Source organism: Physcomitrium patens, chromosome 4 (genome assembly GCF_059467195.1).
Source record: "Physcomitrium patens ecotype Gransden chromosome 4, ASM5946719v1, whole genome shotgun sequence".
Lineage (NCBI taxonomy): Eukaryota > Viridiplantae > Streptophyta > Bryopsida > Funariales > Funariaceae > Physcomitrium > Physcomitrium patens.
In genome coordinates, this window is record NC_143413.1 from 12407425 (window position 1) to 12546708 (window position 139284).

Here is a 139284-nt window from a genome sequence, read left to right on the forward strand (position 1 = left end):
CTTGAAAGGTGCTGTTAGAGACTCCTTAGAGTGTGCATCTCGTAATGCCAGTGCATTCTTGGTTACGAAAGTCATGTCGGCGGTTGATTCTGAGAAATGAAGCCCATGGCCAACGTCGTGCACCATCGCCCAAGAACTTGGGTCTTTACCAGATCGTTGATTGTTGTATGGGATTGCAACAAAAAAAACAAAACAAAAAATAATGGGATCTAATTTTATCAGGTCTTGCCAAGCAAACAGTCCAATTGAGCTAATACGCCTTCTCTATGAGGATTTTCAGATCAGGACCGTAATCTTTCAGCTTTGGAGAAAAAATCTCATTTCAATTCACCTTTTGAGCCATGTCTATTTGCGACATCCCCTCCATTTTTTTTAGAACTCCGGGGATAGCGTACAGAGTTAACAATGTACTTGTCGATAGGATTCATTGAATTAGCGAGCTATCCTAATAACACATGAGACTTGCTTGCGTACTGTACCCTCGGAAAAGATTCATCCTTGGCAGAGCCATAGAAGACTACACTGTCACCGTCGAAGAGAGAATTAGTTGAGCGATTTGATTTGCTAGTAATGAGCTCCTTCACTTTGGAGTAGTCACCTTCGTCCATTTCTGATAATCTATCTACAATTGTTCACAGGTTTGACCTTGTGGACTTGACCCAAATTTGCTGCTTCATTACATCATGTGGCCCGAAAATGCTGTGGAATTCGTCTGCAGTGACATAACTGAACTATTACTGGAAGACAATTCACATTCATCCGCATGCGGACAACTTTTCTTCACCATATTCACAAATTCAGACAGTATTTCAATTATGATAGTGATCTTTGGGATTCTTTCTGTACGCATTGTTAATGTTAATGTGAGTTTATTTCTTCCTTACACAATCACCGCATTCCAGAGACTGCTGGAAAAAACAACCGTGGGACACAATTCCGAATCTCTTCTATCACCGCGAGTTCTCTTCAGAGTCATGAAATTCTTTTGGTGAGAGGCTTCCCGACAGACTCATTATTAGAATAATGAGTCATTGGAGGAGTTAGGGCTTTAAATTGATTGAGGTCATGTAATAGATGCCATAGCCATACCAACTTGGAAGTGGCAATGGCCATGTACTCTCTCTCCATGCTAAAAAACATAGTCGTCCTTTGGTAAGAGGAGCTCCAATTAACCATACTTTAACAACAAAAAATAATAGTCTGATATTGAGTGCTGTTCATCTATAACACTAGTCCAATTTGCATTAGAGAAATCATATAGTAGCATCTGAGTCTGTAGATTCCATTGATACTCGATATGATAGTCCATTGATCCTCATAATTAACATATAAATCATGGCCTAATTCAAGGACTCGACAATGTTAGTATAAAGAAAAAGATTAACTTCATGGTAGGCATCCTTTGTGGTCAAGCACTCGACAAAGACAACTTGATACCCATGGCAAGAAGAGTACTCATTGGCTTGGACTCATCAAATCCAAATTCTTATAATTTATGGATGAGATAAAATTGTTGAGACATATGGAACCAATCTTGAATGTAATTGGGGGTTGTTTTGAGATTCAAAATATGATGAAGGTCATCTAAATTTAAAAGAAGAAAACACATATGAAGTTGAGTTTTAATTTTATCAAGCAATAGTATGCTACTACTTACAATGAGTATATCATCCATGTATAAGATAAAAATGAAAAACTGAGAGCCATGTTTAAGATAATATATGTTGCCATCTAGTACCAAATTGACAACTTTAAGTGTGGCAAGAAAAGTATTGATAATCTTAAACCATTTGCAAGGTGATAGTTTTAATCCATAAAAGATCTTATAAAGTCAACACACCATACTTGATTGATGAGAGATGACTACTTTTGGAACCTTCATGTAGATTTGTTCTTGAAGATATCTATTCAATAAAGAAATTTTAATGTCCATTTAATAGACACGTAAATCAAGTTAAATTGCTAAAGCAACAATGAGGCAAATGAATTGGATTCAAATAATAAGAGAAAAAGTTTCATTATAATGCAAAATCAGAATTTGATTGAATCCATGTACCATGAAATGGGTTTTGAAGTGATCCACAATCCTTAACCTTTTTAGCTTCATTTTAAATATCTATTTGCAATTGATGGGCTTGAGATTAGCAGAAAGGTAGGTAAATGACCATATTACATTGACAACATAAGAATTGATTTTTTTTTTTTTTTTTTTTTTTTTAATTTTTAATTGCCATTGAAATCTTTTTGAAGAATTGATTGTATAAAAATAGCTTGTAGATTCAATAGAAACAAAAGAAATTGTAATTAAAGTGTAATTTTTTTTTGTTGCTTTACTTGATTTAGTACACAGAGAGAATCTCCATGGTATAATTTTTAAGATGATCATGTGATGGAAGAATACCTTTATTATATCAAGAAGAGTGTCATATTTGGATAATAGGAGGCAAGTTAATAGTTTTCATTGCAATATTCAGATCTGATTTAGATTGAGTTGTAGATTATAGGACCACACTCAATCTTAAAGATCCATAGCCACATGATATGAGATTTTCTTTAGAAAAAATGTGAAGGTAGCTAAAGGAATTTTCTTTGAAAGAAATATTGAGACAAAAGAGATTTCTTACAAAAAAAAAAATTCAAGTGGCTATGGAGGCCTTCTATGCCGAAGCAATTGAGAAAGAACCTAGATGACTAAGAAGAGGCTTAGAATTGCTTGAAAGAGGTTTTAGAGAGTCATGGAGCCCTGGACTATTTAAAAGAGGTTCTAAATAATCATAGAGCCCTAACCTAGGATTGTCTTGGATCGGCTCCAAAATAAAAGATCCCATAGGTTGAAAAATATATACATTCGTTGAAATTGTTTAGTCATGAGGATTTAAAAAGTATGTATTAGGAGGCCAATGTGGAGCATGCTCATCTTGAAACACAACATCTTTTGATATAAGACGTGTACCATTGGTGATTCTTTGAAGCTTATAGCCTTTATTAAAAGAGCTATAATCAAGTAATATACATTCATAAGTTTTATTGCCAAGTTTAACATAAAGTGGATCTAGAACTTTTTTAAAACATCTGCTTCCAAAAATGCAAAGGTGAACAATATCCGGTTTTCTTTTTGTGCTATAATTCAAAGGAATTTGTGTCATTTGAAATAGCTTTAATAGGACAATAATTTTGAAGGTATGTGGAGTATGTGACACTTTTATCTCAATATGGTTGTGATAATTTAGCTTCATGGAGCATACATCTAGTGACATTCAAAAGAATGTAATTTTTTCATTTCTCAATACTATTCTGACAAGGAGTATATGCCATAGTAAGTTGACATTGAATACTATGAATTTCTAAATATTCATTAAATTAAAAAGAAAAATATTCTCTTCTTTTATTGGAGGAATTGATTATATTGATTTATTACCAATTTTAGATTTTTTTTATAATTTACTTTCTATAAAGATATTTTAGATATAATTATAGATTTTTTTTTGAATCAATAGATCCATAATAGATTTATTAGTAGCAAGTTGTTGTAATCTTTTGGTACTTATATGCTCCAATCGACGATGCCACAAGTTAGAAGAATTTGGTGAAGATATTACATACTTAGAATTTGGAAGGATAATAGCCAAATTCGGATATACCATAAAAGAGATTTTTTATGTGAGTCATTGCCTAAAATAATAGCTAAGTTGGATTCTATTTTTATGTCTTATAATAGAACATTACTAAGGATATATAAATAATTTTGAAAGAAACAAGAAGAAATTGTAGAATTATCTTTGTCAAGAAGTCTACACATATAATTTTGTATGGATAAGCCATTGCCTTGTATATCATGGTCACTTACCAAAAACAAGTTCTTGTGTAGATTGGAAATGTATAATATATTATTGAGTCAAAAGATTTGTCCATTTATCATAGAAATTTTTACATTATCTTATCCATAAATTAAAAGAATTGTATTGTTGATATCATGCAGACAATTTTCTTCTAGTGATAATTGTTCAAGAATAATAAATTGGCATTTGTTGTGAGTAGTGTCATGAATTATATTTGTATCAATGATCCATGTAGAATCTTTTGTTGCTTCCAATTTAAATGATTTTTTGAAGCAATATGCTTGTGTAAAATACATATGAACATATAATAATAGAGATATTTCTTTTAAATCTTTGGATTTTTATTTTAATTTTCTATTCTTAAGAATTTTTGTTATTGTGTTAGCCAATGGCTTATATCTATTGGTTTTGGTAAAAAAAATTTATTTCTAATATCCTATCTTCTTGCAATGCAGATAAGGAGTTATCGATGTTGTCTAATTCTTCAAATTTTCATATTCTTTTTGTAGTGGTTTTGTAAGTAGATATGATTGCTATTTTTTTTTTCTTTTCTTCCAACAAAAAGTGCATGATATTCAATAGAAAACCTCTTGATTGCAGTCTCTTCTTAAAATAAGATAGAAATTAATTTTGATAGAATTGCCATATTGGTAGTATGTAATATTTGAATGATGGTACTATATTGAGATGGCATTGACTACATTAATGTAAGAATTTTTATTTGAAATGGAATAATAATTCTAATGGAATGATATTATTATAATATTTTTCTAAAGTTATATAGATGTTATGTTACCAAATTATTTACTTTCATTATTTGTGTTATAATTTTTTTTGTGGATATGCTTGAGTTACAATGTTACTTGCAGAATAGGTATTTTCAAGTGCAAGCCAAGCTTCAAAAGCCATTGTGCATGCTTCTACATAGAAGAATATGCAATTATGTACACAATTCTATATGATAGATAATAGGCTATGATCTTATTTTTTCTATGTGGTAATTGTAACTTGGTTTGTTGGTGGTATTAATATGGTTATATTGTCTTCTAGTATTGGTATCTATTCTTTTATTTTGCCAAATACTAATTTCCATAAGTCTTTCATTTAAAATTTTATTTGGATTTTTTTTCCAAACTCTATATTAAGATCCATCAAAATTTGGCCATTCTTTAGTTGATAGGCTTATTGTTGCCATTTTGAAGGAAAAATAGGTAAATTGGTGTCCCAATTTCTATGACAAACATCTTTGTCAAAGCTTCCTTTGCTTGTGAGTTTTTTTTTTTTGATTTTTTTTTTTAGAATTTTTATGTAGAAAATTTATAGAGATATGATCTGATATTATTTTAGAATTATATAATACTTTTATAATGAATAATATAATAAAAATTTATACAAAAAATAATAATATATTGAATGCATATAAAATTGTGTGTGTTTGTATATATATGTAATTCAAGGAAGGAGGTGTTCATAGAAGTTCGCCCCCTCTATTGGATGAATTCCAGTCGTAACCTTAATTTCTCTTGGTAACAAAAACTGGATACAAATTCACTTACATTGAAAAAAACAGAACTAAGGTTGACTTTGTCTCAAATGTTTTTCCAAAATGAAGGTTTTATTGTATGTTGTAAGGTTTAAGGCATAGGTTCTTATCATGGATGTGTATTAATGTGGTATTAATGTCAAGAGCCATGGCATGTGGCAAACAATGGTTGAGGCTCAGACATCCAATGTATCTGCAAGAATAGAATGAATTCAAATTTTTGGATGTCCAACAGCTTATTTGATCCAAAATTTGAAGGAAGGACTTTTAAATAATATTATCTGCCAAAAAAAAAAAAATAGAAGAGAGCTTGCCAATTTTTCCACAACATGAAAATTGGGTTCCATTTGTGTTTATGAGATTGAAGGATAGTTTTGATGTTATATCAAAAATTAAGGACAGATTTGCTATTATCAAGAATACATGGATATTTTTAATATTTCAACATATTTTAAAGGTATATATGATATTTTTTTAAAAAAAATCCATTATTTATTTATGCAATGTTAATTCTCCATTCAAATAGAAGTTGTAATAGAATATATATATTGCTAAAATACAAACCTTATGATTGTGCAATTAATCTTCAAGAAGTAGCCAAACTACAATATGGATCTATTTATAACTTGTTACAAAATAAACTTGATGCTTTGAAGGAATATACTAATTAAAATCTTATAAAAAAATTATTCAATATTTAATTTTTTTATACATATGCAAGTTTTTTTTTAGAAAAAAAAATCTTATAAATAAATATATATATATATATATATATATTATTTTATACTTAATAAATTAAGCAATAAGAATTATTATTATTATTATTATTATTTAATAATAATATTCTTTGACCTACTTAATAAAACTAAAAACTATATTGAAATATATCTATAAAGAGTTAATAATTTAATACATATAAAATAAGAAAATGAATGAAAAACTATATTCTAAACTAGATATGACCATTTTGAATATAATATCATATTTTTTAGACTTAAATTTTTTTTTCATGCTTTCTAATATTTGCACCAAGCTCATTTTGCTAAGATTTATATTTGATATTATCTACCATCTTAGAAAATTTCAAGACTTATTTAATGCATTATTTAGATGTTTTTAACTTACATCAAATAAAAAAGACCCAACATATGATTAATAATGAATTATTTTTTAAAAGATTAAATCAATTCCATTTTAAGTTGCTAAATCAAGATTTCTAAATGATACTAATGATTTTTTAAAGAGATTTATTCAAGTATGTTAATAACTCCCCTTATCCTTGATGTTAAAAATAACCTTTATAGTGATTCTAAAAACTTTTATATCAAAGAATATTTCATTTATTATAAATAATTTTTATATATTCTAAAAACTCAACTATAACTAAATGTATAATAAGCACAATATAAAATTCTAATATTATGATATACTAGTTTAAAAAATAATTTAGAGCTTATTTTAAAATATTTTTAAAAGTCTCAAATATAAAAAGATGTCAAAGAATTTTTGAATCTTATATCGCATGCTTTAAAGCAAAGACTCTATAACATCAACTCTATGGACTTTATTAACTTCTATCTATTCTAAAGTAACTCCGGTCATTTCTTACTAAAGACATTATTACAAAATATTTTAATTTAAATCCTCAAAACTTTATATTTTCAATAATGAATTTTCTAACCAAAATATATATATATATATATATATATATATATATATTTTAAAACATATTATAAGTAAAAACAACTAAACTTTTATTTGATAATATTCATCCATACCTTTGACTTTCATGTGACATCACATCTAATAAATAATTCTATTTTGTATCAAGATTTTGGAAGAATCTTTTTAATATATTAATAGTTGATATTAAATTATTTTCTCATTATTAAATTAACAAATAAAAAAATATATGAATTAAATATTACAAAATTAATTATAATATAACATTAATTATTATTAAGACTATTGGACAACTCTCTTGCCATTAGCAATTTTTTTACATAATAATAATATAATAAATTCTTCTATTCTATTATATTCTATTTATTTTTAATTATTTTTAATTTTTTTTATTTATGATTATCACCGTAGTTTGATACTTTTGACTTTTAAAAGTTAAAAAAAATTAGCAAAAGATTTTGCCACTAGAATAAAAAAAACTTTACATAACAACAAAGATTCAATTCAAAAAAAAATTAACAAAGAAAAAACAAACAGAATTTTAAAAAATAAAAAATAAAATATAAAACAAAACAAAACAAAAAACAAAAAACCTCTCATTGAACTTGGTAATAAGATATGGTCACTCTATATGATATAAGCATATATTATCTTTTCAAAGATTTGTTCAAAGTTTTATCTTTGATATAAAATTCTACTTGACTTGTATAAAAAGTATTTGATTTTTTAATTTATCTACTTATTTCTTTTATAAGAATTTGATTGTAAGTCAAATTGGATATAAAGTTACTTTATAATAAAATTTTACATAAATAGTTTTTTGAAAACCAACTTCTAATTGAAGATCAAAATAAAATAAATAAATGTCTACTCTAGTTAGTTGTATAAAAAAAAAAAATCTAACAAAGCTATTTTGTTTTAAGTTTTATTTTAAAATCATTACAAATACCTACAAGAAATTTTATTATAATTAGTATATTAGAATTTTTAATTTCTTTGTTAAATAAAGTAATTTTATATTTTTATTATTAAATAATTTTTATAAGATAAATTATTAAATACATTAAAAAATAAAATATTAAAAAGATTTAAAAGTTTAAAATGTGAATAAATTTTATTAATTAAAATTTATATTTGTAAATATAAATAAAAATTTTTATAATTTTATTTTTAATTATTATACATAAAATATATATATATATATATATATATATATATACTAAATAAATTCATAATTTTTATGTTATTATATAATATTCACTAATTGTTGTAAGATAAAGAAGATTTGAAAAAATAATTAAGAATGACTTTGATATTGCAAAAATGAGTATTTTTCATGCTAAAATCTTATTTTTTTTTATATTTTTAAGAAATATATATACATATGATTTGCAACTTATTTTTTATAGATTTTTGCCCAAGATTTTAAATAAGCTTTCTAAACTTCCAAAAAAATATTAAAATATTTTATCAAATAATATTGTTAAAGGATGTATATATATATATATATATATATATATATATATATATATATATATATATATACATATATTCATGTAAAATTTTAAAATATCAAAAAAAATAAAACCTTTGTATATATAATATTTTTTAAAGCTTATGTAAAGATTGTTAAAATTTAGTTATCAAATTTTTCTAATGAAAAATTACTAGTAGTATATTAATTCAAATATTATATATGAAGAAAAATATTTAGTATATTAGAAATATATCTATCATGCAAGTCATTATAACAATATATACTAGAAAGATGAATCAACTCTCTTATTATTTTATGCACTATGTAAATGTTAAGTGACATCTATGTAGAGCTAAATTAGAGAATGACTATACTAAAGAAATACTTTACATGCAATTTTTTTTTGAATGCAATAAAAATATAAATATTCCATACCTAATAAAATAGTTTTATATATATATATATATATATATATATATATATAGATTTATGGTATAAGAAGTATTAACTTATATTAAATGTATAGGAATTATTTTTCTAAAATCACTACAAATTAAAATATTACTACTTTAATATCATATCTTAAAATATTATAAAATAATAAAATTATATGAGTATTCTAAAAGAAATAAGTAAAATTATTTTTTATCTATCTAAAGCAACCACATCCAATAGCAACAATATTATCCATTTGAACAGCCATTACTTGCTGTGGATAATATCTATTGAAGTATTATGATGATATATTATTAAAGAAGCGATAAGTGTGGAAATAAGGTGCCATTATAAGGTTGTCAAAATTAATAGAGACATAGTAAGATAGAGTGGTATTTAAAGATAAAAAAAAAAAAACACTAAGCAGGTAATCAAGAAGTAAAATAATACATAGCGATTTTTGTGCAATAGCACTAGAAATCAAGCTAGTGTTAGAATAGAGGTTGTGTAATTTTGACTGAGCAATAAATTAATCTTTGTCTTTTTTTGATCATTGTGAGTATTAAGTTAAGACTCACAAGATTGTATTCCATACTTGCTACTGATTTCAAAAGCTTGAGTAACATTTGTTGAGAAGCATCGCATGACAAAACCTTAAGAAATTCCAAAAAAAAATGAATATTAGATCTACAAGAAAAATAAGCAAAGAAATTGGAGCAAGATGGGACACAAGAAGATTTTCTCCTAGTTGAGCAAAGCCTAGTAAGTGGAATCTAAGAAAGACCGCCACTACTCCCAAATGGATAAAAAAATTACAAAGTTGGTTGCAATAATATACAATGGCAATAGAAGACTATATGATAATAATTTTATAAGAGAGATCATAATGTTATGAGAAACTAGTGCAAATAGTTTGATGTTCATGACTTAGGTCCTAGACATCCTAAACATTGCAATAAAGTATAAAAATAGAAGAAAGATATGACTAAATTCTATAGAAAAATCTATCCATGTCATCTATTTCAACTCAAGCGATGGTAGTCAACTCAAAATAACCAAATCTGAAGTAAATTATTTACAATTACATGAATAATTCCAATAATTGTATTAAAATATATTAAATTATAGCAAAGATTAACAATGCTATATTGTTAAAAATATTAAAAAAAATATTTGAGACAACATTATAAGAAATAAGTATTATGTGGTTCTTATCATTTATCTAGAGGTATCTTGAGGCTACTTGAGAGGAGTTTGAATTAAACTTTGTGAAAAGTTTTAGACACATAAAAATCAATGATAACATTATATTAAGGTTGTTAAAAATTAGGCAAGTCAGTCATAAGATAGTATAAGAGTATTTAGACTAATTTATGGATCTTGTAAAAATATTGATGCTATTCTTGGTAATTCTATCTAAACCTCATAATTTAAACAAGACTTGCTAGCTAATATCAAACAAGGCATGATATACATACAATCTAAAAGCATGGAAGGCCATCCTTGAGATTAGATGCACATTGTTATTTGCTTGAGAATCCAAAAAAATAAACTTTAGTGGAACAATAATAATATGTAAACATTGCCACAAGATACACTCAAAGAATTGTTGATAAAATTAGTCAAATTCAAATAATCAATTAGACAATATTCAAGGAAAATCAACTATTTTAATTATATAATTAAAAAAGAAATCAAATGCAACATATTTTATCCATAACATAAGAAAATACTAAGCAATTGATGCCTACAATCAAGCTCATATTTTGAATGTGGAAGAAATCACCAAATCAGCAATTAAGCTTGTGCATGACAACAATGGAAAAAGTATAAAAATCAGCAAAATTTTTATTGTAGAGGTGCAACCATTACAAATACCAAAGAAATATATTTATTGATAATTTTAATAATAGAAGCCAAGTATGCCATGATAAATACTTGAGCTAATTGATACAAATCCAAAGTACTTTTGGAAATGGAACAAGAATCTTGTCTCTTGTATATTACAAAATACTAAAATTTACTCAAGAAGATTTGCAAACAAATACAATAAGAGCTACTCATAGACAAGGCTACAAAGCAAATTGATATCAATGCTAGAAAAATCACAACTAGAAATATACTAAATAATACTATGGTTATGATTTTATTTGCTTAGTTACTCAAACTTAATCCCAAGATATTGGCATATCTAAAATATGAGGCAAGCTCAAACCATTACCATAAGTAATTGTAGACTCAAACATCATAGCCAAAGATCCCAATGCCTTAGTTATCAAGCTTTGCATTGGATAACATCAACTAATTAATATACTCATAGATGGAAGATCTAACATTAATATCATGACAAATCATATCAACAAGTTCTTCAAATTTTTGCAGTTCAAAGAAACTTCATGTATATTCTATATAGCAAATAACAATCAAGTCAAGGTCTTTTGAATATTACAAAATATAATTATCACTACTTAAAAAATCTGTACAAGAGTTATCTTTTCAATAATTAAGATGCTTGACAAAAGTCACTTTTTAAATATCTTAAAAAGATTGTAGTTATAAGATTAAAATACATGTGATAATTAGTTTAGCAATAAAATTACTATTCATTGCTAACATCAATATGCACATATTCATATCAATAGTTATATAACTTAAAAAAAAAACCTTGATAATTTAACAAATCATGGACAATAACTAGATCTCTAAATTAAGTCCAAATTAAAAACAGCTTTTATATGCTTTCAAATTCTATTTGGTTTTTTTTGCAAAAACAAACTTTATTGTTATAAAAATAATGAATAATTAGACACATTTATAAAATTTATTATCAAGCTCCAATATTAGTCTATTATTGATGAAGAACAAATATATATTAAACTAGAGGGATAAATGATTAAAATGTAGTTTTTTAATCTAAAAAAAAAAAAAAAAATTAATTAACCTTGAAACTCCATAGAAATCCAACTATATCAAAATAGATAGTGATGTATTCAATGACATAAAAAGTGACACTATTACATTATTTTAAGAATATCAAGACATATTTGCTTAGTTATATAATGATTTAAGGGAAATAATTATAGAAATAGTAAAGCATCAAATCAATCTTGTTCCAAGTATCATCTCAATTTAATAAAGGCAATATCAAATAAATTCCAATTACTTGAAAATTGTAAAGTATGAGCTAGACAAATTACCACAAGTCAAATTTATTTTGCTTCATGGTTGTAACTTATAGTAATCATTCCAAAAAAAAATAAGAGCTCTATAAATTTAGGTAGATTTTCAAAAATTAAACATTGCTACAAAAAAAGATCATCATCCCATCTTATATATAGAAGAAATCATTGACAATGTAGTTAGCTATGAGATGTATAGTTTCATTGTCTATTTCTTGAGATACTATTAGGTAGCTATGGCACCAAAGGACAAAAAAAGAACATCTTTTTTGATAGAATGGAGACCATTGCAATTCAAATAAATGTTGTTTGGTGCAAAAATATGCCAATGATGTTCTAAAACATGATAGAATTTGCATTTAAAATATATCTCAAAAAAATCATTCAAATATATCTTGATGATGAAACTATCTATGGGCCCAAGAAAGAATATATCCAACATCTATAATAAATTTTTGAAGCTTGTTGAAAGTACAACATTAGTTTCAATACAAATAAATGCATGTTATTATTCTTCTTTAAGCTCATACTTAGATATATTGTCTATTATTTGAATAGATTGGTGGATCTTGAAAAAAAAAAATAAATACAAAACGTGCCTAAATTTTATAATTAAAAAATAGTACAAAGAATGCTTAGAATTGCTTAGTTCAATATGATTTTTATCAAAAATTTGGCACATCTAATGTCATCTATATCCAAACTCAATAAATCCAAATATAAGCATGAGATTTAATATAATACAATAGTTGCTAAAGCTTTCAAAGAAGTCAAATATACATACATAAATTATCTAATATTATTACCACTCAATTAGCAATTCATTTTTGTATATATACCAATACATTTAATGTTACTATTGGAATAATATTCATGCAAGATCAAATAAGAAAAGAAAATTAATTAGTGTTATATGCAAGTTGAAGGTTAAATATAAAAAATGAAATTATTTGGCAATGAAATGCAAAGCTCTAGCTATTATCTATGCCATGAAAAAATACAAGCATTATTTGCTAGAGAATAGATTTCAGTTTATTGTTGATCATCATGCATTATTTCACGTAATAAATTAATCTCTAATTATTGGATGTATAGCTTGATGGATGATGATGCTTATAGAATATGACTTTGAAATTATTTACATCCTCGAGAAATAGAACGTAATTATTAATTACCTCTTAAAAACTCTCAATACTATACCAGACTTGAGTATTGACAAATTGCTCTTAGATGTGTACTTATGTAGTGCTATTGTAGATGTGAAATTACCTCCAAATAATTGAATATATGATATTATTGCATACTTGACTATTAAACAAATTCCATCTACATTCACAATATTGTCTTGTTTCAATTTTTCATGTCAAGTATTATTATTATTATTATTATTATATATACGTCAATAATAAATTATATAAATTTGATTGAATTATATTATTTTATTATGCATCCTAGCGGCCTTGCAATATAAGCTGATGCAAGTATTATATAATGGTACCAAAGGAAGAAACTAGGCAGCTAATACCACCATTAAGTAACTTCTTACTGCAAGATATTGGTAGCCTATAGTTCATAAAGATCTAATAATTTAGTATTAATTTTATTTTTTAAGAAAAAAGAACTATTTATTTTTTTCAATCATAAAAAAGATAAAAAATAGGTTAGCAAAAATAATAATTTATGCATCTTTAGGTAAAAGTAATGAATAGCTTTCAATAATAATTACTTAAAAAAACCTTAGATTGAAATCTAAAGAGGATTGGTTATAAATTAGAATTGATATCCAATTTCTAAGTACAAAATTGTGCATCTATGTATCACAGACATAAATATTTATCCTAATAATTATCTAAATAATATGAATAAGTAGAAATAATTCAAAGTAAATAAATACAATAATATCTTGTGAAAAGCTTCTTAGAAGCTTCATAGATGCTGCTTTGCCTTTATATATGTCTATGGGTGATTAGTAGGTTGAAAACTTAGCCAATAAGGATGCCACGTGTCGATATATTGACTATTTATAATATAAGTTAGACATATGGCACACACCTAGGAAACTTGCTTTGCAAATTAGACATATACTTTGCAAGTTGGATAAGTATTAGAGGTCTTAAAGCATGTCGTCATATAGTTCTTAATTAAGTAGTATATATAAAGGCAAGAGTGAGGCCTTTCTCACTCTTGTCAACTCTTTTCTTGCTTTTAGTTTAGTTTCAAGAGTCTTATGTTTTCTAGTCTTTGAAATAGCCATTCCAGTTCTTCTTTGAATATACATACTTTCTTCTATTTTGTCACTTTTCTTTTGACACAGATTCTACAAGTTTATGTACCTTCTTCCAATTTTTATCCTTGATAGATTGACAAGAGTATACATATAATATTAGAGCTTTGTCCTTTCTTGATTAAGAAAGGATTATCTCTTTTGCTTGATAAGACATAAGCGTATTAGAAGTTACAAATTACCTTCTTCTAAACTGATATTATTTCTAGAATTTTTTTCTTGATTCTTAAGTATTGTATTATGTAAAAGTAGACACCTTTTTTTTTACTATATTAGCATGGTAGAGCTTACTGAAATGAAGAGTACAATGGCTCAAATGCAAGAGCAAATGAGAGAGTTAATGCTTGCAATGCATTAACTCAGTTTATCATCAAAAGGAGCAACAAGATTATTAAGCAATGAAGATATAGGGATGATTAGAGTTATTTCAACATCTACACTAAGCCATACTATTGCTCCTACAATGAAATATTGTTAAAGTTTTAAGGAACCAAAAATTAAATTGGTTGAGAATTTTGATGACACAAGATCTAAATTTTGTGGATTCATCAATTAGGTACAATTGGTAATTGAACTACAACATCAAAGTTATGCAATTCAAGGATCACAAGTCAGGTTTATTGGAACACTACTTTCAAGTTCTACTTTATCATGGTTTTCATCATTTCTTGAATGACTTGATCCAATATTAGATAATTTAGAAGTATTCTTAGCAAAGTTTCGATCTATATATGGAAACTATGATACAATCCATATTGCAACCAAGAAGATTTGTATCTTACGATAAAATAATCAATTAGTGACATTATATGCTTTATAATTTTAACAATTAGCAACAGATATTAAGTGGAATGATGCAACACTCCTTAGCTAATTTTTCTATAGATTACAATATGAAGTAAAGAAATTGATGTTCAATTTACTTGATCCTTAGATATTGAGTCAAACAATTGACTTTGCTACAAAATGTGATAATTGGCTTTTTAAGTTTTGATCTGAGAATCGCATAAGGAAACCTCAATGTTATTACAATTCAATGACAATATCATCGACTTCTCAATCTAAACATTTGAAAGTAAAAGACATGCAAATTGATGTAATAAGTTTTAAACTTCTTATCAAAGAAGAAAAGACTCATCATTGTCAAGAATGACTATGTTTATATTGTAGAGAAGCTAAGCACACTTCTCAATATTCTCCAAAGAAACAACACAACTACAAAATGAGGAGTACTATTGTCAAAGATGAAAACATGTCAAAAAATAAATTTATCCAACTATAATAGGGACCGAGTGGCTGAAATCTTATACAATTCCTAATGAAGGTCCTATTTTCTCTTCAAAACTCTCTTCTAATTTTATAATAGATGTGCATTTAGGATCTAATAATTACAAGACCTTTGTCTTAATAGATTTAGGAGCCTTAGCTTCTTTTTTAGATGAAGAATTTGTTAAAAGTCATAATATAAAATTAGTACAAAAAACTAAACCAATACACATAGAAATCATAGATGGTCATGTGTTATCTTCTAGAGATGTTATTTATAAAATAATTTCTATAGATGTAATAATAAATAGTCATGCTAGTCACATAATTTAGCTAAGAATTCTATACGCCATTCAAAATCTCTTTTAGGAGCTCCTATCTTATTTGTAAAGAAAAAAGATGGATCATTGCAAATGTGAGTGGATTATCAAGGACTCATCAAGATTACCATAAAAAATAGATATCCTCTACTTTTGATATCTAAACTTCTTGATTAATTAAAACAAATTAAGTTCTATATAAAAATAGATCTATAAGAAGCGTACAATTTGGTTGACATAAAAAAAAGAAATGAATGAAAGACTGCATTTTGAACAAGGTATGGATACTTTGAATATAATGTCATGCCTTTTGGACTTACAAATGTACCAATTGCTTTTCAATATCTTATGAATGATGTTTTTTGTGAGTTTTTAAATTATTTTGTTGTCTATTACTTAGACGACATTTTAATCTACTCTAAAACGTAAAAAAATATACAGTTCATATTTGTCGTGTGTTACAAAAACTTAGAGATGTAGGTTTGTACACCAAGATACAAAAGTGTGTATTTCTCACTATTCAATTTGAAATTTTAGGATATATCATTTCAAACATTGGTCTAATTATGGATCTTGAAAAAATTCACACAATCATGGACTAGAAGATTTCAAAAATAATAAGAGATGTACAATGCTTTTTGGGATTTGTGAATTACCATCAGATCTTCATCAAGAATTTTTTTCAAGTTGCAGTGCCACTTACATGATTAACTTATAAAGACAAGCTCAAGTGGAATAAAGAAGCAGAAGCATAATTTGAAGCTTTCAAGAAAGTTTTTACTTTTGTATCAATCCTATATCACATCAACTTTTCTAAAGCATTTTTTATGGAGACATATGCATCTAACTTTGCCTTGGATGCAGTCTTGTAATAAATAGGAGCAAATGACAAACTTCATCTAGTAACTTTTTATTTAAGAAAATTTTCAGCAGCCAAGATTAATTATGAGATCCACCACAAGGAACTTTTTGCAATCATGCATTCTTTTCAAGAATGACATCATTATTTAGAAGGCGCTTCAAATTCAATTAGTGTATATATGAATCACAAGAACCTCAAATATTTCATGTTAGCATGTATTTTGAATCGTCGCTAGGCTTGTTAGAACATATCTTTGTTAAGATTCAAATTTAATATCACTTATCAGCGAAAAAAACAATAAGGTTTGTTTAATGCCATTTTCTAAATGTTATTATCTTATACCAAAAGAAGAAAAATTAGCTTTTGACCAATAAAAGATAATTTTATTGAAGCTAGAATAATTTCATCTCCAAACAATGAAATCAATATTGATTGTTGATTTGACTTTTTTCAAGTAGATCCAAGCAAGTATGTCCTCAGACCTTCTTATTCATGATATTAAAAACAATTCCTCTAAGTCTCAAGATACTTCCAAGTTTGAGTTTAAGAAAAATCTATTTTATTTTGAAGGATGTTTATATATTCTAGAAAGAGAAATACAATTACGTGTTCTTAAGGCTCATCACAATATTCCTACAATAGGACATTTTGGATATAATAAGACTTTGGAGCTTATATCTATAGATTTTTGGTGGCCTCAAATGTAGAAGGCTAATAAAGAATTTTTGCAGACATGTGATGTTTGTTCAAGATCAAAAACTCCTCATCATCAACCTTATGGATTCTTCCAACTATTACTTATATTAGAACAACTATAGTCTTTTGTCTCTATGGATTTTATCACGGATCTTCCAATTTCAAGTTCATATAATTCCATATTCGTGATTGTAGATCGTTTTTGTGATGTAATATGACTATATAGTAAAACTATAATCAAAATTAAATTTCTAATTAATATCTAATTATCTTGGTTCAATAATAATTTGAGGTAACTAAACATGGCTTTTATAAAGCCTCTTAGCTTATTTTCTTATCTTAATAGTTAGTAGATTGAAGGTTAGTTAGTAATTTTATCTTCTAGGCTGTAGAGACTCTTTTATTATCCTAGAAAGACCATAAATTGATAAAATCAAATTAGAAGAGATAAATAATTAATATAGTTGATACTATGATTAAATTGAGAGTAGGATTGGACTAAAAAATCCTTAAGATAGGTTAGATTGCTACTCGAGGGTAGATCGTTTGTGAGACGATGTCAAAATTAGACCTCTGGCCACTAAAATGACTACTTAAGACAAAATAGGATTCCATTTGAAGATTGAAGATTAGAATTTGAGAGCTAGGTTAGAACTTATTCCAAAGACGCAAGGTTGCTTTTGGTAGGATTTATTAGAATTTAGCAATTGTTATTGAAAGTCAGAGTTTTTATTAGCAACTTGGGATTTATGTAATAAAATTAGGGCTAGCACTCTTGGCTAGTTCGTAAAATTGGTATTACATATATAGTTCAAATTTTGATAGTGCTTGGTTAATTAGGTTTTTTAAGTGTATGAAAAAATTTGTGATAATCCAATGGTGCAATTGAGAGATATCTAAATTTTGATACAAGAATATACCAAAAATTGGTAATTTGGTATTGGGTAGGATTTCTATGATATCTACAGAGCTATCAGTCAGATCAAGGTAAATTTTTGCACAGTGTTGGAAGACTTAAAGATCAAGCTATATACCAATTTTGAGTTAAAATTAATAGTTGGAGAAGGAAAAATCACTGCTAGAACTTCTATATCATCTTTTAAGTTGGCAGCCAAATGACATTAGTGCAATTTTTTGAGGTTTTTTCACAATCCGTAAGTTGAATTAGGCTGAAATTTCTTAAGCATGTAGATAACTTATAATGACAATAGTATGCAAAATTTCACATCAATGGATGGTTAAATTAGAAGCTACAGCTTATCAAAGCTCACTAATAAGAGTTAGAGCTTATAAGAAAAATCTAAATTGCTTAAACATGAAAGTAACAAGATAATTGGGCTGTATGTATAATTGAGACTACTAAGAAGAGTGTTTTTTAGTAATTTTGAATTAAAATTTTGATTATATTCTTCTTGTATGGGTGAAACCTATTAGAGTTTTTTAGATAGTTGTGAAATATAATTTCGTCTTCTACAACTAGATGCCCAATGTATTTTCTAATAAGACAACACATAATATGACATCGTTTCACCAAAATGGTGCTATTTGTACTATGTACAAAATCTATCACAGGTGAAAGTATAGCTAAACTCTTCCTTGATAATATCTATCACTATCATGGATTACGAAAGGATATTATATCAGAGAGAAGAACCCAATTTTTATCAAGATTTTGGAGAAATCTTTTGAAGATATTGAAGGTGGATATAAAATTATCTTTGGCTTTCCACCTTCAAATTGATCGACAAACAGAATAAATAAATCATGTTTTTTAGCAATATTTGAGATGTACCATCAACTATCAATAAGATGATCAAAAAAATCTTTTCCCATTGGAAAATTTTGCTTATAATAATTTGGTACATTCTTCTAGTCAAGAAATACCTTTCTTTGCCAATTACAGTTATCATCCACAATTTGACACTTTTGACTTTTCAAAAGTTGATAATCATGTGGTGGAAGATGTGGCAAATCGATTATCAGAGCTACATACAACAATGAAGGCACAATTAAAAGAAGCTCAAGAATGATAAAAAGCCAATGCAGATGTCTATCGCAAGGAACAATCTCAATTCTATGTAAGGGATAAGGTATGGTTACTTCATTGCAATATTAAAACTATTCATCTTTGTGACAAGCTAAATTATTGTAGGCTTGGATCATTTTCTATTTGTGAATAGATCAATCGAGTTGTTTATCGATTATATTTACCAGAGTCTATGAAAATCCATCCTATGTTCCATGTGTCTTTACTTAAGCTATATAATACAATGGATATATTAGAAAAGAAAAAAATGCCACCACCTCTTATAGAAGTAGACAATAATAAAAAATTTAAGGTAGAAGAAGTCTTAGATTTAAGGTGGCACCAAAATAGGTTAGAATATATGGTATATTGGCATGGATATGACATTAATGAATGCACATGGGAGCCATCTAGGAATCTAGCAAATGCATCAATCAAAGTTAAAGCTTTTCATCAATGATATCCATCAAAACCAAGATAAAGAATTAAGAAATTCTTTGCTATAAAGCAAAGTAAGCCCAATGGAGATTTCATTCTATCTTGTATCATTATTTCTTTGGATTTTTTAGTACTTAAGAGATGAAGAACCAACAACCAATAGATTCAGCTCAAGAGCTATCATTTGCTGAGATACCAAACAAGACATTGTGACTATCACAACCTTTGAGATGGCAAAATTGAGATGAAGATCTTCAAGAATGACATGTTTTTCCTTGAATAAATGGCAAGATACAATGCATTTAGTACTACTACTTTAGAAGGAACTCCCAGTGTTTAGTGATACTTTTAGAAGTAGTAACCACTACTAATGGTATTATTAATGTTTTGTTTGAAGGAAGTTATGAAGGCTTCAATAATGATCAAATATCAAGGTGGTCTTCTTACTCTAATATGGGACATTATCGATGGTTGAAGGGACCTATCAACTACCTTCGAAGGGAACAAAGATCAGAGTACGTGACAAATATAATTTGGCACATCTTAGATTTTATCAACATGTAATCACTGCTCCTCATGGAACTTGTCCCTAAATGAGGGAGTAATGTCACGGACATACATATTTATCGTGATAATTAATTAGATAATGAGAATAGGTAGAAATAAGTCAAAGTAGATAAATATGATAATATCTTATTGAAAGCTAATTTGAGGTCTTAAATTTTTATAAAATTTATTTAATATTTATTCTATATTTTTTTAAGATTTATTTAAGATTCTATTTATATTTTATTAGGATTTTTTAGAATTTACTTAGAATTTAATTAAAATTTGATTAAAATTTATTAGATTTCATTTATGATTTTTTTATGACTTGATTATAATTTTTTAGAATTTGCAGAAACTTTTCTTAAGATTTGATTAGATTTCAATCATAATTTAGATAAGATTTTTTAAAAATGGGCTAATATTTGGTTAAGATTTCTTTGTGATTTCTTTAGGATTTATTGAAGATTACTTTAAGCTTTTATTAGGATTATTAAGGATTATTCAAGATTTATTTGAAGCTAATTAAAGTATGATAAAAAATTCTAGGAGTTTTTTAAGCTTGAAAAGGTGTACTCAATATGATTAGAAGCTTAGTTAAATTATTCAAGATTACCAAAAAATGTTTTTAAACACCATGTATATTTTTTTTTTTTAAGTTGTAAATCAAAATTCGAGGTAAGCTCAAATCCTTTTAGAACTAAATGCCTAATACATTCTCAAAATAATTTTTATATAATGCAACAGTGTATTACTATACCACTTGAAAAATATGTCATTTATTTTTTTTGTCTTGCATGCATTCTTTTCTTTTAGTCACTATATGGCTAAGTCTTATAGTGATATAATTCATTTTGAGTTATTTTATTTTAATAGACTCTAATGCCATAATGAAGTAGTTATAAATTCTAATAAGTTCATAAGTAGAGTTATGACAATATCTACATTTTCTATTGACTTGTCTAAAATTGCTAGCTCGTTTGTAAATGCCTTTATCTTATTTATATGTATTATGAGGTCTTCACCTTCTTCCATCTTATAAGTGAGGAATTTTTTCATTGTATAGAGAATGTTAGATAAGTTCTTGCTTTTGAAGATATTGTAAATGGTATTACATGCTTTTCTTAGTTCTTTTTAAGCAATAATGTACAAAAAGTTGGCTTTTTCAATATTAGTTGTAATAAAAAAGATCAAGAGAAAGAATCCTTAAACTCTCAAAATTAGTAAGAAGGTGTTATTATCTCAAAATCCCAAAATACCTTCTTTGTAAAGAAATTATTATTTTTTCTCTCAAAATACTCTCAAATTCACTTTTGAGATTTTTTACATACTTTTTGAATAATATAAACATCACAAATCAAATTTACCACCTTTTAAATCACTTCTATACTTAGAAATCATCTCTTAATACTATAAAAAGTCTTTTTAACACTTTAAGTATGTTTAATACTTTAAATCACAAAGGTAGTCCACTTAAGATCTAATCCAAGAAAAAAACACATTATAAGTATTCTAAAACATCTCTTTTAGATAAAATGCAAATACTAAAGTCAAAATGCACTTAATTACAAATAAGTATAAACCTAAAACAAGATTTGAAAGTTAAGAGATTCAAAAAATTAACATCAGCAACCATAAGATAATCTATTTTTTACAACAACAAAGATTTTAAAATCTTCAAAAATTACAAGCAAATGTAAGTGGATCCATAACTTATTGAAAAAAAAATATATATGAAGTCTCAATACTTAGCATTAACAAGGTTGTATATAAAAAAAAAATATAGAATAAGGTGACTCTTATTTCCAACACCATTTACTTATAGGAGGGGAATTACATTTGATGTAGATCAAATTCCCTATAATTTTCTTAATCTTATTTTGTTTCATCCAACCTATCCTAAATTTTTCCTAACCACTATTAAAAATCCTAATTATCACCTTAATAACTTGTTCTAAGCCTTTGCTGCCTTTTAATCATTAGCAACTTATTAAAGTTAAACTTTAAATAATGGTAACTTATCTTAGATTTGTCATTCCTCAACAAAGTTATGGTAGTAGTAGCAAAAATTGTGGTGGCATTAGCAATACCTTTGAAGGACAACTTGTGGTGGCATTAGCAATACCTTTGAAGGACAACTTATGGTGGCATTAGCAAAAACTATGGTAAATGACAAATTAAAGAACAACTTATGATGGCATTAACAAAAACTATGATAAATGACAAATTGGGATGGAGTAACTATGATAAATGGCAAATTGGTGTGGCATTAACAACACCCTAAGTAAAACCCTACACTGGTGGATGTGTTCGAATACTGGTGGACGCATGGGGATAGGAGCACATCGAATACGAGGCCACCGTCGACATGTTTCTGGTGGTCAACAAAGAGCCGCACCATTTCCACAGTTGTAATGCTGGAAGCTGTGTGCTCGATAGATTAAGGTCTACGGCGACAGCTCCGATCCCTTCGAAGCATCAACTGGAACTTGGACCGCTGCATATTAATTTTTCGAGTTGAAACGGACAGAATAGTTTGAATGTGCTTCAGAATATTAAAGCTATATCTGCGCTGTATCTCTCTCGGGTATCCACTTTTGTCTCTTAATTCTCAACACCTCCGTTGTGTTTGATGACTCTCTCAGGACGGTAGTAAGGGTACGATATTCTAAATGCAGTATTAGCAACCCTAATTAGGTCTTGCAGTGTAATATGTTACGAATGGCGTGTAATTCGAACAACTAGCCAACTGCATAAGATCTGTCGGTGTCAAATACATCGGAAAGCGAGCGTGTAATTGAGCGACGCTTGGAAGAAATGTCATCAGGCTCCACATGCCGATGTGCTCTAATATCGTCCTAAAGAATGCAAGTGACGGATGGGCGATTCCTTCAAGAAGAAGATTCGTTTCCAAAGATTTTGCTGATACAATCGCTCATGAGTAGTTCCCAAATGTATTGAGAAAGGTGACGAAGTATAGAAATTTTGCATCCGAACATGCACACCTTGTTATCAAAACCACGGCAATTTTACAGGACCTGCAAGTGTGAACGCATTGCGCCGGATGAAAACCTCACTCGGAGTATCACGGAAATAGCAACGACGTCGCAGGTGGGGTGAGATTGCTGCAGGAAAATTCACTCGAGCGAATTTCATGCGAATGCCGCCACTTTTAGAGCAGAGCTGAGTGTGAGAGCCAGATCCTGTGGTATCTTGCAAGGTTGGAATTACGCGATCTCTGGGAGCGTGATTACGTTCCGCAGCTTGAGGAAGAGGCAAAGTTGGAGAGCGAGAGAGAGAGAGAGAGAGGGACATAAAGAGGGATTTTACATTATTGGGGTTACGTATAAGCTGGCGGGGTTGCACTCTCCTTTGAGTCCTGCTCTTGCTGCTTCTCCCCCCCACCATGCCGTCACCTCGTTTCCTGTCCGCTGCTATGCGGATCAAGACTGTCTCTCCTACCACAGAAGAGGTATTGAAGTTGCAATTTTCTTTTTTATGTGAGGAATTTTAGGCTTTTGTCGATTACGGGATTTGTGAAACTGGTGGTGCAAACGATTTCGTTTCACGATTGCATGAATTTGAGTTGTAATTTTATCTAGATGGAAAAAACTTTCTGCAAAAGTTGTGAATGTCTCCAATAGTGCAGGATCAACGTGTAAAAAATTGTGTGTTCTCAAGCGGCATTTCGAGACATTGTTACGAAGCTTCTTGTGTTTCCTAAACACTAATGTGTTCCATGGCCATTTTCTGGTAGGGCTTTTCTTAAGAACGTAGGCTACTTGCTGGTGGGATTCTCATGTCGAAGAGAGAAATATTCAGTGGATTGGATTGTTAATAAATATTTCTGTAGATTCACAAGATTGGTCACCGTTGATCGAGGTAGAGACGTCTCTTGGTATTTCGGGTCAAGACTTGCCGTGAGAATTACCCATTTGACGGTATTGGAGAGGGTTTTGTTGTATGGTTGTGATAATGGTTCGAATTTCAGTAATTGTAAAACTACGCAGATCATTGCTCAAATCTGTGATTCATGGGAGCTGAGCAGTTTTTCGGGTCTGTACACGAAAGCTGACTTGCTAAGCATCAGTTTTCACAGGAAATCATCTAAGTTTCGAGTTTTTTTTGTTTTTGCTTTTTCAATGTGCTAAACCTTGAAACTTGATTGCAGGTTTTAGTCGAAGAAAGCTTTGCTGCGAAAGCTGCCATTTTGAATAGACCCAGGAAATTAAATTCCTTAAACGAAAACATGGTAAAGGCTATGTTCTCTCGCCTGGTGTATTCTGCTTTAAACTAGTCAGATTGAGCGTTTTAGCAATAGTCAGGCTGGAGTAGTTTGTGAATGTATCAACCATTACCGAAGGTCTAACCTGTCAATTTTGAAGATGCTCACCTTAGTTTGTTACCTATCAGATTGATCGCTTGTTGGAGCTTTACATGAAATGGGAAAAAGACGAGCGTGTTCGCATGGTTATTATTGCAGTGAGTTATAATTTTTCTCTTTGCCTTATTCTATGGGTTATTTTACTTTTACTTTTTACTTTTTTCATTTTTAAAAATCACGGGAATTCAAGGAGTCAAATTTAAATCACTTTGGTGACAAAAAATTCGTATTTGACGTCGTGTGAAGAACTCCGGTCACCTATTAGCAGGTGCACAACGAGCGTACGGGCAAGTGTCATAAAAAAGTTAATTTTTTTGCAATTTTTGGTCATAATCGATTCAAGGGAGAAAATGTTATTGAGGTGAGGAGTAGAGAGGCAATTCGTCATATACTATCACTTTGTTCACTTTGGTGTAGAAGCATATTTGTAAAGTGCAAAATTTGAAACTCTACACGATTGCAACTGACTTGAGTGAGTTATGTTGTCAAGGGTGCAGGGCGGGGCTTCTGTGCAGGGGGTGATGTAGCAGTAGTATATCTTCTCGGCAAATCAGGTTGATGTGCAGAATCCTTGCTTAACCATTTCGGGCTATTCAAAGTATAAAGTCATAAAATCAAAATGCTGTGCTTAATGAGTCAAGTTGTGCTCGCATTTACGCTGCAAGATGAAACCAAGGTGAGCGTGATTCTGAACTTGTGGCATGGCACATTCAGGTGATAAAGATCGCGGTAATACTTTTTTTGGCAAGGAGTTTCGACTCAATTATATTCTAGGAACCTACGAGAAAACTCATGTATGTGTATGGAAAATACTGTCAATGTTTTTTTATTGCGTGAGCAATGGATTTGTTTTGAGATTTGCAAGTCAAGTTGCATAAGTCTGTTTCACCAGCTATTTTTATGATTTAGAAATCTGTTATTTCCAGTATTGATAACTCTGAAATGAAAGAATTGCAGGTGGCGCTACTCGATGGGGTAGTAATGGGTGGGGGTAATGGTGTTTCTATGCATGGAAAGTTCCGAATTGCAACAGAGAACACTGTGAGTTCATGCCTTAAGTGATGGTCCTATTTTCCCTTCTGTCTTAAAAATTGCGTGTTCTTTTTTAGGAGATCGTGGATTTTTAATATTGTCTTTTGTTATGTATGTTTTTTCCTGACGGTTTTGAAGTACAGCATAAATCATATGTATGATTGCTGATTGTTGGGCATCACATTCAGAAATTTGCCATGCCAGAGACTGCCATAGGGCTTCATCCTGATATTGGGGCGTCGTATTTCCTTTCAAGGTTACCTGGTCATCTAGGTAATATCTTTATTGTGCGCTTGTTCTTGGCGAAATCCTGGTAATGATTGTGCTCTATAATGATCCAGGACTTAGTGGTCCGCCTTGATAGAGAATTTCGTATGTTTAATAACACGTGTTTAGTGCATTTCAGCTTCCTTTATGCATGAAATTCAGATTCTTGAACTTTTTATTTGAACTGTACCAGATCTTATGACTTTCGAAGCATATTATAGCCAGGTGTGTAGATTTTGTATGTTGAACTTAATGATGTGGGTTTTGAGGGTATGTCAGGTGAATACTTAGGCCTTACAGGGACTCGTCTTGATGGAGCAGACTTGCTTTCGTGTGGTCTTGTCACACACTTTGTGCCCTCTAAGGTGACCCGTCTTAGAACGATCAATTGTAAATGGACTTAATTTCAGCATGAGGAACATCGTTGTTAGTAAAATTGAAATATATTGATAGTTGTACCCTGCATTTTTATACCTGGTGGTCTTGGAGATGTCTTTGGTCAGACATCATTTTAAGTTTTTCTCAAGTAACCTCGAGCCGGCGGTTAGTGAGAGGAATTGAAGTCTAGTTAGTCCCAACCCCGACAACTTTCGTCTCGTTTTATTTCATTCCTCTTTGTGACCTTCCCAACTCTTTCGATTTTTGAGGTAGTATACTCAAAATAGTCTAAACTGCATCTTGATCACAGCGGCTAGATGATCTGGTGGACCGGCTCGGTAATCTAAACTCTGGGGATCCAGATGTTGTAAGCTCTGCTATTGACGAATTTTGTGATGTTGTTTGCCCCGGAGATAAGAGCCCTTTGCACCGGTATGCAGTAATCTGTGAATTGATATGATTTGCACATCTATCTTTATAAATAGGCACATAATTAGAAATATATTGTTCGCGTTTCTAGAATTTTGGATAATGTCATCAGGTTTATGTTGTTTTTGTTTTGATGTGAAGAAGGGACGCCATAGATAGATGTTTTGGACATGATACGGTGGAAGAGATCGTACAGGCTCTGGTAAGTCGAATTCTTTGCATAACATTTATCGAAATCTTGTTGCATTTTAGAAAAGTTAGATTTTTCACATTTTTATTCATCTATTTGAATCAAGCACACTTAACTTGATGCCACCTGATGTTCTATTTAGATTTTTAGCTGCTTACATGACCTCCTGAATGAACTAGCTATGGCAATAGGGATTTGATAATTCCTGTCTAATGCAACTTGCAGGAGATCCAAGCGGGGAGGTCTGAAGATGAGTGGTATACGAACACATTGGCTTTATTGAAGAAAATGTCTCCCATCAGTCTGAAAGTAGCATTAAGATCTGTAAGACCAGTGTTCTAGTTCAGCTTAAACCTCCGTTCTGAGGTCTTTTATTCTCTTGAGCATTAGGCATACAAGACTAATCTGAGTAACACAATAAAACTTGTCATCTGTGGTCCATTTCCATATGAGTTAATGACCCTTCTTAACTTGACCTCATTTGCTCGGTGGCCTTTTTACAAATATGCCTCAGATCCGAGAAGGTAGACAACAAAGTCTGTTTCAATGTCTAGAGAGTGATTATCGACTCGTTGTGCACGCTGTTAACGCGACGCACTCCACAGACTTTTATGAGGTAAGCTCTCTTTTACTAATTAGCGGCTGGAATTCTCGAGAATTTGACAGTATTGGTGATATAGTTGGCTATATGGTAGTCTGATTTTATGTTTGCTTCATTTCTTGGAGGAAAAGCTTGTCCATTTCTGCATGTGGTTCATGAGCTTACTTGCTTCTAATTTCTACGACAGGGTTGCCGAGCTCTTCTGGTGGACAAAGATAACAAGCCTAAGGTATTCCTCTGCTGTTGTTTTCCTAGTAAGAAATTAAAGAACTTGAATTAGTCGGTGTATTGATTCTGTACATGGATGTGGAATGGGTAACCTGGTGCTTCATCTTTTGATGATCAGGTGAATTCAATGCTGAAAACAAAATCACAGCATTGAGTTTGTTTGTTTTTGTTCAGTGTCTACAAAACAATTGTTCACATTTCTGCTTGGCGCTTCAGCGTTTCGCATAAGTGCAAGAATGGCACATGTAGCTTGTTTTCTTGCATAGATTACCATGTTCTTTGCTTTTGTTGTCACCTTACGAACGATGTATACGTCAATAAGGATCTAGTTGGTTTCTTCGAAATCAGCACAGTCTGTTTTGTGAAGTAAGAATTTTTCCTTGAATGCTTGTCACTGGATCTTTTCATGGTGACCAATGATCATGTTTCTGCAGTGGAGTCCCCCAACTTTGGCCGAGGTTACTAAAGAAATGGTGGACGACATTTTTGGACCATTTCATCGAGGGGAGAAAGTTTCCGAGCTTCTAGTTCAAGACCGTGAACGCAACTCACGATCTCTTTCTCGACTCTGATGCATTTCGACAGTTACATTCGTGAATGTGATTGATGACATTGCCGAATTGCTCATTGGGGGAATTGATTTCGGTGGACTGGGAATCTTCAACGCATGCTAAGAATTTGCAATCATCTTTTGAATAAAGATTTTCTCACTATTTGAATGTTATTCAGGTTCTCAAATGTGTATAATTGTAATTCTACAGTAGTTTTAACACGATTGAAAGTTCAATGTTTATGGTAGCAAAAACACACCTAAACGACAGTGCTTGAAACTGACAACCTCGAAGCTAGAGATATAGGACTAGGACTGAAGGTAGCATTGCAGCGTCGGGGTTAAAGTGTGAAGCGCGAACACAAAGAACGGTAAATATGGGCAGATTTATTGCAGATTTTTGGCAGGTTCACGAATCTCTGAAGACTCAAACGGTTTCACAAAACTCATGGATGCGCCCACCTCTTTGCAAGCGCAAGTTCCCCCAAAATTGAAACCATAATCTGTTGGGTTGTTCCCCGACGAAGATAGTATCCTGGTTCACATACACGAACAATATTCTATCAAGAGAAATTCTCAAACGGAGGAAAACTCAAATTGGAAGAAGTGATTTTCAGAGACCACCATGACCACCACCACTGATCTCTTTGTCAGTGCGTAGCTGTGAAGACACACTGACTCCAGTTCTTCTCACCACTCGCAGATGCTTGGTGAAGCATGAAAGACTGCTGCATCGGCGCTAACTTCCTGCAGACATGCCTCCCTGATTGTAGCGATTTTCTGTTGCGTTTCTGTTCGGCCTCCCTATGATGAATACAATAAATATCAATTGTTGAGTTTTGTAACAAAGAGTGTTTATTTTTATTCACTTTTATCTTGCAATATATTTTGCAGGTTATAGAGACAATATTTGTGGTTAAGAAATATGTATTATTTTAATTAATTAATTTATTATTGATATTTTAGAATGTATGTTTTATTTTATTTTTTCAGTTGTTATTATCATTGTAAATATAATAAGCATGTCTTCTTGGAAATTTTTGGAATAGCTCAAAAAATAAGTTAGAATAATGATAATGATAATAATAATAATAACAACAACACAACATTGTTTATGTAATTCTAGTAAAATCTCTTGGACTCTTTGTTTGCTTGTTTGTTTTTTTTTTTTTTATACATATCTTACTTCAGCAAAAAAAAATTGTCATGTTTATTATTCATTACTATACAACATTATTACCAAGTTCCTATAGGTGTTTGCATATAAATTTTTGATTAATAAACATTGAGTTATAACTTATAATTTTTGTATATATTTTTATTAGATTTGAAAGGAAGTTTTATTTATATTTATAATCTAATAGATATTCTGTCAAAAAAATATCAAAATATTCGTCATCATATCAAATAGTCAACCAAAAGAATGTGTCACCAAATCATAAAAAAAACATATTAAAATTTTCAAATATATTATTTAGTTTTTCTAATTTTTATCTATATCAATATTGTAGATACTAAGATTTATTTTTATTTGTATTTGTATTATTTTTGTATAAACTGATGTTTATAATGTATAAATTTGATAAAGATGACTACAATTTTTATAACCATACAACAAATCAAAGCATCAAATATCTACTACTTTTCAATGCATGTGCCTTTTTTTGTAAATTAATTGAATATTCGAAATTTTTCTCTATTAGTTTAGAAGCTTCTATGGTTTTTTATAGTTATCTTAAATTTTTTATAAATATTTATAAGTATCTATAAGAGATTCTTTAAACTTCTAAAATATTTCATTGTACTTAAAACCTTATCTAAAAGAACTTACAAATTTGAAAATACTTAGTTGTCATAATACAAATAAGAGCATTCATCTAAGAGAACTTTATCTCTCTAACATGGATTTTGGAGCCATTGAAGTAGTACCTTGTTTTTTCATACACTTATGACAAATATGCTAAAATATTTAAGTTATTGGAAATGGGTTGGCTGCCTAACTTGCACTTGCAATATGGGCCTTCTATGGCTTCATGACTTACACTTTGTTGATTATTAGGCAAGTGTTGATTATTGGGCAACAACCATTTTTATATAAATCTCTATATAAAACACATAAGTAAATAACTTAGCACAATTTTTTCTTTCTTATGATTAAACTTTAGGAGTTGTTTCTTGAACAAAATTAACTAATTTTTTGCATATCGTCTGTAACAATAGCACAAGTTCAACTAGTATGTATGTATGTATATATATATATATATATATATATGCCAAAGATAGCACAAGTTCAACTAGTATGTATGTATATATGTATGTGTGTATATACATATATATATATATATATATATATATGCCAAAGATAGCACAAGTTCAACTAGTATGTATGTATGTATATATATATATATATATATATGCCAAAGATATGCTATGATAGATAGGAATAAGATGATCTAGACTCACATTTATTCCTTGATTATTTACTTTCTTACCAACGTGTAATAGATTCTTTAAAGTAAAAGGTTGGATCGTAACATTGTTCAATGGATGGATGGATGGATGAGCGAGGGTTCCATCAGACCCAGCCTCCATTTTGACCTCCTCGCGTGGCCATCGTCTCGCCTTACTTTCCACCTAATATTCTCGAGCAAGGTTCTCTTCGGACGTTCCCCAGTTGCGATATCGTCGTTGACTTAGCGAACGCGCTTTGGGAACAGCTAGTTGCCCACGCCCTATCGCAGTGATCGCCGCAACCGATTGTCGGTAGACTGCAACGCGCAATTCGAGATCCAGGGCGAAGACCCCATCTTCATCCCGACGGCCGGAGCCAAGAGGGGGTCTTGGTGGACTTCCTCCCTCTCTCCCCGATCTTGCAGACGCAAGTCAACCTCAACTAGTTGGGAGCTCTCTCGCCTTTTTCTCCTACCGCGCGCCCAAACTTGGTCTGAAAGCACACCACGATGTTTCTAGCCATGCATTTCGGCCCCGCACACCGATTATCTGCCGGTTTTGCTCGCATTGTTTAGTCTTCCATCGTTGCATCTCTTCAGTGCAATATGTCAGTCTCTTCAGATCGGATTCTAGACCAAGTTTCTCCTCTCGGTTGACCGTATTTCTGGTTCGAATGTGAAGCGGGAGGATTGACTGTGCGTGGGGGGAGGTTTCCGTCAGGAATTGTCGGTGATGATGTTGTTGTAATTCGATGGAGTTTTAACACAACTTACTAAAGTCATTTTGTTGAGCATTTTGCTATGAGTGTTGATGCGGATACTGTTGTGGATTGGATTTGTGAGGGGGAGGGGGAGGAGTGTGTGGCAGTGTGTGCGTCGTTGTAGCGGGTGTATGAGAGCTTCGTCGATCGAGAGGATGAGGTTTGAGATTAGGAATCGGAAAAGTCGATTGTGAAGTGTAGGTGAAAGTATTTTGGGAAGCAGGTGGATTTGACACAGTGATGGCGCCGCACTCGCACGTGCCGCACCTCGAGCGAAGGCGGGTGGTTGGGCGATGGGAGGAGCTAGTTTCGAAGGCGATTGATGCAAAGGGAAAGCGACCTTTTCTAAGGTTATCCCGTGGAGAGTACGAGGATACGGTAGTGCCACAATTCTTGCAGGAGCAGAACAATAAGATATCCGACATATTACAAACGGCTCATGATGTGGAGAACGATTATCCAATTGTCGCGCGTATCTGTACGTGGAACTATCAACTCCCCCCCCCCTTTTAATACTGATTCAATGCACGCCCTAGTACACGCTTTTGTACTCTGTCCAATTTGACGCTGCAACGCTTATTCCTGTCATAGAGAAGTTTTTTTTTTTTTTCTTTTTCTTTTTTTCGACTACAGCCGGCTCTTTGCTTACCACTTTCGACACTGTAAGGACTTCATATCTCAATATTTTTCAGTTGACTGAAGCAAGTAAGCAATAAGGTGGATTGCGAAGTGTAGTTATGGATTTTATTATCATCTAGCTTTGTAGTTGAAGGCGCCTGAGTTCAAGGTTGTATCATCTTTTTGATATCATTCATACATTTGTAATTAAGAGTATGCAACTTAAGCTTCATCTTCTTTTTCTTCTTCTCCTCCATATTCACATATAAAAAGTGTAGTTCAAATTATTCTTATGTAATATTTTCTTGTTTGCAACAGTATTTGAGTATGCTTACGACTTATCGCAAAAAATGGATCCAAAGAGTGAATCCAGGGGAGTGTTGCAGTTCAAGACGGGATTGCTAAAGGCTATCAAGGTAAAGCATGGAATGTTTAGTTTGGATGAGTGATTTTTGTTAAGCAGACTTAATATTGATTTGACCTCTGAAAACCTTGAATTGATGCTGGTGTTTAGATTTCATCAGCATGAACCACTTGTGATGCTCACGTTTCCGTTCATTCTGTACTTTCTTCTGCTACAGTTAAGAGCTGATGGGGAGAAAACAGATCGGAGTGAAGCTATAAGTATGCTTCAAGACTTTTACCAGTACTTAAAGGGTCATATTGATCGACTCGAGGATGAAAACGTGTCCCGGGAGCAACGCAAGAAATATAATAAAACGTATGTTACTCTTATGTCTCTCCTACTACCGTGATCCAGAGTTACTTGTATCATGTTTACGACCTAGTTAAGCTGTGCGAAAGCTTACGACTCATCGATTGTTGCATGACACTCTTATTTTCAAGACAAACCCAAATATCATGGGCAATTGGAGGATCCATACGAACTAGAAATCTTTACTACTGTTTTGCAAATTGTTCCAGCATTGCTTAATGCGTCATATATTTCCTCCGATGAGAACGTTTGCTCCATGTGTGTTTCCAGCATTGTTATTTATTTGTTTATTTTTCTTTTCTTTCCATTCTAATAGCAACTTCATTTCCTAATCTCCCTCTATTCGAAGCAATTCTTTTCAACTTCTCTACTTCTCCTCTCACTCAAACTAATCCAATGACAAAGTTTTGTAATTCCATAAGAAGTGATCAGGAGTATCGCACCTGGTACAATAGAAGAATTATCTGCATGCCAAATTGAAGCATGTTCCATGGAATTTGATGCAGACCCGAAGAGTGGACGGAGTTGAAAAGGAAAGTTTACATCACGTCACAGATTCTGAATGAGGTAGTTGATTACTTGAGTCCGAAAACGAATCAGGACGTGCAATTTGATTCAGACGTAAGTTTTCTTCGTTTACTCGCTCATTGGCATTTCTAAATCACACCTTTTCCGAAGCCAGTAATGGTCTTGATTATAGAACTGGTTGCCTTTTGTCTGATTGGGCCTTCAAATTTACTCGGGTGATCCTCAGACTATTGAAAGTTTGATGAACCCAGTTGCTTCTTTTTCTTTTTCTTTTTTCTTTTATTTTAAACGGGCTCGAGGTCTAACCTTTGTGACGATAGTACTGCAATGTTTACCAGGATTTTTTTTTAATTGGAGTAGAAAATTGCACTGCTGCAAGTAACTCACTACAGATTCATAAGTGAAATGATGGATAAATTTATAACTACATGCTTAGTAACCCTTTATCTTTCAGCTGAAAGAGGATCTGAAGAAGACTGCGGAAAAGGTTAACGATTTCAAAGCTTACAATATTATACCTTTTGAGGCTCCAGGCGTGGTTAATCCTTTTCAATACTCTCCAGAAGTAAGGCCCAGAACTCAACACTTTGTACTGACTCACAATACATGGGCATTGAGATCTTTTTCTCGAGATTTTGATTTCTGTTTGTCTCTGCTGATATATCAATATCCAGTTTACCCAGCATTCCGAGGTCTTTATTTATTGTAATTTTATCCTTGCACTCTAAAATGGGTCGAGATCTCCTCATTGCTGTCAGCAGAGCTTGACATAGGTGACATGGATTGTGAATGTAGATAACGGCTGCCATCAAAAGCATAGAGTTTGAGCCATCTGGTGGTCATGAATTCGGTGTCGACTTCAAGCCGCCAAAAATGAGGAACCTGGATATTTTCGACTTTTTCCAATATGCATTTGGGTTTCAGGTACTGTCTTTAAATTGAATCTATCGTCTTTTGTTTGAGTTTATAGATTAAGCATTCTACAACGAAATCCAAGTGTTACTACCCAGCGAGAACGCCTAGGGCATATAATCGAGTCACTTCTACTCGTACTTCTGGGACTGCACTTGGCTTGGTGTGATGTCTTTCTCTTCTGCTTTAACACCTGGAATATGGTTGCCTTGTGTTTTCATAATCTAGTTATGTTCCGGCACATTGCTGAGTACTAATGAATTTGACTTCGTCTGAGGATCAGGCTGACAACGTTTTGAACCAGCGAGAGCATCTACTCCTCCTTGTGGCCAACGCACAGTCACGCGTGAATGTTGGTTTCTATTTCTTCCTTTTTTAAAACTTATATGTATTCTGATGACATGGCTGGATCTTATATGTGAAGTGGAATAGACATCCGTTCCTCTATGTTTTGTTGAAACTTGCAGAATGGGGATTGTACAATGTAATATTGATTTGATACTGTGCATCATGTTCTCACAGAATATCGTGAAAGCCATCTCCAACGTAGAGGAAAAATTGCTGGGAAACTATGAACGATGGTGTAAATATGTGAAGAGGGTGAACTCTACGAGCCGGTAAGAACACGTGCTATTATCCAGCGTATTTATCTTACGTAGGTATTTAGCAGCCGACATTCTACCTGGATTCACTTGACCGTTGCATCATTTGAGACGCTGCTCACAAGTTGCTGCTGACTCGGTGAATGTGCACAAGTTATGTATATTCCTGGAATTTGACAGTTTAGAGCTGGAAATCAGCAGCAACTCATGACATTGTTCATGTAATTGTATGACGTAGTCACTAAGAATGGCATGGTTGGTTTGGTTTACACCAACTCGACTTCCGCATAGGAACATCGAATTCATTTAACTGATCTAAGGTCTTCTGATTCTTGGTTGGTATTGTATTACATAAAATATGTAGGAAACCACTAGATTCTTCTCCAAGATCAATGAAGCTCTTTTGGGCTGCCCTATATCTCTTGATCTGGGGAGAGGCAGCAAACGTGCGGTTCCTACCGGAGTGCCTTTGTTACATCTTCCATCATGTGAGTTTCTCCGCCTTGTTTAATTAGTAATTTCAAATACATCCAAATTAATGGCAAAAGGAGAGTATGACCTTTTCTTTTTTGTTTTGTTTTGTTTTCTTGTTGTCTATAACAACGGGTCTAATGAAAACAGTATTTTGAACTATGTTTGTATTTGGTGTACAGATGGCATTTGAGACTTATGAACTGCTGAATAATCCCTTCAATCAGAAGTCAACGATCCTCAAAGATTCTGAAACATTTCTTGATGCGATTATCAAACCCGTTTATGAAGTAGTGGCTGCGGTAAGATTCTAGGGGCCTGTTCGAGGTGGAGATTCACCTTGAGCCTGAATTTGTGGTGTTAACCGCTCTTATAGCTCGTAGAAACATAACTTTCTCAATTTAGTTCGAATAATATTTGGTTACTCCAGATCATCATCCTATCGTGATTTTTATGTGTGCAATCAAATGGTTTACTTCTGGTTTTTCTGGTTTTAAGGTTTATTGTTAATTTTATTTCTTTAACTACGGATTCATGTTACCAATTAGAGCCAGATTTTTAAAGTTGATATATCACCAACTATTATTCAACTCAGAGCTTGTGTTTTACATTTGCACACGATTTTGAGTCTCTTCACTTGAATCTCATGCAGGAAGCGAAGGTTTGTAACCATGGAAAATCTCCGCATTCAAGTTGGCGAAACTACGATGATTTTAATGAGTATTTCTGGGCTCCCTCTTGCTTTGAATTGAGTTGGCCGTGGAGGCTACATTCGGGCTTTTTTGTGAAGCCAATGCAGGTTTCTGATAAGGTCAAAAAATTTGTAAGTCAAAGCACCTGGCATGTGATTTGAATTCACACTTCTCACATAATCTCATAAATTGGAATTGATCTTTGTACTTAAGTACCGTTACGCCAAAGCTGTTGGTTATCGAATTTGAGGTTTGTAAGACTGATATGGGTGAATTTGGGATCTAGAAATTTCGAAAGGCACAAGACCAAATGCCACTTCTGGAACAAAACCATCGTTCGGAAGGAGAGCATGCGATGGAGAGGAAAGCAGGGAAATCTAATTTTGTCGAGCATCGCACCGGTTTTCACCTGTATCATAGCTTCCACCGACTTTGGATTTTCCTTGTCTGCATGCTTCAGGTTGAATAATTGTCTACACATTGCACCACAAATGTGTCCTAGTCCTTGGCAACAAGCATCCAATACAGATTTCATCCCACATAGCTTAGCCTCTAGTTTTGGACCTATTAATTCCTTTCTCTTCTATGGTTTATTGTAACACACATGTTTTTCCAATTAGATTTTAAATCGTACACTTTATGCTGGGACGTTGTTAATGGACTTCCTTCTTGATGCTGCTTCAGCAATTTTGTATTGGAGGACTTCTAAACTTGCTAGCCCTCTCACCTTGGAAACTAATCTACTGGTTCTGTACTGTTAGGGTCTTGCAATATTTGCCTTCTGTGATGGGAAGTTGAACAATGCCAACATCAAGTATGTCTTGAGTGTGGGTCCTACATATTTTATTATGAAACTTTTACAGTGTAAGCCAATCTTTCAGTTGATTGGATTTTATTTATTTACTTAGTTATTTATATTTTTGAAATCCCTGAGATCAAGATAGTTTCTTCGGGTTGCAATATGTGTCCATGGCAATTGCCAGCTCAGAAGATACCTTGCTTGAATCTCATAACGAAATGATGTAATTCAGAACTACGTGTAGGTTAGTATTTCGTTTTTATTTGTCATTCCTGAGGAAATGCTATTTCATGCTCGACAGTATTCACATCAAGCATTGATACGGTAATAAAATGGTCTTTTTCATGTTATTCAAGGATCCATTAAGACTGTGTATGGTTTTGCTAATAAATGTGTTGTGCAAGTTTGTAAACATTTCAAAGATTGTTATTAATTCTGTGCCCAGACTTGTGCGTGCTGTTTCTTATTATCTGTGTTCTGGTTAAGTGATGTTCTCTGATAAGTGCTACTTGTATTTTGCAGCTGCGTTAGATGTAATCCTAATGATCGGTGCATACAGAAGCACCCGGTACCGCACTGTGGCAAGAGTGTGGTTGAGTTTAATCTGGTTCGCTGGTTTCTCAGGAATTATTACCATCCTATATGTGTAAGCTGCTGACCATTGCTTGGAAGGTGAAAGATTTTGTGTGGCAATTATTTTCGGATGTAAGCTTATGCTCTTTATCATAGAAAAACCTTGCTGAAGTATGAATGTCTATCAACTTGACGACGTGTTGCGACTTTAAATTTCATTTAGTGAAGATGACGTGTCAACGAGTTGTTTTTCATCTTGACAGGAAAACAATTCAGGAACAAAATAGTGGATCAGGATTAAGTACATGGTTTAGGCTTTATTGCATTCCCTTGATATTCTACGGAGGATCTGAACTTTTTATTTGGCTGTTTTTAAACATGCCGGGGCTCCGAATACTAGCTGCGAGTTGTTCGAATTTTGGCCCCACAAGGTTTTTGAAGTGGGTGCACCAGGTACACATATGTGTTCAGTTTTCTTCTGTGTTCTCTTGTGGTATGGTTGCTGTGCAAAGTAAGCTAGAGTTATGAACAAATCCTCAGTTAGCATAATGTTCTTTTCAAAATTTATTCATTAGGAGCAATATTATGTGGGACGCGGGATGCGCGAAAGTTCCAGCGATTACTTTTCGTAAGCATTTCATCACCAACTCGTGAGCAATAAGCTTTATTGGTATTTTGAGGGCGGTTTCTGTTTTGAAATTTTCATAAACGCCCGAAATTAATACACGTCGAGTATAATTGAGGGGATTTTTCCTTGTTCATTCCACATTGGCTTCGTACACATGATCAGGAGTTAAAAAGTACTAATGAATATACTTCAGAAAGAAGGTTCTTCGTCTTTTGACATGAAACTGCTGGATACATCTTAGGTACCTCGTATTCTGGGCGATCGTCCTCGCATGCAAGTTCTCCTTCAGCTATTTCCTTCAGGTAGTTTCTTCTCTGGACATTTTCTCGTGTCTAGTGAGTCTGTTTCTAAAGAAGTGAGAAGTCCGGTGTGTCGGAGGATTAACCTACAAAAATGAGTGACTTGCAATGCAGATTAAAAGTATGGTGGGGCCAACCAGGATTATCATCGACCTCACAGACATCAATTATCGATGGAGGGATATTGTTTCAAAAAGTAACTCCTGTACAACGAACTTGTATTATCTGGGGTCCCAGTCTTTGCTGGATTCCCTACTCCATACAAACTAGCATGTTTTTCATCGTTGCATTTGGTTCTGGGTCGCTCAAGTGAGGATTGTAATTTGCTCGATTTTTTGTGCATTGTTCTGAATATTTCTTGGTGGTCTGTTTAAGGTAATCATAACGCGCTCACACTTGCTTCGTTATGGGCTCCAGTTGTGATGGTATCTATTCGCACCATCAGTCATTGTTTGAACCAGCTGTAGCTTTGGTTAGGATAATCTTACCTACATATGTAGAAGAATTCTGTCTGTTAATTTTTTATATTCCTCAAATTCAGAAATACGATGGTGTGAGGTGCTAGATATAGCACTGCTACCTAAGGACTAGTTAGAGAAATAGAGTATGATGCTTATAAATCAACCCGTAAAGATGTGTGTCGTTTCGTTCAATATAGTTGATTACATTGTGCCAACCTTTTAAACGTGCAGCGTGTGTTGTCAGATTTATTTTCTGGACCTACAAATTTGGTATACAGTTATATCTGCACTTGTTGGAGGTTTTGATGGAGCACGGATCGGACTCGGAGAGGTTGGCAGTTATTCGATGTCCCTGTGTACATTACATTTGTAGTGTGTCCTAGGCTTTTGAATTTCACTGTGTTGCTTCACAAGCTACTGAAATATCTCCATGTTGCGTGTGTAGGGCTCCTGTTGAGTATTTGATGCGTCTGTGGTTTTCATTTTTGAAATCTCTGTTAGTGAGGACGATTATCATATGCACTCCAGTGAAACTCTGGACTAGAGAAACATTAATACACTTCACCATGTTCGGTTGAGGTGGAGAAAAGTACGGTTTAGACTTCAAGATGATGCTTTTTTCTTCACCTTTCCGCTCATTACGTGCTCAATGTGGCAGATCCGAGACCTTGAAATGTTGCGTCGCCGCTTCTTTTCCTTGCCATCAGCATTTACGACGAAGCTGTTACCCCATGAATCCTTTCAGAAGTAAATACTCTACATTATCTGTGAAGTGTGTCTGTATGTGTGTATTATGCATTATGACGAGTTCCAAAACACGTGGAGCTTTAACTATTGAAGTCGTGATGCTAATCTGAATTTGTTCATTTATTATTGCAGAAATTCGAGGGAATCGGTTAACAACGATGAATCTAAGGTTAATGCCATGAAATTCGCCCCTATTTGGAACGAAGTGATCACATGCTTACGTGAAGAAGATCTTATCAGCAACAAGTAAGAAGGAATATAGTATTCTTGAGTGTTAGGAATGGCCAACTCTTGTTAGAACTTCTTCACTCTTTCACGTTATTCTTTTACCAAACATTTACATCTTGTCATGTAGTGCATCATCGCTGATCTTATTTTCCATCCATTCTGATGGAGATCTCATGCTTTTATTATTTTTGTGCAGGGAAAAGGAGTTGTTACTCATGCCTAATAATAAAGTTTCAAGAACGCCACCTTTAAACGATCTCTTATTGATCCAGTGGCCTCTGTTTTTATTATCTAATAAGGTCCGTATGGACATTTCTGCATGCTAATTAGCTCCGCGTTTAAGATGATTCATCCTAGTTCTATCCCTGCATAATCTGTCATTTACTGTATGTGGGTTCGATCTTGCTTGTCGATATGAAGTTCCTAATTTTGTGAAAGTTTCATAGTTGTCAAGGATGGGTTTTTGTGGTTAATGCAGGTATTTTCTGCAATTGACACGGTAAATGCATACAAACAATCTAAAAATAAGGAGCTGTGGGATAAAATAAAGGATGATCGCTATATGATGTATGCTGTACAAGAGGCCTACTATTCTTGTAAAAATATATTGGAGTACCTACTGGTGAAAGACCAAGGCGTTCTATGGTATGCTTCGAGCCTCATTAAAAATTAACCATGTATTGTGTTTTGTTGCGACATTCTCTAAGCTAGATTTTAGGTTAAGTCTATCGTGCGGAGGGTTTAATTTATCTTTGGTTTAAAGTTGCAAACTTGATGTTTCATAGAAGGTTTTGGACTGAATCCAAACTTGCACCACAATGGTACATACTCACATGATTAAATTTATTGTGAAGGATTTGGTTGGATTAGGCCCAAATTGATATGTATAATTTTGGGGTGATTTTCAAATTATCCACAGTGGTTCAGCGATTGAAGTTCTTTGGATTTCTAGTCGTCAAGTGTCGGAAGCAATGGTTTAGGCATGCTGGACTACTTACTGAAGAAGTCTTGATTCCTGATGATACATTGAGCTAGTCCTTAATATTGCCCTCTTGGAAGTCATGCTAATGTTAATGTTTCCGGTTGAGTGTCAGGGTTAAAAGCATTTTCGCCCTCGTGGAGGCTATCAAACCTGATGAACATTTGAATGACATATTTCGTTTCAATAAGCTTACGAAATTGCTGGATAAAGTTGCAAATCTGACGGGTGTTCTGGTAAACGGCACATTCAGTTTTGCGATTGATGGATTGATGTTTCTCTAACGCATCATGCTATAATGAATGCGGGCAGTTTTAGTACCTGATCGTGAGGATTATTCTTGCGTGATAAATTTTCTTCGCCTGGTCCCTGTGTAACAGATCAATGAGGCTGCGAATGAGGTTTTTACAGTTGCTGCAGTTCGGGAAAAATTACTAGATCTTTATGACATGGTGACAAGGGACTTTGTGAGGTTTGAATCCAAATTAGTTTCACTCTTCGTTCTGTTCTTCCATAAGCTATTTTGAATCGTAGGTGACTCATACATTTTTTCTGATAGCAAGCTGATCCTGTCATGGTTTGGGAATAGGGAGGAAACTAACGTTTCAGTGGATCAACAACTATTTTCAGAGTTTTCTCTCCCAACTCATGAATTCGTACGTTTCTTTCAACTTTCGCCTGTGAACTATATGTGTCATTTACTGTAACGTTCGGCTCTCTGTGGCGCATACTTTCTTGCACTCGAATTCTACTGCCTCGTATTCTGGAAAGGTCATTTTGAAGCCCAGTAGTCCCTGCTTGCTTTGGAGTTTAGGACGCAACCAATTAGAATAAACTACAGGTATCATTCCCTGGCTCACGTCAAGTTGGTTTCACCATATTGACCATGGTTTGGCTTGATTGTTTTGATGTACAGATTTCACAAGTTCGTAGACTGAACAGTATTTTGACAAGTAAGGAATCAGCCTCAGAAGTTCCAGTGAATGAAGAGGCTCGCAGACGCTTGGAGTTCTTTAGCAACTCTTTGTTTATGACAATGCCCAAATCACCTCCTGTCCGTAAAATGTTTTCTTTCAGGTCAGTTCTTCGGTTTTCCACTTTGTTCCAATCGTTGTTTAAAAATATGAATGGAACAGGTATTTTTATTTGTGGGAGGTTCTCTCATGTATTGCATGTTGCTCTTTTTAAAATGAATGGATGTATTTTTTCCTACTGCTCAAAACGACATGTGCTATCAGTCCTCTAGTCAAACTAACGAAATCTGTCTTTTCGGATGGTTGTTCAGTGTGTTCACGCCGTACTACTCAGAGGATGTGATTTACAGTATCGAAAAGCTAACTAAACCAAACGATGATGGTATCTCCATAATATATTATCTGAGTACTATTGTTCCAGGTTTGTGTTATTCTCTGGTCCCAGATTATCCCATGTTTTTGCAGGACTTTACCCTTGGTGTGTAATATTTTTGAAGAATGTTCGCGTTGGCATCATTTTGCGGGCGATTTAATTTATTGCTTTCAAATTTAACAGAATAGCCTTGTTTAGTTTAGTTAAGTTTGTGTTCTTGCTATCGTCATGTTTTGTAGATGAATGGAAAAACTTTCTGGAGAGACAATTCCCAAATGACCTTGAAGCTCGGAGGATTTTTGCGAAGACAGTCCTCCCTAAGAAGGATTATAAGAAGGAGAAGGAAAAATCGAGAAGCCTGGACGATCTGGTGGATGAGGACAAGAACCAGCTACGTCTTTGGGCTTCATATCGAGGACAGACTCTTGCGAGGACAGGTGAGTGCAGTATCCGCTGTGTTGGTTTCATCTGTATCTCAATGAATTTGAATATCAAGATAGGATAATACGTGTCAAGAATCCGGGAAGAATCGATTGGGTCCCTTCACTGGAATTTTCAAAACATTTTTATTCTTTTTGTCTCTTCCGTGTAAGGTATTTAGCTTTCTTGGCTCCCATCTTCGTATAGGTTGGCGATTCTGAAATCTGTGACCGATTTCGAACCCTTCACATTGACCATTCTTTCATGCATTGCAGTTCGTGGGATGATGTACTATAAAAAGGCTCTTATATTACAAGCAGAACAGGAGTCCACTTATGGATCAGGTAACTGCCTTGGGGTTGTCGAATGGTTACTCAGTAAGATTGTACTGGATAGCCATTCTATCATCATATTTCGTTATTGTACCCAACACTCTGTCCTCCATTTATACGTTTGTTGCGGATTGAAGCAGAGGATTTAGAACAAGGACTTCATCATTCAACACCTAGTTCTCCATCAGATTCAGGTGTCGTAACTGCTCGAGCTCAGGCGGAGTTGAAGTTTCTTTATGTTGTTAGTGCTCAACTTTACGGGGAACAAAAGCAGTCTACCAATCCTGAAGATCGGCAAAGAGCTACAGATATTAAGTGGTTGATGAAAGAGTGTGTTCACTTCCAATGTTCTAAATTTATGTTTTTGATGCACGATTATTATGTTTTTGAATGATCATTTCTTACTTGTAAATTTCTAAAGGATACCTTATAGATGTTTTGAGATGTTATTTTATTGTAATCCTTGTGACCTTTATTAGATGATTTTCCTCTTTCCGTTGGAAGTTTCATCTCGGCCTCCATCGCAAGCTGAATTTTTCTTTGCATCAATATTTTGGCAGATATGATTCTTTAAGAATTTCCTACATTCACAAGGCCAAGGTGACGAAGCGGGACAAGACGAAAGTTTACGAATACTATTCTAAACTCATGAAAGGATTGCCGGATGGGAATGATCAGGTGCTGATTCTAAGAATGCTGGTCTTAAGAATTTCTAATGCTTTCAGCTGCTTCCATCTAATTATTGTACGTCTAGAGGTTATGTACTGCATAAGACATCATGAAGCCTCGAGATACTAAGTCGTTTGAGAATGTCAGCCATTTTTGACCGATTGGACATATTTTGATCAAACTCACCTTCGAAACGCCAGCATCACACTGGAATGAAACCGTATTAAAATACACGTTAGTCTTCCATGCTTGACATATGTTTGTTTGACATGTGTGCATGCACAAATGAAGCTAAGAATGCTTATTTTGTACAGTGTCAAATGAAACCCCACAATGGTGAAAAGTGTAGTATCACTCGTACTGGCGTGTCCGTAGTTTCTTTTATCTTGCAGTAGACTTCTTACTGACATAATGTCTCAGGGAAGTCCATAATGGAAAACTCAAAAAGTTGACGAGTTAAAGTTACAAAAATCCGGTCGGAGCATGTTCACAAGTTGGCAACTTACTTCGCCTTAATTTGTACTAAATAATTAAGTGTTTTGTTTTAGATTTTTCATCATGATCTTTCCGTTCTAATGAATGTAGGAGATAAAACAAAAGTTAAGCCTCATCTGCCAGCAGAGACCCACCGTGACGTCGAAATGTGCAATAGGTATAGGTCAACTCCGAAATTCTGTTGATTTGTTACTATCTGCAGGAAATCTACTCCATAAAATTGCCTGGAGAAGTTATTCTGGGAGAGGGCAAGCCTGAAAACCAAAACCATGCAATTGTATTTACTCGTGGAGAGGCCATTCAAACTATTGACATGAACCAGGTACATCCCTCTCTCTCTAGCTCTCTCTCTCTCTCGCTGTATATATATATATATATATATATATATATATGTTTTAGTTCCTTTGTGACAAACTTGGGGTGGCGATTTGTTCGAACACCTGCACAGTAGTTACACAGTTTTTCGTTGATGAGAAGTGTCATCATATTTCGGAGCACGTTGCATTGACGCAGGAGCACTACTTAGAAGAAACTTTTAAGATGAGGAACCTCCTAGAAGAATTTGAAATCCAATATGGGGGTCGGTTTCCTACCATTCTTGGTGTTCGTGAGCATGTTTTCACTGGAAGGTAGACTTATTTTCAGCATCTTACCTTTCATTAGCTTTAATCTGAAAGTTATGCATTGTTAAGCACTGTTGAAGGACAGAATATCAATCTATCCACTCTTACCCAATCGATCATCTTACGGAGAGCTTCCAAAAATTCATCCTCTGGAGGTCATTTCTGAGCCCTCCCTAACCATCTCTCTGGTTGCAGTGTTTCTTCTTTGGCGTGGTTCATGTCACTGCAGGAGCGGAGCTTCGTTACTTTGGGACAACGGGTTCTTGCAAAACCACTCAAGTTAGTATTTTTTGAATCTTAGATACACTGCGTTAATTTTGTGCTTAATATTCGCATGGAATCTTCATCCGTTGGAATCTCTTGGATGCAAGTTCTTGTGAGCGTACACGATGAATTTTTTTACTCCGTTTCTCTTTCTGTAGCTGCTGTTCAGTTCTCATGCCTATCCACAAAATCGGGGAATTCCGATTTGTTTCTATTATCTGGAAACCAATAGTTCCCTTTCGACTATTTAGTTAGCAATTTACTGTGTGTTTTACAGAGTGAGAATGCACTATGGGCATCCAGATGTCTTTGACCGCATTTTCCACATCACAAGGGGAGGCATTAGCAAGTCATCCAAGCAGATCAATCTTAGTGAAGACATTTTTGCAGGTTTAATAAATCACTTGACATGACGATCTTTTGGCTAGGATTTTATGCTTGTTGCAGAGTATGGGAAAACTACAGATAATGAAATTTGTTACGCATTTCCATGTTTGGCATGGGTTGAGAGTCCTCCCTCTATGGCATACTTTACGTTGTCTGTGTCTGTCATCGATAGCATGTTTTCTAGTTTATAATGATAAACTTTCTCACTTCTTTTGCAGGGTTCAATTCCACTTTACGACTAGGGAATATTACTCATCATGAATATATTCAGGTCGCACGCATTCATACACGCATCGGACGCCTTTGGTGATTAATCCAATCTGTAGTAGTTATGTTTTGAAATGAGCACTTCAATTTACAATTGTTGATTTGGTTCTGTGTATTTTCAGTGTGGCAAAGGGCGAGATGTGGGATTGAATCAAATTGCGGCATTTGAAGGGAAAGTAGCTTCTGGAAATGGGGAGCAAACCCTTAGTCGTGATATTTATCGGTTGGGCCATCTATTTGACTTCTTTCGAATGATGTCTTTCTTCTTTACTACAGTCGGTTACTACTTCACGACTATGGTACGTTCTGCACTATCTATTGTCAGTTTAATTTTAGAAGTTCGAGGTGAATGTAAGCAGATTATGCTTGTTTTTCCTATATTTCTTCCTTTTATTGATTTTGTCTTATGTTGTTTGAATCTATGTATGTTTCAGTAAGAATTTTGTCATCTTTGTTTCACTTGGTTTCTGGCAGTTGACTGTCTTGACCGTATATGTGTTCCTTTACGGCAAGGTATACCTGGTATGTTCTATCATATGACAACTTCATCATCTTTTGAACTCAGATTTGTTTTACCATATGATTGCTTAACTTTTTTTCATATTTATTCAATTCATATATAAAATTGTCCTTCTGTTTTTTCTTTCCTGTACTGGAATATATATCCCTTGTGTACCTATCTATACATTGTCTATACGTTGCTGTGTCTAGTGCATCTAGTTATCGAGCTTTAGATATATGGTCTGCTGTTATTCAAGTCCCTTAACTTCACAAATGGAAGAAACCTTTTACAAGTTACCAAAATAGCTCCACAAAGACGTACCACATAGCGTGGATAACTCATATGATCTGTATCTCGCCAGTGTCAAATTTGAAAACTTTGGACATTTCCTGATTTTGATTTTCGGGAACAGGCACTATCTGGAGTGGACGCACAACTCAAAATTAAAGGTCTTGCCTCTAATGTGGCATTACAATCAGCACTTGATACACAATTTTTATTGCAAATTGGTGTTTTCACTGCTGTACCGATGATCATGAATTTCATTCTGGAGGAGGGACTATTGCGGGTAATAAATACATCCAACTGTGTTGTCAACCAGAAGCTTGACTCTAATTTCCGAAACTCATTACGCCTCGTATATCTTTCGTTGAACTAGATCAGGGCAGCAAATCACAAAAACATGGCTACCTGGAAACCTAGCGGTCAAGTATATCTTAATAATGTGTAGCTATTCATCATGACTTGCTAGTGTGTTGCTGTTGTAAGACTTCACCCCTTTGCCTAGTTGTGTCAATTGTACCTTTTCCTTTTATTGCCATTAGCTCTCATTCTGTATTACACACTGTTATTTATTCTTTCTGACATTTCGAACCACTGGGATTGCAGGCAATTACAAGTTTTTTCACAATGCAGTTTCAATTGAGTTCAGTCTTCTTCACCTTTTCGCTTGGGACAAGAACACACTATTTCGGCCGCACCATTCTCCACGGAGGTGCCAAGGTTTACTGTCTTCGCCTTTCTCTCCAAGAACTGCATTTGTTTAGAAAGTTTGCAATCGAAATACCAAATGAGACATTCAAGAAGTTATGATGTGGAAACTTTTGCTACCAGAGATTGAGTTCTCTCGTATTCTACAGTACTGCTGCTAAACTAAATCAGAAATTATAGTTGGTGCATGTCCATAGGTTATTTAAATTTTTGATACAAGCTTTGACGTGTTCATTGCTCGACATTACTCGACAGATTTCCAGAGTGTCACTTAGCGAACAAGTCGCTTTCTATTTGTCAAGGCATACTATACCTGTATTTATGGATGGATCCTGATTCTTAATATTAGTTGACTGTTATTTCACGCAGTATGCAAGCACTGGACGAGGATTCGTTATCGAACATATCAAATATGCTGAAAATTATCGAAATTACTCCAGAACCCATTTTGTGAAAGCGTAAGTTAACTCTTGACCACAGTGTTCCCGCATGCGTATAGTTATTTTGATCAATGTATTAGACCACACAAGTTATATTCCATCCTCAAGAGTGGAAATGCCTCCGGTTCACAACTTTCTCCTCGGTGTAGGTTGGAGATTATGCTGCTGCTTATTGTGTACCTGATATACGGAGCTCCAGAACGGACAACTTTCACCTACATCTTACTTACATTTAGCAGTTGGTTTCTTGCCGTCGCATGGCTATGGGCTCCTTACATATTTAATCCCTCGGGATTCGAGTGGCAAAAGTGAGTACCACGCAATTCTTCACCTTAACTCAGATATCCTGGTTCTCTTACTGTCATGCCTGGTACTTTCTTCCTCTATATCAACTTCTCATTCATAATTCTGTCACCTACACACAGGACTGTGAAAGACTTCGAAAATTGGACAAACTGGATGTTCCAACAAGAAGGCCAGGATGAAAAGGATGATAAATGCTGGGAAGTCTGGTGGAAGGGCCAAATATCACACATTCGAACGCTCCGGGGGCGATTTTGGGAGATAGCACTCAGCTTGCGGTTTTTCATGGTCCAGTACGGTGTTGCGTATTCTCTTAATGTCGCTGGCCATGACAAGAGTTTCCGGGTTAGTAGTCTGCCCTCTGCGCTTATTTCCACATTGTTAAGAACCATGTCTGCATTCGAGGATATTTGTTAGCACGACGACTATTGCTCCCTGTTCTAAATCATCTGGCCACAATGCATGAGTTACTTGCCATGACATGTGTCATTTCCACAAGCGCCAAACACTAACATAGTTCTATCTTTGTCACTGTGATTTTATTCGGTTATGATTGTGACATGCAGGTGTATGGGTTCTCCTGGTGTGTGCTAGTGCTTATAGTGGTGTTATTCAAGGTGAGCAGCATTAACTGGCCGCTGTTTCGAATCCACTTTTACTTGTTAATCTTCCTTTCCAAAGTTATGTGTAGGAAGTCGGAGCTGTTTGGATTTGATTGTACATTTTCTGTTAAATTCATTTTTACTTCGGTATTTGGTGTGAAGGTGTTTTCCTTGAGCAAGAAATCTTTGGCGAATTTCCAGCTCATAGTACGAATCCTTCAATTAGTTGTGTTCTGCGGCGTCATCTGCGGCTTGATTTTCACTGTAGCTTTCACAAGTCTTACGATCGGCGACGTGTTTGCAAGTGTGTTATCACTTATCCCCACGGGTTGGGGCCTTCTATCTGTGAGAATCTCCTCACTCTTACCGAGGCTGTTTTCCGCACTTTTTTTAGTATTTTTTGTTGTTTTAACATCTAGAGCTGTATTCTCATCTACTAAGGTCTCAGAAAGATCGAGATTCAAATATAGAGATCTTATTGAAACCGCTTGTATCTTCTTTGAATGGCAACAGATCGCAATTGCATTAAAGCCAGTGATGAAAAAACTGCGCTTGTGGAAGTTCGTTCTAGCTATAGCAAGACTGTACGACGTATTCATTGGAGCAATTGTGTTCATTCCCATAGCCTTTCTATCCTGGTTCCCATTCGTCTCCACCTTCCAGACTCGTCTTGTCTTCAACCAGGCGTTCAGTAGAGGACTAGAGATATCAACCCTGCTGGCTGGAGGCAACCCTGACGTTGCCGGAAATCAATCCCAGCATTCAAAAACTAGGTAACGTTATCAATTTTGTATAGGTAGTGAATTATTACTGCCTCAGTTAGCATTCTAAATCTATTGAAATTAGTGTATTTGTTAGGCGGTTACTCTTCAAACTTTGGTGGTAGCATCTTTTTGCAAAATACCTAATGTACAGTTCTGTATGGAACTGAACATGTACTTTAAAATGTAATGTTGATGAGAAGAGTTTGGAGTACTCGTGAACATTCTATAGTATCGATTTTAGCCACAATATGAACCAATGTTGACACAATCGGTGAACTTAGTGATCAATCCTTTTTGACATTAATACCCTTAAACCAGTTCTGAGTTCTCTTGGGTTTAAAGCATGGGCTCCTATGGATGTTCAAAGTTGTGGGTCTTAACCAAGTCAAGTAAAATGGTTCCTTAGACAATTGGGTTTTTCTATATTATAAATGAATTCGTGACAATTGCTTTTTTTTTTCCAATTGACAACTGATAAATCCATGAGGATTGCTTTTCTTTAGAGCCCATGGATGAATTCTTTTGTTAGCACAACATGTTGTAGGATCAGCAACGAATTTAAAAGGGAGATCTTAGAGCAACAGAAACAAGGTTTTTCTATCTGTTATGTTGTAGATAAATATATTAAGAAAAGATTTACATCTTGCACATATACATGTGGATGGTAAAACTTCTATTAATCCTCAAATATGGCTATTTTTGAACATGTAACTCAAAACAATGGTTTCAAACAAAACAAATCACCTCTACCATATGTAGATTATTTATTAATATTTAATACTTCACAACAAAACATTAAAAAATCAAACAACCTCAAGCATTTTAAAATCCTACTATACATCCTAATTTATAACAACTTCCAATTTATAGTAGTAGATTATAGAAATCAAAAAGCATTAGCAATGTTCTAGTTTTTTATTACAAAACCTATATATGAATATAAGAAAAAAAGAATTAAAAATACATGTTACTAAAAAAAAAAGTTTAAGTAATTAAAATTCTTTAAATTATAATCTATATTTAAAAAATTAACACATAAGGATTATCACATTTGAAAAATTATCACAACTAGGATTTTGATATCAACTAAAAGCTACATTATAGTTCGGACTTCATACAAAGTGTGAAACAATGCAACCTACTCCAAGCACGTTTTGAAACAAATTACAGGCAAATATCAACAGGACAGCACTCCGATGTGATTCTTTGTTATTGGGCACCTGCTCCAAGAGTTGGTGCCAAACATGAATCAGTATCCGAAGAATTGAGGGTAGGAAACAGTCCAAGTGAACAAGTGAACTATAGAGGCTTGTGCGCAGCACCATGACCTTGCGGTTATAGCGGGACATTGTAGACTAATATGTTTCATTTCGCACGTTCCTAATTTGGCTTTCAGTTGCGAAATCCTAGTCTACAATGCAAGGATTAACTCGCTAAACTTTCTTCAGTGAGACTCTTCACATACTCGCAAGACCGTTTACTCTTGACGCGCTGCCACTGGCTTCACCTAGACAAAAACCCTCTTTTGTTATAATAGTGCCACCACTGCGTTGCTCTCCGCTTGATGATGCTCGAGGTTACGAAGAACGATTCGGGCAAACACTTTAGCCTGCATTGCCGCAGTTGCTGCTGCAGCCACAGTCCGCAGCACTCGACTTGCACCGGTCTTCTGCAGAAGATCTGCATGGTGCATCGCATGCCTACCTCCAGGCATAGTAAACTGTTCCACACACCCACACCCTACGGGTCAGTAAACCTAAGTCGAAAGGTACCTTAAACCTCAGTCCAACACTCCCCGTAACAAAACGAACCTAAAAATGATACAACCACCCCATCGCTCCGTCAACTCTGTCCTGTCGATCAGCACCAGTGATTACCTGCAGAAGAGCAAACGCAGCACATGTTCGGAGAACTGCAGAACCATTCCTCAACATGGCCACAAACCGTCCAAGCTCCGCTCCACTGCAACCAACCACGCCGAACTCTCAAATTTTGTCCACGTCCAATGCATTGGGAACCACTGCTGTCGTTACCCACTGTCCAAGCCTCAACTTCCCTATCAACTACATGAACCCAATACTCAAAACTTGCCAATGCCCATGTCATACAAGACGGGCTTAAATTGCTTCCACTCAGCAAAAGAAAACAGCTATCCCACTCAATCTCATTGCTCCGACTTCAATGGATGTGCATCTTCCCATCCCCACACACACACCCCTTACCTGCATCTGAGAAGTCCAGCTTCTTGGATCCTGGCGGTCTCCGCAACTTGGTTCAGGGTGGCAGGAGCCCACGATGACGCAGCAGCTGTCAGAGCTTGTTGATCACAGAAAGTTAGCACAAACGCATCAATGCTTCGCAACGCCAATTTCCGAATCGCTTCCAGGTTCACTGTCCTGCCATGGTTCTCTCCGCTCGATACTCTGACAGCAACCTCATCCATCCTGCACCAGCGGAGCCCAAATGTGACGCTAGTCTACAACACGTCTATCTCGCAGCATTTACCCACACTCCTCTGCCGGACAACTCTATCGCTACACAGGCCGCCTCAGGACTTTCGAACAAGTCGTGCACCGCTGCACAAAACGCCTAATTAACTACCTCAACTATCGAAACATATCCGAATGAGCTCCTGTTATGCAACAAAACTTCATCGTCCATTGCTGGGCACCGTCACCATCACCGGACCTAGTTATTTCCCAAACGAAAACACTCGACTACACTGCTCCACCACACCGCACACACCCTGACCACATCAAGACGCTTTCCGCGGACTTCCACCCACCCATTCCACACAATTCCACCAAGTTCGGCAACATCTAGCTCATACAGGCAGATATGAGTGCTATACCTGCCATCGAACATGTACGCGAGGGCCAGAGCTGCCATAAAACGTGCCATTTTAGATCTTGACGACGAGCACAAATGTACAAGCGCAGGGACTCCTTCTTCCGCCATGCGCAACGCGTTACCGGGATTGAAAGCCAGATTCCACAACGCGCCCACCGCTGTCTCATGTACGTCCTGCAATTGCGTCAATCCCATTCCAAACCAACACTCAATACGCATTCATTGCTGAGCCAACGGGCCAACACCGTCCAGACTGCACCATGGTACAAAAAGCTATTTCACGAACAGCTCCATGCACAGCTATTCCTCACACCTCAACAGCACACCATCTGCCCTACATACTGTTTAATGTATGTTCTGACCTCCGCATACTAGAAAGCATCCCAACGAAGCACCAGCCCTTGAGCTCGACATATTCGTAATCAGTTTCATCCACAACCTCCAACTGCTGAGACTTACAAGCTACCATATATACTCCGCTGACCAGAATATCACATGCCTCATGCTGCAAAACCATGCGCCAAATCCAGCACCTCACCTCAGAGTTCGAGTGTGCCAGAGTGATCAGCGGGGCAACTCCACCTTCACGACCGATAGCAATGCTGAGCCAAAACACACATTCACAGCACGCACTTCAGTGATATCATCTCCGCAGGCTGCAAACCGATCCATAAAACCCCAACCTCCACACAAGTACATATCATCGACTTCAGCACCCACAGATGAAGACCTGCACCCTTCAACAAACACCCAAGGCTTCCGCGAAGAACACAGCTTCCCATCACGAAAAACGTTCTCACCTGTTGGCTTCAGAAACAGATAGACCCCACAATGCACCAGCAGCCCTCTCCTGCAGACCTTGAGATCCGCTGCTACAATCTTGAGCTAAAGCAACCTACACAACCACCACAGGTTCGTCATGCATTCTGTGCCAACATTCCTCTGCTGGATCCCCACAGTATTGTGGGTAGTCTACCTCTGACAACGACATGTGCAATTTACTCCCAACCTGAAAAAAGGTGAAAGTCATCCCCATGTCGTCCTCAACCTGATATAATCATGACCACATCCCAATGGTACACATCACAACCAGACGATTTCCAGGGGTCATTCACCACCACAACTAATTTAGCGTCTGCATTACGGGAGCAATTTTTCATTTTCAACTCCTGTTCCACTGCACCCTTGTACTGCACTGTCACGTGACCCACCACGGAACCGAACGACAACACTGACTCCTCCATCTCTTGCTGCAGTCAAGACTCGTGTCAACTCTGACTCACCAGTGCCTCCACGCCACCAGCTGCTGCAATAGCTTCTCGGTTTCTATCATCAAAAGACAGATTCCACAGTGCTCCAGCTGCTTCTTGTCTGCACATGTGAAAGCCGATACCAAAATACTGTCAGGTAAGTCACCGAGTTTGGACCTTATCCAATCTCATTGACCAACCAATTTCAATGCCGCACACTCGCCTCAGAGATCACACGTACCTAACGCCTTCATGGTTAGACCCAGTCAGGCGCACGAGAGCTTCAAGTGCGCCTGCCTCCCGCCCCACAGCAGCATTATTACCGTTGCTGTCTCCATGAGTGGCGAGATTGGCCAAGGCGCGCGCTGCCTGCAAACAATCACGATTTCAAGACCTGTACTGAGAACCACCACAAGCTCTCCCAAAAACTACAGCCCATACAACCTCTGGACGTGCACCTCATCCACGAAAACCAAACTCCGATTCCAACACCGCGACCTCAGAGTCTGATTGCCCCGCACCTGCTCTTGCACCCCTTCGTGATTACAAAACTGTGCAAGTCTAACTAGGGCCCGTACACCGCCAGCCACAGCAACTTCCATGCTGCACTTGTCATCAGCTGCTAGGTTAGCCAGAGCACCTGCTGCTCGCTCCTACCATCCATACAAAGTGCTCAGCGTTAGTGTCCACTGTTCTTGAACCCTGTTCGAAGGATCCAAGCAATCCCATGCGCTTCTGATCAAAACTACACCGTGCACAGCCTACACACATCTGTGCAAGGGTAAGGGTCCTAAACAAGCGTCACTTCTTCATCACATCCGACAAAATCAATCATCGCAACAGATTGAGAACCCGCAACACCAATTCGGAAATGCAAACATCGTCAACATGTCAGATTTAAAAACAACTATAGCTCGGCTCATAACAATCCCAAACTGGTGAGGAATGTACGTGCTCACCAGAACACCCTCCCCTCCAGCAGGCCACTTAAATGCCAGATCCACCAGTGCTTCAATTGCGCCTGCCTCGGCTATAGCACCCTATTAGCATCAACGGTCGTATTTGTAAGTGCGAAAATGTGACCAAGACAGCCAACCAACCAACTATTTCAAAACCATGCTCACTATGATCTTAACTCCCGGCCAATCACAAAAACAACCTATCGTGCACAGTAACTGCAAACAGTTCACAAGATGCACTGTTGTAACTTGCACCACCACAATCTGTCTGCACAGGTCTTTCGGTAACATTGACTATCACAACAGAATCCGTATGACGAGACTCCGTAAAAATTCCATCATCGAATGTGCAGTTCCTTGAGCAACAGCATCCCGACCCCCACACACAAAATCCGCAATTCGCAAACGCCTCATCATTGTTGGAAAGCATGGCACCCCACCTTATGCTCTTCCCCGACCGACAGGTTCCATAAACCCCCCGCTGCCTCCTCGGCAACCCACCGATTCGGAGACCTCGCTAACGCAGCCAGGATACTGATTCCCCCTTCCAAAGCAACCCTCTTCGCAACTTCTGTATTTACAGATAAATTTGCAATGGCCTGCAACAGCCACACGGAATGTGTGCCATTAGTCGTAATTCACTATACTGAGTAACCCACGCAAACCACGCCTACACTCGAGGGAGGTTTAATTGAACATGGGTCAACTTCGAAAAACCGCCATCATCGTGAACCAGTTGCCATTCAACCCTACTTCAGCTAACGCCGGAAAGAAATGCAATGCTTCCGCCTGCCCGCCTGCCAACCACCTAGTAAACACTACCCTCTCTCCACAAAAACTGTCCCGTGCACACTCGCACTCCGACTCGTTCCTCAGAAACTAGAACTACCTTGGCGGCTTCGGATTGCACTCCCTCGCCACAAGACTTTGCCAGACCTAGCAGCAACGCAATGCCGCCACCGTTCATCACAGCTTCCGCCCGTGCAGAATCCACAGTCGCATTCTCATCATCCACCAAAACAAACACCGCCAAAGCAGCCGCAGCCCTTTCCTGTACATCCTCCTGTGCGCTTTGGACCAGTCGAAGCATCATGGCGGTTCCCTGCTTCAGCCAGAAGCTATCCAGGCTGGGCGCATTGCTCTCCGCAATCTTCAAAAGTGCATGTGACAACATTCTCTCCGTCCACTTCGCCACTTCCGGGTCCACACGCATGCGCCTGCCATACCTGGATCGTCCAGACGAACACGCCTCCTCCTTCGAATTGCTCGGGTTCAGCAAAACCTCCAATCCTTCCATAAGATCTGTGAACCGTGCCAGCAACACCGCCGTCTTTGACGATGGCGACGGGATCGGGTTGCTACCCTCCTCCAGAAGGGGGCAGTTCAGGCCGCACACCACCTTCAGTTCGGGACATGCAAGCACCTGCGCCAGTGTGCTCGGAGTTATATCCGTCCGAGAAACATCCAGCCCACTCAAGTTGGGCAATTTGCTCCAGCACTGCGCTGCCGTGCTCCACGCTATGCACCTGCATCCCGCCACGGACAAAAATCGTAGGTTCCTCGCAGCCCCGAAAGCTCCCTCGTCGATGGTGTGACTGTCCAGAAACCCCAGCTCTGTCAGACCCTGGCAATGCTGGAACATTGCCTGAATGGCGTCTCGGTCCACATCCCGAATGCCTGAGATGCACAACCGTCGCAATTTAGGACAACAAACTGCTACCACTTTCAGCGCCTCGCTCGTCACCCTCTCGCAATCCGAACCCAGCTGCAAGCTCTCCAGGTTCCCATGCCGAGCAACCACCATGGACAGGGTTGCATCCGACAGAAGGCTGCACCAATCACCGCTCAGCTCCCTCAGCTCCCTCGCATGCAAACCCACAATTGAGTTCGCGAACGCGCCTCCGCGAAATTTCAGACACTGCAAATTCGAGCACCGGCCCGCAAGCGCCGACACGACCTCCGAATCCAACCTGTGCAAGCGAAGATCCAACGACGTCCACAACGACGTCGAGCTCCCCAACCCGCGCCATGCCCTGCACACGGACGCGAGACTCGCCCTATCCCTATAGTTCAGCAAATTGAACAACCCGAACACAGTATCATCCGGCAGCTCCGTCCAATGCGCATCGCGATCCCCAGCAATTCCCACGCCCGACTCCGCAACAGACACTGCCGGGGCACTACAAGCGGACGACGACGACGACGGTGTTATCCTGGCCTTCTTGAACAAAACCGGCTGCTGCTCCTGCTCCTCCACCGCCACGTTGACGCTCCGCCGCCGCTTGTTGGACATATCATCATCACCTCCTCCCACAATCGCCCGCTTCATTATCTAGCGCAACGCGAACGCAACACCTTGGTCGCGATCCCTTGTTATCCAACCATCACACTCTTCACCCTCCTGCACCTATTCACCCATTCCCTCTCCCCAGGACTCGATCCCATTCCGCGACGTTGTTAGCTATTCCCACACCACGAAACACCACGCATGCGCTAATCATAATTCCCCTCCTCCTTTCTCCCTCATCTCCCTCCCACCCTCAAAATTAACAACGTCCTTCCTTCGGAACCATACCCTTGCACTCAATGTCTGCTCCTCTACGCATCCCCTGCTGCCACTGCGCCCCCGCAACGTAACCAGGCTCTGCGCGTTTTTCATCACCCAAGCAACCGGCAGCGTATACGTTACGGCTCATACAAACCCCAATTCCGTCACGGACAGCATCAGCAAACACCGCCTAGCAGAGCAATCGCAACCCTGTCTACACAAACAGCTCACAAGAGGAAGGCAAAGGATATGAGGAGGAGGTGAAGAAGAAGAAGCACCAGTGGAGAGGAGAAAGAGAACTACATACTGCCTGCGCAGCCAGCCAGCCAGCGCAGTGCCAACCCACCTGGGCCGGGCCGGGCCGGGCTGGACTAGGCGTGGCGTGGGTGGGTCAGCCCGGGCCGCCTTGTTCCAGCGTTGACCGGGACCTTGCGGCAGCTCCGTTAGTCTCCCTGCCCGTCCGGGCAATTTTTGTTCACGAATGAAACCAGACTTTCGATGAAATATGGGATTGATGAAGTTTTGATGAACACATGTTATGGATGTGTGATGAACGAATATATGGATGATGTTTGGGTGTTACTGGATGGACGAATGAGGTGTAATGATGGATGGATCTGGATAGATGGATGACGGACTCTGCGGCATCCTTGTCTATTCACAAGTAACACGGTTGCGATTTTTAAAGTTGTCTTACTTTTTGAAAGACAGTTGAACGTTGGGGGCAAGATTTCATGTTTATTACGGTCACATTGATTTTGGACACTTTTTCGAATTCTCATGTATGCAGCTTTGGGCGTTGAAATATTCAATTGTCACTTTGTCACATGATGCAGGTTATAGCTATTGACAAAAATTGTTTGTGTGTGTATGGAGGTTTGTGCAACTTTTAAAACATGGGTTTGATTGTTTGATAATATATATATATATATATATATATGCGGTACTTTTATGATTTTGGATTTAAGATACCAATGTATATGTTTAAGCACACACATGTAAAAGACATTATTTTTATTTGAAAGTTAAGTCATGAGATAACTCTTTATGATTCTCTACACAAAAAACTTTTGCTTTCAAAGAATTTATTTGAATATATATATATATATATATATATATTTATACATTTACACATGTACATTTTTGGTCTTTGGTGTTGTTTTTGTTATTAAATTTTCATTCCATATTCTGTTTTTTTCAGATAAAAAGATGTCCGTCATAGAGAATATACATTGAAATTGTATACTGTTAAAGTGAAAGTATTTATAACATCTACAATTGAAACCATATTCTGTATAACGTGAAGTTTAAACGTTTTGAAGCAATGTAGGTTCAAAATTTAAAAGTAAAAAGTTACTCTACCTAAGTGTTTCATACCATTACACTATTAGTATAGTAAACATTAGTTGATATATCATAGTTTAGAATTAACAGGAAATAGACATCACTTTGCTATCCATACACTGACAATAACATGTCAAAACTAATCTCGGCTTCAAATCACATGCTTTCAAATGACACTTCCAAGCCAGCTCTTTTCACCAGTAATCTTGATTAGGTCCAAAACCATTTCTTTCACCACAAAAAATCAACAAAATGTCGTTTTTTCTATAATAGAAACCATTAAAAGTATGTACGTCGCACTGCACTGCGTTGGACCAAGCTTGTATTTGAACAACGTACTATGCCAGTTTGAGGGTACATCAATTCTCTTTTCAAAAAAGAACAAATTACACCGGAAGCATTTACATGTGTTTAGACAGACATCTGAATGATGTGATCCTTTCGAGGCTTTGGATGTAGTGATAGGTGCCCAGTAACTACTCGACATGATTTGACATTCACAATGGGCCACATCAGTTGAGCTCATCTCCATTTGCTCCGAACATCTCAGCTTGTGAAATTCAGATAGTGAAATAAGCTAGGTTACCAGCACAGCAATCGTTCACGTTGATATCAATTCCTTTCACTAATGCCACATCAAAAGAGTTCACATTCGTAGACAGAAACCACTCCCGTTTCGATGGATTCAATACAACAGCCAAAGCTCTTTCCTCATCAAAAAGACTCGTAATGAACTGCAAGTGATGGTGGTCTGATGAATAAGTTAGCCATTTCAAAACAGACGTTTCGAGTATGTGTGGAATACCATCCTGAAGTAGTTTCACATGAATTCCTACTCCATTTCTCTTACACGGTATGAAGTGGCCACAAGCTTCCAGTAACCTCATGTTCATGAAGCTCAATTACCAAGTGACAATTCAGCATGTCTGGGAATAAGCAAGGCCAACAGACTGTTCTCTGTACATGTCAGGAAGGGCAGCAGCAGCTAGTAATGACGTCCAAGAGATTATTCAAGTACACGCAGAGACCAGGGCTTGGAGCAACTTCAGTGCGGATAGTACAGTAGTTGACACGAAGTGGGTACAGCTATAGAGCCCTGGGAATTAAGCCTCGCAGCCGCCATCTGATGTGGATAATAGCTACATAGTTAACATGTATGAAACTCCTTTCCGTACTTAAGTGGGAGCTCGAAAACTCTCAGGTCCTCGAAAGCTGTCTCCGGCTCGGAAGCTACTCCCTCGGAAACTACCGAAGTCTATAAATCTGCGCATGGATTCGGACCTCACAACTGGGTGTTTTTTGCGTCGGTGTAAATACACGGCACCTGCGACCAAAACTAGTAGAGCAAATGCTCCAGCGAGGGTACCCGCAATTATCCAGACCTTAGTTTTGCGTGACATGCCATTCGGATTGGGTCCCGTAAACGCCTGTAAAGAACATGTTGCGAATTTCGTGTTAGTGCGCATGCGCGAGGCAGGAGCAACAAAAAGATCTACCCAATACGACAATATCAGAAAAACGTGATGAGGGTTTCATGGACTCTTCTCTGAAGAAATTGTGAGGATGAGAATGAAATACATAGCACTTGGGGGATGATTAGAAGAGAAACATACTGAATTTGGACCATACTCGCTACCAGGCGGTTTCAGCAGATCCAAGTTGACCAAACTCCCGTTCTTTATCGCCCCCTTGACCTGCACATGAATAGGGTTCCCAGAATTCGTCTCAAAGAGTTTAGGAGTGGAGTAGAACAAGTACAAAAAGTAGCATTTTCTAGGCCGGGAAGCGAAGGCCTTATAAGATAATAGAGGTATACTAGTGAACACTCGTAATGTAACTTCAACCATTCTACACCACAGTTGGATATCAAAATTCCAAGAGCCCAATGTACCATTCACAAATAACACTAGAATAAAATCCCAATTCATAGGGGTATACACGGGATAATTTGAGCAAACGCGAATCGAGAGCCAGAATGCAAGCGTTATGCTGTCAACTACAAGAGAATAAAGAGGGTCGATCGAGACATACCACCCACTCTGTAGGTGTAAGCGACATGAAATCATAATAAGGATCCTGTGCTGCTACACTCCGGCTTCCAGTGGCAGGGTCAAATGAGACTGTACCACTGCAGCCCTCGAACTTTAGGACTCCAGGACCAGAGCCGTTAAGTGATTTCAAAACATTCTGTTTGGTAACAGTTACATTTGCCTTAATGAGGTTGTCGATAACATGGAAATACGTTTGCACAGCGTCAATTAAGTGGGCAACGTAGGACCGGGTTCTATTCTTCCTTTCAGAGGGATAGCCAGGATATTTTTTAGCTTTCCAGTATGAGTAAAACTTTTCGCAAGCGGGGTTGTTAATGTCGGCACCTGAAACAATGGTAAAAACTCCTGTGTTCAATTATCATATTGGAAAAAAAAAAAAATAGAGAAACATAAGTAGTCCTATCACATAGCAACATCACTCCCTCCAACTGAAAGAGGCATGATCCCTTCCAAAGATGAAACTTCTAGTTGGTTGAATCTTTCAGTGTCCTCACTGCCCATCAACCAACATAGGAACTTGAAATTTTAATAGTCAGCCATTATAAACCACAGTTCGACGTGAATTGTATTCCTCCGTCTGTGAACAAACAGGTCTTTCCAAACCAATCAATAGTTGAAACGAGTAAAAGAAAAATTAAACTGAATGACACACACAGATTTGAAGAATACTAACCATGAGGGGTTACTCCAATTTCTCCTAGCAAGGCGCTTACCAAACTGGGATCTACAGCGGGTAAACAACACTTTCAATTTCAACGCAGTAAGCGTGCCATGAAGCTTAACAAATAAGACACATTTTCTCTTAAACTTCTGTCCAGCTCCATATGGGTAACGATATGAAAAGCCAAACCTGTAGTGTTGTCCGTAGGATCAAATGCAGTAACTCCATCTGTCCCAAAGTACCAATATGGCCACCTTATCCTGTCCTGCACATAGTAAGCCAAACAGTTTTACAAACCCTCAGATCAGATTCGACGCAAGGAAAGTTTATGAACAATTTCAATTGATAGTAAATCAGTCCCCAATCTATTAGACAGGAGTCAATTCTTACCAAGTCTCTGGCAGCTTTCCAGATCTCATAGGCTTGGATTGGTTGCACAGCCATGACTACAAACTCTTCCTTTCCGACTTTGTCCAGAACACCAGCAAGCTCAGTGATATCAATAGTTGAATTCACTCCTCTGTGAAGAAGGAATGTATTTACAATTGTCGCGTTACCTATCGCCTGGATGTAGTTCACAACAATCCCGATGTTACCAATGCAGCTCTTGTGCTGGAGTCCGTACTTAACAAATAAATGACCGGTTATTTTTTTTAATATGCAACAGTCCCTAATACCCTACGTGACAAGAGAGCAAGACCTACTCGTATGCTTCTGTCCTTGGACTGAGAAGGGGAACTGAACATGATTATCCACATATACATAATTACATGGATTTTTGTGGAGTGGTACCAACATTGACTATTTCTGAGCCCAAATTCATGCTGTAGTACTGCTGAGTGGTCAACACCGTGATACGTTTGATTTTCAAATGTAACACCTGAGATGAATTTCACGTTAGTGTAATAGTGTACGTAGCAGCTGAACCCAAACATGCCATCACGAACGCATATTGACAAGGTATACTGTAGAAATTCGATTGTGAACATTAAATTACAGCTGGTCACGGCAAACTAGTCCAGAGTAGCACATGTCCAGGCACCTGTTGTGATCTGGGCTATGCATTCACATAGGTAGACGTTAATTTGCATACGGAAATAATTTGCGCAAAACAGAGTTTAGATTTAAATATTTGCAGAAAAGAAGTGATAATATTCGAATGATGAGATGAAAAATACTTACACTAGCTGCAATGGCTGCTCCTTGATACCTATCACTAAATCTGCAACGAAAAAACAAGGAAAAGTGAGTCGGTGGCACCAAACAACACATTTCATCCACAGAGCTTGATAGAATCCTCCTCTGATTTGAAATCAACACTGCGTCAACAGTTCGGCAACGAAAAAGAGAATCGCGACGGGATATATACACTGTACGGAAAATTGTTGGGAAATTAATCCGGTTCGAAAGACTTTCTGAGGTGGCAGCGAACGAAACAAGCGGGTAATTTTGTTCCACAAAAACTCTGCCAGCTGACATAGCTGCGTCAGAGCAGGCAGGACCCACTCCGCCGATTAAGAGTGGAATTACTGTCGGACGGAGAAGGGTCTCCGCAGCCTGCTGGCCGAGTTGCCAGTCACATTCAGTGGATTTCAGCGTTGCGACCATCGTGTATGGTCTCTTCTCGGAGTTCAGGACCTCCATAGCCACTTGAAATGCCGAATTCCTGGCAAGAACAAAAAAATAGAGGCCAAACTTCAACGCCGCACGTTTTGAGAGTTGATTGAAAATAGTAGAGGTGTAAACTTTACATGATCTCTCTGCAAACCTTGAAAAATAATCACCCGTTGCCTGTCTCAATAATGCTATCCAATGAAATTCGTGGTTTGAATCAAAGGGGTCGGCACTCACCATTCAATGGCCAGATTGGTGGGAATGACTGAATCAGGTGAAGGCGACAGAAAGCCTATCCTGTAAGTTATATTCTGAGGATTTTGAGCTGTTGCATCCCCAAAGCAAATGCATATTACCATTGCGAGAAGAACTGCCATAAACCTCCCCATTCTTGCCATCGCAACGAACATCAACTCCAGTGACTCCAGAATTCTCTTGTCAAGGTTTAAAGAGCCTTCATATCGGTCTTTATACAAGGCTGTAGCTACAGAGGAGAGAGATACATCCAAAGTATCTACTCAATTTGAAGAGTGCTGTCTACCCGGCGCAAATGACCTTCTTCAGTCTGGAAATGCAACCCAAGAACTATATAATGTCAGGTGGTGGGCTAGAATGATCCCCCAGAGAAGAAGCTCACCGAAAAAAATGTTATCCTTCTCCAAATGAGTACTTCAGGGACAAACAACGCTAATGATACGAAAGACTTTGGCTCTAGCTATGTCTAAATGTTCAACTATCAAGAGGACACACGGGCATAGCACAGAGCCGAAGGAATACTAAAACATTCAAGATACAATCAAGAGCAGTTGAGAACCTAAATCTAAGAAATTCCAACGACGCACCCAACTATACAAAAGTTAAGTTAGTGATGTCCAAGAGAATGAGCTAGGACGGACTTACATTTCTTCCAGGATCGCAGGAAATGCGATAATTAGCCTACTTTAAAGCACACCATAAAACTGAAAACACAAGAAAGGACAAGACTGGACACAAGGTAGTGCGCACGTGCTTGATAGCTCTTGCAACCTCTCAGGTCTGCGCCAACCTTCAACATTCACACCTAAAACGCATAGCAGAGGAAAGCTTCAATTGCTGTTGAGGACTCCGACACATGGAGCTCAAGAACATTTCTCGATTGCGAAACTGCAAAGACACTCTACTTTCCATCACACCGCAAGCTCCAGCAGATCACAAGGGCGGCACCTTCGAAACGCGAAGGCGGCAGGAGAAACTGGGAAAGACGCCAATGGGTTGGCAAACGGGGTCAGTTCTCGAGACAAACGTCGCGTGGTGCTTTCAGATAGCAAACTATAAGCTGCTTTCAAGGGAAACACCCAGGATACCAATACAGCCGAGAACAGGCAGGAATGATTTGACCCACATCACACAGATACTACCAGTGTAAAACGTCGAAGGACGCGAAACCAGGGAGACCAACAGTGTGCAAAGCTCCAGAAACCAAGGAAATTTCAAACTTTCAGTAAATGCCTGGCAGGATTCTGTTACTCACACTCATATGTACAGGCAATTGGGCGTCTCTGAGGTGACGACAAACGTAACGAATGCCAAGACTGGCAAAGGAAGCACGGTGCAGACAATCAGAAGCAAAGTGGGTGCACGTCCTCCCACTCACTCACTAGGTATGGTCCCCAATGCAAAGCACAATGAGCGATTTTCTTCTGCACAAAGCATTCACCAGATACCCGCTTCGGCTGCTGCTGCCCAACGGCCCACTCCTTACAATGCGCGACTCATGCGTGCCACGTCCGCATCAAGACCCAGTAATCTGTCAATTCAAAGCCAACCCCGATCTTACGGGACATTGATTCGTCCGATCTTCCTCTATCACTGGTCCCTACCACTGCACTACTCCAGCCACACCGCTTCGTAAATAGACTCTAAAAACACCAACATAATTGCATTGTGGGGAATAAACTAGACTTCCTCTATTGCCAAACCCCGCACGTCATTATCATCAATGCAGCATGCACAATCGCACTGTCCCCCACTGGCTCCACTTCCAATTCCCCACTTTGACTACTGACGATGGACGACGCATGAACGTTGAGGGGACTAAAAGGAGCTCCAGCCCGCTTCCTTCATGATGATGCAAACCCGGCCTTCATTTATGTTGGGTCCGACACCACCGCCGAACAGCACTAGTTGACCCTGATCCAGGATGGTACATCCTTACAAGTAAAAGTCTTGCTCCAGAGAGATAAATATACCCTCATCTCTTTCCGAGCACAGATCTTCCAAGCCTGCCTACTCTGCTGACTTGCTGCCGCTTCGCCACCGCATTGGCCACAGCTGCGTCATCGCAGGCCTACTTCCTGGTAAAATGTGGGTTTAGAGCTCGCTTTTTACGACATACAATGATTTGTGCAATAATGCAGGTAGAAGGATTAATAATCATTTCGCGTTTGCTACGTGTTGGACTCGGAGTTTTGCATGCATTTGTTGGATTTACTTTTGTTAGCTCTGGAGTGGCGATGAGGTAAGGCTGTCAGTGTTCGTGGAGGGATGCGCGTCCTTCAATGGAGATAACCTAGAGACGGGGACAGATACAAGTTGTAGTATGAAGTTGAGTATCTTCTAGTATTTTCCAACAGGTCCTTCGGCATTCACTGCAAGTAGAACTGTTTTACAGTAGGTGCTAGTATTTGAGTAAGTAATTTGTCTGTTTCACTTGATTGTTAAACACTGATTAGTTGTTCATTTGGTATTGTAGCTACTCGATGGTGTAGCTGTAGATTAGTTGCCAATTGCTAATTAGGATGTTTAAAGCTTAAACAAAACTTCGGAGAAATGTCTTTAAATGAGGTTCACAGGGTTTTAAAGTACCCTAGATAAATGGCAAGGACTTCAATTCGTCAAGAGGAAAAGACACTTGAATTTGAAATCTGCATACATGACCCAGAGAGTAAACTAGACACATATATTATTAGACCCAACTGAGAGGTATTCAATGACATGAGACAATACGGTACCAGAGTGTACCATAATGGTACGAAACAGTCAGCAGCTAAGATCGATATGTTAGTAGGTCCCGAGTGAAACAGGAGAACTCGTAGGACGTTGGTCGGAGATTCACCAGATTGTAAAAGACGGGAGACAATGATGCAATCGATATGTATGGCTTACAGGTGAAGGTCAATATCACTGTACGAACTCCCCCCTCCCCTCAGTCCCTCCCCCTCCAGCATATGCTTCACAATAGCTTAGAACAAACTTTACTGCACTTCTTTCTAAATATCTAACATAATGAGGAATGAAGTGGCGAAACCAGGAAAAAAATCTAATTTAATTGAGAGAATCAATACACAAACGGCAAATGCCCATCATTTAATACGCTGATGTCGCCGGAGCGGACTCTTCCTTATCTCCCTGCCAAAGGTCGAGGCCAAAGTTAAAGCATTGATGACTTGATTATCCTCTCTTCATTAGATAACCATAACTTGCGGCGGATTATATCACAATGCATAATAACGTAGACCCCAAATCCCAGCTTATAATGCCAGTTAAAATCACTAAAAGGAAACAAAAGTGCATGCACTTACCCCAGTTTGCTCAGACTTTTTCCTTATTTTCCGTGTGGGAGTTCTCATGGTGACGAGCTCTTCAGCTGCAGTAGGATGAATTCCCACAGTTGAATCGAACATTTTCTTTGTCAAACCCGCTTTTACAGCAACAGCGAAACCCTACAACAAGTTCAAATCAAACATTTCTTACATGAAAAAAAATTACATATAAATACCTCAAACAAACATGTTCACTTCCGAATATGACATCTTTAATAATTAGCAACAGGACTAGCAGAAGCTCTTCATCAGCTGATAGGCAATAAGCAGATGTACAACACAAAAAACGTAACTGAATCAGTATGTTATAATGCAATCACAATTCTATGGAAGACACAAAAACTCGGGGGATTTTGCGTACCTGCAAAATTTCTGGAGTTTCATCCCCACACATATGGATGCCAACAACTTTGTCACTTGATGCATCTACAATTATCTTCATAAAAGTCTTCTCTGGTAAACCAGATAGAGTAGCCTTCATTGGCCTAAAGGTCGAAGTGTAAACATCTACGTCGCCAAATTTTTCCACTGCCTGAAAAAAAACGCTCAGCAAAATTTGAACACAAGTCTTCCCAACTACAAAATCAAATTACATTGTACACAAATAGAAAGGAATTACAAAAACATTCTCAACGCTGATTGCTAGAGTAGTATATTTCTATACTAAGTACTTGAATACAATCTCAATAGGTTTGAGTACACTATTGACAAATGCAAGAACACTATAGCAAGCAACCTTTCTCCGCCTAGTTAAAGAAACTAGCTTCTGTAAACACTTGGCACAAGCTCTCCACATCTCAGAGGCCTAGAGACTGCCTAGTAAATGAAGTCAAAGATGAAAAAATAGAACAGAAAATAAATGAATGATTCTCAATTTTAAGAAAGATGGTCTCATCTACAGCACGTTGAAAACAATCACGCTAAGCACACACCTGTTCTTCAGTGTAACCGACTGTTCCGATAGGAGGTTGAGTGAACACCGCTGAAGCAATAAATCTGAAACAGTAAAGCCCGGATCTCACGAAATCAGACATAAAACATCGGTAAGTCGTTACAGAACAGAAATCAAGTAACTGGGTACTCCATGGACGCCGCTTGTGTTAAAATTTCATTCACATATCAGAACAAATGCAAATGTGAGGCAGTACCTGTAATCAGGTTTGGTCGGCTCATTTCCGAAAGCAGTTTTTGCCATTGCCATACCCTCCATGAGAGCAACAGGGGTCAAATTAATGCGGTTTGTCACGTCTCCGATTGCCCAAATTGAATCTACGTTTGTCCTTGAAAATGAATCCACCTTCGAAAAGAAAACCGTCAAGAACAAGCAAGATGTGTGAAAACTTGAGTCTGCATGAAAATCATACAGGAGCCCATCACACTAAACTTCAAACGGGAAGCTTCACTCAAAATAGCGTCTACGTATACATGGAGATTCATATGATGCAATGTCAACAATACAAAACTTCTGTGTAGATTCTAATCTGCACTTAGCTTCGCAACAAAGAAAAATCACTTAATAAGGATCCCTCTTCACTTAGATAAAAATGGCTGGTGTGAATAAGCACCTCAATGGCTCCTCTTTTGTCAAGCTTGACTCCAACTTCTTCCAAACCTAAATTCTGAAAAGTTCCCCAGAAACACCTGAGAAAAGCATTTTCTGTTCGATATACGCATTGAAACGTTTGAAACACGGCCCATACAATGTCGGCATTCTCTGAGATAGAATTTAAACTAATCAAACGCATAATGAAACGATCTCCAAGTGATCGGCACTCTTAAGCAAATACCTTAGTGTTTGGAGCTCGCCCAGTAGCAAACATGACAAGGTCGCTGACTTCTTTCCCAGAATCCGTCACAAGACAAAATGTCCCATCGTTTCTCTTCTCTATAGCTGTAGGGCTCTCGCCAAAATGGAATACTATCCCTTGAGCTTGCAGTTGGGCCGCAATGAAATCTCTAATCTGCAAACATTCGCAGAACATCCCTCAAGAGAGAACCACAACACCAAACTAAAAACCGAGACAACCACATTGCAGCAGAGCTTTTGATACTTTTATCATGTTGCATTCAACACTAGCAATAAGATCAACCCAGCATTTCTTTTCCTATCATGTCATCAGAAGTTGCCGGGTAGAGAGGTCATATTACTCCAAGTACCTCTTCATCGAATCCTCGCAAAACCTTCGGTTGGCGAACAAAAACATGAACTTCTGTTCCTAGTCCAGCGAAAATGCCTGCAAATTCCAATGCAATGTACCCGCCTCCCACAATACAAATCTTGTTGGGCCTTTCCGACAGATTCAGAGCCTCATCTGAAGTGATGGCATTCTCTTTACCGGGAATGTTAGGAACTGTTGCACGACCACCAACTGAAACAAGGATGTGCTGGGTTGTATATTGCTTGCCCTTCACCTCTACCGTATGCGCATCAACAATCTGTATCAGTTTCAATAGAGAAGTTAGTTACGTGGGTAGCCACCAAACACTAGGTAGCACATCAAGCAGCTACCTGTCAGAAGCAACATTTGAGGCCATCATAGCTCAGCAAGACCCTTGAGGCTTGCACCTATACGAAGAAAAAGAAAAGCTTACGGCCGAACCTTGCCACGACCCTCTATTAGGTCGACTTCGGACTTTTGCAGCAGTGACTTATAAACTCCCGTCAATCGATTTAACTCTGCATTTTTGTTCGTGATTAGGGTTTTCCAATCGTGTTTGGGCTCCGTCTCGAATGACCACCCGAATCCTCGGCTGCTCTCAAAATCGTGTGGAAAGTTGGCTCCGTATACCAGGAGCTTTTTAGGAACACATCCTCTTAAAACACATCTAATGACCACCAACCAACTTAAGTTAATGATATTGAAAACGCCGAACTCATACTAGACCTCTCAGTTACGTTAGCTTCGATTGACTCATATCAGAGGTCAACGTGAATTTCGTGAACAACGTCTGAAAGAGCACCAGTCTTGAAGTCAAGTGTAAGATCCAAACGTCTACCGATCGAAAAGATCTGTTAGCTACACTAATCCAGATTAGAAAACCTCGCAAAAGGAAATAACAATAAAATAAAAATTCAGGAGCAGGATAGGGCATGCTGAGTACAACTTACGTTCCCCCAACACCACCAGCTTCATCGGACGAGATGGGCGCGAATGGCATTTCACAAACTGCAACGTTAGCCCCAAATTGAGATGCAAACCGGGCTGCCCGGACACCACCACTACCAGCCCCGATAGCTATCAAGTCATAGTCATATTCCTTGTAGTATCCATTTTCTCCATTTGTGGACATAGCCTTGACCTTCAAATCTTGTCGCATGTACACACCCCGCGAATTCCATGGCCGGACACTGAGACGCACTCCTGAAAGCAAAAAGTAATGGAATTTCAAGATTTAAAAGAAAACATTGCACTGGTTCATATAGTGTATACGGAGAGTAAGTAATCCATATCAACTCGTTAGGAGTTCAAGCCAGAGGGTATAGACACAAAAAAAGCAAGAAAAACGTTGTCTGTGTGGCAGTGCTTGAAGAACAAGCCTATCTCACGGCCATGATCAAATTTATAAAATCACCAAAAATACTATTACAGAGTCGTTAAATCAAGTTAGACCGCCCGCATCACTGAATTGTGAAATATCTTATCCCACTGTTAAAAATATAGTCATTTCCAGCTGAACCATTGCATCATGTAGAGCTTCGATTAAGAAGCAACACAGTCACAGTTCAGAATGTCATTTTTTTATCATCGCCAATAGAATTACTCGTACTAACAGACGGAACTCTACTGCAAAGTCAAATCTCAAACATTAAGGCAGCTGCAAATCAAGACGAGAAAACCTCATGATGATCTAGCTGAATGCAATCAGTCCAAAGACTTACAACCCCCCGCATAACATACAACTAATGATCATACCACGAGAGTAGGGAGCAAAACGACCAAGAGCTAAGAAGATACACAACGAACACTCACCGTAGAAATTCGTGCAGACAGGGGTATGAGGATACCGGTGACGCCCCAAGATAACCTCCTTCACAACTATACCACGGACGCACGCTGCCCCCACGCATTTACTCATTCCGGCTGTAATTGCCATTTTGTCCGCCAGTCCTCTGCACCACATTCAACTCCACCTGAATCCGTATCTACTAAACTTCACCTCCGAATCCCAATGTGCTAGGAGCACTACTACGCATCCACCAATCTCATACTACCAAAATCCCCGGGCTCCATTCACAACACCGAAAGAAGAAACAAACAAAGGAAGAGAAAAAAAAAAAAAAAAAAAAAAAAAAAACCTAAACCAAGACCCTTGGCCATCGACTCACTCAATCCCCGACAATTATTCCACTTCGCAATACAAAAACGAAACCAGACACACCCTAGCAATAAAATAAAAACAAGAGAGCGAAGAATTCACGAGCGAGGTCCAAAATTACCGGAACGAAAACACAAGCAGCGACTCGCTCACACAGTGACAAGCGGGCCATAACGCGGCTCAAGGAAGTCCGTGGACAACGAGCAACGCCGTTAGAGCACCCTCCCCAAGACCGCGGCAGCGGATGACGTCGATGGGAGGGAGGGGGGGTCCCAAGGGCGTGGAGAATGAGTTGGCATCGTGTGAAGCCAACGACGTCAGGAAACATAATCCGAACTGGGGTCGTAAGTGGCGAGCTGGCCCTGCCCAACCCGCGACGGCGAGAATCCACCCGGTGGAAAAGGAGGGCCCTTCCCACGTGTCATGCCACGTCATATTCTTCCACGTGTCCGATGAGGGGACCTGCTGGCACGCTTCTTGTCCCTGCGGTCGAGCCTTGGTTGACGTGGATGCCTTCATCGAATTTATATGTATATCTTTATAATTATTTTTTGTGATTTTAAAATGATTGGGGTGACAATGACCATGATGGGCTATCAAATCCTGTTTTATCCCCCTTGCAAAAGTTTGCCTCTCTTTGTTGTGCTTCTCAACTCTAAGCTAACAATAACACTACATGTTTATTTTTATTTGTTTTGTTTAAGTAATCATCCACAATTGTGACTAAAAACTTACTCACTGTTTATTTGAAAAAAAAAAAAAAAAAAAAAAAAAAAACACACTGATTACTAGCACTCAACTTCTATTGGAAAATTATTTCAAATTCTGATGTTGATAATAGATTATTCTATTAAGGTGGCAAAGTTTCTACTATATATAAAATTTATTACATTTTTTTTGAAAAAAATCTAATCTTTTTTTAATAATATTTATCACTATCATGGATTTTTAAAGGATAGAGTATTTGATAGAAGGACTCAATATAAATCAAGGTTTTGGAGAACTTTTATTAAGATATTGAATCTAAACATAGAACTATCTTTGGCTTTCCATCCTCTAATTGATGAACAAACAAAATATATGAATTAAGTTTTTTAGTACTATTTAAGATGTACCATCAACTACCATAAAGATGATTGGGCAACTTTTTTGTTATTAGAAAACTTTGCATATAATACCACAATATATTTTTATATTTAAAAAATATTTTTTTAATATTAATTATTCTTATCATCCATAACTTGATAGTTTTGACTTCTCAAAAGTTGATAATTTAATAGCAAAAGATTTGGAAATTTTTTTGTCAAATCTACATACAAAAATAAAGACATAATTAAAATAAATAAATAAATAATAAAAAACTCTAGAACCACAAAAGATAAAAAAAAAAAAAAAAAAAAAAAAAAAATGCCTATTGCAAGGAACAATTTTAATTGTGCATTGGTGACAAAATACGATTATTCTTTTGTTATATTATGACTATTTGTTCTTGTAACAAGTTGAATTATTATAAACTAAAATCATTTCTTATTTGTGAATTAGTCAATTTAGTTGCATACATAAATAGTCAAGAAATTCTTACTCGTTTCATATTTGTGGTCAATATAATTTTCCACATTTTATACATGTTCAAAATTTAATCACCACTTCTTATGAAAAAAAATCTTAAAAAGGATACTGTATAAACAAAGATAGTTACATATAACATAGAAAGTGCTACAAACCAATTATAAAGTACGTAAACAAAATCAAATACAAATGTACAAAGAATACACTCTTAAGGAAAGATTATAAATCTACACACAACTAAGTCAAGCTATCTTTCACATTACAAAGGAAGAATCCAAGAGTATAAGTATAAAGAATTAAAAAAATCCCAAAACTTTATTAAAATAGGTCAATCACCATAGCTAAGCAAACCCTTACAAGAAGTTCTTTTTCCTCCAAAATTACTCACAAGATTTGATTTGACAAGAATGTCAAGTCAAGGATTTTTTTTTCTACTTAAGTATTTAAATCCTAATTGACATTAACAAAGTCAATTGATAAAAAAATATCAATAGATGAAAATCTACTAGTCATGCTAAATTAAATACATTTGATGGAATTTGGTACCTAATGCCATATCAGATGATAGTTGTTGTGTAAACTAAGATTATTACACACAACTAATTGAGTGTTACAAATCGATTTCAAAGTATATAATATAAACCAAATACAAATGCACAACCAACACACTTTCAAGCGTCTACTTCTTCTTCTTTCCTCCTAGTTGATTATAAGTCTTTTTAGTCAATTAGAATTACAAATCATACATAGTTGAAGATAAATGTTATAATGATATTGTTGCCAAATTGTACTCATTTTGGCTAGTATTGTAATAGCTAGACCATCAAAGTATGTGACAAATATAATAGAAGAAATCTTCAATCCTTATCAATAGATGACGCATGGCTACAAGACTTCTTACAATAAGAGCAAATCTAATCTCTTGAAAGGGGAGTTGAAAGAAGTGGTATCAAATATGCCATATGCCACCCATGTTGACATTAATCACACAAAAGTATGGTACCAGCCTCTTTCTTCTTGCTACATATAAAATAAAAAAGACTAATTAATACAACTACTAATTCAAGATGTATAGAATTGTTAATAGAAAGATAACAAAGAGCACAATTCTTTGAATGCTCCTGACATTCTTGTCCATCCTTATCTTCCAATAGCAAAATACTACTAGGCAACATATCCTTTACACATAGAATTGTGCACCCTATCTTATTATCAAATGTTGTAGGCATCTCATGTTGCAAATATATATAATTATTTTTAAAGAATCTTTACAACTAAGGTCTATAAGCTCTATTAGGAATGAAAATATGTTGTAAGGTATTGCGATGTTGAATAATAGATAAGTTATCAATAGCCATAGATATGGCTTGCTTAAAGAACTCTACTTAATTGTATAGACATTCAGCCTAAATATCAAGATCATCTAAGTGTACAATTAGAGCTAGCTTCTTACATATTGAGCTTGGTAGGATTGGTTTTTGTACATACAACTAGTGGTATTCTTTGTTTTGTATCAAAGTAAATTTTTATTAATTATTTAGAAATAATAATGATAATAATAATTTAAATGTTTATATAGTTTTTTATATTTATTTTACTTTAGAAAAATTAATTATGCACAACTATGCAAGTATTATTTCTAACTTACTACACATATTTTCTTTACAATTGTTTTATAATTTTCTAGCTTCTTATTAAATTATGTCACTAAATATTAAGCATGCTTCAAGTTAAAATTATTAATCTATCTATACTCTTCAAGAAGATATTCTTTATTTATATACATATGTATATTATATTTTTTATTTTTTATTTTTTATTTTTTTATTTTAGCTTGTTTTATATTATATTCTTATTTTGCACTTTTTCATTGTATGGTTGTCTTAGTTTGGCTTTATAATTATTTTTTTCATCTTTTATAAATATTTTTAGAACTAAGTCATGAAAAATTAGGTCTTTAATTAACATTTGAGAGATATTTATAATATATAAATTTTCATAGATAATTTTTTTAATCTTATAAGAATATGACCACTTTTCAAATTATTTAGCAAAAAACTTTACTAGAATTGAAAGTGATTTATGTTTGTAAGCACTTAATCACCTTCTTTAAACTGGATATTTTTTCTATACTTATGTATTTGTTATTCATACTTTTAGATTGTAATTTTTAAGATAAATTTTAGTCATCTTTACTTCTTCTTCTTTTTTTCTTTTTGTTTTTGTATTCCATCCAATCCTTTTAATTGATTGGAATTTTAATGTAAATTAACTTCTTATTTTAACACCACTAAGATGTATTAGTTTGAATGCACTAAAGTTTATGTACTAAAGTTTATGTACCAAATTAAACAAAAAAAACATTGATGAAATTTTGAAATTTATATTTTCCTTCTATTAAAACATATTCTATCTAATTTCTACAATTAAGGACTATATTATCTCTTAGATACATATTGAAAATTCCATTGATTCTTTTAATTTAGTCATCTCCTTGTGAATGTTAACTTGTAGTAAGTATGACTTAAGTTCTTAACTTTCTCATTATATATTGCCAAAACATTGTGTGACATTGTGCATTCTTTATATTTATTATTCTTCAACAAACGTATGGCTTTATATAGCTTACCATGTTGATTACTATGTCATGTGCAAATTGACCTTATATAACTTATTGTATGGCTGACCATATTATGGGTGATTTGGCCTTGAATGTTAAAATGTATAAGTTGTTATTTCATTTTTATATATATGTATAAGTTGTTATTTCATTTTTATATATATGTATAATAATTTCTAATAGTTACTAAATTTATATTCACAAGTCTTTGAAAGAAGTACTTAAATTATGATCAATCTTATTATTGAATATTTTATTATACACAACTTTTTGATACTTTAATTTTTTTTTAAATAAATAGTTAATATATGCAAGTTACACAATATTACATGTATAAAATACTAAATATTATATAACTTAAATATTCCAATTTTTTTAATGAGAATGCATTTAAACTTAACAATTGTACTACTGCTCTTTTATAAACTTATGTGATCATGATATTTTGTACAACAAAAATGATTATCAATGTCCACGAAAAAAAAAGCACATAGTTAAAATTCAATTTTATTTTGGAGATAATTAGCTGAGAAAGCATCGTAACGAGCACTTTTAAAAGTTACTGACAGGAGTCTAGCGAATGTACGTACGTATAGATGAATTAAAAGAACAAAAAATAAAAAAGATAACAGCAAGAACAACAGCGAAGGGAACGAAAATGATTCAACAGCAAGCGCTATGAAAAAAGTTAAGTGCTGAACTGGCCATCTGCCATTACCATCATCAACACGAACTTTGGACCTGGTACTCACAAAGCAAATGAGCAATTGCAAATCCTGATATTACATTTCGGATCACTGAACGGAGGTCTGAATCTCAGAAGCATCGTTAAATACACATACTTAGTTCAACTAAGGTAAGAAATTCGTCAAATGGAAAAAAGCACAAATGTCGAGACTGTTGTCTCATACCATGAACTTGGATATTTTGGTAGACATAACCCCTCTACGGCAGGATATGGGAGGTAATTACTGTGTTTCAATAGCTCTCAAAGTCTTTTGGCCACTAGTGGAGAAAAGAACAACCCAGTAATTGGACACATGTAATCTAAATCATCTGAGAAAAGCATTTGTGGCCGATTAGCAGCTGTGCCTTCTAAGACACAAAAAATACAAACTCCAGGTGCAAGGATGGATGCACTGGAGCCAGTTGAACACAATGTTTTCCAGCAAGGCATATTTGAGCAACCAGCAACACCATCATAGCTTGTGGGTACGACAATTATAGAAGAAGCATTCTTTCCAAGAAAAACAAACCACTCGAGATCACATCCCACCAAACCAAGCCACGTGTGCGCTTGAGCGGACTACGATCCAGTTGACTTCGTGCTGTTCACCCCTTCATCTGCTCTCCTTGCTCTCCAGATATTTGCATCTGCTTTGCATACAGCAGAATCACATCTAAACAACGGAACCATTACGACCAGAAGATATTCTCAATATAAAGAGCACATTCTAGATACTTCAAACAACTCTGATAGCGGAATCAGATCAAACCAATGACTATGACCATACAAATGGATAGCAATTCAATAAAATCAAACATGTACAAATTTAACGACAACAAGAATATTCTCACGAGCAGCCGATTAATTAGACAATCCAAACCTAAACCACACGCAATATTGGTGATCAATGCCAGCAACATTCCTGAAGTCTGGTACTGCTCGTAAGCGCAGGAAGTTGTTCCTGTCACCATGCGCATAAGGTATCAATGAAAAACATAAGACAACGTCATACGAATAACACATACAGTCTGGGACAATGTAATGCGCAACCTGCGTACAAGTAATTCGAAACATCGCAGTGTACACATAGTCTTCAGGAATAACGTTCAACAAAATAATAAGGCGAGAGGACCAATGAAACATACTCATCGCACGTGCTAAATCGAAATTTATTCCCAACGACAACTTTACAAATAAAGTATATGAAAATCTAACATTACAGCTTGGCGGTACGCATAGCTACGGCGATTGTGAGTGCACCACAGAGTAGAAACAAACTAGTTTCTTTTTGGGTGTTCAAGAATACGCTCTGCTGCATATTATATCATATCATACACTCATATTCTCCGTTCAAACGAACTTGACGCGCCAGGTTGTTCAGTAGAGATTAAGGCTCACTCTATCACGCATGAACGGACGAGCGGTAAACATTTTCATAGCTCAACATGAGATATGGACCACATGTCTTAGAGTTGCTGATAGTGTCAAGCAGGGCCAGCCGGCTCGAAATTAACATCCTGAAGAGCTCGTTGACCTGAATTTCCAGGGGCACTAGTCCTATCCCAAGGTCTGATGAATGCTTTCTCAATTCTTCCAGCATCACCTTCATCTCTGCTATTTCTTCTTGCGTGATTAGGAAATTATTATCAGTGAGATGCCCATTTAGAAACTCGTGCAAACCCCGCACAGAAGCATCCACATTATGAAGCTCCTCGAGCTGGGCGATAGAACCATTCTCCATTTCGTCAGTAACCTCCTTCACTCTTAGTTGCAAAGAGATCAGTGCTTCTGACCACTTGTATTGCTTTGCCACAAGAACAGTCGTCGACGACCGCCTCTGTTTACAAGCCAGAGCAGTGACAACTAAACCACACAGAAAAATGGCCGTTACCTTAAATCCATAAACTGCATTCAAAAACCCGTTCGCTTTGACTGCCTCGGGACCCTTAGGGCTCAAAAGCTTTTCCCCCATGGTCCTCAACATGGAGCTGCATTTCTCAAGCTTCGATTTCGGGACGTCTTGGTTCGACTCGGCTTCCTTCTCCAACATGGCTTCCTTCTTCTTCATGGCTTCCTCGAACTCGGTCAGAGCATTCTTCGCTCTTACATACCTCCCATCATTGCCGCTCTCGATACTACTTTCAAGGTTGTGGAGCGCGAGCTGCACCAACATTTGGTAATTCTCGACTTCTGTAATTCCTTCCTTCAACACATTACAAACATCTAGAAGCTTGGCGCTGTCGTCGAAATACTCGTCCACCCACGAGTTGTCAACTTGTTGGGACAAGGACAACTGCGACTCTGGAATGAGTCTTTCCACGTTTGAATGCGTAGCCAGGATGACAGACATAGCGTGGAGCAGCAAGTCTAGGCTCAAAAACCCTTTCGACTCTCCGGAAAGCTTCAATTCCTCCAGACGCTCTGTCAGTCGTGTTTCGAACTCTTGCAGTGCCGAGCTCTGGCATGGATGCACATTTCCATGACGATGGAACGAGAAATGCCTGTGCAGGACCGCCCGGATACTAGAGAAGCCTCCTTGATTTCTCATCTATACCGTATGTAGTAAGGTGAAACTGTTCAAAAAGGGCACAAATGAAAGCACACTGCACTTAAAACCCCCAAAACAACCTACAAAATACTTACACTAATTTCCCTGTTCAAAGCAGATGACACCCAAGAGATGAGAAAAACCAGTCAATTCTACTCGGAAGAATCAAACAGCCTGCACAGTCAAAGTTACACGTTCGTAACGAAGGACGAGATTGAAAGGCACTGTAAAAGAGCCAAGGTGCATGAATAGGCCTTCAAGATTGTCAGGCATTCTCATCTTGCACAAGCGAATCCTTCAAGTGGGCATTAGAACACACAACCGAGACAGAGGCTCCACCAACGAACCATTCAAAATTCACACTCTCACCTCGGAAGCAAGATGATCATGTCACCTCACTCGCGACCAATATCTCACAATCTCTAACCCAACCTCACGATGCAACTCGCTCCTAACAACGTTAACGTAATTGGGAGATAACGACCCCCATCAAAGCCCCACGATAACGTCCTAATCAGAAACCCCACACCTGAGAGCGTCACTCAGCCCAGACGGAAAACTACTCCCGAAGCCAAAGACAAAAAAATAAGTAACGCAAAGCGAGGCAAAGCGCAACCACTTTACGCGTGAGCATACAAGGAGGGGCGACGTCGGTCAAGGACCCACTTGCCAGCCAAGATGCGTTTGAAAGCAATAGTGGAGCGGGGACCCTGTTGACGGCAGCAGCGATCCCTAACGCATGAATCTACAGTACCACAGACTAATCCTTTCCCACTTGTGCGTCCCCATTCACCGTCCCAACCACAATTTGTCTGCTAGCACCACATTCTTAAACATATGTTTGAACAATGAATGCTTAAGATTAGCGCTGCAACGTTTCCGTCTGACACTACGTGCTGTTCAGAGAATGTGACGGCTGAATACAGCAGCGGAGGCGCCGGGAGTCAGGCCCCGAATTGCTCCTTAACCCCCTGAGCACCCATTGTGTGCTCATTCTGTTCCTATTCGAGCCTTCACAGCGCCTGATCCATTTGGTTAAGCATTCCCACGCGTTCCCCGCTAAATCGGCACGCCATTTTGCCGTGGGTGGATGGGACCCACTTCTGAACCTAATCTTGTCCCCATCGGTCGTCCTGGTCCTGAAACCGGGTGGCATGCTACTCATGCCACTTGGCGGTGACTATCAGCAAGTCCATCTAATTATTGATGATCATTGGTGCGAGATGACCGGCGATTGGAGGTTGAGACCTGGCCGGGCTCCCCCCTGCCCGTCCAAATTTGGTGTGCCCGTGGCATCTGTTTTGCAGTGCGCAGGTTAGGGATGGAGAGATTGTTCCCGGCATTTTCGATTCTATCATGCCGTGATTTTGGTTGGAGGTCTTTTGAAGTGGCCTGATGGGGATACTATCGGAGAGGAGCAGCTCGGTACGCTTGCTCAAGGTCGTGGTCACGTCATGTTGGAGCTATATCCCGTTTCTTTCATGGTTTGTTTATAATTAGTATGGAAAAAATTCGTTCCTTTGGAATGGGAATAGTTAATGCAAATTGTAGCCGTTTTTTTTTATTCCTACAGAGATGTTCTCATGTCAATCGTTATAAAAGTCTCTTGATTTGAAGCTGTCTCTAGCAAACAAATGCTAATCATGTATTTAATGAATGATTTTTTTTTTTTTGCCAAAAAAAAAAAGTTGTTTTTGAATTTTTGAATTTGTTCCTCATTTGTTGTTCGATAGTCACAGAAGTCGTCTTTTGCTCGTTTTGTATATTTTCCATGAAATTATTGTAGATTTTTTAGGGTTTTTTGCTCCACCAATCAAAAAGTATCAAACTCTAAGTTTAAAATAGAGTTTCAGGTCAACAAGAGTTTGAATTTGACTGAACCATGTGAATGGTTCCAAAATAGTGCATGTTTTTTTCAAGGAGAATTTTTTTTATAAGTTTCGGATTAATTCAATGGAACTTTGATTCACAAGAATATAGTACTAGTCTACTAAAATAGAGCTTTAGAAGATTGTTGTTGAGCTTGGATTACAGAGGGATACTGGCTTGAGGAATTTAATTCATGAAATGAAGTTTGTATTTTGTTGGTAAGAGATTGGTATGGAACTTAAAAAAAAAAACTCAAATTAGGGGGATTCAGACATAGCCTTTTTGGGTGATATTTCACCCTTGGTGAGATCTCAAAGTATCCAGTGATATTTTGAAATATCTCTTGATGCTTCACCAAATATCAATAGAAGGACATGTGAAATATCAAAAACTTCATCCATTGCCTTAACTCTCTTCCCTCTTTGACTCCAAACTAGGGGGTAATAAAGTTTGAATCAAGAGGTAATACCACGGTTAATAAAGTTTGAATGGTGATATTTAAGTTTTGATAATTTGAGTGACCCTAGAAATATTTAGTGTTGAATCCCAGTTATTAGATTTTGCAAAAGTGCCAAGTCTAAATCCCCCTGTTTGTTATTAATGAATTGCAGCTGTGGATAATGTTTTTCAAATTTTGATACTTTAAAAACATTAATGGAAGGTAGAATTAAAGAATCAAATTACATGTTTCAAACATGGTGTAAAGGAGTTAAGGACAATATCACAACACACTTACTATTGAAAATATAAAATATAAAACAATGATTTTGACACAGGAAAACTGAGAAGGTGTGCATCCAGAGGTATTAAAAATAAATAAATAAAAAATAAACTGATTTTATCTTTGACTTTTTTCAACCTTCTGCCTAAGCTTAAAATGACTTGTGGCTTATAAATGTTTTAAAATTGTGATTTAATCATTTTTACATTTTAGTCAGTACTATTCATTCATGACTTTGGTTTCTCATCATTTGAAACCTTATTAATTTGTGTATTAAAGTATCAAGTGTTCATTTAAGCTAAATAATATTTATTACAAAAGCATAATACATGATTTTATTTTTCAGTTCTATTTTGTAATGAATAATAATAATCTTGTTCTCTTAAATAATGTTTCCTAGTGAGACTATGTAGTCAATATAATAATCCTTCACAAACAAAATATGTAGAATACAGTTAATCCTGCTAAAAACATTCACCAAAAGAATTAAATACATGTTTTGAATTTGCATACATGTACAAAGCATCCAAAAATATTATCCAAACATATGACATCTTTAAATTTTTATATATATATATATATATATATATACACAAAAAAAAAAAAAAAAAAAAAAAATCCTTGTCATCAATCTTGTGTTGCCATGAAGAGTGTCAAAAGATCACCATATAAATATTATGATCCACAACAATTTCAAAAACAAATCCTAGAATGAAAAGAAGAATTCATAATATTGTATTAGAAAGTTATTTATTTTCTTTCACTGCCAAAAGGAATTAAGGTGTGAGCATAGTCCAAGAAATCAATTGGCTATCATAATCATGGCTATGGCAGCCACCTTTGTTGCTACACATTGCAAAAACTTCTTTGTTCAATGAACTAGCTCGAGACATTTGGGCCATGAGATTTTAAAATTAAATCTTGGTTGTTATAGAGTCTATTAGAAACTCAAGGAGAACATAGATGGTGGATAGAGGATCTTGGAAGAAATTGGATGTGCAATCATGGGAGTGAGAAGAAGAGTGCAAAGGGAGCAAGGATGAAAATGTGGTGCGGTGAGCATAGAATCTTGGAAGAAGCATTAGAAACAAGTAGCACGTGAGAATTGTGGAGAATGGAAGTTGTACATGGAATACAAGAAAATAGACTGAGCACACGGACTTATAGAAGAAAGTGGCCATAAGTCCAAGCCACCCTCTCTTCATGCTAGCAACGTTGCGCAATAGAATAGCAAAGATGGATGGTCTTCCAAAAAATAAATTGTATCTCAAAAGTTACTTAGTAGAATAGGACGAGAGGGCCTATTGAATCCTATTACTATGAAGAGAATAGTACCTTCTCATAGAAAATAGTGGAGGCAATCTTAACAAATGATAAAATAAGGATAAAGAAAGGAAAAAATTTTAGCAAGAAAAAATGGATAGTGATTGTTATCACAAAGACATAGTTTTGTATGAAAAGGATGGAAAAAAAATTAAAAAATGGACATGAATAGTAACAATTTTTCATTACCAATGAAAAACTAGTAGTGAAAAATAAGTAGAATCAATTATAAATAATTATAGATGGTGACTATTTTTTATTACTAAGAAAAAATTGGTCATAAAAAAGGATGGAAAATGAGTGGGAAATAATTGTTATTTAGGCAACTTCTTGATGGAATCCATTACCATTTAAATACAATTTAAAATATTGGCAATAACTAATGTGAAAAATTTAGTGATAGAGATTGCTACTTATAAGTTAAATATTATTTTAAAGTAAAAACTTTATGTAATATTAACCATATTGTGTGTGGTTTGTATAGGTGAAGCAGATACTTTATTTTAGAGCTTGTAAGATGGAGGCATAATAAAAATAAATAAATAAATAAAAAAAGTCAAAGTCTTTGATGTCCTTAATCTTGATGACATTTCTTTAAATGATGGAATCAACTACAACTTCTCACAACTTTTAGATAGGAAAAGAAGAGGAGATGAATATGAAATGGATGTAATTCAAGATCCAAAATTGAATCTTCTAACATTTAATTCTAATAGATATTATTACTTTAAATATAAATTGGAAGAATATTTAATTTAATGGTTGAAGAGAAATGTGACAACCACTACATTTATGATTATTATTGGATTAAATGTTAAATTTTTTTATCAAGAAAAAACTTCAATTGAAATATTTCATATAATCATTTTAAAAAAATAGAATTTTTTTAGAAATGATTTTGGGATACTTAAGTTGTCTAATAATGGAGACATGTTATTTAATAAAATATATTTGGAATTTATTATTTTATACATTGACAAATGGACATCAATAGTTTGAAATGGATATTGCAAATGAAGGTCTTATCTTGTAGATGCAAAAACTCTTTCAAGATTATATGATTTGAAATGGGTGGTAGGAAGGAACAAATATAGAATTTCAAAGACTTATTTCACTATAGTCATTGAGATTTATATTGAGTATCAATCTAAAATATCTAAATTTAAAAGAATGATTTGTCTATGAGATCAAAAACTTTGATAATGTACACAAAATCATACAATTCTTTCTACCTAAGAAGAAGTTTTTATGAATAATTTAAAGGCCAAACATATATTGATATTGAAGCTAATCCATCAATATCAAAGAAAGATATCTTATGCCACAAATGTAGCAGTCTTTGTGTGCCATTGAATACAAAAGTTCCATTGCAAGGATATTGATTCAATTAACAATATTGATAAATTTAGATAGAAATTGTTTAAAAGACATGTAGAATGTAATTTTTTTATAAAAATTATATATCCAAAGGATGAAGGGCAAGGTATTGAAGTTTATACCAATTTAAGTCATAATGGCTATGATTCTAGATTAAAGAATAATTCTAATTTTTTACCTATTCATCAAAGTGTAATTAACAATTGTACTCAAATATTAAATAATCTTAATAATATCAAATTTGTTTTAAAATATTTTAAGAGATGTAAAGATACTTTAAGATAAAAAATTCCATTGCAAGAAGAAGGAATAATTTGTTTTTTTTAGATCCAAAAGAAGCATCAAATCTATCATACTGTCTTCAAATAAAAAAAAGATGCAATAAAGACGACTATAAAGTGGTAAGAAAAATGATCCCTAAATAGGTAGAAAATGAAAAAATAATTTTCTACCAAGTTTATGATATTGGGAATTTAATAGCAAAGAAGCGACCATTTATGTTAGTGATGCAAATAAAAGACATGCTTGAAGGAGCAAAATATATTATGCCAAACTCGGCATGGATTGTGGATTTAATGTTTAAAATCAACCAATGGAATATACCATTATATATTAGAATGTGCCCTATTATAATGGGATTGTAGATACCAATTTTTTTTTATCTTTGGTAGCATTGACAAAGATAGTTGTTAAGAGCAAACGGCATTATATCTTATAATGTGTGTTTTTTCTGAAAATATAGATACAATTTGACCAAATGCAATAGTAATTGATAAGAGTAATATAAAGTATAAGGCTTTAATGAAAGCCTTTAAAGAAGACTATTTTTGTTGAAAAAATGAAAAAATTGGTGGAATTCAAGTAAAGATTCATATGCTTTTTGTGTTGATTCTATACAAAAAAAAAAAAAAAAAAAAAAAAAAAAAAACATAGGTTGAATATTTATTGCCTAAATTGCTTAAAATTTAGCATTCTAATTTATAAAAAATAATGTAAAGTATGTTAGAAACTGATACTAAGAAAAAAATTGAAATTGAATATAAAAGATTTAAGATTACATATATTAAAAATAAAATGATATTTAAATATGTAGATAATAATTGAGTATGATACAATTGCCAATGGAAGTTGATGTGGTTATAATTAGCTAAGTTATATTATCATAGATATGACAATACATCTAATCTTATAGAATACATGTGAGAATATGTGAAATATATCTTTTTAAATAGAAAGATGGATTGATGATTTGTTAAATACATCATTGTATTAATAGGCAAGCCAAATATATGACATTATTTTGGAAGAATCACTTTAGTGCAACACTACAATATTGTCCATATATTGAGTGAATTAAGGAAGTATTCTTTAAGAGGTGCAAACAAACAACAAACATCAAGGTTGGAAAGAGCTAAGTGATTGATTGAATGTTACAAAGAAGACCAATTAACAAATTTGTAAGTTTTTGATGCATGCCATATAGAATTTATCTTTTAAAGCCAAGATGTTTAAAAAAAATAGTATATTATTAGTTTATCTCGTAAATGGTGAAATTCAACACTTATGATTCTATATATAAATATATGTGGACTATGAGATGGATTATTAATAAAAAAATATCCACATCTATTGGTTTATTAGTAACTACATATGAAGACAATGGCTTCTTCAATCAAGAAGATGTTCTTGATGATGGTCTAAGTGATAGAGCATATGATGGTCCAAAAGTTGGAAGAAATAGTAGAGTTTAGATTCTTAGACATGATATTTAAATCTGCAAGTTGTTTGAGATTATTAATGTGATGACACCAAACAAGATAGAGGCCTTAACCATAGAACAATATGATGTGTTTAGCAAAGCAACAAAATCAATCTTAGCACTTTTAGGAGATACAAAGAACTTATTATCAAGACCCCTACAAATCCCTATGCCAAGAAAAGGTGGTAATATCACCCGTATACAAGTTCATATTATAAATATTAGACTTGGATTTTGAAGCAAAAAAAAGAAAAAAATAGGATAATAAAAAATGATATGGCGGAAAGGATCTAATAGCACCAAAATCTAGTAGATTCAAAGTTTTACAATAAAGATAAGAAGTTTTTTAGAAAAAGCATACATAAATGAGACTACCTAAGTTGTGTAAAGAAGTATGTCTATAGTGTAGTGATCTAAATATATTTTTTTACCAAAATCGTCAAAATTTAGTGCAAAAATTGCCAATACATGAATATAAAAGAAGATAATAGTGTTGTATTAGATAAAGAAGGATGCAATGTTGACCAAGATGTAGAATTGTTCTTCAAAGATTTAGATTTTTATTAAGAGTGTAGATACAAAATTTGGTGTTTTGTATAAGGATTTGATTTGATTTAATGGTAATTCATATGTGGTATTTACCATTATATATAATAAAGATTCATTTTAGTAGTGGTTTTTATGACCACACTATTATGACTATTGTATTATTTTTAGTTGTAAAACCACTTAGATACATAATGCTTGTAGAAAATGTTTCATGATTTGCAAAATATTTTGAAGAAAAAATTTAAAATATTTTTAATAAATTATGTTTAATTTAAATATTTAATAAAATAAAATAATAAAATAAATTATAGCCAATCTATATGTAATTTCTTGTAAAAAGAAATAATCAATAATGGATCCTTGTTTATAAAATATTTGTGTTATGAGAAAAAAATTAATGGGTAAATTTTTAAAGTTGAATAAATTCTTCTTAGAAACGAAAATATCATGTACACGTATGAGTGCCGTTGCATATGGCAACAGAAGAAAAATAAATAAATAAATAAATAAATAAATTGAAGCAACAGTGAAGGTTGAAAATTGGAATTGAGAGGCAGCCCCTGAACAAACTTGTGAATGTGGATCAGTGTGGGCCCAATGAGGGGGTAGAATATGGATCCGTGCGGGCCCAGTCAGGAATGGGTTCTGAGTTCCCAACCGGCCGCGTTCCAAACTGCCCGCCCCCTGGTTCCCTTCCGTTCCCTCTCTACGTTCCCAATAAATCTTGTAACGGCCAAGATTCAATCTTGGAATCTGACGGCCCAGATGTCTCGATGTAGTCGTTGAACTGGGGGGTTTCTGCGACATGATACTACTAGGGGCGGCCACACCCAGAGCGGGTCTCAGCGAACAGCATTTCCACTGTTCCATGCTCAACTCGGCAGCCTTGGTGGCACTGTCTGCTCCGTTCCAAAGGAAACCAGCGAATGTCGTCGATTTAGTTGATGTCTGGTGATTGAGCGCAGTGTCTTTGTTGACCTCGCGCTCCACATCTCTCATGAAGAGAACAAGAAGAAAACTAGAGGCTCATTGTGTTTCTTGCGAATTGCTCGACGTGCAATGGCCATGGCGTCTGTCTTCCTGCCGCCGGTCTCAAGTAGCAAGGTTACGCTAGGTGATTGCGTTGTGTCAAGTACACAGCACCGTCCCATGTCTTTATTGTCCAGAGGATTATTTGGCGCTGAGGTTCCGGGAAGCAGTATCTGTAGACAGGAGTTATGGCGAGGTGGTCTGGAGCGGAGAACGTCGAGGCGGGAGAGCGGAGTGGTTGCTTGTGAGGCGAAAAATGAAACGAAAACGCCGCCCACTGCGGATGCCAGCCCTCTCGTGAAGATGGTGTGGTATGGCAGCGAGGCGTTCGGGAAGTTTGTGGCTGCATTTCGACCTAGCGCAACCGTCGAACCAGAAGACGAGGAGATGTTTGTCGGCCCCGTGCCTAGGAGTGAAGTTGTTGACCTCATAAAGAAGGATTACGAACGTTCTTACTTTGTTACAGGTTAGCTTCATATATTGTCCCATCTAATAGCAAACGTAATGCTATGGGGTAATAGCATAGTGGAGAAGTTCATGCAACAGGCAGTCTCTGTTTATCCACGGAACGCCATCTCTCACTTGGCATCAAATTCTTGAATGCCATGGACTTGAAAACGGTAGTCATTCACTATGTTTTCTGGTTGCGGAGCAATACTCCTGCTCTGTTTCTCATGCGACGAGTGAATGGCGCTTCACACAATTCGCAATGTTGTGTTGCCAATTGGATAACATTTGGAAGCTGTAAAGATGACCTATATCCTCGTGAGAGGATGACCTAATGGGAACATTAGTAGAGTGATGTTTCCGCGTCATTTAGAAGATCTAGTTTGATGAAGCCTTCTTTTCGTCATTGTGGCTGTGTAGGGAACATGACTATGGGTATATATGAAGCCGACTGTGAGTTTGCGGATCCCTTTGTAGCATTCAAAGGTCTGAGGAGATTCAAGCAGAATGTGAGCAACTTAGGATCATTTATGGAGGAATCTAGCTTGAAAATCACAGATTGGCAAGAATATGAGGTGCAGATTCATACTGATAACCGACCTTTGATGACCAACAATATATGCAGCTTTCGACATTGAGAGTTTACGTGTTTCCTTTTTTTTCAAGTTGAAACAGGGTCATTAACTACAGTTTTTGCCTATGTCTTTACAGGACAGGGTGTATGCCCGGTGGCGATTCAATTGCATCCTGGGACTCCCCTGGCGTCCTATTTTGGCAGGTATGCTCAGAGCTCTACAGAACTTGCTTTCTTATTACATTCTTGTTCATTACCGATTCAATTGCTGCCGTTGGTTTCTTCCACAGTGAGTACCACTAGGAGTGTTTTATTTTTATTTTTAATTTAACACCGCTAACATTTATGAGCATGTGGTTTTCGCTGCTGCAGCAACTGGAAGCACAGAATACTTCTTTGATAGCAATTCTGGAAAGATTTGCAAGTAAGATCTTCAAATTCTCGTGTGAAATGTTCTCTCAACTTCATTTGTAGATCCTAGTTGTGTAGGTAGTCGTCTCCACAATTGAAGGATAACACAAGTATGTCATGCAGTTTTGGCTCTCATTAGCAACTGTGTGAACACTAACGTGTTCAAGATTTGTGGACAAGTAGGCACAGCTGTTGCACTCGTGTCTTTAATTTTGGTGTTGGCATTCTCACAGGCACGTCGAGAATTGGGATATTTCACCTGCTGACGGGGTCCGCCAGTTATTTAAACCCAACCCAAAGTTAAAGAAGACAATGTCGTAGTGCATTCCATTGAATGTGAAGCAATTTTTGTTATATACAGCAATTAGGCTCCCAGAGAAATTGAAGCTCACGTTGATAACATCTAGCCGGAATATCTCTGGTTGCAGATCTTGTAAAATGTCATGTGTTCTGTATAGACCTGTTCCAGTACTAAGTAGAAGTGTTCTGACAGCCTATGGATTTCAAGTACATGTATTCCATGCGCGTGTTAGCCTCACACAGTGAACCGCAGTCAATGTGCACAATGTTATGAAATCTTATGTCACAACCTTAAGGATGTAACTACAAGGTTTCATTTTGTGTGCAACAGTAAGACCTTCAACTGTATTTGAAGATTGAAGGTTATCGTAGCCTGAGAAAAATCTTTATATGTTTCACTTAGTACAGTAAATCTCTTCAAGGAAGGTGAAGCAAATGTTCGACTCATATCACGCCACAACCCAACAGAATGATACTATAATACTCTGCGACGTTCATATCCCATACCTCATTCAAATTACAAGGGTCCCGGATTGGGCATGTTTGTTCCAAAACAACATTAAATTTCCTAACTACTTCTACACTTCAATGCGATAAAGTGGCAAATGCTGCAACGTAACTGATCAGCAGCTAACACCGTCTCATTAAACTCCCATTGGTAGAGTCACACGTGGAACTGCTTCTCTTCCTGCTTTGTCTAACACGCAGCCAGTGCGCATATCTAGGTCTTTCAGTATGTTGACACTGTGTTCCATTGGAAATGTAATCCATCTTAAGTCGAATCGCTAGAGCGAATAATCAGTGATACTAAGGACACCAGAAAATGTTGATGTACAAGAAACTATGCAGATGACTCGAACTGAAAAGTTGTCATCGTATCATGTCCCAGATAGTTTTCGATTGCTGATATGGAGACATGTCCGAGTAATCCAGAGTGAACTCCCTGACGTCCTCGTTGTCCAGAAGGGCTATTTCTCAGTTAAGGAGGACTGTGTCTTTCAAATAGAAACAGCTACAATGAAAGCATGGAAACGGACAGTGATGTAAATTTTAAATCACTACAACCATTACAGGGAAGCTCAAGACAGAAATTTCCTCAAATATCTTGTTAGTAAACGAACAGTGCAGAATAAAACAAAAACTGACAAAAGAAACAACCAAAATAATACAATCAGCAGATACTGCCAGCAAAAACGTTTGCCTTCGCCAAATCGGGGATGATGCCCGAGATCGTTGAAAATAATGATAGTTCATTCCTACATTCACCCTTAGTTCATTAGATGACACAAAGCTCTCTGTCATATACCAAAGAAAACAGCTTGTTCATGCCAATCAAACTGAACAAGAGGTTGGGTGGAGGGTTGAAAATGTACTCACTTGAGTTGTGTCTCCTCGCTTGCAAGGGCTGCTAACGTCTGCTTCTGTGCTTCGACAGACTGCAGCTGCTCTGCCAATCCATCTAAGTGTTCCTCCATCGATGTGCATGCTCACAGAAGCCAGACCACGTACCGTCAGCTACTAAGACATGCGTAGGTTACGAAAGGGCTTTATTCCACACAAACTCAAAGCATACAGTGCCAAAATTATCAATCTGGATTGCATAAAACCTTACAATTGTGCACTTGACATGATACAGAAACTGATGCTATGCGAGATATACAAGCTGAATTATGGACGTTTGGATTATGCATGGGTCAAAGGTAAACAGAGCAAGCAAACGGAGGTAGAGGCATATCTAGCAGTAGCTCGGGCTTTCTCCTCTTCAATTCGGGCTTCTGCTAAATTGTTTCTCAGCTCCTCCAGCTCTTCGTCCTTCAAGTTCAATTTCTGAGCATTCAGAATACGTTGCTCTTTGGCTTTCACCTTTTCACGCAAACCTGTTAGTAGCTAGTTAGTAAAAAAACAACCTCGTCATGTCATCCGTACTAAAAAGACAGCATTCAATCCCGGCACAATCAATTTTGGCAACGACACCTCTATAATCGACGAAATCATCTACTTTAATGATGGTGCAAGTTATTTATCATACACTCCTCACCTCTGCTAGCATTTAATCTCTGTCTGAGTTTACTGGTTACTAAACCTGACTGGTTGTTCTAATATAATTCTAGCTAATATCAGGCACAAGAGCACTGGTAATTACAGTGCACACTGCCTTGGTATACTAAGGAGAAAGAGCACATGAGTTCACTAAACACGGACACTGCAAGTTACAACAGTGTGTATTGAGATTTTTGAAGTAAGAGGAGACTAGTACAAGATTTCAATGTAGCAAAACTGAGTTGCAGTATTCGTTACAACTGAATACATGGTAAGGAAAAACCGCTGCGGATCGTCGGTTGAGAGTAGACAAGAGGGAAGAAGTTCACCTTGAATGCAGGACTGCACTTGCTTCTGCTGCAATAAGCAGTTATTTACAAGCGATTCTAGATTTTGAACTACTTGCTGAATTGTGTTGAAATCCTCATCTGTGTTAACTATAGAACTCAAACTTTTCATAACTCCAATAACTTCCTCAGCTTCCTTCATTTCCCCTTCATAATCCATGATTACTCTCTCTACCGTCAATCGGGCTCCTCTGACCAGCAGACGCGAATGAACCTCACATACAATCTCGCATAGAGCTGAGAACGCAATGTAAACTCAACGAAAAATGTGCCAAACGCTTTGGATTACACGCTAGTTGGAAAGATGAAAACAAGAACCCTAACATTGATCGCTACAACCCGAAACGCACTAAAGAGAGAGAGAGAGAGAGAGAGAGAGAGAGAGAGATAAAGCAAATCACAGCAACAGCAGAGGAAATGCAGTAGAAGAGCGAGACAATTTGAGCAGGGTAGAAATTCCAAATCCTAATCAAAAAGTTTATTTCCCTGCCGAGCTATAGGAGAAAGATAAGAGAAGAGAAGAAACACGGGATGCAGTGAAGCTCTTCGGCGCCTTGCCCCTTGAAGTCGCACTAAAATGTTAGGTTCGAATCAAGACACAAGCAAGGAGGAAAACTTTGCGGCGGCTACCGTTGGAGAAAGGACGCAAGCAAATGTCAAGGCCAGACCAACAACTCAAAAGCTTCAAGTGCGGCTGCGACCTTCCTGTGAAGCCGAGAACTCGGGGGAGAGCGTTTGAAAGAAGCGGGAAATGCACCTTCGTCTCGCAGGTCGCTTATGAACACGGAATACGCTTCGTTGTAGATTTGGATGATGTGCCCAAAGCCAAAGCAATCTTGCCCACTACTTAAGGGCCCAAACCCTAATTACCATAGAATTCACTTATGGTGATCATGCTTCACATACTCTTTTGTACAATGAAGTTAACTGGGTTTCTAAAATTTCCTGTCTATTACAAAACATGACTTAGTTGAGTATTGGTGTTTAATTGAATTTAATTTGTTTTGTACATATCTTAGTCACTTTTCTAAGAACATAAGTTGCATTGATGATGATACGTTATTTGACAAAGTATTTTATTATTTTGACATAAAATATAAACAAATGAACATTAGAAGAAAAAAAGAAAAAAAAAACGTCATTATTTTTTTTGTTGAGGATATGATGTGGGAGATGAAAGTTAACTTGTGATTGTCTAAATTTGTTGAGTCATTAAATGAAATTGAAGTTATTCAGATTAAAATTTTACTTTTTCCATATTCATCATTATAATTATATTTGGCATAGTTGATCAAAATAAAAGAAAGCAAGACAAATTACAAGGAAAGTGGTAGCACCTTTAGTATCTACACATGTTTTCTTGTAAATACATTTTATTCATTAAGATCTTTATTATCTAAAATATTAAAAAAAAATGTATTATTTATATATACACATATATATCATAATATAATAAAATAGAGTCAACATTTTTATCTTTGATTTCTAACAAATGATAAAACTTAGTTGCTTTACTCTTTTTAATTACAGTTTTAAAATATCTATTACATATATTTTTACAGTTGAAAGTGTTTTTAAGTTAGAAGTTATAAAGATTTTAAAAAACATGTTCTAGTACTTGGTAAGTTTCAAGTTTTTGATTAAAGTGGAAAACAATTGTATGAAATGTATTTATCAATAAAGATGGCAATAGTGTAGAAAGTATCAAAGCAAGCAATGATTCTCTCTTTTATTAATATTATTATAATTGTTGCATAATTATAATAGAATAATATTAAAATCATTTTAGTTTAGAAAAGAAAGTACAAATTTTGTAAAACTATTACCAAACTCAATCTTATGAATGAATATTATCATTTTAATTCAAATCTAAGGAACTAAATTTGGAAAAAAGATTTTATGTTTTGCCCATTATTTACTTGCTATCTTCAAACTTAATAGAAACCAATGTGTATTATAAGTAAATACATAAATTATACACTTTACTAACTAAATATATAACACAAAGTTTCTAATGCACATCAATAGTATTTTATAATACCCTTGATATTTTGTATTTAATTTTTAATTGTAAAAGTTAGTTGACTATTATATATATAAAAATTTATTTGAGATGCCGTGTTTTTTTTCCTTCGACTATTCTTGGGCTACTCAACCTTAGATTGCTTCTATCACCATTTGATTACCCTAATTACCCTTGAATTATTCTCATCGTCCTTGAACAGCAGCCAACTGAAACAAATGAATCAAAAAATTTACATACTTCACTTTGATTTACATATATTGCAATCGTTCATCTGCACGTTGGGATAGTTTATGATTGATTTGGAATACATCTTCCTTAGTATTAGACTAGTTTCTCGTTGACTACACAATGCTCCCGTTTGGTCTCCAGTCAATCCCAAGTCTTTTGGGACTTGTTCACTACTTCGATTGATGTTGTCTCCACAACCATTGCACAGCGGACTGTGGTGGGATAAATCCACACCCAGTAGTATTTGTGAGTAAATATGCCATATTCAGAGTTTGCAATGTTTACTACTCAACGGAAATTAAGCCACAATACGAGATGGAAGGAATTGGAACCATTGAATTTAAGATATTGTATTCCATCTGCTCGGTTTAGTCCAGGTTGAGTTGATTCGTTGAGTGCCTGCGAGCTATTAGTGTGGCTTGAGCCGAACCTCGAGATGCACCACAGACCTCAGAAGATGCCGAAAAATGTAAGCGGCCCAGCCAGCCCTCAAAGAAAGAAAGAATAAAAAGCAGACAAATAAAAAAACACAAAACACAAAACAAAACAAAACAAAACAAAATAAACAAAGTGATCCCTTTCCATCAGGAGTCGAAGGATGAGTCTAAAATGCATACTCTTACACATGGGCGAGTCTATCCAAAATTAAAATAAATAAATACGCAAACAAGGCAAGTTGTGACCCATTTACTGCAGGCCCAGCAACTCGCTGTAAATTATGCCAGATTCCTCCATCTGTTTCTCGATTTGTTCCTACAGGCACAAGACAAATAGCTCTGTTGTTAAGGAAGCTGATAGGCAAATAGATTCCTGGCAAAGCTTCCTTGTCACTGCTTCGTGGTGGTTTACGTGTTGTTCCTCTGCGACAATCCTTTTTAGTTTTAGCAGCCAGACAGCCTTATGGTGCAGCAAGCTCGTTTCACGCATCACTTGATCTCCAGACTTGCATGGAAAGATTTGTGAAAGAAAGCTGCACGATGCCTTGCACACCCATACGTCGAAGTCTAAGATGTGTGCAAAAAAGAAGATCGATTCCAACAATTCTTCTAAGTTCATTTCACAAGAATAGAGACATCCAATGATAAAATTTGATTCAGATTAATAGTGCTGACAGAAGCACATAACTCACTTTCGCTGGAGACTCTTCGACCATATGAAGTGTATGGTACACAGAGTTTGCTCCAGATATCTAAGCAAAAGCGCATCACGAATGGCACCAGAATGCTGATCATGTACTGATGATCGAGGCCGTTGCATTATATTATGTACCTTGAAAATCGCCTACAAAAACGAAACTTTAATCAGTTCGAGGAAATAGGTCATGAACCTTTCTTTAGATGAAGCCCAATGATAGCACTCTGGATGCAGGCAGTGTGACGTAAAAAACGCAATCGTCCTCTGCTGAAGAGATTGTCTGCGTAATTGACGCCATCGCATCTTAGTCAGCAACACTGAATGTAACACAATTGCTCTTATATTGCTAGCAGGACCATCGAAGATATGTGAGTTACGCCTCAATCTATGCAAGCCAAGATCTAACTTAACATGGAGCGAGTGAATATTCGAATAGGGTTGTGAACAACTACCATGTTCGTCAAGCTAAAAAACAACAGATGGTGCGCCACAGCTAATGTCACCATGATTGAAATGGTTGAAAACTGTACAACTATCAGAATCACGTTTGTCCGACTTTTGAATTCGTTTAGACAATCAGAAGTAACAACGGAGACCCAGACCACAACTTAGTTTTTCGGTGAAAAAGTTACGAAAGGTTGTATCTGGAGTTTCAGCGTCGAGAGGAAGTACACGGTTCCATCACACGCTCAACAGTAAGCTACAACAAACAATTCGACACAAAGACAAATCTACCCCAGCACCAAGAGCCGTTCTGTCATCTTAAATCGGTCGCTAAGTACTGTAGCATCCGAAAAGTATAATTTTGAGATTAGAACTAGTGGAGTTGATAAAGCATCAAAGAATGTATGTTAGTGGATCGCACCATAGTGAACAAAAGTAGACGCATCATTTCTTCGTAGCAGCCGAAGAGGACCCAGGCGCTTTCTCCGCCTTCTTTGCCAGTTTCTCTTGCAAGGCTTTGGCGTCCCGCTCACGGCGTTGCTCTGGCGTTAAACCATCATCCTTCCCTTTAGATCCCTTGGCTCTCGCAGCAGCTCTCTCACGGTCCTTCTCTCTCTGATTACCCCTCGTCATCTGACCTCACGTGATTTCAAAAACGCAGTTTTGAACAACCTCCCCAAAAATTATCTTCTATTTATTCCGCTTGTCAAAAAAAGATAAGACAGCAAGCATACAAGTTCCACGGAAACTCTACAGAGTAATGACACACTAGGAGCGAGAAGAGGACGAAGCCCTAGGCAGCAGAGAGAGAAAGATCAGACACAACGGCAGTTGAGTGCGTGACGAGCAAGAGACACAACTTGCGTAAGTTGGATAATCGGTGTCTTAGAAGAAGCATCCGAAATTACAGCTACCACAAGTGGATACAAACCTTGTAGGTAGATGTTAAGACTGCGAGGCTGGGTCAGATCAACCGACAAAATCATGAAATCACCTTTAGACGTTAGCCTACATTACCTTTCTTCCCCGTTGACGATTTCAAATGTGTAGACCGCCATTCCTGACTGTTCTTCCACTACCGCAACGAGTTACACCGAAACTTGCTTCGTACGCGCGGGCATCGTGTGGAAATGTTCTGCACGCTGCGGCGAATTTACGCCCACGCTCATCCACGCCCTTGCTCGGCGCTACTGCGAACGAGAGCTTGTACATCTCCACAGCTTTCTTCGTTCCGTTGCTGATTCCGTCGGCCCTCAAACCCTAATTTTTTTTTCGTGGACCTAAACGTGATTTAAAAGTTTAAGGTTAGGATGGGGAGATGCCATCATGTATATTTATTGGATTTGTTGGTTTAATATGGTCCTTATTGACATGCCAAATGCCAAATAGTATTAGAATCAAATTGCAGTATGAAAATCAAATTGTTAGAGAACCTTTATCTAAAATTAATGAAGAAAGGCCTATTGAAACTAGTTGGTCAATAACAATAGTAAAATTATTTAGATCATTAAAAAATTGTGTTTCTTGATGAGGAATATCATTATTAGTATAAAAAAATCATGATGCATTATAAATAAAATAAGTGGAGTAAGAAAAGATACATTTTAATGTAATTTAATTTAATTTTTCTTTCTTTCTTATGATCTATATAAGTTTAAAAATTATAAAAAATATTAATAAATTGGTGGATTTATTGGTTCAAATAAATCACAATAAACTTGTTCTAAGAACTTGGTTATTCTAAAAGTGGTGCTTTTTGAAAATAAAACTTTGTGCTGCTTACTATTTAAGCATGGATGGTGTAATAGTATGGTACCAATATCAAAATCATCTAATCAATGAACATAGATTTAAGTTAATAGAGTTTTTGCTTATTAGTATGAATTAATGGTTAATACCATAAGTTTATTTTATTTTAGACAATATCTAAAAACACTTAAATTTTGGAACGAGACTTATCATTACTACCAAGTTTATACAAATCATTTTTTGTGGAACCTATGGTAAGAATTTTGTTGGTATTAAATTTTTATGTGTATTTGTCATTCTTAAAATTGAAATATTTTAAAACTTTATCAAATCTTATTACCATAACTAAGTTTTTAACAAGGCCAAGTAAGTGTAAAACACTAGATATATATATTGTTTTACTTTGTTATTGGACAATTATACTGTAACATCTTCTTGACCTATAATTGCATAGGTCATATTGTCTCTATTCATGTTAAGGGCAAGGTTTGTGCAATGCCAGTGCTATTTCAATAATCGTGGGGGCTGGAGGCTTTGGTTTGGTTCTCTCAAGAAGAGGCCAAAGTTTTTTGCTCTTAGAAATAAGATTAGTTTATGCTTCCATATATTGAATCAATGTCACCAAACTTTCCAATGTTTCTTCTGTCCAAGCCCTTTGATTGAGACATTTTTTTACTTTTGTACATGTATGTATGTTTTATGCTTGATTTAAAAGAAACTTAGCATCATATGATGTTTTTATTAATTATAATAATTTTCCTGAGAGTTTTTTTTTTTTTTTTTTTTTTTTTTTAACATCCAATTATTTTACTCTGATACCATATTAATGTGTGGCAAAGGATAATGTTAATGTAAAGATAAAACCACCCATATATATGTAGAAGGGTCACACCTCTATTTGTCCCAAGGAACACAACTTAATTACTAACTACATATTAACACTTACTAATTTTTATAACTGTTTATATTTTTGTCAACAGAGATCTTTTACACTCATGTGTAAAAACATGGGTTTAATACATGATCTTGTAAGCAAGCACAGATCTATCAAGGATGTAGGAAATATTGTCAAGCCAACAAGAGCCACATTAAGAAATACAACTTTATAAAGACTTTGTGGAGGCTTTACTAATACAACATAAGACCCTTACAACTTCATGTTCAACTGTTTTGCCTTGCAAGAAGAGTACATTGATCTTCTAATACCACATCTTACATTAGTATAGTAAGTCTTGCTTCTGCCTACCAATGGAGTTACAATGTAAATGTCTATTTCCTCTGTAATTGTTTCACACTTAATCAAAGCATCAAATATACCAAATTTTGTGTAAAAAGAATAATAAAGAAGAGAACGTATGTATATATATACACTAGTGAAAACCGGTGTTGTTGGCCAGAAAAAAACATTGTAAACTTCATGTTGTAAATCAATGTTTTGTTTGAAGTTCCACACGATGTGAAACACCATGTGGAATGGTTATCTAGTTGGTTTATCCTTTGAACTGTTTTATATAAAATTTAGTTTATTCCTTGAGCTATTTTATATAAGAAATATATGTTAGATCATGGAATGGTGTGCAATCAAAATCTATCATCAGTTGCCAAGTAATCAATCTACCATATTATACAAAAAGTAAAAATAAAAATAAAAAAGAAAACAGCAAATTAAAAGCTTAGTAGTTGTCGTTCACAAGATTCTTTTTGGTTTTCTGAACTTAGTAGAGAACAATGGCGAACAATCGAGAATAAATGAGTCCACGTGGTCGTTCCGCTGTTTCCTGCTCTTTGCGACCTGCTGCAGCCGGTCGTCTCTCTCAGCGTCAATCAAACTCTGTGGCCCCAATTTCGCTTCCGCTCTGCCTATCGAGGTACTATCTTGCCGCTTGTGCGGCAACTCTGCGTAACTTTTGTCAAGAATGATTGCGCAGTAGTTCGCTTCAAGTTTTTGGAAACTGTGCAGTGGTTTGCGTTGCTTGTTTTTAACAAAAGCTGGATTGAAATGGATGCCAGACTCGGATAAGGCAGCAGTCACTTCATTTTTAGAAATGCTTGTCCACAATCTTATCCCGTCGCAGCAATGCTGTATTCTAGTATGAGTTTGAAGGTACGTTTGAATTTCTCGAGGAGTTGCGTTTCTGACTTTCCTCAAACTGATTGGTATCACTTTTGCTGAGGAATTGAAACTTTTGGTATTGTCAGCTGTCTGATACTGTCCAGTTCTAGCTGTGAAAGCAATCCGGAATGCACCTGGTGTCTAAACTTGTCAAGAGTCCTGTGCAATGGTCTCTTCTGTAGTTCATCCTCAGCATTAAGTTAACCTTTCAATCAGCTGCAAATATTTATACCGAGATTTTCTGTGAATGCAGAAGTTTTCTTGAACGTATCGTTTGAAGAGTTGGTCATGGTCAAATAATTCCGAATTTTATTGGCACGATGTTCCGCGTGATGCAAATCTTGGGACATTTGCAAGACAGTGGCCGAGGAAACAGGGCGGTAGAGTGTGAGTGCGGATGCAATCTGTATCTGATCGAATTGGAGGTAAATTTTGTGGCATTATTTGGTTTCTGTTGAATTGTGGGATTGACATTGTTATTAGTAAATGTAGCAATAGTATGCAATCTGCAATTCATGGTGCTACTAGCGATGAGAACGCTTTGATAGCCCGTAATCGACATCGCTTGATGTAATTGTTTAACTGTTAGAATTCTGGAGAGCAAAGGACTCACTTCGTTTGAATCCAGAGTAATGGTACGATTAGTTACAGATAGGTTGCTATTGTTCCCTGATTTCAGGTTCGGCTGTAGCGTGAGGGATGGGCAATGCGTTAGGCGGGACGGCGCAAGTTCTGGCGTCGGAGTATTATCTGCACGACCTGGTAGCTTCCTACAGCTCTGTGTCGAAGAGATCTCTAGTAGGTGGTAGAGTCCGACATATCTCGCCAGTTCCAGGAACTTTAAGCAGCTGCTGTAAACTTAATGGCACTGTTGGCGGGGGTGATGAGAACCTTGCTGTAGAAAGTACCGGGGTAATAACCATCAAGACAGGAGCTACAGTCGCTGTCGCTAAAATTCTTAATGAGCGACAAGAAGAGGCCATGAGAGAAGCTTTGGCCGTCTTCATGGATAATAATCATAACCCCAAAGTTCCAAACCATCTACGAGTAAAGAAGGTGAGGTTTAGAGAACAATTTCTTGAAGATAAGGGGGAGATGAAGCATAGGGACGACATGGAAGACCGAAGTGTGAAGTCTATAGAGATTCCTGGAAGAAAGAAGGGTGTGGAAAGTGAAGTGGAGCGACGAGGAAAGCATGTACGCTCCGCAGAGGTTCTTCAGGGCGGAACTGGACAGGAGCTAGGAGAGAATGCAGGTAATCTTCAAGGGAAGAAGGGTGCTAGAAATCAGTACGCAGTTAGCAAAACAGGTGGCTACGACAGAGAAAACGTAGATGCGACCGGGGTCGCAAGCCAAATTTCTTTTGGGAGATCAAAGTTTAAAAGGGATGTGGGTGAATATTCTGCACAGGAGATTATTGAGCGTGCTGAATCACTGATTTTAGACACGTCTGTCGATGTAAGTCTGAAGAAACCCCTTTTCCGAGGGAGTGTAGAATTTTATTGAATTTTATTGAATTTTATTGATCATTCATTCATTTTGGAAGTGAAATATCAATGCATTTTTATCAATTGGTGAATTTCTTCTAAATCTAAGATAGAGATTTCATGATTTATGCGCTTGTTACTCAAATAAGCGATGATGTGTACGGTATTTGGAATGTGGCTTGAACGCTCACGAACTCGTTGTGTTCTTCTTACATCGGCAATGACGGGACAGGATCAGAGGGATGCATCAATCGCGATGAACTTACTTGAGAAGAAATGGCTGAAGCTCTTCTCAAGTGCACAGCAAGTGAAGTCCACAGGGTCTGACAGAGTTAAGCTAGTTTTGCAGCTTCTGGACATGATGTACGAAAGCGAGATAAGAATGAATGCGATTCACGTCTGCGTTGCGGTCACTGTAAGTTTTTTTTTTTTGTTTGTTTGTAAGACTGCTTAAGTTTGAATACTTGAGTCTTTCTCGTCGGTTGAAACGCTTGACTATATCAGAAATGTACGTCGTTTTGAACGTAGTGGTTGTTTGAACTTATAAGTATTAGCTATCCGTTGTTGAAACTCTAGTACGTATCGAAAATTTTGAGTTCATTAATTTCTTCTTCATCTACTCATGTTTTTTTGTTGATGGTGATGACACGGTCTGATTTTCAATGTTCTATCGATCAATCCTTGACTGATTAATTTTCAGATTGATCTATTTCAATTAAATATATGATTTTTTTGCAGGTTTGTGTGAACGAAAAGGCGCTGGATATAGCAAAGAAAGTAATAGATAGAGCTCGCTCCTATAACAGGGCATTAGTCAACGTGTTTGTATATGCAAAGCTTTTGCAGGGTTATTGCTCTTCGAATCAACGGAAGGAAGCATTTGCGCTACTTACTGTATGAACCTATTCCGAGGAACCTGCATCTCAAATCTCATTTAGGAATGCATTGTCGTATTTCACTCTTTCATTATGTTTTAGTCGCTAGTAATTTCAGCCCATCCATTGACATTGATTACGTTAGCTTTTAAGCTCTCTTTCTCTCCTCTGACCCTGAGCCTATTGCATGGTTATTACTGCACTATGGATGCACACTGTGGTGGTTACAACACTCCACATCTGGGTTTCTTGATTGTTCTGTTTTTGAATTTAGGTTTGTTAGTCTTGCTAATCTTATTCGATGGTAATCGTACTCTCCACTTGTCACTCTTTCTGCAACAGGCATGGGGTAGGTTTAAAGAGTAAAATGTTCATTACGTAAAATAAAGTTCCTTTCTTTTATTGTTCACAGAAGTTAGATGCGGAAGGATTGAAGCACGATGTTGTCATGTACAACACCCTCATCGAAGTATGAAACGATCTAAACTTTCCCGACCATGTTAGTGCATATGATTGAAATGTTATCTGTTATAGGGGCCTCCCGAAAGGGTTCTTGGCTTCAGTGAAAATATTTCAATACTAGCGCATCGTAATTTGCTTGAATCACTGCTTTTGGATTTAGTGAAATGGTCGAGAACCAGTTGGGGCTTTGCAGTCAGGAGCAAAGAGTTTCAGTGATGTGCAATCTTTCACTAATTATGGTTGCACTCCACAACTCTAGATCAAGCACTATATTTATTGAAAGTTGGACTTGCAATCTGTTTAACAGACTGAGCAAAGTCCTGAAGGTGTTGAAATCCTTTGGAGAGAACTGGAGATCCGTGGTATTCAGCCCAATGAACGAACCTACTGGTATTGAGTTTATCTCTAGCCTGCTAGGTCATCTCGTAATATTCGTGCACGAATGTTTGGGCTTATACTTGTTAACTACATAATAAAGTATGGTGTGTATACATTGATTATTAGTCTAACTATCTGAGATTGCGAGTTTTAATCGGAATAGTAGAAGTTAACATCGGATTTGCATAAAAAATTAATAATTGTCGCATATGTTGGTAGTGGCGCAATTAGATGTTATGGGCGGGCTGGCCAGCTTGGTGCCGTTCGTAGACTCTGGCACGAAATGACTACAAAGAATGTGTCCTTTACGATGTTCACTTTCAACTCTCTTCTTGATGGTTAGTGTGAACGCTTTTCCTTTATTTTATGCTTATATTGATTATTTCTTAATTTTAAAGTAAACTCGTAGTCTAGATTTGATTTAAATTGGAACACGTTATGATTGATGTTTCAAACTTTGTTTGCATCATCATTGATTAGCTCGATAATCAAACAGTAGTTCACAGCAAAAACATGCAAGTCTCATCAATATATTAACTTTGTTATGATGCTCTGTACAGCATATGCTAATGTAGGGGACGTGGATGCCTGCAAGATCATCATAAATGAGATGGAATCTCAAAAACTAAAACCGTCTCGAGATAGTTACAACACACTTTTGAAAGCACATGCACGATGCCGTGATTCTGATGGTGCTGTAGGAGTCTTGAGAAACATGCAGCGCAGAGGTCAGGATTTGTATATTAGAGTCATATGATTCCCTTTTTCTAATGACTGGTCATAGGTAACTCAATCGATCTAGTTTTTTTTTTTTTTTTTATGTCGTCTTTCAGACTGATGTCATGTATATTGGTGTGTATGTTACATAGATGATGTTGTTTTTGGCAGGTATTAAGCCTTGTATAATAACATATAATACAGCAATGGATGCCTGCATACGAGGGCGTGATATGCTTAGAGCGATTGGTCTTGCTAAGGAGTTGCCTCTCCACCAACTAAAGCCAGATGAAACAACATCAGCCACTTTACTAGTACTGATCTTTTACAATCCCTTTTTCTTTGGGGAAGGAATAGCTTATCTCCTAACTTGGATTTTCCCTACCTTGCCCAATCTCCACTGAAAAGATTTTCGAGTACTGTAGGATTTTGTGTTGTAATATGTATGGTAATGGTCCTGTTGATTTATAGATATTTAAATTACCGTAATTCAAAAAGCGATTTAATTATTAGAACTCTAACTTATGAGATTACTACTGCTCAGTTCTACTCCCGTTACTTTATCAGGACATGTTTAGTTCATTGAATTTGGTCCTCCCTTGTTTGTGCCTTTATAACCTAATTACGCTCCTGTTGTACATTCAACAAGCGATCGGCAGGATTACTTCGGGATACAGCTTTGGTGCGTAAAGTGCTGCAAGATATGGTGTATTCTGGTTGTTCACACGATGAAACTGTATGTCTCCTCTCCTTTAAGCCACTCTGTTCTAAGCTTCTCTTCACATTGTTTTAGCAATAATAGTCACATTAGCATCATCCCTCATTAAAGTGTAAATAATTCGTCATCTTAGTCTTAGAGGCATGCGAATAAAGCTCATAGCTGTTTGCCCGATAATTTAATCAGACGTTTGTTTTGACAATCCGTTCGCTCATTAGGTGCCACTCTTTCTTTTAAGAGCCCATTATAGACCTTTTGCACGGAAATGAACTGATTGTGAATTAGAAGTATGGTATGATAGATGTATTACTCATAGCTCTACTATTGTTATTGCAGCTTGCCATAGCTTTAGTCAGTTTTCTTCGTGATGCTGTGAGTTCTATATGAGATGATTAGCGCTGGTAGGTCGTATGTGAGGAGATTTGAATGGCGCTGTTTTCTTATTTGAACTGATTAGTTTGTTTCTTCGGGTTTGATGCATGAATATTTTACTAATAATATTATCTTAGAAAGACTTATGGTAAGCAATTTTGTGCTATAAGTTGTTCTCTTTGTCAGTCAGTTTTTCATTTGTAGTGAAGATCTTAACACAAGCATTCTAAATATCCTCATCCATGACAGTCCTTTGTCTTGAAATTCAGTGAAGATCAATGACTCAATCCACAAAAATCCTAGTTGAGCTATTCAGTCTGATATGTGTTTGATTCTCTTGTTTGTTCTTGGAAGCTGAAATTGTTGGGGTCTTTTTGTTCTCTTGTAGACCTATCGCTGCGCTGTGTATGCATATGTTCATTGTGGAGAAGGAGGTTTGGCGCTTGAAATGCTCGAAAAGATGACAACTGCAGGATTTCCTCCTGCTATGACAGTCTCCGAGGTTCTTGTGAAGGTGGGGGGCTGGTCTTTGATCTCTAAATAAGTAACTCTGCACAATATTGAATCTTCCCTCTCTGATGCATTCAGTACCTGGAGAGGATTGGTGCATTTGATGGAAGTTGTTTGGCAAGTTCATTCTGATTTGCAGAGAAAAAACTTAGCCTCATAAATGGTTGTTACTTGGATCTGTAAATTTTTAGCAATAGCGAGGGTAGCCTCTTTGGTAGCAGGGTTATTATTAGTTCAAAAGTCTATACTGCATGCTCTAACCCGAGTGCATGCTAGTAGGCTTTTTAGCCGGAATTTAATACACTGGTGCAGAGGCTATGCGATTTGCATCTAGATTCTGGTAATGCTATGGCTCATGTTACTCTTGTTATGTTTTATGAACATGAAGAGCGTAGACGCCGCCCTTTTAAGAGAGTGTACAGCTGCTGCACCTGCTGGAAAACTGAATCAATTCTTGGCTGCCATGGCGGCAGCTGGTAACATGTTTCTACGAACTCAATTGATTGCATTTTATTATTATTAATCATTTATTCCTTCTTTCTATTGTCACATGCTTGTTGATAACTGATATCGTTTGTTTGTAAACTCAAGGATTGTCCCCAACTAGGGCAACCGCTGGGGCTATGGTCAGGAAGTTGGCTCATACCCCAGGCGTTGATGTGGCTCTTGGTAAATACCATTTCCAATCCTTTTCTGTCTTAACACGGTTGGCTTGCCTTGGTTTTAAATTGGATAAATTCAGAATCCTCGCTGAAACTCACCTTCCTGATCAATTAGTATTCTGAGATTGGCTCTTAATTGTTTTTCGAATTTGTTTCTGGCTTATTCGATTCTACAACTGCAACCACAAGGAACCTTTATTTCTTGTGGTCCCAATTGATGTGCCCTCTGCTTAGATATTAGTGCTCGATCCATATCTCTGATATTTTGCATGTGCATTTTCTTTCCTGTGAGATCAAATGAATTAACCACTTCAACTTGGACAATTGTGGTTTTGGTTTCTAGATGTGGCTGACGAGCTCCGCCGAGGAGGAATTAATGGTCTTGGCTTGCATACTTGGCAATCAGTTATCGCTGTATCTGTTAGACGAGTGGAACAAAACCCTGCCCAGGTATACCTTTGGAATCAAGTTTGTTGCTACAAATATCTGACAACCCTTTCTAGAATTCGAGTATTCGGACCCATTTTGAAGGCTCATGTACACGTGTCATTCATGTAAAATATTTTTCTTGATTCCTTCCAAAAAGAAAGCTCCTTCTCGACCTAACTTTTGAGAACCTTGGAATTAATAATGCTATGCTCATCCAGGCATCTGCTGAAGTCATCCGTATACTAGATGCTATGGAATCTGATGGAACTGTTCCAGACAGGTATTGTATTAAACTCTTATATGTCTTTTTTTTTGAGTCCTTACATGTATGCTGATGAAAGGAACTGCAAAACGCTCTTAGTGCCATGAATATATACCTTGAGCGTGAAAAAAACAAACAAAAGGTTGTAATCCTTGTCATCTATTTGAGATTTTTAGTGACCTCCTTGTCCCTCAATCACTTATGAGTCTGAATTGGAACCAATGAGTAGGCTTCTGCAGTGTCTGCGAATGATAACCATGACTGGCTCTATCTCCGTGTGCTTTGTGACAGGGTGATCTACGAATCTGCCCTTTCAGTCTTTGTAAAGTAAGTTGGCCGCATTTAGAAATCACAAGAAGCTATGGGCCATGATGGGAGGGTATACATTGCTTTTACTTGCAAGTTTCCTGCGTCAATTTTAGCCCATTTTAGTCCAAGCTAACACTTGATTTCGCGCTCGAAATGTCTGAAGGTGCGGTGATGGTGGGCGAGCTATCAATTTGTATGAAAAGATGAGACTTGCAAACCTTTCACCTTCAGCGAAAGAGGATGGCAAGGATCCTTTAAAAAGAATGCTTTTGGACACCATGGATGCTGCTCTTCTTGGAGCTCTTATCGCGGTACAGCTATGATCACGTTTAATGTATCTGTTGATTGATTGATCGTTCGTGTGAAGATAATCCAAACGAACAAGCTTGACGTTATACCTCACGTTTATCAATTGTGCCTCTGCTGCACTTTACAAGCTAATTGCCTTCTTCTTGAAGAAATTATACGGACACACACAATGACTACAACTTTCTGAGCGTTAATTTGTATACCTTCATAGGGACTTGAAGCCACAAGAGTGGATGGTGTGCAAGGTGACAAATCCGCTGTTCATTCTTCTCTAACAAGCACAGCTTCAATTGTTCAAGACTTGGCCGACGCTGGTATTCGAGTGAAACCTGGGTATGTCATTGGGTGCTCTGCATTTGCCTTTTTACATTCAGTACTTAGAAGGGATTGCATTATTGATTGTATTGTTGACACGATTTCAGGGCCATGACGAAAGCAATACGCCAGCTTTGCGCTGATGTTCATACTCCAGTGCAAACACTTGAGGATACTAAAGCTTTGGCTGTGCGTAAGCCAACAGGTGGTAGACCCCCACGTCAAATAAACGTAGAGGGTTTGGCTCAAGCAGAAAGGTTTCAACGTCTTGAAAGGGCAATACAATCGGTTGAAGCGTCCAATTGCCTAGTAAATGGCTAACTTGAGTGAATTACCAGTCTAATTTTATTTCGAAGTATGAACTTCATGGATAGGCTGTCATTGTGGAATTAGAGAGCACCTATCAGCGTGTACACATATTTTGCTACATGATCAACTGTGACGGTTGCATTGTGTAGTTTGGTATGCAGGCAACAAGTTTTGTGTATGGAGCACTTATGGAGGCTTGCATCCGGCTTCAGAAGGTGTTTATCGCCACAACAAGAGAGTGAATGGATGATTGTTATGTTACATTCAATATGTGTTGTCATTCATGCGTATTACTGTCTCAACTGCCTCTTATTGTGCCCTTGATTGAAAGGAATCGTGTATCTAAGGATTTACGTGAAAATCGTGTACTAACGCGAAAATTTACTCTTTCGGTTATCCTGGTTGTGTTTATCCTCCACTTTGCTTTATCTGTGTAGATGCAAATACAAATGCACTTGTAACATACGTATGTTAGAGTAATTTGCTTTTCAATATCTACTCTAGCTTTCTGTAGAGGTTTACTTATGACTCTTAATTCGATTGAGCGTTGAGTGACCGAATCTTATATTCTGATGAAGGGAGAGCGAGTGGAGACTCTTTGGCACCGCATGAGATTAGCAGGCGTTACCCCAGATTTGAGAACATGGGTGTTGCGTGTGCAAGCCTTGGCTAGTGCTGGTAACTTTCAAGGGCGCACTTCGGAGCTGTTGAACGAAGCAGCGAAAGATCAATTTGAGCATCATTCTGTTTTGCTCAGGTAGACGTTCAATCTCCACAATCTTGCACTGTTTTCCATTGGGTTCTATGTGCTTTCAAAACAAAGCACATTAAAGAAAATAAAAATAAATCAACTGCATCTGCTACATGTTTTGGTTGCTGGATTATTTAAATTGCATTGCTGCCAGGCTTTCTTCAGATAGTTGCAGTTTGAAATCAAAAAGTTATACAGAAGGGTACGTTAAATAATGCGATGCATGTGTGTATTCAACTTTTGTGATTTGATTGATATTATTCGTACTTTCCTCATAAGTTCATTTAAGGGATGATTTTTTAGAAGAGATCACGTCCTAGACCCGAGGTCTTGAAGTGGAGGTTATTAATCAGTGGGGATTTTGTATCTGTGAACCAATGAGCAGGGCAATGCTCAAAGCATGTCATCAAGTGAAAGACATGGCAGGCGTAGCTCACGTTAAGCGGATATTGAATTCAAAACGTCTGAGTCAATCCATTTCAAGCACCGATTTTACAACGATTGATGATCCAGCTCAAGATTAACCATGATCTTCATTTTCATTCCAACATGTGGGCTTAGAGGGTTCAATTTGGCAGAAGTGCGCTTGTAATATATTCTTAATTGGCAACCTAAAAGATATATAATCGAAGCATTTGAGATCCTTCACCGCACGCTGTGATCTTCAGCAAGGTAAATCACAGAGATTTAAGGATTTGATGCTTTCCTCAAATCTGACAAGCAATGACCTGCCCGCTTCATATCATGGAAACTCATATTCGTTGAATTGTAACTATATCCATCAATAGTTCGAAATGAAGTGCGGAGTTCATTTCAAACTATTGATGAATATATTTTGATTTCGTGAAATCAAAATTTTATATTGAATACGTCGTTCCAATCACCTACTACGTGCAAATTCTATCTTTCCTCTGAAGGTGGTTTGTTCTTGCATACTGTTCATTAAACCTCAACTCTCTACGATTTTTGTGTGTTTTTGATACCTGAGGTGGTAACCTGGAGTGGTAAATCATCAAGGTCAGGAACCTGGGGACTGGATAACATCGTATAGATTTTAGAAATTGCCGCAATAGTCTAATGTTTTAATGGGATCGACATTCATCTGTGCTTGCGTAGTGAAATTATACATCATAGGGCGAAGATAAACAGGTGCGCCAGAGACAGGAAATGTGGTGTCTGAGTCGAATAGTGTGCTTTTGGGAACCATTGTACACAAGTCAGATGTCAAATTAGCTTGATAAACTATGTAAAGTTGGAACAAAGAAACTTACGTATTATTAACTATCTTAGTACATGAAGTATTAAATTATCATCATTACAAAAATAAAATAAAAAAATAAAAACCTGGTAAAATCAGAAGAAGTTATATTATATTGGAGTAGTCCTACTTCTAAATCTTTCCATATAAGTAAATTCATATACAAATCTATATATTTTAATTTGTGTTTATTTTTGTGCAGATTGAAGCTAACATACAAGCTTTGACGACATGTGTTGTGAAGTTGTCAATCAAGGTGCTTCCAATGCCATTACTACTACATAACAATAAGATATCACAACTAATAATAATAATAAATCAATTAAATAATTACAAAATTTTCTTGACATAAAATGAAAGGCTCAAAAAATGAGGTGAAGTAATAAAAATAAAAAAGTATTACATTTTGTCATTTGTATAAAAATTGTTTTATCATTGTATATATAAATATATATATATATATATATATATATAAATTTCTTACCCTTACTATGTTACAATCAATAATATTTTTATTTTTTAAAAAACATATGGCAATTTTTAATTTATTTGAGGATTTTTTTAGCCTATTTTTTAGTGGGTATTTTCAAATCCTACTTTCTAGCCATGAGCTTTAGATTCTATCATTCATACATAATTCTCTATAAAGAAAAGAAAATTAGATGCTAAGAACTTCCAAATGGCATCAAGAAGATTAAGAAGCAAAAGTTCTATTACCATAGAGCAGACATATCTCTCCTAAAAGAAGACGACAACCAAGCTCTCCAAAATAAGGCTTTTACATAAAGTAGTTATAAAGTGATACTATGAGTCTTGGAGTAGAACAATATTAATGCCATATTTGATGTGTTGTTAATGGTGCAATATGGACATAATGAGAATGAACATAGAAAGCTTGGTCATAACAAGAAGACATGTTTTTCCATGGCCATTCTTCAAACAAAGTTATAAAGGTAGTTTATTGGAGTCCCAATAGAATCACATGTGGAAGGTTAGATTAGAAAATATCCCTTGGGGATTGGTTGTAAAATCCCTTTATTTTATCTATAAATATATTAATTTTTTATTTCTATAAAGTACTAGTGATAAATTACACCGTGGTGTTTGTTGTGTTTGCATTAATACCATAATTTTCTTTTGAAAGGTTTTTATTAATTGCAATGCCTTCAATATTAGAATTATAAAAGAACATGAGGTCAAAATATTATATTTTTCTACATTGTTACTATATTTTGCTAAAAATAAATTATCAAGTAGTTATATTGTGAAGATTCTAAATTGCCATGTTAGATCTTTCATGGATCAAAAATCTTTTGCTTGGAGATAGCAATCTCTAAGTAATCCAAAACTCAATAAATAATATTAAAAAATCCTTTAAATAAAATTTTAAGTAACAAAGATTGTTTTGTTCTAATTGTGACCTTGTTTACAGAAAGATATTGTTTGTAATAAAAATGTTTTATTTCTAAGCACATTATGGTTGCTTGAATATGTAGAGAAAAGCCAAAGATTATTAGTCATGTAATCAAGAATTACAAAGGAAGAGATAATGATAAACCGTGGATACTTTTAATATGATATTATATAGATTCTACTTACTATTAACATATCTTTATTTTTTAATATTATTTAAAAAATATAATTAGTTTAATCTAATAAACAAAATCTTGCTAAGATTGTTAGAAATCTCTCCTAAAATAAAACCACTAATTCAAAACCACTTATGATAATACTAAGTTGTACGTTTTATGATATGATTAAAATAAACACTTACAACAAACAAACATTATATACTTTAAAGATTCTAAAGCATGATTATTTAATTCATAAGATTATAAATTCACCAAAGAAACAAAAAAATAAAAATTTCAAATATAGATTTTATATTTAGAATTAATGTTTTAAGTATGATAATAATAATACATATTTATAAATAAATTAAAACAAAAGATTATTTAAAAATAAATAAGATGGTACATTTATGCATTTAATATATAAAAAATTATTAATTATAACTTATTTTTATAATAGATGTGTGTGTATATATTTATATTTATATATTGCAACTATGAAATCCACAATATATATTTGTGATATTAAAAAAATTATAAATTTATTATTATAACAGTAACAAAAGAAAATTTAAAAATATTATTATAATGTTTTATCTAAAAATAATAACTTCTTGTATGAGAAGTTATTATTATGTTAATAATTTTTTTACAAGGGGTTATTAAGTATTGATTTTTTTTTCAATAATTTAAAAAAAAAAATACCACTAAATGAAACCATTAAATTCATGTGGTTGAATTTTAATTTTGTTACAAGTTGCATTTTTACTATTATGCATACCAAAAAAATTGATTATACTTGAAATGTTAAATAACCGTTGCTATTATATATATATATATGTAACGGACAACTTCTGAATGGGCACAATGATAGTCAAACACTTTTTAGTCTCTCCAGAGATCATCAAACGCAAAGAGCAAAAGGCATCACACTTTTGGTGTACCATTGTTTCCACCTTCAATTAGGGCTTCGATCCAGGCAGATGAGAGGCCCCGTAGCAAGTAGAAAAGGAATGCCGTTCCAGTGCAGGGGACGAGAGTGCGGCACGCGTTCGCAACACACGCCGTGGCTACCTTCATCGACGTAGCCCAATCGGGCGGCACGTATTCCGAAATTAATCGGCAGAGAGAGTAATTCCTACCGGTCTCTGGGACCGACGAGCCCTTCGTCGCAGTGTTTTCGTTGTTGGATTTTGTTGGGTGTAGGGAATTATTAAGTTGTGGCGATGGCGGGGGCGCGCGGAATGCTTCGCAAGGCCGTTGTGAGTGTGCGGGGATCGAACAACGCGATTCCGGCATGGAGCCAAGCTATGAGCGAGAAGGCGACCTCGGGGTCTCAAGCGACAGCTCCACCACCGCCTCCTCCACCACCGCCTGCCGAGAAAACACACTTCGGGGGGTTGAAGGATGAGGACCGGATCTTCACGAATTTGTATGGGTTGCACGATCCGTTCCTGGCAGGTGCGAAGAAGCGCGGGGATTGGTACAGGACCAAGGATTTGGTGCACAAGGGGACGGACTGGATCGTGAACGAGGTTAAAAAGTCGGGTCTGCGAGGGCGGGGCGGTGCGGGTTTTCCTTCGGGGTTGAAGTGGTCCTTCATGCCCAAGGTTTCCGATGGTCGTCCTTCATATTTGGTGGTCAATGCGGACGAGAGTGAGCCTGGTACTTGTAAGGACAGGGAAATCATGAGGCACGATCCGCACAAACTTCTTGAGGGTTGCTTGATTGCGGGAGTGGGGATGCGTGCTCGTGCTGCTTATATTTATATCCGAGGAGAGTATGTCAACGAGAGGCTGAATTTGCAGAAGGCCTTGCATGAATGTTACAAGGAAGGTGAGTATGCTGTCTCTCTTCCGAATTTTTGACCGGCAGTTGGGCCCAATTCTTCGTTTGGTGCGGGGTGCACTACGTAGAAGAGATATTCAGATCACTTAGGGAGGGTATTGGGCTCAGTCCTTCAGGTGTTGCAGGTACAAGGGTTGCAGGAGTAGATTGAGAATTAGTCTGATCTGCTTGGTTAGAGGAGTAAATACTATCGTGTAGGAAATGAGGTTTTCGACTTTTGGATTTGCGTAATTAGGGTTTCTCGATGATGGAAGTCGATTAGTGGACTCAGGATGGTCTACTTGAAGGATTGTATGGTGATTATGGTCCTGATTAGGATCAATCATCTCTGGGTTTTACTTTTCGTGAGTGATTGGCTAGCTTAACATAACTTCAGTCAGGGAGTTGCAAATGGCCGTCGATCAAACAGCGTAAAATTGGATTTTAGGAAGATTTGTAGATGAATGGTTTTAAAACTTTGAGACTCCGGTTTTTTTGTGGTTTAGGTGCCGCCGAGATGTGTTGAGGTTACATCATAAATGTTTCTAAACGTTTTATGTTGTGTGTTGCTTGATTTCAGGTCTTCTCGGGAAGAACGCTTGTAGTACAGGGTACGACTTTGATGTCTACATTCATTATGGAGCCGGTGCATATATTTGTGGAGAAGAGACTGCGCTTCTAGAGAGTCTTGAGGGAAAGCAAGGGAAACCGCGACTGAAACCTCCCTTTCCTGCAAATGCTGGTCTATATGGCTGTCCCACCACTGTTACCAACGTGGAAACTGTAGCTGTGTCTCCAACCATTCTACGGAGGGGACCCGAATGGTTTTCGAGTTTTGGACGGAAGAACAACTCAGGGACAAAGTTGTTTTGTGTCTCGGGGCACGTGAATAAGCCATGCACTGTGGAAGAGGAAATGAGCATTCCATTGAAGGAGCTAATTGAGCGACATTGTGGAGGAGTGCGAGGAGGATGGGATAACCTTTTGGCCATCATTCCAGGAGGATCTTCTGTGCCTCTTCTTCCCAAGCATATCTGTGATGACGTGCTTATGGATTTTGATGCTTTGAAGGCTGTTACATCAGGTCAGTGTTTTCACATCAGAAAATTTTGCACTGACAGAATTTGATGTTTCTCTATATGAGAATATATCATCTGGTGATGTGAGGGGCGAACGTAAGGTATCCTTAATTCAATGCAAGATGAGGTCACAAGATCTAGATTCTGGGCAGAGTGTTGTTGGATAGACTAGGAAATCCCACATGCATCTTTACACAGTTCACTCAGATTCATTCTGTTTGTTGGCAGCCTTATTTGATTAGGGTGCACTAGCCTGAATGCACTTCGTTCAAATGACTTTATTTTACTTCATGAAATATTTATGGTCTCATTCTTGATTGGTTTAAGTAAATTTAGCTTGAGGTGCATCTTGGAACTGGCATGCATCCTTGATTAACTCTCCTGTTTGTTATTTTTATTAGGTCTTGGCACTGCTGCTGTGATTGTGATGGACAAGTCTACTGATGTTGTGGATGCAATTGCTCGCTTATCGTACTTCTACAAGCACGAAAGTTGCGGGCAGTGCACACCTTGCCGAGAGGGTTCTCCTTGGCTGTGGACAATGATGGAGAGACTGAAGGTCGGGAACGCCAAGTTGGAAGAGATCGACATGTTGCAGGTATCCTTTCTGTTCGTAGATAAATACCTCTTTTATTTTATGCCTAAGCTCTATAATGTTTTTTTTATTTACATGTTGGACCATTTTTACTCATAAAGAACATTTGGTCATGAATTCTAAAACGCGGGCTTTGCTGTATAGTTGTTCTAGCCTCTAATGTTCCAGGAGGCATGCAGACTCCAGGTCTTAGCTTTAAGAGTAAATTAGATCACAGCATTTTGTGTGAGAAGTCAAGTTTTGTAGCGTATCATGTAGCCTGAAGTTCGTCAGAATCTTCATCGGACCAGGAAATTAAATCACTTTAACGAGTTGTTTCTGACAGACTTAACGGGGCACTTGTGATCTTCTTTGGTATAAAACAGGAAGTTACCAAGCAGATTGAGGGCCACACTATCTGCGCTTTAGGGGATGCCGCAGCATGGCCCGTCCAGGGTTTGATCAGACACTTTAGACCAGAGCTTGAACGCCGGATATTGGAACGAGCAGCAAGGGAGAACGACGAGTTGAGGGCAGCTAACTGTTGAAGGATGGGAATCACAGATCTAATGATTTCATGGAACTGGGTAGATCAAAAGAGGCAGACATGGTCTTTGAGAAGTTGATTTACGTCGAATGAAGTTTGTCTGGAGGAACCCTCATCACACTGATGAATAAATCTGCTTCCTCCCGGAGCCTTCAGTAGTGACCAACCATTCCAAGTTAATAACACTGGCAGTTCACCCCCGATTTCTCGGGATTTTTTCTTTCTAATAACTTAAGTCGATAATTTCTCCCAAATTCTTATGCGTGTTCTCTCTCAACTTATCATTCATGTCATTCGACCAAGTCTTTCGCGGGCTTGGATTGGTTATATTTTGCAACAAATTTTCAACGAATTGGCTTGATTTTCTGCAACATTTAATGCTTGAGGCGATTATCCTTCCAAAAGTTCGTTGCTTCTGCTGCGAATGATCCAGGATTTTATTTGCGACAATGTGGGATTATCCCTATTCCAGTCTCTTCTGCAAGTAGATATGCAGGTTTTCTTCCGCAGCTGGATCACCTTTTATGCTGCTCTAGCCCGAGTCTAGGGTTGAGTTATCAGACACATTGGATTGGTAAGAATTAGGAAGTTTCACAGCATAAATTAGAAATATCAGCCAATCGTCTCGCTGTGTTCTTGGCTGATGGCTTGGTACGTGCCTAGTCTCTTGAAAACCTCAATGCTAACATTTTGCATGCCTCGGAAAGCATTATAATCTACTTCTTCGAATCCAGTCAAGCTTATTGGTTGAGTACTTCTCGAGGACCCTTATCTAGTGGACATAGACACGTCCTTAGAACTCCTCTCACCGAAGCAGGCATACTTAAATACTTAAACTAGTGACATATGCGTCCCCGGATGGAAGCGAATTGTGTGATACATAATCTATGTAGCAGTTAAGAATTCAAACTTTGATTCTCAACTGAAAGCACACCAGACTGCATCAAGTGGCTTGCATGTGGCACCAATCTTGACAACTAACAATGTAGCACTACAATTTTTTTGGGACCAAACTGTAGAGAATCTGCAAGAAACTACCGCGTTCAAGTCAAAACCTTCGGATAGTGTCCCGATGGAGAGAAGCCCTTTCCGGATACATTCCACACAGTTCTTACTGAGTTCAATTCCGCAGTCCTGACAATGTGCTGAGGAAAAGAAAATGAGAGTAATGCACGTGGGCTGTTATGTTGAATATTACAGTTAAAAAAATGGGTGGCTATCGTGCGGTGCGGGGCCGTGGATTGTGCTGTTTGGTGCGAGCAGATTTAGGCCGTGCTCCTGCGGCAGCAGGTGTGACCTGTTGCGGCTCTCTATCCCATGTAAAGGAGGGTTTATTGTCGACACGAAACTCGCGAAGAGCGTGCTCAATGTCCACTTTGCTGGACGACAACTGCGAATTGTCACCAAACTCAAAATGGTTGCGACCTTCGGACACATCCTGGTCCTTCTTCAAGATGTTGTCCACTCTGCACCCAATCTTGCCCTCATCAATCGCTTTGCTCCGCCCAGCACCTTTCCGCGGTGAGTGCACATGTACACTAGATGTGTTTGACCTGCTCTTCAAGCAGCTTGTGGCGGATTCAAGCGGCTGACCACTGTTCTCGAATTTTTGCTACGGATTTTTTTAGATATGGACAAGCAGGATTATATGTAGGGCAGGGAAAAATTGGCAAAATGTGTAGGAAAATCCAGATCGTCATCGCCACCACCATCCTTAAGGAATGGTTTTTCACAGAAGGGACTCGGTGTGAAATATTCACGAGATCGTCCCGGACTTGTTAACAGTAATAGAGAGGAAGGGATTAACTTACAAGTATCGGTCGCGTTCACTTTGGGATAAGGTTTGCTCCGGTTGTCGCAGTGGGGGTCTACTACGACCAATTGCAGAATTCGGCCGAAGTAAGGGCTGCTTCGTGAAGCCGTCGATGGAAACTCTTGTTGGACCATTATACGGAAGTGACCTTACAGGCGCGTTCTGGACTAAGTTCCAAATCTCGTTCTCCTCGTCCCAATGAACTCGACGCATGACCTTAGTCAAATCTTCAGGTGATATGAATTTCTGTTATCATTCAAGCGAGTGAAAGAAGGTCGGGTTAGTGACTTCAAATTAGGCAGATGACTAGATTTAGTGGTGTTGATCCATAAGATGCGTGAGGTTACCTTTTCAATTCGAGAAAGAGACCTGTAGGAGACGCAACATAGCAAGGCTATGACTGCAATGGAAACTGACTTTGGCACACTGCAGTAGCTGAATTGATCCGTCACAAAGTCGATGGCATCATATCAGCACAGAAAACCAACTCACATCAATTAGGAAGTTCTTGAGCTGCAGCTGCTGATCGAGGGAACGCAATGACAAGAACATGTCGGCTCTCTCTCTTTGAAACTCGTGGATCGTATCTTGGAGTTCAGTACGTAACGCATTAATATCATTTTTACTCTGTTGATATCGTGCCATCAACTTCCTCAGCTTGCGAGTCTTCATTTCCACCTGACGAGGGTCACCAATCCCGTTTACCACAAATTTCAGCGCAATCAAAAGCCTCTTTTCCTAAATGATTCACAGGAATCGTATCATAGTAGGGACTTTTTTGACTGCTATCCCATTGGGTTCACATCCACTAAGGATACCCCTCAACATCCTCCTCATACCATTTTGCAACTTCGCAGATAATCAATACTGAATTTTGTAACTGAATCCTCTCCAAGCTCCAACAACAACATGAATCTGATTAGAAAGTTCTTAATCTTTCTTCTTGGAAACATGATCCTAACCAGCAGGTCTAATGCAAGACAAATTGGCGAATGGAGATTATGCATCTGACACTGGAAAATCAAGATCCTTTCACGAATGTACTAAGAGCTGTGGATTTGAATTTAGGAAGAGGCTTCACCTCTTCCTCCATCGTATTGCATTTCTCTTCTGCCATTAGCTGAGCTTCCTGCATCAAGTTATGCGACAACCAAGTTGACAACATGAGAAAATGTGCAGGAATTAAGGTTTTTGTGACGACGTTCAGTTGCGTGTGTCTGTGTGTGTGCAAATCCACTGATTACAAATTATTAGAGAGCTCGTGATTTAGTGAATTGTACAGGTCCATTCAGGAACTTGAACAGATGACATTGATGACACATGAACAGGCTTCTTTAGATACTGAACTTGACACACTAGATGCAGAAAAGATTTTGCAACTCTCGGGTGCACGACGAGCAGAGATTCGTTCTCCTGTTCATAACATACACTGTCGAATGCCACTTCGAAAACAAGCTTTCTTTATTTCCAGAGGTAAAAGATGTCATAAACCAAATGTGTTGCACAGATTTAAACGAATAATTTAGAAACACCAGCCTCAAGCTCTGCTATCTTCCGCTGACGCTCTTCGTCCATGTTCTCCTTCTCTTGAAGCTGCTGCTCACGCAATGCGAGCTCCACTTCCTTTTGCTTTGCTTTTTCCAGGAGCTTCTCATTATCATTGTTCGTGCCATGAACAAGCTTTTCCTCCAAGGCTCGGAGCTTGGCAGCCAGTACATCCCGATCTTCCTTCTCGCGTGCCAAAGCCTGAAAGATTCAAGCCAGATTGCTCCTTACATCACCGTTTAGGTTCACACTCAAAGGACGAATGCCCTTAGAATGGAAGAGGGCGATCGTGTACCTGGTAATGTGACTGCAGCTCCACATGCTGCTGCTGTAGTTGCTGAGCAATGCGTTGCTTTTCTTCATCTGATCTCTCTTTTTCTGCCTTCAAAGCTTGCATCTCGGACTGTGTCTGCAAGCACATCAATGCAGATACTCACATATCACACAAACTTTCGTCAAGTTACAAGAAGGATACATGTTACTAAGTTCCAGTGTGTTCCGTAGTCCATTTTACAGGTTTATATTCAAACAAAGGATCGATCTGCCTATTTGGTCATGACTTTACACAGATTTCATTGAATAGTAAAGGGCCTTGTGAATTGAAACAAAAGCCCGTCGACGACTTTCAGGCTTAGATTGTGAGTCAAGAATGAAGGATATTGGTGAAACTTCAGCAGTAAATTATGATCGGGATAATGTTGAAGTTTCTTGGACAAAAAGCAAAACAACAATTCTCTCTCAAGAGGCATGTGCACCTTTTGTTCGAAATCAGCTTTGATGCAGGCCATGGCTTGGTCACTCATAGATTTGTGCAAAAAGACTTGGTGCTCCATATCCTCCTGCATCTTCGCCCTGAGTTGCTGCATGTGTAGCTCCAGATCCACAGCACTCGGGCTCGAAGGATCTATCTTATTCGGTGTCCTTTCATCCAATACTGGACTGCTGGCTTGCAATTGCGCTCTCAACCTGCCGAGCATAAAAAGCTTAACTTTGGCATTCAATTACGTATGCAACATAGGGATGGTACATTACGCATCTCAGAGAATCTTCGTTCAACCGATACGTATCAGGGCGCCGTGTCCAAGCGTTAAGCTTGTAATGGCTAACTGCTTCGGAACTCATCGATACTATATTCCACAATGAAAATTATCGGACAATTATGGAGCGTGCAAGTAGACTGCGAGCAATGAAAAAATATTTTTGGTAATTTATTCTGCAGTAACACTCTGTTACACGTGGTTTTTCTGAGGCTTTCACGTCGGTACCTCGCAATCTCCTCCTGGAATTCGCGCAAGATGGCATCTTTTGGATCTTCGTTGATACGAGGCTTGTTTTTGATACTCTTAGCCCGGTTCGCATATCTCAAAGTGCTCACGCTCTCATCATAATTGTAGTCAGCTGGACCTGTTACACAATTGGTGTGATCATTGATCGTATATCGACGTAATATTTTATATTGAACGTAAACGATTTCAGGGCGTTCTACATTAGAATTGGGCTCCTTCATGATGATATTGTAATAAATGAGGCATTTCGAGATAAAACTCGAAAACAAATTCAGGGAGTGTATGCAAAGAGGTTGCCATTCATGCGTTGGAGAGAAGGAGACTTGAAGATTACCTATGTTGGCGATCATAACAGTGCGGGTATTGCCTCCAAGTGAGTCTTGCAGGAGGCGAGTGAGTTTCGAATCACGGTAAGGAACATGCGAGCTTTTGTCATCCACAAGGGCAGAGATGACATTGCCCAAAGCAGATAAAGACCAGTTGATATTTGTGAGCTCGCGGAATCTGTCTCCGGTAGCTCCTGTTTTGTTCAGTCTCTCACTCCCAGCCAAATCCACCTATTTCAATCATCCTCAGGCAATTAGAATAGGGGTGATAAACAAAGACATTTTCAAACTGTTCCTGCATTTTCAAGACACGTGAATAATCAACCTGCGATTTAAACGTCAGCTAAGTACCAGATTCAGCTTGCCCACTCGGATGTGCATGCTGCCATCAGTTTCTGCTGATGAACTGCGGGCACTTGCCTCTACAGTAATGGTAAAGATAGAGTGCGAGCGAGACGAGTCTTGATTCATCAGCGTCGCTCCAACTGACCTGCTCTTCTTGCCGACCTTAATTTGTCACATCAATCGACAAACTCTAATCAGCACATAGTTTTGGAAATGGTTCAGGGTAGATACTGCATTTGAAGAAATGAGGTGACTGGTCTACTCGGAACATTCGACCTTACTAACGTTGATAAGATCTCTCTAAGTCCCCTGATTTTGTGTAGATGAGAGGGACCTTGTGCTCGTTCTCATCAAGTGCCTAGACGAGCGGCACACCATACAACACCAAGCTCACCTTACAGCTGATTATGTAGACCTATTTCACTTGGTAACTAGTCCTGCCCAACCCTTGCCCTTGCCAGGGTAAATCAGAAGAAAACTATGTGACGTTGTCCCAGTTGTTCTAAAGAGGGGATTTTATTTGGAAAGTATCGAGGAGGAGGAAGATAACTCACCGTAAGAAGATGACTGATATCAGCAACGCTTTGAACAGTGATTGAGGTCAAGTTCTTCACATACACGTTGCCTTCCACATTCTCTTTCAGCTCCAGACGTGACGAAGATTGTGAGCCAGTAGCCAACAGATCCCGAATTTCCTCATTGTGGATCTCCAAATACGAGGCCCGCACCAGAAAGTTGTCAGAACTCTGGCTATCTTGGATGTGGGTGAAAATGCCTTCAAATGCTTGCGGTATAATACCCCGCATTTCTGCAACCGCATCAACCATTAGACAAAATGGTTTGTGCCGATATCAATCAATGCAGGTAATAACTCTGAAGTTGGACAGCATTTCAGACTACGGGATGCTACAATGATCACACTTGTGACAAGTCTTTCCAAGATTGTCATAAAATGGTCATCCTGCGTTACAGTTTTAAACCACCCAAATATTATCTGATACCCCGACAGTGGGCTTTGTTTATCTGAAGAAAAGACTGCATGTTAATGTTGAAGGTTGAAGGTCCTCAACACATACCAGGAGGGTCGTCAAGCCCGTCCATTGTAAAGGTCTTTCCGGAAGCTGTCTGTCCGTAGGCCAACACGGTGCCATTGTAACCACACATAACACTGTGCACAATGGGATGGGCGACGTCGTCATATAGCTGTTTCTGTGTGGAGGTCGCGTCGTAAGTTTTGTCGAAGGTGAACAGCTTCGGCTCCTGTTCGGGTTGCTTCAGATTCTTTACTTGTATTGTACTGCCAACTGTGTCCACCAGCACACAGTTGTTTCGACCCTCTGCATTCTCTTTCACTAGCATTGGTCGGCATCGCACCACAACTTGCACTCTCTCTGCACGACGAGCTGATCCTCCACCAGATGATAGAGAGGATCCAGTGGAGCTTGTCCTTGTCAACCCTGATCCATGCCCTCGACCACGTTCTTTCATCCTTTTGAACCAAGTCCGCTTTTTTCCTTACAATTCGTGTTTTGATGAAATTAATTGTGCTTTTTACTGCAGGCTTTGCATGCTAGAGGCCATGAACGACTGATAAAGCAGAACTATATACCCCACGTCGGAGACGTCAGAAAATTCAACGGCACTCACAACACAGAAACTCCAAATTTCTGATGTTATCGCCTCATTTCGAATCGCCATTAAATGGTAAATCTCTCTGCCCTATCGCTACCTTCACCTACATTAAAAGTTGGAAAATCGTTCACAACTTCAAGGAATCCACTTGAATGCCTTCCAATCCGACTTTATCTGCACCAATTTCAATCGCAACTTCAGAGTACGCATACACAGCCAGTGATAAATCTTCTCCCTGAGATTAATGCAGCACCTTTTGGCAAGTTCACATCGCATAATAAAACCCTCTGAAACGCTGTGATTACTCGGCACATCACCCAAAGTCAACAATGTGTCCACGAGTGAAATCATGCAGCATTGATCAAATTCATATTATCGTGAGCGGATGACCGAAATTCTTGAGATGAAGAGGGTGAAAAGCAGAGTCTTTGCCGCCGGCAGTTATAGGCAATGCAGAATTTGGCTTCTCGGTTGCCATCATCGACCAAAGGATGGAACGGAATCTCATGATTCTAGACTCTACCGTCCGCACGATGGAGAGGAAGTGGCTAGGCCATGCCGGCCGATAGGCATCTCCAGTCTGCTGAAAGTCATAATATACTTTACGAAACTCAATAGACAGATCGGTTGGTTTTCCTCTCCTAACTTCGACACTGCTCACGCTCAAGAGCACTGTCTGTATCCATGCTAATCACTCTACGCTTGTCGCCTTCTGGCAGCAATCGAATCCAACTTCTGATCAACAATTCAGATGAAACTGTATCTTTGAGCATGACTACCCAAAGCTCTTATATTGAAACCTCTCAGGCTCCCACCATCGATGTGAAGTCCTCTCTGACCGGTCCATTCATAGATTGCAGAGGAGATGGCATTTAGTGCACCGTAGCTATATTCATCGTGCAGCTTTTTTCCGAACACAGATTACGTATCGAGATCCTCTCATACATCGAAAACTTGCAGGGGAAGGCAGACCGGCTCTTTTCCAATCTCGTGATTGACACACATTAAGATGGGTGATCTTCACATGTGCACCTGGTTCTGTAAAACGGTTAAGCCTTCAATCCAAATCCAATCCAAAGTCGTGTAATTTATGTCCTGGGTTCCTTCATTAAGATGGACCTAGTAACCTTAACGAAGACAGCACACAACTTCTTCGCACTCCAACTAAGAAGGAATCGAGTGAATGAAACCTAATTTGTCTATCCAAAGGCAACACCAATCAATATTTTTTGATGCACTGGAAGAATATCACTTAGTGCCTGTCGAAGTAGTTAACGATTTCGAAATCAAGCACATTTCAAGGTTTCCAGAGAAAAACTGAAAACTTTGAACCATTGCTAATGTTGAAGGCCCTCCAACGAGTATCAAATCTGGTTGTTACCACTTACTTGGTTGATAATGGAAGAGAGGGTGATGATGGAAGAGAGGGTATTACTATCAATGCCCTTCACTCTTTTATATATTATCTTGTAGTACTCAAAACAAATAGATTAAAATATACTTAATTCTTATACACAAATAATAAGAATTTAATTGATCTTAGTTAAGGAGAAATCACTTTTAAATTTAAGTTTTTTAACATACATACTTGTAATAAATATTCATCTAAATCAAAAATAAATTGGCAAATTTATTTAGTTTGGTAGTTCAAGGATGTTAAAAATGATTAGACTAAATCAAAATTCTTTAATTCAAAAAGATATTAAAAAATAACAACCAATAATAAAGTTAGTGTAATTGATTCTCTATTGACATCTTAGTTTGGATCCAAGACCTCATCTTGTTAAAGGCTCATTTTTATAATATATTTTATAATCTCTATTAGTTTTATTTTTAGAAATATTTTAAATACTTATGAAGATAAGGTTAGGTATTTTCCCATTAACTTATAAGCTTAAAGAATAGACTATAAGAACAAAGCAGTATGCCTAAATGCCACCAATTGCATAATAATTTAAGAAAAAAATATACCTAAAGCATACAATTCTAAGAATCATTTTATCAAAAAAAATGACATTAAGATGTAAAGGCTCTATCTTTTAAAGATCAAGAATAGAACAAAAAAAATTCTTATATTAGTATAGTTATAGTATTGTATACAAGTATGATATCAAGGACATGAACTAAAAGATGATGCATAAACCAATGAAATCCATATCAAAGAAAGAGTGACAAAATAAAAATAAGGAAGTACATATATTAAAAGAAATTGGAATGGCTTATTGCCAAAAGACCAAAAAACTTGAGACTCTTGAAACTAGACTATAAGCAAGAAAGGAGTTGACAAGAGCGAAGAAGGCTTCACTCTTGTCTCTATATATACTATCTAACTAGGTGCTACGTGGCAATGTTCTATAGGACCTCCAATATGTATTGATTTTGTAGGACACATGCCTTGATTTACAAGATAAGTTTTTCTATGTGTGGGCTACATAGTTAGCTAGGTCTTCAAGCTAACAACATGTGTGGTACATGGCCAACTTATTGATCACGTTTCTAAACCAAAAAGTCAATTAAAGACACCTATAAAGTCAAAGCAGCATCTATAAAGCTTTTAAGAAGCTTCTATAGAAGATATTGTAGAATTAACTTACTTTTACCTACTTCTACTTACTTCTACCTATTTATACATGTAATTACTGGCTTATATGCATATGTTCATAACACATGATTGTAGAGGAGTAGAACTTAGAAAAAAACTAAGTGTAATAAAAATATCTTAATAGCATATTAAATAAATAAAAAATATTAGGATTTGGTGATGGTGAAATATATAAAGAGAGTCTAAGAAAATACTTTTTATTGGATTAAAGAGTCTATAGAATAAAAAACAAATAATAAAATAATAATTGATATATTTTTATTTATTTGAGAATAAATTTAAAAGATAAAATTTGATAATTTTTATTTTATATTTTTAATATAAATTTAATAAAATATATTAATATAATATTAAATTTTAAGCCATATTAATGCATATAAAGTCTTAAAATAAGCATTCTCTAATTTTAAGATGATAAATGCTTAAATAATCTAATATATATATATATTGTATTTCTATTTTTAAGTAAGTATTTAATTTTATTAAATTATTTTAAAAAATCATCTATAGGTAAGTCTTTTAAAATAATTACTATTTTTTTAGTAAACTTTAAAAATCAACATAGATATATAATATTATTTTAATATGATTATAAACACTTAATTAGTCATTTATTTTATACTACCATCACTTTTGTTTGATAAATGTTGATGTTATCATTTATGTTATTACTATTTTCTAAAATAAATGCATTCTATAATAAATGAGTTATTAAAACTTTCATAATATTGTAATACAAGGGCTTGTTCTTGCATACAATGCATAATAATGAGTAGTATGTATAAAGCATTACATATAAAATACTAGCATTATTTTTAAAAATCAAAAAATATTGATAATAAAACAAATTGATTAGTTATTATTGTATTATCAATATGTAATGTTTAGCACTTATACATATATATATATATATATATATATATATAAGAATTTAAAACAAAATATAATCTATTTAATTATTTTTAATTTAGGGCATTATAAATAAAATATTAATATATCTAAAAATAATATGTTTTTTTTAAAAAACCAAAATAAGTCACAAAAGTACTTGTAACAAATTTATATATTAAGAATAATTAATATTTTAAAATAAATACATAAAAAATAAAACTAAGATCTAATGTGATTGTTAGTACTACATTACATGTACTTATGAATAAGTAAATAAAAATTCTTACAACAGAGTAAAAAAAAATTTAAAATAATAATAAAATTTTAAAATTTAAGATTTAAATATATAAATATAAATATATATATATATATATATATATATATATCAAAAAACTAAAAATAAAAGATTTTTATACGTGTATAGTAAAATTTTGTATTAGTACTTCATATATAAACTAAAAACTACATTTGATTGTTTGTAAAATACATATAAGTTTATATTTTATTATCTTATATAAAACTTCTATAATAACTTGTAAAGATTTTAAAATACATATTATATCTATATTCGTATTTAGACAAAAAAATACCTCAAAAATAATATTGTAGATAAATATCTCAAGAAATTATAATTTATATTAGAATCAGCCAAATTAACTATTCATGGCAATGTCCAAGCAAAAAACTAGATTAAAACATGTCATTTATATAAGGGGATGATAAAACAACCCAAATTTTAAGTTTATCTAAACCTAAACCCTAAACCCTAAACCCTAAAAATTATAAGTTTTAGGCTTTTATTGTTCAAAGTCCAAAGTCTTATTGCTAAATGTTACTAATTTAAAATAAATCAAGAGTACCCAAAATTTATCTTTGAAGGAAAGTCTATCTAAAGACAACATTAATTCTTGTTGTCAAATACAACTACTTTAAAAACAATTGAAGAGTACATGAAATTTATACTAGCTCCAAAGACATAAAATAAATGTTTTTGTATTGATATTGTGCAAATTAATTAAAAACTATCCAAATTGCTTCTTGGTCAAAATTAAGGCAATTAAATTTTATATTTACAAAGAAGAATTATTTGCCAAAACCACCTTATTATACCTTCATCATAAGCCAAATTATTTATTTTGCAAATATTAGTACTTTGCAAATTATTAACCTTATAGTACAAACAATGCCAAAATTATCACAAGCAAATACAAATAATATAACTTCTATTATGCAAACTTACAAGCATAACTTAAGTCAACAAATCAATACTCAAACTTACAAGACAATACACAAACTACTAAAAAAATATACCATATTATAATATACAATCAAGGTAGATAATTGATAATGTCATATCTACAATGTCCATCATCCTTAAGGATAGTTTTGCTTTAATCAAAAGATCACAATGTTAAGACATCAAAACTATAATAATTTAATATATGATAATTGATATTTAGTTATTTTTAGAAATCATTCTTTTATGCATCTTCTTAGTTTGATGCTTTCAATTAAAGATAAGCATGTCTAATTCAATTGAAGGACTCATTAGCAATGTTAATAATTCTTTAATTTTATATTTTATCTTTTGTCTATTTAGTCTTTTTTGGAACATTTTTTTTTTAAACATTCTTCTTTGACCCTTACAATTCCTCAAGTAGGATTGTACTCTTTATGCTGTAGATTTTACTATCTAATCTCTAAAAACCATTAAGTTTTATAAAAATACAATTCAAAAGACCAAAAAGATATTTAATACTAATAAACAATCATTTCTTAAAGTAACAAAAGTAGAGTTGGAATGTAGGTATTATTTTTAGAATCATCAACTTTGGCAATATATTACTATCTACTACTCTACATATTAGATCTGCACACTTTGTGACAACATCCTGCTACAATTGGATAGAGTTTTATGAAACAAAAAATAATCTTCTTCATTTGGTTGTATTTTAACCACTATAGATTTTTTGAAAATGAATGATTCTATCCAATAAAGTAGCACAATTAGTGCATTGCAAAGTTATAAAGTTGAGATGAGTACAAAATGCAAACAAATAGACACCGACTGCATGTGAGATGAACAACTGTGCTGAAGCAAACAGAGACCAAGCACACACCATTCAGACTTTGTCGCAAAACTCCAAATTCACAATCTCCGCAGAAACTAAATTTCCTCCATTGAAGTGGATTAAGGGGCTTTACAGTGGCCTCGTAAAAGTTGGAATGGACGATCCCACATGAAATGTCGGGCAATACATGGATTACGATATCCAAAACCTCATCTTCTTCATGTGGGTCGCCTTGTTTATTCATACAATTAAACTAATTCCACAAGTTCGGCGTATCCAGTTCCCATGGAGTTCCAGCGACAGAGCGGAGAGCACTTCGATCAGGTTCCGGGTCTCCAGTCAGAGAGCTTCAAACCCTTCAGAAAACGTCGTCGGATTCTCGTTTTCCGAGTGCTGTAGAGCGAGTGTTGGAAGGGCTTGCACCGCGTGCCACTACATGCGGAACTTCCAGGTACACACAGCTCGCAAACAAGGAGCCTCTCACCAAGTGTCCAAATCAGAGCATCGCACAGAGGGGGTGGGTCCCTCCCTTGAAGTTAAATGGGGGACAACACTAGTCATGTATGCTTCCCCACTTGGCGCTGCTGCAGTCCCCCAGGTGGACTCAAACCTCATGCTTTGCTATCGAGGCTCTCAGCAGCAGGACTTGGCAATCTTAGCCGCTTGGGAATTCTGAACTTCTGCTAATATCAAAAACCACAACGTAGAGTTCACTGAATTCTCTGATTGTTGCGACAAGAGTTTCAATGGGAGACGCGTGGCGACCTTTTATCGTGTCACCTGCTCTCTGCGGCACTTGCTTCGCCATGGGCGATGGCAAAGCCATGTCTTTAGTGTGTTATAAATGACCCAATGGAGGATTCTGAAAGTATCGCAGTGTCGTCTTACGTATGAAGGATCGGTTCTCTGATTGTGGGGTCTTCGGCATGTGAGGGGGCTGATCGAGAAGGAGCGCTGAAAGAAAATTGTAATAGTGAGCAATGATGATGAACATCGAGAGCTTGTGAAGGGTAACATCTGTGGTGAATTTTCGAGGTCCAAGGATAAGCAGGAAAGAAATTGGAGAACCTGATACGTTTAGAGAGTTGGCGAAGACGAGAAAAGATGACGCGAGTTTTGGGATTTACAGTTTTGGTGATACTGTTGTTTGCTGGTTCGGAAGCTCTACTACACGACAGGAAGCCCGCGACGTCTGGAGAAGCAGCGAAAGAGTATGCTAAGGAAGTCGTTCGGGACACAGCAGACGCAACTAAAAATGCTGGTGGGTTCCTTAGTTTTATTTGCAATTACACACTAACTTATGCTTCAAATTGAAAAGAGAAAAGTGACTCTAGTACTTCAGAGGTTATTCTAAGCAAAGTATGTGTGGGTATTTCTTCATTCTCGCAACATATTCTACGTTCATGGGTGTGGGAAGAAGTGAAGTTGAACAGGAGACTTATTCGATAAGTGTCATTGTTGTTATTCGAAGAGCTTAACTTAGCATAACTACTTCAAAACTGCCCAAACAATCACTTTGATGTCACTTCAGTTCTGAATATGTTGCAAGAGTTGAGGTCGTGACATGGTTAACTCCCAATAAGGCTATGGTTCCAGGAAGAATTGGATTCTGCTAACCTTCTCTACACATTTTCTGGTTAGGTAACGCCATCAAGCAGACAGCCAATGCAGCATACGAGACTACAGCTGATGCAGCCAAGACGGTAACAGGAGGCAGGAAAGACGCAACTTCTACTGGCGCAACTGGTGCAGCATACAGAGACTCAGCAGGCCAGAAATCTATCCTTCTCTTCTATACTCCTCATTCCAATCCACCCTCGCAATCACCAGATTGTTTACTGAAAGACCAGGATTTCTTACTGCAGGGAGGTATGTGGAAGATTCAGCCACGACAACTCAAAGCAAAGCAGCTGATGCAGCAGGAGCAGTGAAAAAATTTGCCGAGAGTACTACAGAGACGGCAGCAGACACGGCACGTGCCGCAGCAGAAAAGGCTTCCCAAGGTGCAACGGCGACAAAGGATGCTGCCGTCGATGTATGCAACTCATACACCTCATCCCCTCCTCAGATATAATGTTGCATGATGAGGGACAAGATTGCATATTTCGTTGATAATAGAAGACATTTCTTCACTAGAACATTTAGAACTAAAGCGACTACTGACGTTGATAATTCATGGACATACTTACATTTTTATGATTCACTAATTACTGACCACTGGTTTTTGCATGCAGACTGCTCAAGCTGCATGGGACAAAGCTGCTGTGGCCTACGACGCAACCGCTGATAAGCTTGGGGAAACTTCCAACAAAGATTCAGACACTCCTCGAAACATCAGAGACAAAGTGTGGGGGCAACCAGATTCGGAAAAAACCTACACGCAGCGTGCTTCCGAGACTGCTGAAGCCGCGGGTGATGCTGCACGAAGGGTGAGTTGATTGAGGACACGACATTGATTTGTTCCAAGAATCAAATTATTAGCTTTGTGCTTAAATATTCCAATTTCAAGCAAGGTTCGGCGATGGAGGAAAAAAAAAAAAAAAAAAAAAAAAAAATCTCAAACTGATGATGATGCAGGCTGGTCAGAATGTGAGGGACTCGACATCAAGAGCATTTGACTCGACCACAAATACTCTTGGAACTCCTGTGAGGGATCAGGGTCGGGACCAAGGGGTTCTGGATAAAGCTGGAGAATACTTCCAAGATGCCAAACACAACGTCAACAATGGGGCTGAGGCAACCAAGGACGCTGCAATGAGGGTAACAATTTTCATTGACTTAATACTTCTAGCAAGCACCTATGTAGGAGCAACTAGTACCGTGATATGTGTCTGTAAGCGCTTCGGTGTTTCGTATCCGTATTGAGAAAACGTTTTGTTGTTTGCAGGCTGGCCAGGCAACTAGAGACACCACTTACAGAACCATGGGATATGAAGCCCCCTCTGATCAGGGATACGGGTCTCGAGCATATGAATCTGCTCGCGATGCTTCAGCAAGTGCATATGAGACCGGAAAGGAGAAATTGGGAAACATCATCGAGATCCTTGGCTGGCGTAAAGCGGCTGAACACGAACACAACTCACGGTCGCCTTACGACGTCTTGGTTGGAAACACCAGATACGTGTGGCATCAAACCCCTAGTTCAGAGGATTCTTATTACCAGAAAGTAAAGGACACGCTAAGCGGAGCAACAGATACAACGTCAAGCAAGGCTGGCCAAGCTGCGAACACAGCATCTGATATGGCTGCTCGAGCCAAAGACACGACAATGGATGCGGCGAACCAGGCTGCAGAGAGCATAGGGGATGTGACGGGACGTGCAAATGACGCTTTGAAAGACACAGCACAACGGGCCAAGGGAGCTGTGACGGACATGACTGGAGAAACTGGAGAGACCACATCCGATTACCAACGGAGAGCCAAGCAAGTGTTCGGTGCAGGAGCTGCAGCTGTTGGTGCGCACAAACTAAGTGGTCAGTGGCCTTCCTTCATGTTGTCAGTTGTAATATTTTTGGTGTTTCGTTAAAAGCAAATTGTTGCATTAACAATATGTAAACTCATATATCTTATGTTTGTAACTGTTGCTGAACTGGTTGATTACTTTTACAGCTAGGAGTGGAAGATTCCGCAAGGCATTGCGATTCTTGCAACTGCTCACCTACGCCGTCACCTTCGGATCAGCTATCTGGATGACCTTCATTTCAGGCCGCATCCTTTCTCGAACTATTCCCCGGGAGCAATTCCGCAATGTGCAGACGAAGATGTTTCCTTACTATTTGAAATCACTTGTTGCTGGACAATCGGCTCTCGCACTTTTCTCCGTTCTTACCCGCGGCTCCTCAAAATGGTCACTTCTGGGTTTTGTCCTTTTGATTGGCTCGGCTGCTTACAATGCTTTCGTCCTTGAACCAAAAACAACCAAGGTATATATTCTTCGTCTAGTTTCAACTTCTTGCTTAGTGCAAACGATCTTCAGACACGCTCTTCATATCCACGTCCTGAATCAAAACTATTGTCATTAACTGCTGTGCTTCGGTCTGCCTGACAGGTTTATCATGAAAGGCTGCGGGTAGAGAAGGAAGAAGGCAGAGGATTGCACACAAGCTCAGACCTTCCCGAGAAGCAGAAGAAGTTTAACGAAGTCCACGGCTTCTCTGCTATTTTGAATTTGTTGAGTGTGGCAGGGTTGACATACCACGGCTGGAACATTGTTTCCGAGCTTGTTGCTCACTAGATATCGTTGTCCAAATCCAAGAATCAAAAGTATGTATTGTTATTGTAAAAATGTCCAGCGTAAAGGGGGTAAGATGTGCAGGTACTAAGCTAGATCAGCCAACATGTATTCCGGAGACTCGTAAGTTTGAGTGACTAGGTAACCTTGAGAGTATAAAATTCTGTGACATTTTTGAAATATCAGTGGCAAATACAAAAAAATAAAACAAAGTTTTTGAACTGTGTATCATGCAATTGCGTAATGCTGGCATCTTTAGGGAAAAAATCGTTTGGCACCTTGTCCGAATATTGACTTGATTTGACTTCTAGCATGGTTGTAAATACCACTGGAGTCTGACTTGCTCGGTTCTTCCTTTTTCCAATGCACACCCAGCTGCATGCTTGTGTTTTTATATTAAACTATGTTATAAAACCCATCTGGTTCGACAATTGAAGCGCAAGCCAGGCTAGTGTACTTCCAAATCACAACATGCGTAGCAAATTACGACTCATTGCAGAGCATAAAAAGTGCAGTTGGAAATCGAGCTTTTGGTTACGCTTACAATATTGCAGCACTTCTTGATGCTGCTGCAATGGAACGCGCCTTCACCTGTTTCTGTATCACAGTGGGACTTTTCATTTGAAATGTTAGAATCATATCCATGTAGTTTAGAGATTTCTGTCTCTAGCCTGGCCAAACCGAACGAGTTGCAAACAATGCTTGATCCTGCTCTCTTGTTTAGTCGTGATCGGGGCGTGCGAACTATACCAATGACCAGCATTGTTCATTTGTCTAAACGATTAGGTGCGATAATCATGCGACTCTAAATATGGCATCATGGGATACTGTAGTGAAGCAATGTCTGCAAATGAGATTATTGATAGGAAGTCAACTTTCAGTTGCTGTAGGTGATATCAGCCAGTATGTTTATTATACTCCAATGAAACAATATACGATGTGCCGGCAATTGTTGCACCGACCAAGCCCTCTCAACATTAAAAATTCTAGCATCTTTGTCACTACACACAACGTGCAAGTTTCGCTGTGTGCAGAACAAAATTCACTATTTGACAGGCGCAATAATTGTCCCTGATGCGCAACCTTAAAAGAAGATTTCCAGGCGGTTCCCAATCAGTAAAACGATGCTGACAACAAATGTTTGCCATAATTTTGTAACATAGTTCCATCGCAATGAAGAAATGAAGTGTCAAAACGCTTTCTGGGGAGTATTTCTACAGTTCTTCAGCTTACTCAGTGGAAAACTACTGAGGTTTCCTCCATATTGTCAGAATCAGGTGTAGGCTCCACGACGATGAAGTAAACCTCGTTTGTAGACGGATTCATCATTGTTTAACAATAACGTCGTCATTAATTTCAGAGTCCGGCAAGGAGTGTAACACGATATCGCATAATAAAAAATAAAAATAAAAATAACCCAATCAAAGGATTTCAAGAGATGAGTGAGCTATTTCAAAACAATGGGGATCGGTTACATCCTTTACAACCTGAGAATTGCCTGTACAAAACCTTAAACTGCGTGCTTTCTATTATAATGTTACCAGCGACATGACGATGGTCGCAAAAACTCTAGACTGACAATTACTACAGAGGAAATCATAGGACTGTCGTAACCTGGAAATTTTCGTCCTATTATGATGAACAAAAATCAAGTGGTTGACTCAAAACCTCAGCAAGATTCTACCATTGAAATAAATCCTCCTAGCGTCCTGCGGCATTAAGGAAAAGACTCGTCAACAAAGCTGAACTCTTTCACCTGACATACTCCCAGGGATATTTAAACTTAGAGACTTGTTACACACATACACATACGAGCATTGCAGCAACAAAACGATACTTAGACAGCAGATAATTAAATGCAACATTAATCAAAGAACGACGAACCACCATAAACAAAGCCATAAATACGTCAAAGTATGAATGAGTATATCTTACACGAATATCATACACCTTCACCCTATTTGGATGCATAAATCGAAGTTTCTTAGCCTCCTTGCTCTTTGTAAGGGGTCCAGATTAATTTGGAGGCATCCACGTCCAGACCGCCTCTTCCTGCAGCTTTCAAATGTCGCTCCAATAACTTGGGGTCGGCACAGATAACATGCTGGCCCTTCCGATACTGGATAAGCTCAAGGGTCTGGAGAGTGGTAATGACGTCCTCGGTTTTGATCGCCGTCATATCACTAAGCTCCTGATTTCACACCCAAGAATTTGTGAATCTTTCCACAAACCCAGCCCAAAAATAAATAATAAATAAAAAGAAAAGAAAAGACAGCCATAAACCTACTCAATTAACTTCATAACATCACAGGCAGGTGCCGCGCTGCGTGTACACACAATGAGTGCTGGATCAACTGAGGATATATCCTAACATGTGTAAGTTGAAGACGTGTGAAAGGTTAATCTAAGGATGAACATTCAAGGGTTGAGTCCAGGGAATGTACATGCAGTCTCACGTATAAAGGATGCGCCAAGTTTGGTTGCAGCCATGCAGCGTTTAGAATTTTACCTTAATGGACACATTGCCTCGATGTTTCTTTAGAATATCCAGAAGAATCCGTGTCCAATATCCCCGATAGCTGAGCAATCCAAGATCTGAAAGAGGCCGTTCGGGAGTTCCCACTTTGCCTTCTTTCTTCGACAATTCGTACGAGAAGGCAATCAGAAACTTACCATAGCCCTTCCGCTGATAGGGAGGCAGAGTTAGAATACATGCCAGATTATAGCCTTCTTCGGAATGCTTCTCTTTAGAAAAGTATCCCACCATGTGGCAGCCCCGGTCATCGCACTCGCATAGAATGTAAAACAGAAACAAATCGACATCATAATACAAAGTCTTATGATCGAGGAATAACTTTGCCAAATAACATAGGTTCTGTCCGTAAATCTTGTTTTTTTTCCCATCAACTTCAAACATGGATAGAGAACCCTGTCGATAAATTTCATCTCCGGGGGGGTGCTTTAAGTCGCATTTCCTCATGTGCCTAGCCAGCTGCTCCTTTCGCTTCACGAATGAAAGGCAAAACTCGCAGAAAAAGAGTTTACTGCAATCACTGTATTCGGGAGGAAAGGGGGAAAAATACCACGTATCAATCTCATATCTCCCAAGCTCAATCTTACTAATATTCTTGACCTTTGTAAACTCTTCGTGCTCTCTCAGACTCGCGGCGTCAAAATCTTCATGCCCCTCCTCAGCATGCGTCTCCTCGATTTTACGCTTCTGATGGCGGGTCATCTTAAGCCCCCCAGCCTTATCCTCAACTTTTTCATCTGCGTCCGCTTCCACAGACTCGAGCTCAAGCTGATCTAATTTCACCCACTCGTCCAGACGCCTATTGAACTCGTTATAGTGCACATAATACTGATAATCATCAGGCCCCGAGTTGAGCTTGCGACGTTCGATAACCTTAACAGGATGCAATTTCCCATCCCGCCATCTACACAGAACCCTCGTGCCAACTTCCAGTGGCAGCGGTATCGTCACACGCTTCTTCAACCCGTTCCCGGCTGCCGCCATCACCGAAACCTCGTGATGATGATTCACTCCACTATTTTGCTGCTGCGAACCGTCCATGACCGCCGCACCTGGGGTCAAATTGTTTGCAATTGGAATCTCCTCACGCAAAATCCCCGCCACCGTCTCAACTCCCATGCCCCGCCCAGCGGGCGCGTTTTGCTCCAAAGAACCCATCGCTCCTCTAGAAAAAAATTCACGCAACCCGCCACCTTGACTCACCTCCTCTTAATATCCATTCTCTCACGTCAACCGCTCCTTCTTCCTTCTTCCTCTTCCTCCTCCTCGCGCTACTTGAAACCCTAAGGCGCCATAGCCATAGCCAGATGATCCATGGCCTGGGCAGTTCGTTCGTTGCTGGTTCCTCAAACCCTAGACGACCTTTCTGGAAATGTCCGCACACTGTGACTCGTCAACTCGTCACCACAGTGCTACTACTTGTAGTACATCTCCCCATTCCTTCTCAACGACTCCGTTGAGCTTTTATTTTCCCCCCACCCCCTTTTAAGTCCAAACCATGTTTTACAGTCACTTTTGCAGATCTCCCTCTCAAAAAGATGTTTTGTAGGAATAATAATCATGTGGTCTTAATGCTTAACATGGAATTACTGACATTTACGCAGGGGATCATGTTCTCATCCTAATATACGCCTCGTGTAAATTTAGTATTTTAATAAAAAGTTTGTAATTTGACAATTTTCATTTATGTTGTTGTCGTTGTAATTGTGTGCTGTTTTCTTTTCCTTTTCTTTTCCTTTTCTTCTCCTTTTCTTGTGATTTTTTAAGCATGTGAGGTTTCGTATTTGGTTTTATTTTATTTTATTTTGGTTTATTTATTTATTTTCTGGAGTGTATGTATGGATGTGTAGGCTGGTGATTAGCTTTTATGAAGTCATTCTCCATGATGTTCAGGAAAATACCCGTGTCTTTAAATAACCTTGCAGTAATAAGTTAATCCAACAGATGTGATTAATAATCGTTTTGAGATAAGTTTGTTCAACTTAACTTGTAGAAATAGTGGATGTTTTTATCAAATTATTTTGTATACAATCCAAGTTATATATGAAAACGTTCGAAATCTGTCTTTCAAACACTTCTTGCAAAAACAAAATATATAGTATCTAAATGCACAAAAATGTCTCAAATATAAAATTACTGTCTTTGAATGTGTGTATATACTTATCACATACAAACCTCATCTTTTCTTTAAATCTTGACAATCATTCATTTATTCATTTTCGAAAAATAAAATAATCAAAAAAATAAACATAATCCTGCTATGTAAATTATTTTTACAAAGAAAAAGTTATGATAAATTTGCACATATTTATAAAGCTATTGTATGTGTACATGTTGAATTTAAATGTGGCAAAGGGTTATTTAATTATAAAGAATTATTATGTGGGAATGTATTTTAAATATATATATATATATATATATATATATATTTGTGTGTGTATTTGATGTACAAAAATCGAGATGTTTGCTTAGGATCGTTTGGACAGTATAAATAAACTTGACAATCATTTGCAAGATTTATTGAGTTTACAATTGAATTTTATAGTAATAATCGTGGTATATTGAATTTGTACATAAAAATAATGAAATTGTAAAAAAAAAAAAAAAAAAAAAAAAAAAAACACTATACTTTACACATTGTTCAAAAGCGTCCTTTTTGGTTTTTTTCCTGTAAACTACCATAGAATTTATAAATGAAAGCTACACGTGATGGTTAAAAATATTCTTCAAAGTGTAGTAATTACAATCATGCACAATTTTTATACTCATTCTGCAATTATCAGCAAGTAAAGATTCTTCAGTTGTACACAAAAATGTGTATAATTCACAACATACATGATGCTCTGTTATTACATTTATGCATTGTGAAAAAATAATAATGTTGATATTAAAAATAAGAATACAATACAAATTAAATTTCAACTCATATTTAATGTGCTACAGGTTAAATTTTAATTTTAATTTTATAAATCCCTCACATAGTTCCAAATCCTTAAGAAACACATCACATTCATTATCTTCCTGCTTGCGAAATCACAGTTAAATTTTATTTTCAATGCCAAGTTTTTGAACCTTTCACCTGGTCAAATACATTGCAGTAACATAATCTCTATCAGTAACAACACAATATATCTGACTCATATAATAGAGGATTTAGGAAACATGTTCCATCACCACTCCGCACTCCTCCATGTAGTTATGTATATTGCTATTGTCCCAAACTCCTGTAACAACAAACATTATGTTTAGTCAAGAGGGATAAGACAGATTTAATTGAAGCACGCATATTTAGGGGGGGGGAGGGGGGAATGATTCCTCTGGCCATCCATCGCTTTATTATTAGGTGCCCACCCAGTTCATGAGTTTCTTCCATCGAGGAGGAAGAGGAGGGAGAGGAAGAGGACGAAGGGGAGAGAGAGTGCGAGAGAGGGCCCCCGCCAGCAGCAGCAGCACCACCGGCACGAGCTGCGTAGAAGGAGGAGTCGACGAGTAAGCAGCAACAGCAGCAGCTCTGTCATGACGGAAAAGGCCACCAGTGGTGGTGAGGCCATAGCAGCAGCAGCAGCCAGCACCCACGTCGGTGGGGGGGACGAGAAGGAGGGTATCCATCGGGGTATCAATAGAGGGGAGGGGATGTATAAGTTGCGGAGGGCTCGGTGGAGGTTGGGCCGGGGCTGCACAACGACCAAGCCAAAGCACAGCACAGCGTTGCACAGACAGTCAGACACACAGAGAGAGAGAGAGAGTCGTATCGAATCAGAGAGGGGAGGGGAAGGGAAGGAAGAAAGAAAGGGCGAGCGAGCAGGCGAGAGAGAGAGAGAGCCAGGCACTGAGAGTCAGACGCTCATCTCCAAGTATCACAATCGGAACGTTAGCATTTGTAATCCTCTCGCATTAGTGGGAAACCACTAGAGCAAGCTGCAGACAGTGTCGGCGTTAAAATCCGTAGAATACTGCGCTTGAACTTGTGCTTTTGCACTTGAGAGTGTGGTCTGTGTGAGTTGTATCAGAAGTTTCGTTGCGGAATTGAGAGGTTTGGCAGGCGAGGACTGACGAAAGGGCGTTCAAATAGTGAGAGAAAGAGACGAGAGAAAGGTTGGTGGTTGAGGTGCTGGAGGAGGAGAGGGGAGGAGGGGGCGTGCGGGTCTTCAGAGGGCGTCGAGGTATGGTGTTTTTGAGTAGTTGTCAAACTCCTAGCTCGTGTAGGTGTGTGCTGTTTGGTTTTGGGATCAGGTAGTTAGAAATCACGGCATTTGTTGTCGGGCTTTGGACTTTTTTTTTTTTTTTTTTTTTTTTTTTTTCTTCTGTCTGCGGCAAGTTATTGCGAGGTTGAATGATTGATGGCAAAGGCTCTTTAGGGTCTTGTACCTTGTGAAGACGGGATTTCTTTCATTGATTGTCTATATTTTTCTTTTGTTTTGTTGCCGAGTGCGCTTCATTGACTCCTTGTATATTTGTTTTTCTGTTTTTGTTTTTGTTTTATTTTGTTTGAGATGTGTGTGTGCGTGTGTATGTGTGTGTGTGTATAGAGTGTGTAGAGTGTTTTTAAAACGTATGTTACTATTATGAAGCTTTCTAAGATGTTGCTGTTGGAGTCGGTGTGTGTTTTATTTCCGCTGGTCGCTTCTGTGTGCATTTTTTCCCCGTCTCTTGTGATGATTTTGGTCTGAGTATATGATGCCTGTGGATTGGTATTCTCTGACTAGCATACCTGCATGGAGGTTTTCGTTCAAGGGTAGCCCGAGTTTATTGATCAAGATTTCTTAATTTTTTTCCCACGTCTCGTGCTTTCTCAAGTTCTTTTCAGTCTCGTGCCTTAAGTTGCGTCGGTTATTTGGGTTATTTGTTTTTACAGTTCGAACCAAGCAGGCTATCGTAGTCGTTTTCTCATAGTTTCTTCGCTTCGAATGCCATACTAGCTCTTGCCATTTTAGGACAGGGTGCTACCTACTGTCCTGTTTTTCGTTTTCATGATTATGCACGGGTACACTACTAACTACGAATGGTCAATGCAGCGTAGATACCGTATAGTGATAGATGTTGAGGGTCCTCTTTCGGGGAAATAGGTACTGTAGCTGTACCGTGAAGTCTGAAGTTGGGAAAACAAACCGTCCTCGGTGATTGAACGTTGCTTTGTTGAGTACATTTATAATCTCTCTACGCAGTACGAAAAATTTGTTTGCATGGTTATTGGTGACTGAGCTTATCATCGTTAGATGCTACATCGTTTCACACTGATTTGTCTGGAACCTGTTTATTCTTAGAATGCCTTCACAGCTATTAGAGTAAATTTAGATCATCTTTGTCTAGCGTCCAATGAAACTTTCGTCTCCGTGTTTAAGAGTAGGTGTAGTTGTTTCTGGAGTACTGGGTATGCTTCGCACAATGTTGAGAGGATGATAATATGATTTAGAAGATGTCAAGAAGAGACGGGGATATAAGTATGTTCGCGAATCTTATTTGTTCCAGATTGCAGACGATATGAGCTTCATGAGGAGCTTTGTACGTTTAACTGCAATAGAACGCCTAATACTAACATTTTTATTTTTTTACTTTTTACGGAGTAATATGTGTGGAAGCCGCTGACGTGATGCTGTTAATGTTATTGGATCCGGATGTAGCATTTAAAAATCACTGATATGCTATTCTGGTTGGTTTACAGATGCATCAGTTGGGCGCATGTTAGC

General features: G+C 37.1%; 15 protein-coding genes and 1 long non-coding RNA gene across 46 annotated transcripts in view; 7 read left to right on the top strand and 9 right to left on the bottom strand.

Moving 5' to 3' along the window:
* Window positions 1-23482: 23482 nt before the first annotated feature.
* Window positions 23483-28827, top strand: LOC112281805 (3-hydroxyisobutyryl-CoA hydrolase 1). 2 transcript variants are annotated; one of them, XM_024518711.3, is made up of 14 exons: window positions 23483-24066; window positions 24766-24846; window positions 25008-25076; window positions 25469-25532; window positions 25693-25772; window positions 25936-26019; window positions 26199-26283; window positions 26557-26642; window positions 26966-27087; window positions 27226-27286; window positions 27500-27598; window positions 27789-27890; window positions 28063-28104; window positions 28538-28827. In XM_024518711.3, exons 1-14 carry the CDS (start codon window positions 24001-24003, stop codon window positions 28673-28675), a joined length of 1179 nt encoding a protein of 392 aa, XP_024374479.1. In that variant the 5' UTR covers window positions 23483-24000; the 3' UTR covers window positions 28676-28827. The 2 variants fall into 2 exon arrangements, with proteins under 2 accessions (XP_024374479.1, XP_090105917.1); XM_090249791.1 differs by having other exon boundaries at window positions 23732-24066; window positions 25476-25532.
* Window positions 28828-31587: 2760 nt separating this feature from the next.
* Window positions 31588-49849, top strand: LOC112281705 (callose synthase 9). Of its 2 annotated transcripts, none has more exons than XM_024518525.3 (48): window positions 31588-32342; window positions 32801-32898; window positions 33064-33203; window positions 33704-33818; window positions 34180-34290; window positions 34521-34649; window positions 34921-34989; window positions 35160-35254; window positions 35604-35727; window positions 35893-36012; window positions 36363-36533; window positions 36689-36862; window positions 37164-37266; window positions 37724-37847; window positions 38038-38227; window positions 38350-38402; window positions 38644-38704; window positions 38816-38897; window positions 39077-39126; window positions 39407-39493; window positions 39821-39909; window positions 40042-40155; window positions 40334-40436; window positions 40616-40782; window positions 41232-41352; window positions 41497-41588; window positions 41706-41772; window positions 42033-42193; window positions 42402-42511; window positions 42703-42900; window positions 43159-43227; window positions 43356-43545; window positions 43776-43893; window positions 44582-44701; window positions 44893-45008; window positions 45198-45281; window positions 45544-45656; window positions 45872-45924; window positions 46043-46219; window positions 46395-46442; window positions 46835-46990; window positions 47311-47424; window positions 47782-47870; window positions 48002-48160; window positions 48278-48500; window positions 48722-48772; window positions 48920-49102; window positions 49271-49849. In XM_024518525.3, exons 1-48 carry the CDS (start codon window positions 32105-32107, stop codon window positions 49532-49534), a joined length of 5883 nt encoding a protein of 1960 aa, XP_024374293.1. In that variant the 5' UTR covers window positions 31588-32104; the 3' UTR covers window positions 49535-49849. The 2 variants fall into 2 exon arrangements, with proteins under 2 accessions (XP_024374293.1, XP_024374292.1); XM_024518524.3 differs by having other exon boundaries at window positions 31647-32342; window positions 43353-43545.
* An 836-nt stretch (window positions 49850-50685) lies between these two features.
* On the bottom strand, window positions 50686-57386 carry LOC112281479 (protein ARABIDILLO 1). Of its 2 annotated transcripts, none has more exons than XR_016502634.1 (12): window positions 55470-57081; window positions 55021-55179; window positions 54581-54661; window positions 54143-54274; window positions 53863-53990; window positions 53655-53742; window positions 53172-53266; window positions 52910-52973; window positions 52373-52545; window positions 51744-51965; window positions 51399-51584; window positions 50686-51241 (listed from the first exon to the last, which is right to left on the bottom strand). XR_016502634.1 is itself a non-coding variant. In XM_024518054.3 (12 exons), the coding sequence occupies exons 1-12, from the start codon at window positions 56907-56909 to the stop codon at window positions 51050-51052; spliced, it is 2859 nt and encodes a 952-aa protein (XP_024373822.1). In that variant the 5' UTR covers window positions 56910-57386; the 3' UTR covers window positions 50686-51049. The 2 variants fall into 2 exon arrangements, 1 of the variants encoding a protein (XP_024373822.1); XM_024518054.3 differs by having other exon boundaries at window positions 51399-51483; window positions 55470-57386.
* A 1816-nt stretch (window positions 57387-59202) lies between these two features.
* On the bottom strand, window positions 59203-64793 carry LOC112281222 (glutamate receptor 3.5). Of its 7 annotated transcripts, XM_090249793.1 has the most exons (12): window positions 64309-64499; window positions 63808-64029; window positions 63036-63363; window positions 62554-62850; window positions 62367-62406; window positions 61981-62064; window positions 61575-61748; window positions 61374-61449; window positions 61197-61247; window positions 60504-60847; window positions 60086-60166; window positions 59203-59899 (listed from the first exon to the last, which is right to left on the bottom strand). In XM_090249793.1, the coding sequence occupies exons 3-12, from the start codon at window positions 63206-63208 to the stop codon at window positions 59648-59650; spliced, it is 1572 nt and encodes a 523-aa protein (XP_090105919.1). In that variant the 5' UTR covers window positions 63209-63363; window positions 63808-64029; window positions 64309-64499; the 3' UTR covers window positions 59203-59647. The 7 variants fall into 7 exon arrangements, with proteins under 7 accessions (XP_090105919.1, XP_024373263.1, XP_090105921.1 ...); XM_024517495.3 differs by lacking the exon at window positions 63808-64029 and having other exon boundaries at window positions 64309-64793; XM_090249795.1 differs by lacking the exon at window positions 64309-64499 and having other exon boundaries at window positions 63699-64277.
* Window positions 64794-66005: 1212 nt separating this feature from the next.
* Window positions 66006-70845, bottom strand: LOC112281223 (glutathione reductase, chloroplastic/mitochondrial). The gene is made up of 12 exons (XM_024517503.3): window positions 70818-70845; window positions 70351-70490; window positions 69489-69741; window positions 68980-69205; window positions 68537-68815; window positions 68167-68340; window positions 67945-67998; window positions 67528-67676; window positions 67312-67375; window positions 66741-66911; window positions 66359-66499; window positions 66006-66185 (listed from the first exon to the last, which is right to left on the bottom strand). Exons 2-12 carry the CDS (start codon window positions 70472-70474, stop codon window positions 66144-66146), a joined length of 1677 nt encoding a protein of 558 aa, XP_024373271.1. The 5' UTR covers window positions 70475-70490; window positions 70818-70845; the 3' UTR covers window positions 66006-66143.
* A 4887-nt stretch (window positions 70846-75732) lies between these two features.
* LOC149989402 (uncharacterized) lies at window positions 75733-76626 on the bottom strand. Its single transcript, XR_016502635.1, has 2 exons — window positions 76493-76626; window positions 75733-76259 (listed from the first exon to the last, which is right to left on the bottom strand). It is a non-coding gene; the product is annotated as an uncharacterized LOC149989402 (long non-coding RNA).
* Window positions 76627-76767: 141 nt separating this feature from the next.
* Window positions 76768-78828, bottom strand: LOC112281663 (protein BPS1, chloroplastic). The gene has a single exon (XM_024518435.3). It carries the CDS (start codon window positions 78158-78160, stop codon window positions 77015-77017), a length of 1146 nt encoding a protein of 381 aa, XP_024374203.1. The 5' UTR covers window positions 78161-78828; the 3' UTR covers window positions 76768-77014.
* Window positions 78829-86798: 7970 nt separating this feature from the next.
* LOC112281512 (uncharacterized) lies at window positions 86799-88966 on the top strand. The gene is made up of 5 exons (XM_024518119.3): window positions 86799-87253; window positions 87655-87809; window positions 87946-88012; window positions 88181-88232; window positions 88453-88966. Exons 1-5 carry the CDS (start codon window positions 86818-86820, stop codon window positions 88538-88540), a joined length of 798 nt encoding a protein of 265 aa, XP_024373887.1. The 5' UTR covers window positions 86799-86817; the 3' UTR covers window positions 88541-88966.
* A 23-nt stretch (window positions 88967-88989) lies between these two features.
* LOC112281513 (kinetochore protein SPC24 homolog) lies at window positions 88990-91661 on the bottom strand. Its single transcript, XM_073533489.2, has 5 exons — window positions 90889-91661; window positions 90253-90396; window positions 89897-89996; window positions 89702-89775; window positions 88990-89487 (listed from the first exon to the last, which is right to left on the bottom strand). The coding sequence occupies exons 1-5, from the start codon at window positions 91064-91066 to the stop codon at window positions 89390-89392; spliced, it is 594 nt and encodes a 197-aa protein (XP_073389590.1). The 5' UTR covers window positions 91067-91661; the 3' UTR covers window positions 88990-89389.
* A 2098-nt stretch (window positions 91662-93759) lies between these two features.
* On the bottom strand, window positions 93760-95932 carry LOC112280762 (uncharacterized). 16 transcript variants are annotated; one of them, XR_016502637.1, is made up of 4 exons: window positions 95756-95932; window positions 95160-95371; window positions 94488-94574; window positions 93760-94141 (listed from the first exon to the last, which is right to left on the bottom strand). XR_016502637.1 is itself a non-coding variant. In XM_024516562.3 (4 exons), the coding sequence occupies exons 2-4, from the start codon at window positions 95184-95186 to the stop codon at window positions 93914-93916; spliced, it is 396 nt and encodes a 131-aa protein (XP_024372330.1). In that variant the 5' UTR covers window positions 95187-95280; window positions 95756-95924; the 3' UTR covers window positions 93760-93913. The 16 variants fall into 16 exon arrangements, 8 of the variants coding, with proteins under 8 accessions (XP_024372330.1, XP_073389797.1, XP_090105925.1 ...); XR_016502640.1 differs by having other exon boundaries at window positions 93760-93913; window positions 95756-95897; XR_016502638.1 differs by having other exon boundaries at window positions 93760-94130; window positions 95756-95897.
* Window positions 95933-98371: 2439 nt separating this feature from the next.
* Window positions 98372-108348, top strand: LOC112281948 (uncharacterized). Of its 5 annotated transcripts, none has more exons than XR_002969722.3 (23): window positions 98372-98591; window positions 98854-99025; window positions 99280-100058; window positions 100320-100502; window positions 100826-100981; window positions 101375-101431; window positions 101732-101814; window positions 102022-102140; window positions 102363-102530; window positions 102691-102833; window positions 103169-103255; window positions 103998-104123; window positions 104508-104595; window positions 104711-104788; window positions 105125-105231; window positions 105429-105490; window positions 105764-105799; window positions 105945-106092; window positions 106302-106423; window positions 106513-106610; window positions 106864-106929; window positions 107293-107471; window positions 107851-108348. XR_002969722.3 is itself a non-coding variant. In XM_024519017.3 (23 exons), exons 3-23 carry the CDS (start codon window positions 99300-99302, stop codon window positions 107987-107989), a joined length of 3108 nt encoding a protein of 1035 aa, XP_024374785.1. In that variant the 5' UTR covers window positions 98372-98591; window positions 98854-99025; window positions 99280-99299; the 3' UTR covers window positions 107990-108348. The 5 variants fall into 5 exon arrangements, 3 of the variants coding, with proteins under 3 accessions (XP_024374785.1, XP_090105929.1, XP_090105928.1); XR_002969723.3 differs by having other exon boundaries at window positions 106876-106929; XM_024519017.3 differs by having other exon boundaries at window positions 106513-106714.
* Window positions 108349-111249: 2901 nt separating this feature from the next.
* LOC112281950 (NADH dehydrogenase [ubiquinone] flavoprotein 1, mitochondrial) lies at window positions 111250-114575 on the top strand. The gene is made up of 4 exons (XM_024519025.3): window positions 111250-112130; window positions 112702-113205; window positions 113602-113798; window positions 114161-114575. The coding sequence occupies exons 1-4, from the start codon at window positions 111521-111523 to the stop codon at window positions 114320-114322; spliced, it is 1473 nt and encodes a 490-aa protein (XP_024374793.1). The 5' UTR covers window positions 111250-111520; the 3' UTR covers window positions 114323-114575.
* A 636-nt stretch (window positions 114576-115211) lies between these two features.
* Window positions 115212-121275, bottom strand: LOC112281949 (uncharacterized). Of its 3 annotated transcripts, none has more exons than XM_024519024.3 (12): window positions 120713-121275; window positions 120191-120444; window positions 119643-119798; window positions 119300-119522; window positions 118945-119083; window positions 118435-118645; window positions 117975-118088; window positions 117671-117880; window positions 117216-117263; window positions 116627-116812; window positions 116133-116380; window positions 115212-115787 (listed from the first exon to the last, which is right to left on the bottom strand). In XM_024519024.3, the coding sequence occupies exons 1-12, from the start codon at window positions 121122-121124 to the stop codon at window positions 115538-115540; spliced, it is 2451 nt and encodes an 816-aa protein (XP_024374792.1). In that variant the 5' UTR covers window positions 121125-121275; the 3' UTR covers window positions 115212-115537. The 3 variants fall into 3 exon arrangements, with proteins under 3 accessions (XP_024374792.1, XP_073389401.1, XP_073389402.1); XM_073533300.2 differs by having other exon boundaries at window positions 115347-115874; XM_073533301.2 differs by having other exon boundaries at window positions 115347-115874; window positions 117216-117259; window positions 117667-117880.
* Window positions 121276-127519: 6244 nt separating this feature from the next.
* LOC112281609 (uncharacterized) lies at window positions 127520-131285 on the top strand. Its single transcript, XM_024518262.3, has 8 exons — window positions 127520-128094; window positions 128475-128603; window positions 128699-128868; window positions 129068-129262; window positions 129411-129593; window positions 129721-130306; window positions 130443-130756; window positions 130882-131285. The coding sequence occupies exons 1-8, from the start codon at window positions 127938-127940 to the stop codon at window positions 131065-131067; spliced, it is 1920 nt and encodes a 639-aa protein (XP_024374030.1). The 5' UTR covers window positions 127520-127937; the 3' UTR covers window positions 131068-131285.
* A 1205-nt stretch (window positions 131286-132490) lies between these two features.
* On the bottom strand, window positions 132491-135018 carry LOC112281610 (putative MYST-like histone acetyltransferase 1). Its single transcript, XM_024518264.3, has 3 exons — window positions 133574-135018; window positions 133000-133255; window positions 132491-132773 (listed from the first exon to the last, which is right to left on the bottom strand). The coding sequence occupies exons 1-2, from the start codon at window positions 134753-134755 to the stop codon at window positions 133049-133051; spliced, it is 1389 nt and encodes a 462-aa protein (XP_024374032.1). The 5' UTR covers window positions 134756-135018; the 3' UTR covers window positions 132491-132773; window positions 133000-133048.
* Window positions 135019-137276: 2258 nt separating this feature from the next.
* LOC112281399 (transcription initiation factor IIA large subunit) overlaps window positions 137277-139284 on the top strand; it is a 7015-nt gene continuing 5007 nt past the window's right edge. Inside the window, exons 1-2 of the mRNA XM_024517875.3 lie at window positions 137277-137760; window positions 139260-139284. The exon at window positions 139260-139284 is cut by the window's right edge and continues 318 nt beyond it. The gene's annotated coding sequence lies outside the window, so the exon portion shown is untranslated. The remainder of the gene's footprint in view (window positions 137761-139259) is intronic.

Bases quoted from the DNA above. Each gene is read 5' to 3' on its own strand.
- LOC112281805 (XM_024518711.3), top strand. From the start codon at position 24,001: ATGCCGTCACCTCGTTTCCTGTCCGCTGCTATGCGGATCAAGACTGTC. The intron at 25,077-25,468 runs GTGAGTTATAAT...TATGTTGTCAAG, and splicing joins TTCGCATGGTTATTATTGCA to GGTGCAGGGCGGGGCTTCTG. The intron at 27,287-27,499 runs GTAAGTCGAATT...TGCAACTTGCAG, and splicing joins AAGAGATCGTACAGGCTCTG to GAGATCCAAGCGGGGAGGTC.
- LOC112281705 (XM_024518524.3), top strand. From the start codon at position 32,105: ATGGCGCCGCACTCGCACGTGCCGCACCTCGAGCGAAGGCGGGTGGTT. The intron at 45,925-46,042 runs GTCGCACGCATT...GTGTATTTTCAG, and splicing joins CTCATCATGAATATATTCAG to TGTGGCAAAGGGCGAGATGT. The intron at 47,425-47,781 runs GTTTACTGTCTT...TATTTCACGCAG, and splicing joins TTCTCCACGGAGGTGCCAAG to TATGCAAGCACTGGACGAGG.
- LOC112281479 (XM_024518054.3), bottom strand. From the start codon at position 56,909: ATGAAGCGGGCGATTGTGGGAGGAGGTGATGATGATATGTCCAACAAG. The intron at 55,180-55,469 runs GTAGTTCTAGTT...TGGCTGTTGCAG, and splicing joins TGCAATCCGAAGCCGCCAAG to GCCATTGCAAATTTATCTGT. The intron at 53,743-53,862 runs GTACGTGTGATC...TCACATGTGCAG, and splicing joins TCTAACCATGAAGGCGTTAG to ACAAGAAGCAGCTGGAGCAC.
- LOC112281222 (XM_024517495.3), bottom strand. From the start codon at position 63,208: ATGTTCGTTGCGATGGCAAGAATGGGGAGGTTTATGGCAGTTCTTCTC. The intron at 61,248-61,373 runs GTTTGGCTTTTC...TACCCGCTGTAG, and splicing joins TCCTACGGACAACACTACAG to ATCCCAGTTTGGTAAGCGCC. The intron at 60,167-60,503 runs GTATGTCTCGAT...ATTCATGTGCAG, and splicing joins TTACACCTACAGAGTGGGTG to GTCAAGGGGGCGATAAAGAA.
- LOC112281223 (XM_024517503.3), bottom strand. From the start codon at position 70,474: ATGGCAATTACAGCCGGAATGAGTAAATGCGTGGGGGCAGCGTGCGTC. The intron at 66,500-66,740 runs GTACGCAAAATC...AACTTGTTGTAG, and splicing joins AAACTCCAGAAATTTTGCAG to GGTTTCGCTGTTGCTGTAAA. The intron at 66,186-66,358 runs GTAAGTGCATGC...GACCTTTGGCAG, and splicing joins AAAAGTCTGAGCAAACTGGG to GGAGATAAGGAAGAGTCCGC.
- LOC112281663 (XM_024518435.3), bottom strand. From the start codon at position 78,160: ATGAGAAATCAAGGAGGCTTCTCTAGTATCCGGGCGGTCCTGCACAGG.
- LOC112281512 (XM_024518119.3), top strand. From the start codon at position 86,818: ATGGCCATGGCGTCTGTCTTCCTGCCGCCGGTCTCAAGTAGCAAGGTT. The intron at 87,810-87,945 runs GTGCAGATTCAT...ATGTCTTTACAG, and splicing joins CAGATTGGCAAGAATATGAG to GACAGGGTGTATGCCCGGTG. The intron at 88,013-88,180 runs GTATGCTCAGAG...TCGCTGCTGCAG, and splicing joins CTGGCGTCCTATTTTGGCAG to CAACTGGAAGCACAGAATAC.
- LOC112281513 (XM_073533489.2), bottom strand. From the start codon at position 91,066: ATGGATTATGAAGGGGAAATGAAGGAAGCTGAGGAAGTTATTGGAGTT. The intron at 90,397-90,888 runs GTGAACTTCTTC...AGCTACTAACAG, and splicing joins AGTGCAGTCCTGCATTCAAG to GTTTGCGTGAAAAGGTGAAA. The intron at 89,488-89,701 runs GTATCTGCTGAT...ACTGAGAAATAG, and splicing joins GGCAAACGTTTTTGCTGGCA to CCCTTCTGGACAACGAGGAC.
- LOC112280762 (XM_024516562.3), bottom strand. From the start codon at position 95,186: ATGATGCGTCTACTTTTGTTCACTATG. The intron at 94,442-95,159 runs GTGCGATCCACT...TCGTTTTTGTAG, and splicing joins GTCTACTTTTGTTCACTATG to GCGATTTTCAAGGTACATAA. The intron at 94,131-94,289 runs GTGAGTTATGTG...GGCATCGTGCAG, and splicing joins TCGAAGAGTCTCCAGCGAAA to CTTTCTTTCACAAATCTTTC.
- LOC112281948 (XM_024519017.3), top strand. From the start codon at position 99,300: ATGGGCAATGCGTTAGGCGGGACGGCGCAAGTTCTGGCGTCGGAGTAT. The intron at 100,503-100,825 runs GTAAGTTTTTTT...ATTTTTTTGCAG, and splicing joins ACGTCTGCGTTGCGGTCACT to GTTTGTGTGAACGAAAAGGC. The intron at 102,141-102,362 runs GTTAGTGTGAAC...TGCTCTGTACAG, and splicing joins TTTCAACTCTCTTCTTGATG to CATATGCTAATGTAGGGGAC.
- LOC112281950 (XM_024519025.3), top strand. From the start codon at position 111,521: ATGGCGGGGGCGCGCGGAATGCTTCGCAAGGCCGTTGTGAGTGTGCGG. The intron at 112,131-112,701 runs GTGAGTATGCTG...GCTTGATTTCAG, and splicing joins GCATGAATGTTACAAGGAAG to GTCTTCTCGGGAAGAACGCT. The intron at 113,799-114,160 runs GTATCCTTTCTG...GGTATAAAACAG, and splicing joins AAGAGATCGACATGTTGCAG to GAAGTTACCAAGCAGATTGA.
- LOC112281949 (XM_073533300.2), bottom strand. From the start codon at position 121,124: ATGAAAGAACGTGGTCGAGGGCATGGATCAGGGTTGACAAGGACAAGC. The intron at 119,799-120,190 runs GTGAGTTATCTT...TGACAAATTAAG, and splicing joins ATATCAGTCATCTTCTTACG to GTCGGCAAGAAGAGCAGGTC. The intron at 118,646-118,944 runs GTACCGACGTGA...TATGCTCGGCAG, and splicing joins TTCCAGGAGGAGATTGCGAG to GTTGAGAGCGCAATTGCAAG.
- LOC112281609 (XM_024518262.3), top strand. From the start codon at position 127,938: ATGACGCGAGTTTTGGGATTTACAGTTTTGGTGATACTGTTGTTTGCT. The intron at 128,095-128,474 runs GTGGGTTCCTTA...TTTTCTGGTTAG, and splicing joins AGACGCAACTAAAAATGCTG to GTAACGCCATCAAGCAGACA. The intron at 130,307-130,442 runs GTCAGTGGCCTT...TTACTTTTACAG, and splicing joins TGGTGCGCACAAACTAAGTG to CTAGGAGTGGAAGATTCCGC.
- LOC112281610 (XM_024518264.3), bottom strand. From the start codon at position 134,755: ATGGGTTCTTTGGAGCAAAACGCGCCCGCTGGGCGGGGCATGGGAGTT. The intron at 133,256-133,573 runs GTAAAATTCTAA...GTGTGAAATCAG, and splicing joins GAGGCAATGTGTCCATTAAG to GAGCTTAGTGATATGACGGC.